This window comes from Oncorhynchus keta, chromosome 3 (assembly GCF_023373465.1).
Source record: "Oncorhynchus keta strain PuntledgeMale-10-30-2019 chromosome 3, Oket_V2, whole genome shotgun sequence".
NCBI lineage: Eukaryota > Metazoa > Chordata > Actinopteri > Salmoniformes > Salmonidae > Oncorhynchus > Oncorhynchus keta.
The window spans coordinates 12,575,043-12,702,638 of record NC_068423.1 but is presented as its reverse complement, the minus strand read 5'-3'; the positions used below and the strand labels follow the sequence as shown (position 1 = coordinate 12,702,638).

Below are 127,596 nucleotides of genomic sequence, written 5' to 3'. Positions count from 1 at the left end.
CTGTTTTATACATCAGTTGGGGTCTCCATAAGCTACAATATGAGGTCATGCACCTAGCATGAGAGTGCATCCTTGTAGCTGTGTGGGCTAATATAGTCAAGGCAACAACTACTCTTCCTGGGGTCCAAACACATTAAGGTACTTGCATATAAAACGGTACATCATATAACATTATTGACCCATGAGACATTGACATGCATATCATTAATGTTAGCTCGACTTGCTCAATTTCCACATGATTCATTACAGTGAATTTAATGAATGATTTGTCCCAAATACAACGCTTTTAGTTTTAGACATATTTAGGACTAACTTGTTCCTTGCCACCCACTCTGAAACAAACTTCAGCTATTTGTTAAGTGTTACAGTCCGTTCAGCCGCTGTAGAAGCTGACGTGTATGGTGTTGAGTCATGTGCAGACAATAGACCCGCTGGCCTTACTGAAAGCCAGGGGCATGTCGTTAGTAAAGATTGAAGAAAGTGACATCATCATGCCCCGTGTATACAAACGGAAAACGAGCAGGGGTCTGGCCCCCCCCCCCCCCTTTGAGGTTCTTGAAAGTGAAGGGAAGAAGTCCATTTGAGCAGCATCAAGGGATGAAAAAAATGAGACTGAGTGACACGGAAGAGGAACATTGACAAAAAATTAACATGTACCCGTGCAAAAGAGTTGACAGAGTAGCAGAGAAGGTCTTGCCTGATGACATGGAGTCTGAGCTTGCTGAACATATCAAGAATCTCACTGATCAGTTTCATGGGTTTAGTTGCCTCAAATGCAGAGAACTTGCCCACGAATGTGAAGGCGGCTCAATTTACCCTGTCCTTATATTAATTTTACCCAATACCCGGTAACTTGTGCCAAGAGGTCACTTTTTGACATGCTATGTTTTCAGAACTGTTATGTTTACATTAATTTGGATTATTGACATGGATACTCCACATCCTGAAATCTATGTTGGAAAGAATACTTTATTTCCCTTGACCTAGTGATGCTGAATGTAAAAATGGCTAATTTTACCCCACTCACCCCTATTAATGAGGAAGAGGCTATCAGGACACAGCTGAAGCTTAAACCGACCAGCAAAAACGTAAAACTGATCCTTACCTTAACCCTAACCTTCACCTAATTTTAATAAATTCTGAAATATCGATTTTGGCGTAAGGCGTGGCTTTATAGCCTTCTTATAAATCTCGACAGGTTTTCCGGTAATATGTGAGTGATGTCATGATTGCTACGAGGAACAGCTGCCCCTTGGCGATAACGTACGTCATGGAGAGGCGGCACTGGAACAGAGCTGCTTAATTTCTATGTTCACTATCAAATTAGTATCGGTGCGTACAGCACATTTGAGAAACTCTGGGATATTACGCTCCAGCCATGCGATACACTATATATACTTTCCTGTTGTGCATCACGTATTGGGGTAAATTGAAAATATATCATTATGGTTTAATATTTGCTATCTGAAGGTCTTTATATCACATATAATCATATATAATTATAATGAACAACTACAAAAATTGTGTATTTTACTGTACAGTATTTGTAAGGACAGCGACCTAATTAGCCCAAATGTTAATAGCACATTTAGTACCTATTTATAACATTGTAAAGTTGATAACTTGTATGATGCTCGTAGTATGACCAATGTCTACAGTCTAGACTTTAAATCAATGACAATTACTATAAGAAAAAGATGACTGTTAAAGTAGGTCTGGATGTCTGTTCTTTCAGTTGTACTGGTCAAGGGCGCAAGGAAATTGGATCATGTGGAGCGTTACGATGTCGTCCGACCTCAGAGACTGACTGGTCGGGTCAAAAGAAACATTTTCTCAAACCAGGTGCTTGCTTACATACCGTTACATACCGTTATATCTATATAACTAGGTAATAGTGGTTCCCTGCAAATTAGGGAAATATTTCAAATCCCAATGATGAGGGACGTTATAAAGAACAGGATAGCTTTTCATTGTCGACAACTAAACAACATCTTTGCTAGGTTTATCCTGACGAGTTACAATATGCATTAACCATTGATGGAGAGAACCACACTATTCATCTGGAGAAAAATAGGTAAATCATTTTTAACTGTCCACCAATTACTAGACGAGTTTTGGTAGCATATTTGGTAGCAGTTATATTAACGGTTCTACTACTTACTCTTTTCATAGGCAACTTATTGGGAGGCATTACGCTGAAACACACTATTCAGAAGATGGAAGGCGGGTGACAACATTTCCAAATTATGAGGTATTTAAGCCATTTAAATTAATAGCTTACATTTTGTGTCACATTTTTGATTCATTGCATGTTATGCAGATTTAATGTGTAGAGTATTTTAACATATGCTCTCAACCAATACTTGTATTAATCTCAACATTTTTAGGACCACTGCTATTATCATGGTCATATTCAAGGCATTGAGGATTCATCCGTTAGTGTTGGAATCTGTTCTGGCATTAGGTAAGTGAGATATCTATATATTTCCTGTTTTCTATCAGCAGTTTCTGAACTTTTTGAATGACTTGACATTTCACTAGAAGTCAAAGTTCTCTTTTGAGAAATTCAACATTTCCACATATGTGTAATAGGAATGACAAACATTTGGGGTTGAAATCATTTTGAAAGAGGTCTTACACATTTTGAAATGTACCTGTCTTTTATGACATTGGCTCTAGTGCCATTTCACCTCCAAGACAACGATTGGAGTTTCTATACTGAATAGCTTACTGATGTTGATTATTCATACTATATCATATCGTTTGAAGGAACAATGCTATGTTCATTGGGGAGAAACTGATTGTCCATGCTTTTCAATGCAACACTTCGAAAACCGCCCTCTGATGTGTCTTTCCAGTGGCTTTGTGAGGGCTGAGCAGAAAGTCTACCTGGTTGAACCTTTAGGAGACTCTGCCGATGGGGAGCATGCTCTGTACAGACAGGAGCACCTCAGAGCCAACAATACCAGCTGTGGTCACTCCAACGACAGCACGGTCTATGACCATGACCAGGGACCGGCCCCCAGACTCTTAGGCCTCTTCAAGTCCAAAGGCTGGGTACGCAGTTACTTACTAATGCTTCCTTTTGGTTACTTACACAATACACATCCAAAGTGTTCACAGATTATGTATGTTGTATTTATCTTGTAAGAAGAGTCCAATGTTTTCTTATCGCTCTCTTTAAAACATTTGTTTTATAGAAAAGTAAACCCATCTCTGGGCCTCAAAGATTTGTGGAGATGTATCTGGTGGCTGACTATGCAGAGGTATGTTATGTTATGTATCAATATAGATGCATGTTTTCTTTCTTGTTTCCTGACAGCCTTTGTTGGAGGCTAACCTATGTGTGTTTGTTGTTTTTTCAGTACAAACAATTTGGAAGCAAAACCCGAGGTCGAATGCTGGAAATTGCCAATCATGTTGATAAGGTACCTTTTCAAGGAAGTCATTTTGTGTGTTTGTTTGTGAATGGCTGCATGAGCATAGTTAGATCAAGGAGTTTCTCTGAGCTGGTCCAGGCTCTAGTTATAGGTACTTAGGATGCTATATTGAATTAGCCTACTGTAATAACAAGAGCCTGGAGTCCCCCACCCCACCTGCCTCTAGTACATATATCTTATATTAATGAAGGAGTTATTGAAAAGACCTCTGTCTTTACATCCTAGTTGTATCGGCCATTGAACATCCGGGTCATGCTGGTGGGTTTGGAGATATGGACCACTAGGGATCACATTGACGTCACGATCAGTCCTGAGAACACCCTGAATGGGTTTCTCCAGTGGCGCCAAGATGACCTTCTGAAGAGGGCAAAACATGACAATGCCCAGTTTGTCACGTGAGTAGTTAGCCTTATCTTCCTTGTGTTTGTGTTGTGTGGAAGGAAATGGATTGCAATTAATCACAATAATTTTTCCATTCTATTGTTTGGTATTATATGCTGTAAAAAAATATCCATATAAAATGTTGTTTTCAATGCATGGCATTGAAACGATGGCCAAATGTCTTGTTTCGGGGGGTTTGCAAAGCTAATGACAGTTCTAAAGCTTTCCTCCAACATTTGGTTGTTGTTTTCAACAGTGGTAAAGATTTCTTGGGCGATACTGTCGGACTGGCAAATAAACTTGCCATGTGCACTGGAAGTTCAGGTGCAGTCAACCAGGACCACAACATAAACCCTATTGGCGTTGCCTCAACCATCGCTCATGAGATGGGCCACAACCTGGGCATGTCCCATGATACCTCAGGCTGCACCTGTGGGACAACGCTGTCCAACGACAACTGTGTCATGGCAGGTCGGGTCAGGTAAATACAAAAACACTCACACGTTTCACATTCACTAACACACTGACACACTGAGGAATGTCCTATGTTAGTTATTATGTTAGTCATTCTAAAGTGAGCCATCATTCCCACACCTTTAGGTCAGAGTACCCAGGGCTGTTTAGTGGCTGCAGTCAGGAGCAGCTGAGTGACTTCCTGGAGAGAGCCAATCCCAGATGTCTGCTGGACACGCCTGGCTCTGATAGGCTGTATGTGGGGGCTGCCTGTGGCAATGCCTTCCTGGACCCGGGAGAAGAGTGTGACTGTGGAACTGTGGAGGTAAGTCAGGCTCACAAGGTGCACTGGCATTGATTATATCGTTTTACACTATTCCACTGACTCAATCCAAGGTTTATCTTTGTTGTAAGGATGATACAACTTTGCAAAAGCTTTTAAAAGGGCGAGAACAAAATACACACGCATGACTGTGGTCCTTCTGTAGCTCAGTTGGTAGAGCATGGCGCTTGTAACGCCAGGGTAGTGGGTTCGATTCCCGGGACCACCCATACGTAGAATGTATGCACACATGACTGTAAGTCGCTTTGGATAAAAGCGTCTGCTAAATGGCATATATTATTATTATTATTATATGACTGCTTTGTTTGCACTGTAAATTATACATTTTGGATGACTGACTAAATTATACATTTGGTGAGATTAAATTGTTATTTTGTCTTTTGTAACTGATTGGTGTGATTTTTGTCCCTTCTAGGAGTGTAAGAATAGCTGCTGTGACCCCACTACCTGTCGCCTCACTGAGGGATCCAGCTGTGCTCATGGAGCATGCTGTGAAAACTGCCAGGTAAGTGCATTTTCGGTCATATGTAAAATCCTGGGAAATCTGGGTGCTTTATTAAACGTACGATTGAATGAGTCAGACCAGCTGGTAACATCTTTTTCGGACCTCTCTCTGCTCATCACCGTATGATTGAATGAGTCAGACCAGCAGGTTTCATCTTTCTCTAATCTCTCTTTGCTCATCACCATATGATTGAATGAGTCAGTCCAGCTGGTAACGTCCACCTCTGACCTCTCTCTGCTCATCACCATATGATTGAATGAGTCAGACCAGCTGGTAACGTCCACCTCTGATCTCTCTCTGCTCATCACCGTATGATTGAATGAGTCAGACCAGCTGGTAACGTCCACCTCTGACCTCTCTCTGCTCATCACCATATGATTGAATGAGTCAGACCAGCTGGTAACGTCCACCTCTGATCTCTCTCTGCTCATCACCATATGATTGAATGAGTCAGACCAGCTGGTAACGTCCACCTCTGATCTCTCTCTGCTCATCACCATATGATTGAATGAGTCAGACCAGCTGGTAACGTCCACCTCTGATCTCTCTCTGCTCATCACCATATGATTGAATGAGTCAGACCAGCTGGTAACGTCCACCTCTGATCTCTCTCTGCTCATCACCATATGATTGAATGAGTCAGTCCTGCTAGTTACGTCCACCTCTGACCTCTCTCTGCTCATCACCATATGATTGAATGAGTCAGTCCTGCTAGTTACGTCCACCTCTGATCTCTCTCTGCTCATCACCACTCAGACAGACACACACAACCAAGGGAAAAAAAGAACATAGCCACAAGAGAAGTAGTGTTCGGCGAAACCAGGGTTGAAATGGCAGCAATAATACCAGGAAACAGACTGATGCACTTGTGTTTCCCTGTACTGTACTGCACATATCCTTCCTTAATATGACAGTCAGGGGACTGTAAGAGGCAGACAAACAAAATGGTTTAATGGGTCCGCGCTCAAAAAGATTTTGCATAAACTTTATTATTCCATTTTTTTGTATTCTTTTCAGAGCATCAGGGACAGCCTACACAGATGTGTATAGGCATAGTCAGTCATCAAAAAAAAACATTTTTACTGTATGAACCAAACTTGGCGTCTAACCAAGAATCATACACTTTGCTGTAGTAGTCCAATTTTCGTGTTGAAGTTAGCGATTTGAGCGTAGTGTTTGAGAAGCACTGTACAAATAAAGCAATTCCTCAACTACTAAACTATTTGTTCTCAATCTTCAGCTGAAGCAAGCAGCCAGTTTGTGTCGAAGAGCTTCCAGTGACTGTGACTTGGCAGAGTACTGCACTGGAACATCAGAGCATTGCCCAGAAGATACCTTTCAGATGAATGGGAAACCTTGTAGCTATGGTCGGGGCTACTGTTACAATGGGCAATGTCCGACACTTCAGCAGCACTGCAAGAGACTGTGGGGACCAGGTACATCTGTTTTTATCGTTTTAAGTACATAGCCACTCATTTTACACTACACTAGTTCTGACACGCCGTAACCATCCAAAACCGCATGACGTTATTTCATTAGCACAAAGCAGAACCCTTCCAGAGAAAAAAAACTAGGCCTAGATATAATCTCATTCAGTCAGTGCAGGTTGAACGTCACATTGTGCATTGTGCAACGATTATCATCTACAGGAAGGATTCATGTCATAACTGTCACACCTTCCTCTTGTTTTCTAGCGGCACAAGTAGGCACGGATTCCTGCTTTAATCTAAACCTGGGTGGCAATGAAGGAGCCCACTGCGGAAGGACCAAAAATGGCTTTGTTCGCTGCACACCACAGTACGTGGTGCCCCCCCATCTGACTTCCTGTGTTCTGACATTTCCTGTTTCCCATCGAATGTGACCACACAATGTCCCTCCTCGAGGCAATTTACAAAAAGAAAACAGATATTACAAGACTTCCATATGTTTGTGCTGTTAAGAAACACGTTGCCATATTTTGACGTCAAATACTAAGTCAATTTGTTTTCTTCTCCTAGGAATATGAAATGTGGAACACTATTTTGCTTTGGAGGAGATGAGTATCCCATCACTGGGCAGAAGGCCTTCTACAATATGCAGGGAGGGGGGACATGCAACATAGCAGTGGACCAGGATAAGATAAGATCTCTGGACATGGTCCCAACAGGAACTAAATGTGGTGTGAATGAGGTAAGACTGTTTATGAATTCCAAATCACCCCTCAGGAGGGCCTATATGAATTCATGGTGTTCATATGAGAGGGCAAATGAAGTGAACAATTCTTTGTTTCCACAGGTTTGCTATGATCACAAATGCCAAGATGTCAAAGTCTATGGTCAAACGGAGGACTGTTCATCCAAATGCCACAACAATGGGGTGAGTGCATTGGCTGTCGATTTCGAGTCGTTTGTACAACTTAGCTAGAATTGTATGGACCCAATCACACCCCGTGCGCTCTTTTGTTAGGTGTGCAACAACAAGGGACAGTGCCACTGTGACCCAGACTGGGCTCCACCCTACTGTGACATCAAGTATTCAGACTTGCCTCAAGGTACGCCTCATTCACTCTGTTGTGACACGCATGGTTGTTCATGAACATCTTAATGATTGGTTATGTTTTGAAATTGCAGACCAGTTTGGGGTGGTAGCTGGCATCTCAGCAGCGATAGCTGTGTTGCTGCTGCTCACTTTCCTGGTTGCAGGACTGATGTGCTGCAAGAAAAACAAGAGAGAAACCTACACCTCCAAAAAGTGAGTTTTTTTTCACCAACATACACATTTTTAATACGAATTGTTAATGCCACTTCGCAGTTGTCATTACAAATGATTTGGTACATAATCAACATGTTGATGTGTGATGCGCAGGAAAGTCCACTCTACCTCCGGCCAGTTGAACCCAATGTTCCGGGAGAGGGGTGAGAAGGGCAAACCTCTGAGCAAGCCCCCCCAAATTAGCCAACCCACCTTCATGGAGTCATCTGCAACACAAGCCTGCACCGCTCTGTTTGTCACTGTGGTCCCTTCCAGGCCCCCTCCACAGGTGAGCTACATTACCACAAGTTAACATTATCTCAAAATGAACACTACTCCAGACCTGTTATGTGGAGTTACTAGTATTCAGTTCATATGTAAATATATATTGATAGCAACAAGAAGTTAAACAGCTGCTGAACTCGTAAAGATAGCCTGCCTAAAGTTAAGGGTTGGTATGCTTTGAATAGACTAGGGATATTTGGAAAGAAAAATAAATGGCAATTAAATGGAGAGGAATATTTATGATAAAATGTTGTCTTGCAGCCACCAAAGAGCTTGCCTGCAGTGCAGCCACAGTCTCGCATTGAAGCGGTGAGCTATGCCAATTGAAATACCTAAATGTATCATATTAATAAACTCTGGAATCTTTGAAATGTATTCTGCCGTGCCAAACTCATACAAGCATTTTTATTTGATCATCAGACTAAACCTCTACCTCCATCAAAGCCTTTGCCGACTCTGAGTAGCAAACCGGTGAGTCATTCCAGCCATTACGATGACTAACATGTTAACAACATGGTATAACAACTGTTATAACAAGTAACTACATGGTCTCCACACACAGTCTAATCATGAACTGATTATCAATTGTTTTATATTGTTCTATTAGAAAATCAAGCCTGTTGTCCCAGTGCCACCAGTGAAGTCCAGTCCTTACCCAGTACCTCCAGTGAAGTCCAGTCCTTACCCAGTACCTCCAGTCAAGTCCAGTCCTTACCCAGTACCTCCAGTCAAGTCCAGTCCTTACCCAGTGCCTCCAGTCAAGTCCAGTCCTTACCCAGTACCTCCAGTCAAGTCCAGTCCTTACCCAGTACCTCCAGTCAAGTCCAGTCCTTACCCAGTGCCTCCAGTCAAGTCCAGTCCTTACCCAGTGCCTCCAGTCAAGTCCAGTCCTTACCCAGTGCCTCCAGTCAAGCCCACAGCACCAAAGGTACCCAGCAAATACCCACAAGTAATTGTTTAGCTAACACATTTTTCGTAGTCATGTCTTGCAAATTCTTCATAGCAGTTAGATTTTTAAAAATGTAACTTCTGAAAACATTGCATTTCAGGAAAGTTAAGGTTAAAATATATATATATATATATACATTTTGTGTTCGTAATTCTTTGCGTAACCAGAATTGAAGGGCACGTTTCAAGATGGCTGTCTAATTGATCCCTGTGTGTTCAGCAGACCTCAGGAGCAAGCCACAAGATTGCATTGAAGCCTCCCCCCATGCCACGTCGATGATGACTGCTGCATGGAGCAGTATGGTGACTCATAGGAAGACAAGGCTTTGAGGAGGAGCCTAGTCCTTGTTTCAGGCTCTAGGAGGTCCTGGAGGACCCGAGTCTAAAGTCAACTGTGGAGAATGTCTTTGAAGACTCAACATCAACATGGTGGTGTCTCAAAATGTCCTCCTCAACCACTGTGGAAAAGTGGTTTGGAAAATGCTGGAATAGAATTGCTGGTGCATTTCTCACGCAGTGTTTTTTTTATTATAATTTTTTTTTTTTTTTACAATAATTGTATATAAAACATTTTTTTTTTACAGTAGACCACTCCCTTTTACATAAACCTAGCAGTTGTACTTGTTTTTATAGGCTGCTTCAAAAAAAATGAGGGGAAGAGCCTCATGGTATTGCACATATGAATGTTCATTTTAAGTTTGTCATGTGCTCAAGCCATTGTGTCTTTCTTTTTTTAAACGAAAATGTATTTATTACATTGATATTAGTTCTTTTTTCAAATATATTACTAATGTTACAAGTGAGAGATAGGCTTCCTGAAATGAAATACTGTACGTATTATACCTGCTTATTGTGATATGTGCAATAATCCAGTCCAATGCATCCTTGTTCTTCAAATGGCCTAGGAAACTGTTGATTGTAATATAAATAAAAATGTGCCTAAACAAATATAGTGTTTGTCTTCATTTTATCAGACACTACTCATCTCAGCCCAGAAGTAGGACAGAGAAAAAGGGGAGAGCACTGTTTATATTCAAGAAAAGCTCAAATAAATGTTTACATATTCATTGCATTCCTTCATCTGACAGCACAATCATTCATTTTTTATGATAAGCTAATCCTCGAGTGGAACTGAATAGTTGTACTCAGACAGAATTCACCAAGGAGTCACCTAGTTAATTGCACGATAAGCCAAAAGCAGAAAAGTCTCACTAGCTAAGAGCATTAGTTCCACAGTACTTCATGGTTTCATAATATCTCTTGCTGTTAGGCACTTGTTTTTGTTAACATGCTGCAGAACCGCTCTGTGTCAAGCACCGCAGTCATGGGGTGCACGAGTCTGTGGGAAACAAGCTGAGGAGCACACAGGATTTCATACATGCTCAACGAATAGTGAATCATTGTGAACCTCCAGTCAGTGGCCTGGAGGTTGACAATATAGTATGTATCTCACTAGAACAATACAGTATTCACTAACAGGTTGTGTATGTTGCAACCAACAGAACAGGAAATGCCCTCAGTTGCTCCAGGAGGCTAGACCCAGCTATATATTGCGCAATTGCTACATCTAGGAGAACAAAAACAGCTCAGTGACAAATTCAGTTTTGATTCTGTCAATATCTAATTCGACGGCAAATGTGCCAAAGGGAAACGTTGCAATAAAGCCCCAATCAGTAAGATGTCTAGTCTTACAGTGTCTTAAGCTCCGTTTATACCTGCCGCTAACATTCATCCTTGGTCCTGATCTTGTCCACATTCTGATTGTGCCCACATTTTCAGATAGGCGTTTACACGTAGTATTAAAAGGTGTCTCTTATCTGTCCACTGTGTCTGCATTGGTCCCTTCCTTTATGCAACGGCAGTCTTCAATTACTCATTTTATCTCCCTTGATATCTCTGGTGTTAATAGCCTGAAACCATTCCTAAAATATCCCTCATTCATTCTGGTGGGGGGGTGGTGAGGTCATGACAGGAACACTCATCCAATGAAAGAACAATCATTGATGGAACATAATTTCAAGTGTAATATGTCATATGATATACTTTCCCAGACACTTTCATCCAAAGCCAACCAACGTTAGATCTATGTAGCCTCTGGATTCAAACTCACTGTGTTGTTGCTAGGACCATGCCCTAACCAGCTGACCCATCCATATACAGTGGACCATACTGTGTACTGTATATTAAGTGTTGACACAGACTGACTTTGAGAATAGTTCCCAGATTGATGGTTTTCCTGTGCAGTCTCATGAGTGACCATCCAAAATGACCAAACGTTCTAGCAAGAAATGCTAAATAGAGGAGCGAAACCGAAAGGAGGAGCTCAGCCCTCTCTCTTTGCAAGTTACAGGCCGAATGTCCCCTATCCTTCCGAAATTCAAAAGATGCTAACACCTGAGAAATCTTGATTTGTCCAAATAACCAGAGACGAAAAACCCAAACACAGGAACTACTGCTACTCTTATCCTAGACATCCAGTTCAGTTCTGACAGATTCCCTCAGTTCACACACAAAATCCTTCCACAAAAGAAGATGGTTTTGCCAGCCAGGAGTCATAGGCCTATTGGCCACAAAGCCTATTGCTTACAGACTGACTCAGAACAGCTCCCAGATTTACAGGCAGTCTCCTGGGCAGTCTCTTGAGTGACTAAGGAAATGGTTTGGGAAGCATGGAGTGACTCCCCAGAGAGGCCCTGATCTGGGTCAGCTCGGACTGAGGAGTAGAGCAGACAGGAATCCTGATCTAGGATCAGTTTGGCCCTTTAGACCCAAATGAACATGGTAACATGGACAGGGAGGACCTGGTCCAAGATCAGCACGCAGATGCTTTATGCTCAGGAATGTAGCATTAAGTAGGGGTTGGTCTCAGGCATGCTGAGGCCTCCGATGATTCAGTCTGATTCACTCAGTATCAACGTATTAAAACACTGCTGGTTGTTATTAGAATGGGGGATGGGATGGCTGTGTCTGTGCTTGTTTTAATAGTTTAGTACTTGGTTCACTAACATTGAAACAAGGATGTCTTGTTTTCTATTTCGGAGTTAACTAACAACGAAACAATGAATTTTGTTGTTCACTCAGATTTCAACAGTAGTTATTGGGTTGGAGGGATTACAAAGAATAAGTATTATTAGAAAAGAGTACAATCACAACACTTGGAACATGGAACAAAACGTACAGCAGTTATTGTGGTCTTGTATTAAGGAATGTTCGTATTGTTAAATGCTAAATGAAAAACACCAGACAAAACCACTTTGCCTCGTGAAACCTAGAGTCCTAGACTGGGCTTCAGGACAGTCCGACCACAAGTTTATTTTTATACAGTTCTACAGTGGCAGTTGTTACTTACAAGCAGTTGCTATTTTAGTGCAGTTTGCCAGGCCACAGCAAACGCTGAATAGTTTAATTCATTTTCCTCATCCATCACTGCAAAGTGAATGCAAAGCAGAAACTAACTCAGATCCTGAAGACGTGATGACACCCAAAGAGTAGGATTGACTAATAGCCTATATTTAAATTATGCCGTGTGAGCAAAGAAATATGAGAAGTTCCACAGAACCATGGATGATGAAGATATCTTCTTCCTTTCTTTGGAGCAAAAAAGAAACACAAACAACAAGCAACTAAAGCTCAATTACGAGGTGAAGAGAGAACCAACTGCCACTTGAAGAAGGGAATGCAAACATATTCATCTGACAAAAGCTACGGTCACATGTCTGAAGAGAGGACAAAAAGACCTACTATTCCATTTAATAAAATTATCCAAGAAGGGGAGTAGGTTACATTTCCCTGCCGGACATGACCTGTCCAGCTCCACAGGCACTCACCCCCCCACTGCTCTTAAATCATTTCCTGACATCTGCAGTAAAACTAATATGTCACATGGCCAGCCGAGAGTGACTCTTTTCAACGGAAACAAAGAAACATTGGTGATAATGACAGGGTGGGGGAAAGTGCAAGACCAGTATATCCTGCACATCCTTCAGTGGTCAGTGACTCATGTATTGAATCAGTGACTGTCTCTTAGGCTGCGTTTACAAAGGCAGCCCAATTCTGATTTTTCTCCACTAATTGGTCTTTTGACCAATCACATCAGATCTTTTCACATCGGATCTTTTTCAGAGCTGATGTGATTGGTCATAAGACCAATTAGTGAAAGAAATGATCAGAATGGGGATGCCTGTGTAAACGCAGCTTGTGTGCAGGAACAGAATTTGGCTCATATCCACAAAGCATCTCAGAAAAGGGCATAGGAATCCTGTTAATACCGGTTTTAAAGACACACAAAAAAACAACTTACAACTCAGAGTAGGTTTTGGGATGATGTGAAGATAGTACCCAGACAAACTGTGAGCCAGGAATCAAATGAACTCATACAAGTTCATCTCAGATGGTAATCAGGACAGTTTGAGGTACCGCAAAGGAAAGATAGTGATGACGCTCAGTGATGACGCTCATTGACGTTGTTGCAAATGGGAAAATAACCGAAAAACTCTACAACACACGTTGCTTCAGACAACCACAGTGAATGTGACTGCATCAAATGTTGCAATGGTAAAACATTTGATATACATTTTCACCTGACATGATCACTTTGTCTACTCTTTAATTATTGCCTAATTCTGATGGTTGTTAAAAGTGGAATTTTGACAATAATTACCATTATATCAACACACTCCTCACTCCAATTTAACAACTAAATCCCTTTGGCACAGTAGGCAGTCAATGTTTGAAAGGTCTACCATTTTCATCGAACACAATCAAAGTTAACATAAGCCCTAGATTCCTTCAATTTCATCATTTATAGAAATGCCCAATTTAGACATCCTTTTCAACGTCATGTTGCGCTCCAAACGGAGAACTTAAAATAACATGAAGGTAATGAAATAATGGAAAGAAAAACATGTGTATTTAGTAGTTATAGGTATTTAGCATGTAAAATAGGCCTCGGGTGAAATCATTGCCAAAAGCACAAGAGACAGAGTCGCCTGTAGCTCTAGATTATTCTATACGATCAAACCATGAAATAATCAAAACATTCTTTAAGCAACTCCTTCACACAAACGCCTCCCGTCTTCAGCAAGCCTCAGTTAAAATCCACCATTGGAATTTGGTAGAGCCGAAAATATAGACAGTGGGCACCACTTGCAGAAACAGGGAACACCACAAACATTAGCTTCTTAGAACTAATATAAAGCAATACAAATTCATGCCAAGTCCATTTTTTATTGTAATACCAAGTCAATGTTTGATATCCACACAATACAATTACTAAAAAAGTAAACATTCAGACATGGGTTTTTAACATCAGATGGTGACAAACCTTGAAGAGGGAAACTGACATAGCAGGTCACTTAAATACTACAAAATAAACGGTATCCATTGCACTTTAAACTACATAAATACAACTTATAGATTTAATGTACATGTCTTCCTGGAGCAAACATTTTCAACATGTGGGGAAAAAAACATACCAGCATTCTTGGTGACACAAACGTCACAAAGTAACTATAGGATCCCCCCCCCCCTCAAAATACAGTTTATATATGGTCAAAACCCTTTCCCCTTGATCGATGCATGACTTGATTTCCAATACAGCTGATCCATTTCCTGTCCCGTTGGATGATTGTAACAAGAGGTGTCACAAGGGCCCAGACTGATGAATATGGTTCTAGAGGGCATCTAGGACCCCAGATGTCTGACTCCTACTTCCTCGGCACAAACAGGATGGAGGATACTTGGGAATGTCAAAAGTGCTGCTGGTCGATTGTAATTTCCTTCCCCCCCTCTCTCTTTTCCTTGTGCTGTGTCACATCACGAGACATGATGGGGCTGAACACAAACGCCCGTGCCTAGAAAGCTTTCTTATCACTCCCATTTCCTTAGCCCAAACACCTTCCAGCTCTGTCATTCCAAAACTTTGACTCACAATCAATTTCAGTTTACTCTGATACTTTGATAAGATAATAGTAAAATATGGATTTTGATGAATAGTGGTACTTAGATTTGCACAATGATCTGCGAGGTAAAATTAAAAAGGTTACATTTGCTTGAAGAGTAATGGACGACTGACATGTCGTGTTCAGACTCTTTTTTTTGTTGTTCATATAAAAACAAAATGCTATACATCCACCCTTCTCACCAAATAGATGAGAAAACGGAGAAGAGAAAACCATTGAGCATTTGTATTTTTTGATCTGCCTTTTTAAGAAGCTCAGGTTAGCCGTTAAAGTGAGTTACCAAATCCGCACATCAAAATGTACAATTACATGAACTGCCGTGACTCCATTTTGTTAACAGCATTCTGTCCTTAGTGTTACTTGGTTGGAGGGCAGGCAGGGATGAGCTGGACAGTGCTTTGTTTACTGTTGACATGTATTCACACATTTCGTTTGAGCAGTTTCGTAGACAATGTTTCGTATTTAGTCCAGCTCCAATCTTGCTCCTACAAAGAGATGACATAACACTTGACCTCAATGAAGCTTTAAGGTTGTCGCTGTAACAAACAAAGGGTTAACTGTTGAGTTGACACAAGGTCAAAATTGTGAAAAACCATGAACAAAAATGTGTATTTTGGTTTTTAATTTAAGACTAGGCAGAAGGTTATCAGTGTGGTTAAGGTTTAAAATCACATTTTAAGAAGACAAATTGCAGAATTAGGTGGCGTTTGACTTTGGGGCTGCGGTAACTAGTGATGACCATGGTGTTTGGTTTGTGGTTTAGACACCGTATCAATCTCAGTGCCCTCTGGGAAAGGCAGCCAACCTCCCCAGACATGTTTCGAATGGATGAGATTAGCCAGTTAGCCTTACGGACATGTCTGAGCCCACTTAATACAACACAAGGTTGGGAAAAAGACAGAGGGAACCTTATCACCCTCCTGACCTGGGACACCTAATCCCACCCTGATAGGAAGTGGACATAGAGAACAGTGTGACTGGTAAATGACGCACACCAGTGGTGCCAACTTAACAAGTACCTACATGTTTCAATTCCACGTTATAGACTGAACGAAAATATAAACGCAACACGTAAAGTGTTGGTCCCATGTTTCATGAGCTGAAATAAGAGATTCCAGAAATGTTCCACATGCACAAAAAGGTTATTTCTCTCAAACTTTGTATGCATCCCTGTTAGTGAGCATTTCTCCTTTGCCAAGATAATCCATCCACCTGACAGGTGTGGCATATCAATAAGCTGATGAAACAGCATGATCACTACACAGGTGCACCTTGTACTGGGGACAATAAAAAAATGCCACTGACATGTGCAGTTTTGTCACAACTCAATGCCACAAACGTCTCAAGTTTTACAGGGGAGTGCAATTGGCATGCTGACTACAGGAATGTCCACCAGAGCTGTTGCCAGAGAACGTCATGTTAATTTCTCTACCATAAACTGCCTCCAACGTCATTTTAGAGACTTTGGCAGTTCATCCAACCGGCCTCACAACCGCAGACCACGTGTAACCACACCAGCCTCAGACCTCTACATCTAGCTTCTTCACCTGCAGGATCGTCTGAGACCAGCCACCAAGACAGCTGATGAAACCGAGGAGTATTTCTGTCTGTAATAAAGCCCTTATGTGGGAAAAACTCATTCTGATTGGCTGGGCCTGGCTCCTCCAGTGGGTGGGCCTATACCCTCCCATGCTCCCTATGGCTGCACCCCTGCCCAGTCATGCGAAATCCATAGTTTAGGGCCTAACGAATTTGTTTCAATTGACTTGATTTCCTTATATGAACTATAACGCAGTACATTTATTTTTCTTCAGTACAGACGTGCGTGTGACTTAACACACTGCAGAAAACGTGGTGACGTGCAACACTGAGATATAAGACGCTGCATTGACAGAATACCAGGCTTCCATTACAAGTCTTGCCGGCTGAGAGAAAACGTCCCAACTCACCACTATGCTTTTGGACTGCTCGTCAGCAGCTTCCTGCATCAGGCTGGTCAGCTGACTGAGGTACTTCTGGTTCTCCTGAAGCAGACGCGGGGCAGCATCACTGGAGGGAAGGAGAAACAAAGAGAACAAGTCACCTACTGTCCTAAGGCCATTCCTTTTCATTCTGCTACATATAACGTGTCAACCCCTCCCGTCTGTCTACTGTATAGCCCAGTACCTATCGTTGGGTCCTGGTAGGGAGGTCAGGGGGTGAGGGTTGCTGATGGGCTGGGCAGACTGGGCCCACTGGGACACCTGCAGGGGGTTGGACAACTCTGGGCTGGCTGCTATCGAGTTCCTTGCAGAGTTCTGAGCCTGGGAGAAGACAAATGACTTACACTGAACACGTGTTCACTTATTATGACCTATGTGAGGTCAATAGAAAATTGCACAATGTAAAATAACCCAATGCCACCTTACAGTAGATCTCATGACCTTATGACTAACTGAACTCTGGTTCTACCTCTCTGTCACTCACACAGGCAATCTTCAGTAGGTGCCAGAACTCTCTCTGTCTCTTGACCTGCATCTGCATCACAGTGTTGTCGGCATCCTTGATGTTCTCCAGCGTCTTCTCAATCCGTGGGAACAGGTCAATTATCTTCTGCTTGCTCAGTAAGATCTTACTGCATGGGGGGGCAGACAGTAAAGCCTCAGGAATAGTAAAGAGGTGCAAAATCCAACTAGGCAGCCATATCACCACATTTCTGCGGAAATGTTCAGAATTCCGAGATAAATATATTGCATTGAACAGACACATGCCTCTCTGACATGCAGAGTGTAGAATCATGTCAGGTCTACTCATGCTATTTCTATCTGCAACGCTCAGTTTATGACCCGGGTGAAGTGACGGTCCACTGAACAGTGCCGGACCCAGTCTACCTGAGATGTGCGTAGAGGTCTCGGAGGACCTTGTCTTGGTTCTGGACAGTCTGGATGATGGCTTTAACCATCTCGGAGCTGTCGCTGCTCACATCAGGGTCAGGCGCTGAGGGAAGAACAGGACACTGGTGTCAGGTGGTGGTAGCGTTTAGAATTACAGTTGTACCATTACAGATTCTATTCCATATCCAAAAGTACTACCGTCTTATGGACATTTACGACAGCTGCAGTGCAGTGACTGTTTATTGGTCCAAAGTGGCTTACTTCTGCATTTCATCTTCAGTTGTTTGTAGAGTTCAATGGCCTTCTCCTCTCTGAAAACAACGAATAAACAAGTCATTATTTCAGAACATTCATTTTATTCAGAAGAGTTGACCTTTTCTTCTTAAAAAGTGTGCATTTAAGTACTCTAAAATCAGTGTTTCCCAACCCTGGTCCTCGAGTACCCCCCCAACAGCACACATTTTGATTGTAACCCTGGACAAGCACACCTGATTTAACTTATCAACTAATCATTAAGCTCTCAACTAATCATCAAGCCCTTGAATGAGGTACATTTGTCAAGGGCTACAATGAAACTGTGTACTGTTGGGGGTACTGGAGGACCAGGGTTGGGAAACACTTCTCTAAAATGTATATGACTGGCAATGCAAATTAAAGAACAACATTAGGTTAGCTGTCAGATCAGCTACTAGCTTTAGCTGGACACAGAAGCCAGACATCTCAATAAGGTTCCATCCACTTCTACTTAAAAAGGAAAGATTCACCCGGTTTGAATGTTTGAACAACATATAGTGCAGATATACAGGAAAACATGAAATGACCCCAGGAATCTATAGAACATCACTCAGACACTCAGACAGATAGACCCTTGATGCGTTTCATGGAGGAGAGACAAAGAGTGTCATTCACGCCTGGTATAGAACACTCACAGCTGCTCCATGACGTCTCCTTGGCGACGGGCGTAGGGACTCCGCTGCAACTCCACAATCTCCGAGTGTAACGACATGATTTCCTCGTCCAGGTGGCTCACCTCTGCCACCTGGTGGACCAGACACATTACACCTGGTCTTTCAATGGTAATAGGTAGAGTTGTCCCTGAGCACTGATAGAGGGTCATACTTTTATTAACCTGACGATAACAGTTGGTGGGGTAATCTGATTCTAGACCTGTGGTTAAAGGGGCAATCTGCAGTTACCACATCCATTTTTTGGGGACATATAAATTAATGATATGTACCCATTGATTCCTGAAGAATATAACGTCTTAATAGGTCATGAGTTCAGTTCAACTGTCGTACCCCATCAGAACCCCAAAAATACACTTGTTTTAGTCCAATGTTTGTAAACAATGTCATTCTAAAACAGTTTATAACATCAAAACTATACATTTTGATATCATGGATGGTCAGTCCTTGCATCCAGAGCTCTGTCTATGAATTTGAGTGGTTACATTTCTCCAGCCCCATCCCTTAGCCTTTTACCAAAACAAGGGCAGATGTGTTCTATACCAACAATCAATTTGGAATGAAGAAAATCTATTGTACATGAGAATATATATATATATTTTTACACCCGGAATGCACGCAGCAAGGTTCCTACGTTTGTCCCCATCCCTGCTGGTACCTGTGCATAAGCAGCAGCTTTCCCCTCGTTCTCCTGCCACGCTTTCAGCATCTTCTCTGACGCTGTGGGGTAAAAAGAACCAAATCTCACGAAAACAACAACATCTTTTCACAACACAAAACCATTGTTGCTTCTGAACTGGCACCCTATTCTCTACTATGGGCCCTATGTAGGGAATAGGGCACCATTTCAGACACAGGGCCATGTGGGTGACTATTCTTAGCTCTACCGATCATTAGCCGGCAGACACTCACAGATCCCATAATGCATCTGGTCGCTGTACTTCTCCAGGTCGTATTGAATGCTGCTCTTGAAGAAGTCCAGCTTGGCCTTCAGCTGCTGGGAGAAGGCAAACATGCCGTTCTTGCACCGGGTCAGGTTGGTGTTATAGCGTAGGAGGCTCAGCCTGGACACACACACAGAATATAATAACTGTCTGTTCAAAGACAGAAATGTACATCAAGATAACACGGGATCACATCAATTTCCCCCCAAAAAACATCAGCCTCGAGCTAATTTCAGCGCACGTGAAAGGAAAGGTGAACTGAATGAGCACTTCTACCTGTCAAAATGCACTAATTCGACTGTAACCTTTTTCGTGTAAAATAAAATCACTGACTCAATCTTGCAAAGTTATGTTTGCTGCATTTAAAGAGGCTGATATTATGTTAATTCGATCACAATTCCCACATCAGAAAAGTTTATCTGAAAGCTAGTGTAAACTAATGGGGCAACACTAGTGCAGTTCACCGAAGTTCAATCTCATGTGTCTCAGCGCGGGCTGGCAATGCTTCTGCACGGCTGCGCGTGCAAAGCTCATTGGGAACATTGAATCCCACACCACAGATGAAAAAGCAACTGGCCGATTCTTCGAAAGCAAGTCTGGGAACTTCTTTTAGCAATTTCAGTTTGGTAATATGGTAATGTCTCAACGTAAAGAATCTCACTTCCTTTCAGATTTGTTTAATTCTAGTACAGCCATGCTGGCTTACTCACATGGCAGCCCTCTGGCCCTGGAACAATCTGCTGTAGTCATCCTTCAGTCCACAGATGTAACTAACCGCCTCGCCCCACACCTTCTTCAGCACCACCAAGGGAAGCTGGGACTTAGCTTCCCGTACTGGGGGGAAAAGACGACATGCTTCTACATAAGGCTTGGTACATATGAAGGAAGAACAAACTGAAGACATTTTTGAACCAAACGATGGAAGGAGGACTAGTTTAACCGAATGCTCAATTTTGTTTTTGCCCAAAAAACTAAAAAAGCACTACCTCTAATTGCATGAGCTTGTATTCCGATCCAAATCGGCTTAACATCTCAAAATATTTATCAGCGGGCAGAGAAAACGGTACTCACCAATAGCGTTGACTTCATCAGGCAGCTGTCTTGCACTGAAGGGACCAGAGTACTTGGTGAGGCTCTTGTCAAACAAATAGATGATGTAACTGTCCCAGCCTCGCTGCACAACACACAAAGCACACACAATCACTTTACATGGGGGTCAAATGCTAAACATGTTCATGCTGAAGAGGTGAGTAAGATTTACAATGTGTTGCATCGAAACCTGCCCGACGACTCAAAAGTAATTATTCCGCTGCTCTATCGTTTGCTACATACTTCAGTCTGAGACAGCCGTCATTTAAGTTGTTTGTGGTGAAGTCAAAAATGAGGGGTGTTGTACAAAACAAAGTTATCAGCGATTGGATCATCTCGAACCAAACAGTATCAATGCCAAATCTGTCAAAACATCACTTTACCCACATGTGTTTTGGCTCTGGCCCAACATACTGGTTTCTGCGACCAATCAGACGGTCTAGAATGGATTTCCATTCTAGAAATTGTCAGGGAGGTACTCTGATCCAGACTCACCGCGGAGAACAAACTAACGTCCGTGGGCGTGGTGTAGCGTTTTGCCGGAGCAAGAAGTTTGGGAAGCCAGGCAATCAAAACAACATTCTAACAAATAACATAACACCAACGAAGTAGCAGGGTGGAACCAAAAGGAGTCTTACCACCCCGTCAAGGACACACTGGGCTGCAGCCTTCCTGGGGTCCAGCGACACCCCCGTCTCCTGCAAAAGCTCCTGGTTGACCAGCTCAATCTTGGTCTCAGTCTCGATGCGGCGCTGCAGGCTATGGAGGCTCTCCTCTGGGACCAGTTGGAAGGAGTGGACCTGGGCTGTGGTCATGTTTAGGATGTGGACAACCTGCAAATGAGAGAGAATATATGGGTAAAATAAAGGAAGCCGACTGGCTAGCAGATTGAGTCAATCCAAAATATCAAGCACTGACAGTCAAACTTAACATTTTGCTGAAAAAGTATATTAATTGCACATTCACTTACGGAGGAAAAATAAGGAGTTCACTGAATTTTGCCTATGAGACCAAACCAAATAAATGAGGCCAGCCTTGACAAAGAATCTATGGTCAGCTCAATAAATACAGTATGATACATTACAGAACTAACCTTCATGCATAATATTTGTTCCAGCACTTCAAAACACTGGGGTTTCTTGCTGTCAGCGTTGGTCTTGCCTCCCCTCTGGACAGGATCCCATTTCAGCATCAGTTGAAGCAGCATCTCCATGCGCTCCAGCAGTGTCCTGAATGAGCACAGCGCAAATTAACATTGCCCCCGGTGGAAGGGAAATAAATAGGTTCACTCTATACAGGTCATGGGTCGTTTCTCTCGAGTTAAGAGTCCCGGTTTTCAAATTTCAAGTTATGCTACTCAATGAGGTGAAACGTTTAGAATGTTGTCATAAATTGAGCTGACACGATTCACTGTTCTACATGACAGAAAATCAAAAGTTTGGACACATCTACTCATTCAAGGGTTTTTCTTCATTTTTACTATTTTTCACATTGTAGAATAATAGTGAAGACATCAAAACTATGAAATAGCACATTTGGAGTCATGTAGTAACCAAAACAACTGTTATATGAAAATATATTTGACATTTTTCAAAGTAGACACCCTTTGCCTTGATGACAGCTTTGCACACTCTTCGCATTCTCTCAACCAGCTTCATGAGGTAGTCACCTGGAATGCATTTCAATGAACAGGTGTGCCTTGTTAAAAGTTCATTTGTGGAATTTCTTTCCTTCCTAATGCATTTGAGACACAAAGATGTGTTGTGACAAGGTAGGGATGACATACAGAAGATAGCCCTATTTGGTAAAAGACCAAGTCAGTATTATGGCAAGAACAGCTCAAATAAGCAAAGAGAAACAACAGTCTATCATCACTTTAAGACATGAAGGTCAGTCAATCCGGAAGATTAAGAACTTTGAAACTTTCCTCAATTTCAGTTGCAAAAACCATCAAGTGCTATGATTAAACTGGCTCTCAGAGGACAACCACAGGAAAGACCAGTTACCTCAGAAATCTGCAATTAACTGCACCTCAGACTGCAGCCCAAATAAATGCTTCACAGAGTTCAAGTAACAGACACATCTCAACATGAACTGTTCAGAGGAGACTGCATGAATCAGGCCTTCATGGTTGAATTGCTGCAAAGAAACCACACCAATAAGAGACTTGCTTGGGCCAAAAAAACATGAGCATTGGACATTAAACTGGTGGAAATCTGTCCTTTGGTCTAATGAGTCCAAATGTAAGATTTTTGGTTCCAACCGTCATGTCTTTGTGAGGCGCAGAGTAGGCGAACGGATGATCTCCGCATGTGTGGTTCCCACCGCAAAGCATGGAGGAGGTGGTGTGATGGTGCTTTGCTGGTGACACTGTCTGTGATTTATTTAGAATTCAAGGCACACTTAACCAGCCTAGTTACCACAGCATTCTGCAGCGATACGCCATCCCATCTGGTTTGCGCTTAGTGGGACTATCATTTGTTTTTCAACAGGACAATGACCCAACACACCTCCAGGCTGTGTAAGGGCTATTTGACCAAGAATGAGAGTGATGGAGTGCTGCATCAGATGACTTGGCCTCCACAATCACCCGATCTCAACCGAATTGAGATGGTTTGGGATGAGTTGGATGCAGAGTGAAGGAAAAGCAGCCAACAAGTGCTCAGCATATGTGAGAACTGCTTCAAGACTGTTGGAAAAGCATTCGAGGTGACTTCATGAAGCTGGTTGAGAGAATGCCAAGAGTGTGCATAGCTGTCATCAACACAATGGGTGGCTACATTGAAGAATTTCAAATATATTTTGTTGAATATTTTGATTTGTTCAACACCTCTTTTAGTTACTACATGATTCCATATGTGTTATTTCATAGTTTTGGTGTCTTCCTTCCTCTACAATGTAGAAAATAGTACAAATAAAGAAAAACCCTTAAATGAGTAGGTGTGTCCAAACTTTTGACTGGTACTGTGTGTGTCTATATATCTCAATGCTCTGTTACATGACACCCTACTGAACAGGCACCTGATTGCCCAGGTAGAAATATGTCTGTGGCTAAAGGTTCTGATGTGAACCAGCATACACATTCTTCGAGGACTGCTGTACATAAAGATTTTAGGCGACAGGTAGTTAATAACACCATCAGAATGAAGAGTGTGATGGCGTCGGACCTGCTCAGATTGTTGGGGTATGGTAGATGTGTGGAAAATCTGACGTCCCCATTCAATTCCTCCACGGCCATGATGTCTTTGGGACCTTTGCTCCGCACTTTGCTGGCCCTGAGGAATAACAACATTGAAATGGCATTTAGGATGGTTGCCTAGTGCCCCTTGGAGGATAACTTAGAATTAAAACTAGCACTTGAGAACTGTGTTACTGTATTAATTTCCTTCGGGGTTGGGGACACAATCAAATGCAGAGGGACAACTACCATTGGACCGGCTGAAGATTGTGCAGAAACGGCCGGAATCCACAGCTGCATTCAAATATCATTGTGCCAAAACTCCAGTAGTCCACTGTGACAGTGTAAGGCTTATTCTCAAATAGCTCAGGTGCCTGGGGAAAAGAATGCAATGTATCAATATGTAAGTCCGGTTTTAACAAACAAACAAAGACAGTAGTGTAACGTTGAATCAATAGGAATCGAGGAGTGCTTGTGGGGGGGGATATTATGCTCACCAAGTACTGCAGTGTTCCCACAAAAGAGGTGCACAGACTCCCCTGGTCCAAGTCTTTGGCATAGCCCAAGTCTATGATTTTGTGAACCAACTTAACAAGGAAAAACATGAAAAATCGTAACATTGCAAGATGAACAGTAATCTTTCAAAATAACAATATCACCATAGTCGATTTCACACTTTACAACACCAATAGCACAAAAATGTAGACCGTTTTAAAACAGAGCATGGTGATAGATTCTGTGTGCTGGTCCATAAATATTGGGTTACCTTTCCGTTGACATCCTGCAGCACTACATTTTCTGGTTTGAGGTCTCTGTGTATGATCTTGTTTTCATGTAAATACTGGACACCTGAACCTGTTAAGACCATTCAGAAAATCAGCTCTATGCAGAGCAACGATTGACACAACACAACGGTGTGGTACAGTACATACCGACGTCATTAAGCAGGGAAAGCACTTCACTTTCTTTCAGGCCACAGCAATTTTCTGGCTTGCTCAGCATCTGTCAAATTCAACCATTAATACATTGTTAGACAAATGGCTGCTAATATGAAGAACAAAATGTATACTTCAGACCTCATGACAGAGCAAGCCCCCTAAAAAACAATTTTGAGAGTATGTAGGTGCCAAGGGGTTTCAAATCAAAATGACACATTTGCGTGGACTTTAAGGAAAATTGACAAGTAAGTATTAATCCTCTGCAGTCCACCTTTCTGAGGTCTCCCTTGGAGCAGTACTCCATGACCAGCAGTGGAAGGTCGTTTAAGGCAATGTGCTTCATCTCCTCTGGCACGTCTCGCGCTGTCACTACATTGAGATTATTTAACCTGAATATGAAAGAGATAAGAAAAACATTGTACTTGATACTAACAAGCCAATGCCGATATGTCAATGTATCAGTGAAAAGGTAGAAGTCACACTGTTCAAATGTGTGTGGCGTTCAATGATGTACAAAGAATAATACGACGAAGACACAAACTTTTTCATGATCTGGATCTCTCTGCTCCACCTGTCTTTGTTTCTTGGTATTAACTCCAGACGACACATTTTCACTGCTATTTTTTCCGATGTATCCTTGGAAACAAGGGGGGTATAATCTATTATCTTGATTGAACCTGTAACAGCTGGTCAATTCAACAGATGTGTACTTATGAATTCAGAGGGGAAATTACAAAACAGTACGGTATTCCAAAAGCTATTTTTAGGCTACAAAGTGTTTCTCTCAACTGGTGGCCATTGGACCTATGATACATTATATTTATTTATTTATTTTTTATTCAAATACAGATCAACAATTTACATTCTTACATCATACTAAACAGGACGCAGGTATCTATGATACATTATCTGCCACCCAGACAGGCCTACTGTTTACATCTAGGAAGTGGTTGACAACCTTTCACACCTACTTGTAAACATACCTTTATTCAAATCCAGAACAACTAGGGTTAACTATAGAAATGTTGCTAACATTCGCTAGCTAGTTGGAATACTTACATGATTTTGATACAGGTAGACATGGGCAAAACTGCCCATGCCCAATCTCTCTTTGAATTCCCAGTCTCCACAGTTTTGGTTTTGTCTGAAAGGAGGCTTATCCATTGCTGTAACGTTAATAACATGAACGATTAATGTTAGATTTGGCTATGCAAATTGGCAACATGTACAGTTAGCCAGCTATGCTGTAAATCAAGCATTTACTGTTAGCTTGATAGCTAAACTACTCATAACAGCTAACGTTAGTGGTGCTAGCTAACATTAGCTAGCTAAACAACTTTCAAGTTTGCCTTACTAGTACCTTCAATTTAGCTCCACCGTCAGATGATGTCCGTAAACAAAACGTATTAATAGCCAATATAGACGTTTAAACTTTACAATCGCCCATGTTTTCCTCGCAGGGTTGTACCCATGACTGTTCAACGAAGCTCGTAGACGAAGTAAACATAGCTACCGTTAGCTAGCTAGCTCGTTGAACAGACAGCTAGCTAACGCTGCTGGCTATCAAAACTGGGAAACTATTGGAGTAATACTATAATCTAAGATAAGTATTACGTTACTTTGCTATTTCATACGAGAGTCATTGGCTGTTTTTTTCCAGAAAAATAAAGATAATCTTCTTGTGTCTGACCAATGCACCTAGACAGGAATGTGCGCTTTCCTAGATGTGACGTGACCAAGAAACCCGGCAGCTTTTCTGAATTTAAAAAAATGAAACGGGGGGCCAGGGGCCTCATTTATTTACGCTGACTGTGATGGTTTAATATTCGGGAAATAGTTAGGATAGTCTACCATTCGCTCCATCTCTTATTTAACTGGAACCAATTCACAGTAGCAAATAGATAAGCCATTTCAAGTATTTGCTCTATTTGACCCGAACTGATGCGCAGTTAACAGTAGAACAGACGGTTCACCTTTTCCATTGACATTTGTAGGCTACTGCATCTGAATAATGTAATGTTACATTTCTTCAGTAGACAATATTTAATTTATTAACAATGTACATATACAGTATTATAACCATTGTAGAATAAATTCCTCACCTTTGCTGGCCATGATGAGTTCATATTCCCGAAGTAGCCATACAGCGAATTACCATGCACATCTCTCATTGTGCCTATTGGATATTGTAATTTCAAGTTTTTGCATCAGAAAGGAAGCGAGGTTTATAACTTACAGTAGAATTTAACAGTTGAATAGACAGTTGATATTTTGCATTGAAGTGTATAGACTACCACTGTAAGTAGGCCTGTAGCCTGCTTGTGCAGTCTTTTCAGAAATGGCACACGCAGATATGTATTAAATGTATTATACGGTTATAATTGAGCTCCTGGTGAGGACTAGATTGTATAAAGCAAAGGACATTTACTTTTCGTAGCAGGTTAGGAGAACTTACGCAGCAGGTAGCAGGTTAGGACAATTAGGTTAAGGTTAGGACAATAGTTCGTTTTAGGGTTCGTTAACGTTCTCCCCGAAAATACAAAAAAAAAGTTTTTTTGACGATTTATGCATCAATTCCGTCGGTAGCTGTATACATCCTGCCACAACTGTTGTGTCCGACAAAAGTTGTTGCTCAGTATGAAGTCATGCCAAAGACCTTAGACACCATGAGAGTGAAAGTACGTGACTGACACACACAGTTTTACTTTCTTCTTGTCCCATACTCAATGCGTATTCACCACAGGTGCAAACGCTCTGGCCTATGACAGTCCAGAGAGGATATATAAATAAATAAATAAATAAATATGCCCTCGTTTTGTCGAGATCAGAAGATAATGTTTTTCTTTATAAAAAAATAACAAAAGTTATTTTTGTCAAGATCAGGAGATAAACTATAAATAGGAGTGGACTTATTGATGATAGATTGACTATGGCTGAGGCAGAGCCCACGGTGCATCCGTTTTTTATTTTGATCAGTGATTAACACTTGCAAAAACGTCATTATGTCTGTCAGTTATAGATGTCTTCCAGATTTGGCTCCACTACAATCACATTTTAAAGGCATGCAAAAGGTGGGGTCGCACTTCTATTTTAAATTGATTGATTGTGCAATGTTCAGTGCAAGAAACGTTAACATCCAGGTCTGTGGTTTCAGACTACCAATGAAAGATTATCAAACTACCAATAAAAATGTATTTTAATCTCGTAAATAGTTTTAACAGAGAGGTCAGCCTCTCAATAGAAGAAAAAACGCAGTCACAAATAACAATTAACAGGTAGTACAGAACATTTTTAACAGCAAAACAGGCGAAGTGAATCACATGTTGAGGTTTCTAAATACTCAAACATTTAATGTAGAATACAGTCTAATGGTTATTTCAGCCCCAAATGGTGGGCAAAATGTTGTGGTGCTGAAGGACAGCTCCTCCGGTCATACAAATCATTTCACTGACTAGACACATACTCTACTGTAACACCTGCAGTTTGTTTGGAATTCCTCAGTTTGCCATTGTTGGCCATTTATTGCTGGAGCTTTGATACGAAGACCCAGGCCTATACAGTAGCACATGGCTACTTACAACAGATAATGCTCTACTCGAAGGTCTTAGATCTTTGTAGAGTCCTACTGCCTTTGGTGCACTATGGACACTGCTGTCCATCTATCATCACTATGTCCACTCCTATCTTGAGTTTACCATGTGATCTTAACAAAACAACTTTTGTTATGTTGTGATCATGAAGTAAATACACTTCATGGCCCAAAGTATGTGGACGCCTGCTCGTCGAACATCTTGTTCCAAAATCATGGGCATTAATATGGAGTAGGTATGCCCTTTGCTGCAATAACAGCCTCCACTCTTCTGGGAAGGCTTTCCACTAGATGCTGAAACATTACTGTGGGGACTTGCTTCCATTCAGCCACAAGAGCATTAGTGAGGTCGGGCACTGATGTTGTGCAATTAGGCATGCAATCGGTGTTCCAATTCATCCCTAAGGTGTTAGATGGGGTTGAGGTCAGGGCTCTGTGCAGGCCAGTCAAGTTCTTCCACACTAATATTAACAAACCATTTCTGTATGGACCTTGCTTTGTGCACAGGGTCATTGTCATGCTGAAACAGGAAAGGGCCTTCCCCAAACTGTTGCCACAAAGTTGGAAGCATAGAAATCGTCTAGAATGTCATTGTATGCTATAGCGTTAAGATTTCCCTTCACTGGAACTAAGGGGCCTAGCCCGAACCATGAAAAACAGCCACAGACCATTATTCCTCCTTCACCAAACTTTACAGTTGGCACTATGCATTGGGGCAGGTAGCGTTCTGTTGGCATCCGCCAAACCCAGATTAGTCTGTCGGACTGCCAGATGGTGAAGCGTGATTCATCACTCCAGAGAACGCATTTCCACTTCACAATAACAGCATTTACAGTTGGCCAGGGCAGGTCTAGCTGGGCAGAAATTTGACGAACTGACTTGTTGGAATGGTGCCACCCTATGACGGTGCCACATTGAAAGTCCCTGAGCTCTTCAGTACGGGCCATTTTACTGCCAATGTTTGTCTATGGAGATATCATGGCGTTGTGCTTGATTTTATACACCTGTCAGTAACACTTGTGGCTGAAAATAATTGAATTCACTAATTTGAAGGGGTGTCCACCTTTGGCCATGTAAATCGTGTAAGTCGTGATTTCAACATAATGAGGGAAACATTTGTATTTATTTATATGTCCTCTGGAGTTCCAGTACTGGCTCCATTTGTGGTGGTATCTTATTTTATGTAGTTTTACTATGATATTTGACAAAATACAACAATGCACAAACAATCACTTTTTGAAACACTTTTATTTTCCCCGCTATGCCTCCCCAGAAGAGCTCATATACAAACAATGTTTCCTTAAAGAAGTGAGGTTTTAACAGGCAAGTCGACACGTGTACAGCTAAAATGAGTAGAACTATCCAAGTAAAAACATTTCAAACGTCTCTCCTTGGCAGCAGTCTAAGAAAACTGAAATCAGTCAGAACCCCACTGTAGTACACTATATCACAGTTTTGAATGCATTGGTGGCTTGGTGTGGTGTCTACAACACATTAGCAGAAAACAGCAGAAATACAACAACTTTTCCTTCATTCAGCTTTATAATTTTAAAAAAATCATGACAATGAACTGCAGGACAAAAATGTTGTTCTATATATTAACCTTTCATTAAATACTCTAAACATAATACAAAGGAAAGCAGACCATTATAATATTATCTCATGCTGTATATATACAGTATATACACACATGTCACATTCAGAAGTGCTGGCTGGGAAAGGGTCAAACATACAGTAACACCTAGGCTTTCATTTCAGTATCAAGGAGCCAACATTTAGATTTTATTTCCCGGAAATGTCACAATCAAATAGGCACATTTGACATACTTGGAGGGAACTAGCGGTTTCCATGCAAACCAGTGCCATGGAGACCCTGCAGCTGCTCTGTGATAACGTCAGAGGGGGCGGGGTGGCAGAGTGGGGCATAGAGAGCTCGCTGAGCTTGACGCGGAGTCCTGACTATCATACTGCTGTACAACAGACAGCGTACCATATCAAACTGTCTGTGCCTCTCTCCCTCATGGTTAGTGCCTGGGCCAGAGGGAACAGGGCACGTACTGCATAGACCCCAACATATGAAGAAATAGTGTGTCGAAGATGACATTTTCAGTGTGGTTCACCTGTTGATTGAACTACACAACGTCCATTTGTATGTAAAGGGCCCTCATACCTTGTACCCTCCAATGTCCCGAGGTGACATGTCCTTCTGTGATAGACTAACCTGATCACATATGCCACAAGTGTCAAACACTATCAGTAAATACAAGTACCAAGCAGTAATATCACAGCAGTAACATCAAGTTACAATACAATTCAAGGTATATGTCATCAGTAATAGTAACAATATACACAAGCAGATGATGATGATGAAGGCAGCTTCCCAAAAGATGGTGTAGGAGAGTGATAGCAGTGAGATGATGACTGAGACAGAGGGCAGAGCAAACTGACAAGGGGGAAAGGAAGTGACGCGAGAGAGGAGGATGAGTGAAGGGGAAAAATAGAGACGGTATGAGATTGGAGTGGAAAGAGATCATGGAAAAGGAAGGTGACAAATGGAAAAATAGCTGAAGTGAGATAGGAAAAGACGCAAGGCAAAATACATCAAGTGAAACTTTGACTTAACATTCAATTGTCTGTACTAAAATTGTACAGATGTTTTTTTTCCAGCAAGGTAACTACATGCGATGGATAAACCATTCCTGCTTCAAAACATTACATGAATCTGCCGGCTAGAATATCCTCCTCAGCCACATTCCTTAAATAGGCTCCTTAGTAGAACAGCAGGTCAGCCAGGTCGCAGCATACTGCATTCAATGACATTCACAAACCTACAGCAGAACAGCCAGGTCGCAGCATACTGCATTCAATGACATTCACGAAGCTACAGAACAAAAACACATCTCCTCAGATGTACGCATTCGCACGCGCACACACACGCGCGCGCACACACACACACACAGAACTATCTGTCAACGATCACAGATAGCTCCGCAGTACTCCCTAGCCAGAGACTGCGAATGGGCCACCCTAAAAAGCTTGTGCAGTGCGGGGGCAGCAATGTTATGGCTGAAAGTTAACTGAATGTCCTGCTAAACAGCTCTCTCTGCTGGTAGGATGCTGGCAACACAGCTGTTCAAGGCGACGTTTGAAAGCCTGAGTAGAAAATGTCTATCCTTCAAACATATTACGCAACTATATGACATTCTCCAGTGAATGTTTGAAACTGAAGGTATGTCAAGGAATGGCTATGTCGATTATTTTTATTTACATTGATTAAGGATCTGGTATGGATAAGCTTCCATACATATGGATAAGCTTCCATACATATTTCGCCAGTAAATGCATTGCCGCTCCCCTGCAAGGCAATCCTCTCACATTCCACGTTTCACATTCACCTGTTACATTATTCCATGTCTGTTTTTTTTTGAGTAGCAACAACAGCAAAAAATTACTCTCTGACATGAGTAACAACTACCTTCAAAGTAAATCATGCAAACAATTTAAGGGAGAATGCCTCTCTCGCTCTCTTCAAAATAATTCAGACCAGAGAGTTGAAATCATGATGGGAATTGATTGTGGCACTGTCCCACTTTGCTAGGTCTCCTTTCCCAGTCTCATCATTGTTTGATAGAAACATAGGCTTTTAGATAATACTCAGATTGTGCTGGTGCCTTTGTTGCCCCTTTACATACAGAAGAATACTACGTAAAAACACATGATTATCACAGAACACTTTCAGGACATTTAAATACAGGGAATGTATAATATCAACTCTGTATGTTTATTTTATGCATATTCACCAGGATATATTGTAAAAGTACATATACTGTATAATGTATGATACAATATAAGCTTAATATAGTAGCTGGCAGGTTATTATAAAACGTCTGCCATAAGTTTACTATGAATATGAATAAAATACTTCTAATATTCTTGATATTTCATCGTACAATGACGCTTACAACAGTACACAAGAGGAAGAGGAGCATGTCCGACAGACTATTGTAAAATACTGTAAAAATATATATAAAAAAACAAGAACATTCAGGGTCTGCCTGGTGAGTGTTAAATAGGTCTTATAAACAAGTGCCCTATACATATACACAGAGATTAAGGGAGTAACAGGGAGGACATGTCAGGGGGTAACAGGGGGGACAGGTCAGGGAGTAACAGAGAGGACATGTCAGGGGGTAACAGGAGGGACAGGTCAGGGAGTAACAGAGAGGACATGTCAGGGGGTAACAGGAGGGACAGGTCAGGGGGTAACAGGGGGGACAGGTCAGGGAGTAACAGAGAGGACATGTCAGGGGGTAACAGGAGGGACAGGTCAGGGGGTAACAGGGGGGACAGGTCAGGGAGTAACAGAGAGGACATGTCAGGGGGTAACAGGGGGACAGGTCAGGGAGTAACAGAGAGGACATGTCAGGGGGTAACAGGAGGGACAGGTCAGGGGGTAACAGGGGGACAGGTCAGGGGGTAACAGGGGGACATGTCAGGGGGTAACAGGAGGGACAGGTCAGGGGGTAACAGGGGGGACAGGTCAGGGAGTAACAGAGAGGACATGTCAGGGGGGTAACAGGGGGCAGGTCAGGGGTAACAGGGGGACATGTCAGGGGGGACAGGTCAGGGGGTAACAGGGAGGACATGTCAGGGGGTAACAGGGGGGACAGGTCAGGGAGTAACAGAGAGGACATGTCAGGGGGTAACAGGAGGGACATGTCAGGGGGTAACAGGGGGACAGGTCAGGGAGTAACAGAGAGGACAGGTCAGGGGGTAACAGGGGGGACAGGTCAGGGGGAGTAACAGGGGGACAGGTCAGGGAGTAACAGAGAGGACATGTCAGGGGTTAACAGGAGGGACAGGTCAGGGGGTAACAGGGGGGACAGGTCAGGGGGTAACAGGGAGGACAGGTCAGGGGTTAACAGGAGGGACAGGTCAGGGGGTAACAGGGGGACAGGTCAGGGGTAACAGGAGGGACAGGTCAGGGGTTAACAGGGGGACATGTCAGGGAGTAACAGAGAGGACAGGTTAGGGGGTAACAGGAGGGACAGGTCAGGGGTTAACAGGGGGACAGGTCAGGGGTAACAGAGGGACAGGTCAGGGGGTAACAGGAGGGACAGGTCAGGGGTTAACAGGGGGACATGTCAGGGGGTAACAGGGGGACAGGTCAGGGGTAACAGGGGGACAGGTCAGGGGGTAACAGGGAGGACATGTCAGGGGTAACAGGGGGACAGGTCAACAGGGGGACAGGTCAGGGAGTAACAGAGAGGACATGTCAGGGGTAACAGGAGGGACATGTCAGGGGGTAACAGGGGGACAGGTCAGGGGTAACAGGGAACAGGTCAGAGGGGACATGTCAGGGGTAACAGGGGGACAGGTCAGGGAGTAACAGGAGGACAGGGGACAGGTCAGGGAGTAACAGGAGGACATGTCAGGGGTAACAGGGGGACAGGTCAGGGGGTAACAGGGGGGACAGGTCAGGGAGTAACAGAGAGGACATGTCAGGGGTAACAGGAGGGACAGGTCAGGGGGTAACAGGGGGACAGGTCAGGGGGTAACAGGGAGGACAGGTCAGGGGGGACATGTCAGGGAGTAACAGAGAGGACAGGTTAGGGAGTAACATGGAGGACAGATCAGGGAGTAACATGGAGGGCAGGTCAGGGAGTAACATGGAGGACATGTCAGGGGGTAACAGGAGGACAGGTCAGGGGGTAACATGGGGGACAGGTCAGGGGGTAACATGGGGGACAGGTCAGGGAGTAACAGGGAGGACATGTCAGGGGTAACATGGGGACAGGTCAGGGAGTAGTAACAGAGAGGACAGGTCAGGGGTAACAGGGAGGACAGGTCAGGGGGTAACATGGGGGACAGGTCAGGGAGTAACATGTCAGGTCAGGGAGTAACAGGAGAGGTCAGGGACAGGTTGGAGGACAGGTCAGGGAGTAACATGGAGGACATATCAGGGAGTAACATGGAGGGCAGGTCAGGGACAGGTAACATGGAGGACAGGTAACATGGAGGACAGGTCAGGGAGTAACATGGAGGACAGGTCAGGGAGTAACATGGAGGACAGGTCAGGGGTAACATGGAGGACAGGTCAGGGAGTAACAGGGAGGACAGGTCAGGGGGTAGGGGGAACAGGGAGTGGAGGACAGCTCAGGGAGTAACATGGAGGGGGGTAACAGGGGGACAGGTCAGGGAGTAACATGGGAGAGGACATGTCAGGGAGTAACAGGAGGGACAGGTCAGGGGTAACAGGGGGACAGGTGGGGGTAACAGGACAGGTCAGGGGGATAACATGGAGGACAGGTCAGGGAGTAACATGGAGGACAGGTCAGGGAGTAACATGGAGGACAGGTCAGGGAGTAACATGGAGGACAGGTCAGGGGGACAGGTCAAACAGGGGGACAGGTCAGGTCAGGGAGTAACATGGAGGACAGGTCAGGGAGTAACATGGGGGACAGGTCAGGGGGACAGGTCAGGGAGTAACATGGAGGTCACATGGTCAGGGAGTAACATGGAGGACAGGTCAGGGAGTAACATGGAGGACAGGTCAGGGAGTAACATGGAGGACAGGTCAGGGAGTAACATGGAGGACAGGTCAGGGAGTAACATGGAGGACAGGTCAGGGAGTAACATGGAGGACATGTCAGGGAGTAACATGGAGGACAGGTCAGGGAGTAACATGGAGGACAGGTCAGGGAGTAACATGGAGGACAGGTCAGGGAGTAACATGGAGGACAGGTCAGGGAGTAACATGGAGGACAGGTCAGGGAGTAACATGGAGGACAGGTCAGGGAGTAACATGGAGGACAGGTCAGGGAGTAACATGGAGGACAGGTCAGGGAGTAACATGGAGGACAGGTCAGGGAGGACAGGTCAACATGGAGGACAGGTCAGGGAGTAACATGGAGGACAGGTCAGGGAGTAACATGGAGGACAGGTCAGGGAGTAACATGGAGGACAGGTCAGGGAGTAACATGGAGGACAGGTCATGGAGGAGGTCAAACATGGAGGACAGGTCAGGGAGTAACATGGAGGACAGGTCAGGGAGTAACATGGAGGACAGGTCAGGGAGTAACATGGAGGACAGGTCAGGGAGTAACATGGAGGACAGGTCAGGGAGTAACATGGAGGACATGTCAGGGAGTAACATGGAGGACAGGTCAGGGAGTAACATGGAGGACAGGTCAGGGAGTAACATGGAGGACAGGTCAGGGAGTAACATGGAGGACAGGTCAGGGAGTAACATGGAGGACAGGTCAGGGAGTAACATGGAGGACATGTCAGGGAGTAACAGGGAGGACATGTCAATACAACAGCGTGAATAAAAATACAACACAACCCAAACAGTTGCTGCTCTCTTTTTTTCCAGGAAGAAGAAAAAGGCATAAAAGAAAAAGCTGAGCTCAATGCAGACATGCTGAGAAAAAAACAAAGTGCAGCCCAGAGAAGTAAGAAAGAAGAACAGAAGCCCACCACAAGACAAAGCTAAAGCAACTGGCTAGGTAGGAGTAGTATCAACTGTTATTAAAAATGGGCACTCTGCGATTCAACAATACAAAGCATCTACCCTGCCACTGATTTGGTAAACAGCTGAGGGATGGAACTGGAGAAATGTAACCCCTCTCACATCCATGGACAGCGCTATGGATACAAGGACTAACCATCAATGATATCAGAAACGTAGTTTTAACCATGTTTTGTGGAGATTCTGTTTTTGTTTACAATTACACTGTTTACAAACAAAGGAGTAAAACAAATTTATATTTGGGGTTCTGATGGGGTACAACAGTTGAACTAAGCTCATGAGGCATATATACAGTGGGGAGAACAAGTATTTGATACACTGCCGATTTTGCAGGTTTTCCTACTTACAAAGCATGTAGAGGTCTGTAATTTTATCATAGGTACACTTCAACTGTGAGAGACAGAATCTAAAACAAACAAAAAAATTACATTGTAAAAATGTTAAGTAATTAATTAGCATTTATTGCATGACATAAGTATTTGATACATAAGAAAAGCAGAACTTAATATTTGGTACAGAAAATTTGTTTGCAATTACAGAGATCATACGTGTCCTGTAGTTCTTGACCAGTTTTGCACACACTGCAGCAGGGATTTTGGCCCACTCCTCCATACAGACCTTCTCCAGATCCTTCAGGTTTCAGGGCTGTCGCTGGGCAATACGGACTTTCAGCTCCCTCCAAAGATTTTCTATTGGGTTCAGGTCTGGAGACTGGCTAGGCCACTCTAGGACCTTGAGATGCTTCTTACGGAACCACTCCTTAGTTGCCCTGGCTGTGTGTTTCGGGTCGTTGTCATGCTGGAAGACCCAGCCACGACCCATCTTCAATGCTCTTACTGAGGGAAAGAGGCTGTTGGCCAAGATCTCACGATACATGGCCCCATCCATCCTCCCCTCAATATGGTGCAGTCGTCCTGTCCCCTTTGCAGAAAATAATCCCCAAAGAATGATGTTTCCACCTGCATGCTTCACGGTTGGGATGGTGTTCTTAGGGTTGTACTCATCCTTCTTCCTCCAAACACGACGAGTGGAGTTTAGACCCAAAAAATATATTTTTGTCTCATCAGACCACATGACCTTCTCCCATTCCTCCTCTGGATCATCCAGATGGTCATTGGCAAATTTCAGATGGGCCTGGACATGCGCTGGCTTGAGCAGGGGGAGCTGGCGTGCGCTGCAGGATTTTTATCTATGACAGCGTAGTGTGTTACTAATGGTTTTCTTTGAGACTGTGGTCCCAGCTCTTTTCAGGTCATTGACCAGGTCCTGCCGTGTAGTTCTGGGCTGATCCCTCACATTCCTCCTGATCATTGATGCCCCACGAGATGAGGTGTTGCATGGAGCCCCAGACCGAGGGTGATTGACTGTCATCTTGAACTTCTTCCATTTTCTAATAATTGCGCCAACAGTTGTTGCCTTCTCACCAAGCTGCTTGCCTATTGTCCTGTAGCCCATCCCAGCCTTGTGAAGGTCTACAATTTTATCCCTGATGTCCTTACACAGCCCACAGATCTTGGCCGTTGTGGAGAGGTTGGAGTCTGTTTGATTGAGTGTGTGGACAGGTGTCTTTTATACAGGTAACGAGTTCAAACAGGTGCAGTTAATACAGGTAATGAGTGGAGAACAGGAAGGCTTCTTAAAGAAAAACTAACAGGTCTGTGAGAGCCGGAATTCTTACTGGTTGGTACGTGATCAAATACTTATGTCATGCAATAAAATGCTAATTAATTACTTAAAAATCATACAATGTGATTTTCTGGATTTTTGTTTTAGATTCCGTCTCTCACAGTTGAAGTGTACCTATGATAAAAATTAGAGACCTCTACATGCTTTGTAAGTAGGAAAACCTGCAAAATCGGCAGTGTATCAAATACTTGTTCTCCCCACTGTACGTTATATTATTCAAGAGTCAATGGGTATATATCAATCGCAGAGTGCCCCTTTAAGGGAAAGGAAAGAAACCATGGGTCTCTCTTGCTGAGAGGATGATGCAGTACAACTAAGCAATAAGGCACAAGGGGGTGTGGTATATGGCCAATATACCTCGGCTAAGGGCTGTTCTTAGGCACGACGCATCCCCCGAGCTGCCTTATTGCTATTATAAACAGGTTTCCAACGTAATTAGAGCAGTAAAAATCAATGTTTTGTCATACTCAGTGGTATACGGTCTGATATACCACAGCTGTCGGCCAATCAGCATTCAGGGCTCGAACCACCCAGTTTATAATGACATGTCTCAAATGACATCCGCCACACTGACAACCCATTTGGGAGATAGGATAGAGATGGGAGCCACAGTTACCCCCTCTCTGAGAGGGGAGAAGAGTGAGAATGTGTAGAGAGTGGAGTGTCTGAAGTCATGAGAGCTCAGTCTCTCCTCTGCCCTCGCCCTGATTCGGGCCAGGAGGAAGAGTTGCAACTGAACCTCCATTGCTGATCCTGATGCATAGTGCACTGCCATTACGGATCCACTAGAGCCACCTTGTTGCTGCCATATTTGCCCCAAAGAAAAGTTCAGGAACTGCAAGTACTCTAGTGTTTAGGCTCCCTCATGGAATGTGGACACACCCTGATGTTGTGGAAAAAAATGGAACTGCAATGAGTCTAGGGTCTAACTCCTCTTACTGCAGTATTACAGTACTGTAACACATGTTGAAATCAACAGAACAGTCATCGGAGACTTAAGGTGTCAAACATGTAAACATGTTTGGTCCCAAATCAGAAAAAACAACGTCAAGAAAAAAGGTTGGTAGAAGTGTTTGTGAGAGAGGTGACCTCAAAGAATTAGAAGGAAAGGATGCTGGATGGGAGTCCCTGTACGGCGGAGCTACCGCTTACAGGAGGACCCTCTGTCTTACCGTATGGTATAGTACAGTCTATTAGTGTATCCAGAAAACCTTCTCTCAAATACTTCCTGTCCAAGCTCCATGACCTCTCCAATGCTCCTCCCTCCCTCATGTCCCAACACACCGCTGGCATTGGCCAGTGACCGCGCCAGTCATAGGACCTGCACCTCTGCACCTCCCCTACTGGCTGAGGAGATCGGGGGTGCTGGATGGGGGCTCCATGGGAGGGGGGCGTGGTGTATACAGTAAACTCTCACCCCGCTCCTTTTCAAGCTCCTATAACCCCCCCTCACCCGGATCTCAAATAACCTGCGCAGGGAGACAAGCCTGCCACGTCATCACCACCCAGCACCCCGCCCTGACTCACTTCTTGACGGCCTGGCGGTAGCTGTATCTCTGGCCCTCTGTGCGCTTGGAGCCTTTTCCTATACCGCTGCAGCCCACCGGCTCCTTGGTGCTGCTGCCCTGGGAGGCCTGGCTGGCCTGGCTGCTGTCCTGCAGTGTGGGGCTGGAGTGGGCGCGCTGCAGGCCATTGTCCTCCAGGATCTGGGCCTCGAATACGGACAAGTCATCCTCGCCGCAGCGGATCTTGGCCCGCAGTAGCATGGCGTAGGTACCATAGCGCGTTTTCTACATTACAGAAGAGGGAGGGGAGGGAGGCAGAGGGGGACAGAGGGAGAGGGAGAGAGAGAGGGAGAGGAAGAGGGGGGAAGGGAGAGAGAGTGAGAGAGAGGACTGAGAAAGTGAGCGAGGCAGAAATGCAGTGCTGCATAATTGCTTAACGCTTGACTTGATTCCAATTTCTTTATTTTCTTTTCCTGTAGCCTTTGAACTGTCGCCTCGGGCTCACCTCAAACTCCAGGTACTCGTCCCGCTGGCGGTACTCCTCCAGCTCACGGCCTTTGACCTTTCGATCTGGAGGATACGAGCGCAGCTCAGCCAGTTCAGTGGAGATGGCCCGGAACCGAGCCTCATGGGACTGGACCTGCTCCTCCTGTAAGCACAGATACTTAGGGTCAGAGTTCACCACCCAGGTCACCAGAGGGCCATGTATTCTCTCCCAGCACATGATCATCACTAGTTTGACCTCTGTAGGCCTATACATTATTTCTGAGATCATTGCGAGTTTTGTCCTTTAATCATCCTTGTGGACATTTAAAATAATAGCATTTATTCATTCATTTTGAAGAGTGCCTTCAGGGATGTTTTCAATTATGGTAGTGATGTGGTATGGTAAATGTGATTGGTGATATGAGGACATGGTACGGAGGCGGGTACCTGTGACAGTTTGGAGGTGGAGCCTGGCAGCAGCGGTCGGGCAAATTTCTTCTGTGAACCAATGGCTGCAGGGAAGGGTGGTGCTGAGAACATGGCTGATACCGTGTTGATGCGCGTGATCCACGACTGCATTTGCTCTGCGTTTCTATGGAGGACAAAACACACACACACACACACAGAGTTTATGAGATTGTGTTGTACAAACACACGCACGCACACAAGCTTACACACCACACATATCAATCCCTACTGCACAGAGCTAAACTAAGCCATCATAGTGATTATCACCACAGCTGCTGTATTGAAAAACGCTGCTTTGCTGTTGAGAAATAAATCATTGAGGGGCCAATTAATAGATGTCATCTACTAACGGGCCATTAGAGACCCCGTAGAGTAATCAGATTGAATCAGACGGTTTTGTCACAGCTACCTGGACACTGGCTGAGAAATGAGAGAGAGGACGAGAGGGAGGGAGGGAGGGAGAGAGGAAGAGAGAGAGGAAGAGAGAGAGATAGGGAGCGAGAGAGAGAGGGGGGAGAAACAGAGGAAGAGAGAGAGGGTAAAAAAAAGAGGGTGAGAGAGGCAGGAAAGGAGAGAGGGGGGGGAGACAGAGAGTGACAGAAAGAGAGTGAGAGAGGGGGAGGGAGAGAAAGGAAGTTAAGAGAGAGATAGGGAGGGAGGGAAAGGAAGGAAAGTGAGATGGAGAGAGAGAGGAAGGTATCTGGGACAGGCTGCAACTGGAGCAGAGCTGGTCCTCCTGGGTGACTGGAACATGTGGCCACATCATGTGCCTCTGCATTCTTGATTTACACCCCCCTCCTCCTCACAGACAGACAGACAGACAGACAGACAGACAGACAGACAGACAGACAGACACGCACACACGCACACACACACTCAGCAGGAGGTAGTAACAGCCATGACTGCCTCAAGACAGCTTGTGGGCAAACAAGAAAACAAGAGGAGGAGGGAGGCCTTGCAAAGTCAAGATCAGGTTTATTGACCGAGGCAGATGTTAACTGAGTGGCGCAGCGGTCTAAGGCAATGCATCTCAATGCCAGAAGCGTCACTACAGACACCCTGGTTCGATTCCAGGCTGTATCACAACCGGCCGTGATTGGAAGTCCCATAGGGCGCTGCACAATAGGCCCAGCGTCGTCCATGTTTGGCCGGTGTAAGAGTCATTGTAAATAAGAATTTGTTCTTAACTGACTTGCCTAGTTAAATAAAAGTTAAATAAAATAAACAAATAATAAAAAGAAAAACCAGGGCAGTTAACAGAGGGCAGATGTTAACCAGGGCAGTTAACAGAGGGCAGATGTTAACCAGGGCAGATGTTAACAGAGAGCAGATGTTAGCCAGGGCAGATGTTAACAGAGGGCAGATGTTAACCGAGGGCAGATGTTAACAGAGGGCAGATGTTAACAGAGGGCAGATGTTAACCAGGGCAGATGTTAACCGGGGCAGATGTTAACCAGGGCAGATGTTAACCGAGGGCAGATGTTAACAGAGGGCAGATGTTAACAGAGGGCAGATGTTAACAGAGGGCAGATGTTAACCAGGGCAGATGTTAACCAGGGCAGATGTTAACCGAGGGCAGATGTTAACCGAGGGCAGATGTTAACAGAGGGCAGATGTTAACCGAGGGCAGATGTTAACCAGGGCAGATGTTAACCAGGGCAGATGTTAACCGAGGGCAGATGTTAACCGAGGGCAGATGTTAACTGAGGGCAGATGTTAACAGAGGGCCGATGTTAACAGAGCGCAGATGTTAACCAGGGTAGATGTTAACCAGGGCAGATGTTAACAGAGGTCAGATGTTAACCAGGGCAGATGTTAACAGAGGGCAGATGTTAACCGAGGGCAGATGTTAACCGAGGGCAGATGTTAACAGAGGGCAGATGTTAACCTAGGGCAGATGTTAACAGAGGGCAGATGTTAACCAGGGCAGATGTTAACAGAGGGCAGATGTTAACAGAGGGCAGATGTTAACCGAGGGCAGATGTTAACCGAGGACAGATGTTGACAGAGGGCAGATGTTAACCGAGGGCAGATGTTAACAGAGGGCAAATGTTAACCAAGGGCAAATGTTAACCGAGGACAAATGTTAACCGAGGACAAATGTTGACAGAGGGCAGATGTTAGCCAGGACAGATGTTAACAGAGAGCAGATGTTAACCGAGGGCAAATGTTAACTGAGGGCAAATGTTAACAGAGGACAAATGTTGACAGAGGGCAGATGTTAACAGAGGGCAGATGTTAACCAGGGCAGATGTTAACCGGGCAGATGTTAACCAGGGCAGATGTTAGCCAGGGCAGATGTTAACAGAGGGCAGATGTTAACCAGGGCAGATGTTAACAGAGGGAAGATGTTAACCAGGGCAGATGTTAACAGAGGGCAGATGTTAACAGAGGGCAGATGTTAACAGAGGGCAGATGTTAATAGAGGGCAGACGTTAAACAGGGCAGACGTTAAACGAGGGCAAATGTTAACCGAGGGCAGATGTTAACCGAGATCAGACGTTAACCGAGGGCAAACGTTAACCGAGGGCAGATGTTAACCGAGGGCAAATGTTAACAGAGGGCAGACGTTAACCAGGGCAGACGTTAACCGAGGGCAAATGTTAACCGAGGGCAGATGTTAACCGAGATCAGACGTTAACCGAGGGCAAACGTTAACCGAGGGCAGATGTTAACCGAGGGCAAATGTTAACAGAGGGCAGACGTTAACCAGGGCAGACGTTAACCGAGGGCAAATGTTAACCGAGGACAGATGTTGACAGAGGGCAGATGTTAACAGAGGGCAGATGTTAACAGAGGGCAGACGTTAACCAGGGCAGACGTTAACCGAGGGCAAATGTTAACCGAGGACAGATGTTGACAGAGGGCAGATGTTAACCGAGGGCAGATGTTAACAGAGGGCAGATGTTAACAGAGGGCAGATGTTAACCAGGGCAGATGTTAACCGAGGGCAGATGTTAACAGAGGGCAGATGTTAGCCAGGGCAGATGTTAACAGAGGGAAGATGTTAACCAGGGCAGATGTTAACAGAGGGCAGATGTTAACAGAGGGCAGTTAACAGAGGGCAGATGTTAACAGAGGGCAGATGTTAACAGAGGGCAGATGTTAACCAGGGCAGATGTTAACAGAGGGCAGACGTTAACCAGGGCAGACGTTAACCGAGGGCAAATGTTAACCGAGGGCAAATGTTAACAGAGGGCAGATGTTAACAGAGGGCAGATGTTAACAGAGGGCAGATGTTAACCGAGGGCAGATGTTAACCGAGAGCAGATGTTAACCAAGGGCAGACGTTAACCGAGGGCAAATGTTAACCGAGGGCAAATGTTAACAGAGGGCAGATGTTAACAGAGGGCAGATGTTAACCGAGGGCAGATGTTAACCGAGAGCAGATGTTAACCAAGGGCAGACGTTAACGGAGGGCAAACGTTAACCGAGGGCAAATGTTAACCGAGGGCAGATGTTAACCGAGGGCAGATGTTAACCGAGGGCAGATGTTAACAGAGGGCAAATGTTAACCAAGGGCAAATGTTAACCGAGGACAAATGTTAACCGAGGACAAATGTTGACAGAGGGCAGATGTTAACCGAGGACAGATGTTAACCGAGGGCAAATGTTAACCTAGGGCAAATGTTAACCGAGGACAAATGTTGACAGAGGGCAGATGTTAACCGAGGGCAGATGTTAACCGAGATCAGACGTTAACCGAGGGCAAACGTTAACCGAGGGCAGATGTTAACCGAGGGCAGATGTTAACAGAGGGCAGATGTTAGCCTGGGCAGATGTTAACAGAGGGCAGATGTTAACAGAGGGCAAATGTTAACCAAGAGCAAATGTTAACCGAGGACAAATGTTAACCGAGGACAAATGTTGACAGAGGGCAGATGTTAACCGAGGGATGTTAACCGAGGGCAGATGTTAACCGAGGCCAAATGTTAACCGAGGGCAAATGTTAACCGAGGACAAATGTTGACAGAGGGCAGATGTTAACCGAGGGCAGATGTGAACCGAGATCAGACGTTAACCGAGGGCAAACGTTAACCGAGGGCAGATGTTAACCGAGGGCAAATGTTAACAGAGGGCAGATGTTAACCGAGGGCAGATGTTAACCGAGGGCAGATGTTAACCGAGGGCAGATGTTAACCGAGGGCAGATGTTAACCGAGGGCAGATGTTAACAGAGGGCAGATGTTAACCGAGGGCAGATGTTAACCGAGGGCAGATGTTAACCGAGGGCAGATGTTAACAGAGGGCAGATGTTAACCGAGGGCAGATGTTAACAGAGGGCAGATGTTAACAGAGGGCAGATGTTAACCGAGGGCAGATGTTAACAGAGGGCAGATGTTAACAAGGGCAGATGTTAACAGATGGCAGATGTTAACAGAGGGCAGATGTTAGCCAGGGCAGATGTTAAAAGAGGGCAGATGTTAACCAGGGCAGTTGTTAACAGAGGGAAGATGTTAACCAGGGCAGATGTTAACAGATGGCAGATGTTAACAGAGGGCAGATGTTAACCGACGGCAGATGTTAACAGAGGGCAGATGTTAACCAGGGCAGATGTTAACAGGGGGCAGACGTTAACCAGGGCAGACGTTAACCGGGGGAAAATGTTAACCGAGGGCAAATGTTAACAGAGGGCAGATGTTAACCGAGGGCAGATGTTAACCGAGAGCAGATGTTAACCAAGGGCAGACGTTAACCGAGGGCAAACGTTAACCGAGGGCAGACGTTAACCGAGGGCAGATGTTAACCGAGAGCAGATGTTAACCAAGGGCAGACGTTAACCGAGGGCAAACGTTAACAGAGGGCAAATGTTAACCGAGGGCAGATGTTAACCGAGGGCAGATGTTAACCGAGGGCAGATGTTAACCGAGGGCAGATGTTAACAGAGGGCAAATGTTAAACAAGGGCAAATGTTAACCGAGGACAAATGTTAACCGAGGGCAGATGTTAACAGAGAGCAGATGTTAACCAAGGGCAGACGTTAACCGAGGGCAAATGTTAACCGAGGGCAAATGTTAACCGAGGGCAGATGTTAACCGAGGGCAGATGTTAACCCGAGGGCAGATGTTAACCGAGGGCAGATGTTAACCGAGGCCAGATGTTAACCGAGGGCAAATGTTAACCGAGGGCAGATGTTAACCGAGGGCAAATGTTAACCGAGGGCAAATGTTAACCGAGGGCAGATGTTAACCGAGGGCAAATGTTAACCAAGGGCAGATGTTAACCGAGGGCAAATGTTAACCGAGGGCAGATGTTACCCAGGGCAGATGTTAACCAGGGCAGATGTTAACAGAGGGCAGATGTTAACCAGGGCAGATGTTAACCAGGGCAGATGTTAACAGAGGGCAGATGTTAACAGAGGCAGATGTTAACCAGGGCAGATGTTAACAGAGGGCAGATGTTAACCAGGGCAGATGTTAACCAGGGCAGATGTTAACAGAGGGCAGATGTTAACAGAGGGCAGATGTTAACCAGGGCAGATGTTAACCGAGGGCAGATGTTAACAGAGGGCAGATGTTAACAGAGGGCAGATGTTAACCAGGGCAGATGTTAACAGAGGGCAGATGTTAACCAGGGCAGATGTTAACAGAGGGCAGATGTTAACCAGGGCAGATGTTAACAGAGGGCAGATGTTAACAGACGGCAGATGTTAACAGAGGCCAGATGTTAACCAGGGCAGATGTTAACAGAGGGCAGACGTTAACCAGGGCAGATGTTAACCGAGGGCAAATGTTAACCGAGGGCAAATGTTAACAGAGGGCAGATGTTAACAGAGGGCAAACGTTAACCGAGGGCAGATGTTAACCGGGGACAAATGTTGACAGAGGGCAGATGTTAACTGAGGGCAGATGTTAACCGAGAGCAGACGTTAACCGAGGGCAAACGTTAACCGAGGGCAGATGTTAACTGAGGGCAAATGTTAACAGAGGACAAATGTTGACAGACGGCAGATGTTAGCCAGGGCAGATGTTAACAGAGGGCGGATGTTAACCAGGGCAGATGTTAACAGAGGGCAGATGTTAACAGAGGGCAGATGTTAACCAGGGCAGATGTTAACAGAGGGCAGATGTTAACCAGGGCAGACGTTAACTGAGGGCAAATGTTAACCGAGGGCAAATGTTAACAGAGGGCAGATGTTAACAGAGGGCAGATGTTAACCGGGCAGATGTTAACCGAGAGCAGATGTTAACCGAGGGCAGACGTTAACCGAGGGCAAATCTTAACCGAGGGCAAATGTTAACCGAGGACAGATGTTGACAGAGGGCAGATGTTAACCGAGGGCAGATGTTAACAGAGGGCAAATGTTAACCGAGGACAAATGTTGACAGAGGGCAGATGTTAACCGAGGGCAGATGTTAACCGAGAGCAGACATTAACCGAGGGCAAACGTTAACCGAGGGCAGATGTTAACCGAGGGCAGATGTTAACCGAGGGCAGATGTTAACCGAGGGCAGATGTTAACAGAGGGCAGATGTTAACAGCAGGACAGATGTTGACAGAGGGCAGATGTTAACCGAGGGCAGACGTTAACCGAGGGCAAACGTTAAACGAGGGCAGATGTTAACCGAGGGCAAATGTTAACCGAGGACAAATGTTGACAGAGGGCAGATGTTAACCGAGGGCAGATGTTAACCAGGCAGATGTTAACAGAGGGCAGATGTTAACAGAGGGCAGATGTTAACAGAGGCCAGATGTTAACCAGGGCAGATGTTAACAGAGGGCAGACGTTAACCAGGGCAGATGTTAACCGAGGGCAAATGTTAACCGAGGGCAAATGTTAACAGAGGGCAGATGTTAACAGAGGGCAAACGTTAACCGAGGGCAGATGTTAACCGGGGACAAATGTTGACAGAGGGCAGATGTTAACTGAGGGCAGATGTTAACCGAGAGCAGACGTTAACCGAGGGCAAACGTTAACCGAGGGCAGATGTTAACTGAGGGCAAATGTTAACAGAGGACAAATGTTGACAGACGGCAGATGTTAGCCAGGGCAGATGTTAACAGAGGGCGGATGTTAACCAGGGCAGATGTTAAAAGAGGGCAGATGTTAACCAGGGCAGATGTTAACAGAGGGCAGACGTTAACCAGGGCAGACGTTAACTGAGGGCAAATGTTAACCGAGGGCAAATGTTAACAGAGGGCAGATGTTAACCGAGGGCAGATGTTAACCGAGAGCAGATGTTAACCGAGGGCAGACGTTAACCGAGGGCAAATCTTAACCGAGGGCAAATGTTAACCGAGGACAGATGTTGACAGAGGGCAGATGTTAACCGAGGGCAGATGTTAACAGAGGGCAAATGTTAACCGAGGACAAATGTTGACAGAGGGCAGATGTTAACCGAGGGCAGATGTTAACCGAGAGCAGACATTAACCGAGGGCAAATGTTAACCGAGGGCAGATGTTAACCGAGGGCAGATGTTAACCGAGGGCAGATGTTAACCGAGGGCAGATGTTAACAGAGGGCAGATGTTAACAGCGGACAGATGTTGACAGAGGGCAGATGTTAACCGAGGGCAGACGTTAACCGAGGGCAAACGTTAACCGAGGGCAGATGTTAACCGAGGGCAAATGTTAACCGAGGACAAATGTTGACAGAGGGCAGATGTTAACCGAGGGCAGATGTTAACCGAGATCAGATGTTAACCGAGGGCAAACGTTAACCGAGGGCAGATGTTAACCGAGGGCAAATGTTAACAGAGGGCAGATGTTAACCAAGGGCAGATGTTAACCGAGGGCAGATGTTAACTGTTAGAGGGCAGATGTTAACCGAGGGCAAATGTTAACGTGTTAACCGAGGGCAGATGTTAACTGAGGGCAAATGTTAACAGAGGACAAATGTTAACAGACGGCAGATGTTAACCAGGGCAGATGTTAACAGAGGGCAGATGTTAACCAGGGCAGATGTTAACAGAGGGCAGATGTTAACAGAGGGCAGATGTTAACCGAGGGCAAAGATGTTAACCGAGGGCAGAAACCGTTAACCGAGGGCAAATGTTAACCGAATGCAAATGTTAACCGAGGGCAGATGTTAACCGAGGGCAAATGTTAACCGAGGGCAGATGTTAACCAGGGCAGATGTTAACCAGGGCAGATGTTAACCGAGGGCAGATGTTAACAGAGGCCAGATGTTAACAGAGGCAGATGTTAACCAGGGCAGATGTTAACAGAGGACAGATGTTAACCAGGGCATATGTTAACCGAGGGCAAATGTTAACTGAGGGCAAATGTTAACAGAGGGCAGATGTTAACCGAGGGCAGATGTTAACCGAGAGCAGATGTTAACCGAGGGCAGACGTTAACCGAGGGCAAATGTTAACCAAGGGCAAATGTTAACCGAGGACAAATGTTGACAGAGGGCAGATGTTAACCGAGGGCAGATGTTAACCAGGGCAGATGTTAACAGACGTTAACCGAGGGCAAACGTTAACCGAGGGCAGATGTTAACCGAGGGCAGATGTTAACAGAGGACAAATGTTGACAGAGGGCAGATGTTAACCGAGGGCAGACGTTAACCGAGGGAAAAACGTTAAACAGATGTTAAGGGCAGATGTTAACCGAGGGCAAATGTTAACCGAGGACAAATGTTGACAGAGGGCAGATGTTAACCGAGGGCAGATGTTAACAGCGGACAGATGTTGACAGAGGGCAGATGTTAACCGAGGGCAAACGTTAAACGAGGGCAAACGTTAAACGAGGGCAGATGTTAACCGAGGGCAAATGTTAACCGAGGACAAATGTTGACAGAGGGCAGATGTTAACCGAGGGCAGATGTTAACCCGAGGGCAGATGTTAACCGAGGGCAGATGTTAACCGAGGCCAGATGTTAACCGAGGGCAAATGTTAACCGAGGCCAGATGTTAACCGAGGGCAAATGTTAACCGAGGGCAAATGTTAACCGAGGGCAGATGTTAACCGAGGGCAGATGTTAACCGAGGGCAGATGTTAACCGAGGGCAAATGTTAACATAGGGCAGATGTTAACCGAGGGTAGATGTTAACCGAGGGCAAATGTTAACCGAGGGCAAATGTTGACAGAGGGCAGATGTTAACCGAGGGCAGATGTTAACCGAGGGCAGATGTTAACCGAGGGCAAATGTTAACCAGATGGGCAGATGTTAACCGAGGGCAGATGTTAACCGAGGGCAGATGTTAACCGAGGGCAGATGTTAACCGAGGGCAGATGTTAACCGAGGGCAAATGTTAACAGAGGGCAGATGTTAACCGAGGGCAGATGTTAACCGAGGGTAGATGTTAACCGAGGGCAAATGTTAACAGAGGGCAGATGTTAACCGGGGCAGAGGTTAACCGAGGGCAGATGTTAACCGAGGGCAAATGTTAACCGAGGGCAGATGTTAACCGAGGGCAAATGTTAACCGAGGGCAAATGTTAACAGAGGGCAGATGTTAACCGAGGGCAGATGTTAACCGAGGGCAAATGTTAACTGAGGGCAAGTGTTAACCGAGGGCAAATGTTAACCGAGGGCAGATGTTAACCGAGGGCAGACGTTAACCGAGGGCAAACGTTAAACGAGGGCAGATGTTAACCGAGGGCAAATGTTAACCGAGGACAAATGTTGACAGAGGGCAGATGTTAACCGAGGGCAGATGTTAACCGAGATCAGACGTTAACCGAGGGCAAACGTTAACCGAGGGCAGATGTTTTTACCCGAGGGCAGATGTTAAACAACGGCAGATGTGTTCTGTGCAGGGAGCAGTTGCAGGTTATGGCTCCAAGCCAAATAATAAACCATCTCACATTCAACTTATAGTGTGTAACCTGAACTCGTGAAAGCAAGGGATGGCTCAATCTTACAGAGGAATGACAGAAGAAGAGTGAAGCGAGGGATGGGACTCACGGTGCCTGGAAGAGGTAGACTCTCCAGTCGGCGGTGCGTAGGTAGAACACATTGGGTCTCTTGCTGTAGTCAGCAGCCCTCATCGCCAGAGAGTGGTGGATGGACACGGCGTTCTTCAGATCCTCATCTGACAGCTGTTTATCTGGCCGGTACTCTCCCTGCATGGTCAAACAATGACAATCACCATAAAGTGTGATTTCCTCCTGATATCATTATTGACCATCGCAGTAGTTCTGACCACAGCGTAGTGTATTCAACCCCCAGATGGTTCTTTGAGTACCGGTCATCTAATTGAGTTGTAATATGAGAATGTCAAGCATCAGTGAGTTGGCACTGGATGTTATGGTGTGAAATTCCAGCAATCAAAAAACACAACAATTGATTGTTGCCCTTTCCTGCAATCAAATGACCAAATCTCCCCCTAGTGGCCTCATGGATGGAATATTATTACTATCTTTTATAAATTCACAATTAATAAACTTTTTTTTTTTACCTGCACATAATCCGGTGTTTCTATGTCAAACTGTTTTGTTATATTTCAGTCTTCTGTGATTTAATTAAAGTGTAATATTGGGATGCAAATTCAAAATTGAAAATATTTGTAGTCTATCTCTGACATGGTACAGGTGTTTTCTTTCGTTTAAGCCCATAACCATGTTTGTCAGGTGTATACTCTTTTTCAAAGTAGATTTGTTTAAGACTATCAAGAAACACTCTGTGTGAACCTGATTTAGCCCACTGCAGTAAAAGGTTAACTGAACCGTAGGTGATTAAATCAGGACAATCTAGAAGATAACTGTGTCCAGACCTCTCTTTTAGCAGGATGACTTGTTGATGGGATGTTCCAGAACAAACCATACTAAGGAAATGGGTATTTTTGACACCCGAGTAGGTGCCTTGCCTCTGCCCAACTCAGACATGACCGTTGGACCAGAGACCACTACCAATAGACATACAGTACATACATCATTGGCACAGCTGCGGCGCCATGGGACCGCCTCTGGTTGGGACCCTTGCTTCTGTTCAAAGTGGCCGAGTTACACACAAGTCCAAGAAGCTGGCAGGGCTGTCCGTAGCAAAGGCCAGGACCACTGGTCCAAATGGGTATAGGCGACAATGCCAGGTCTGCAGTCTGAAGGCACTGAACCAAGGACTCAACCTTTACGCATTACCTCATACTGACAATATCAACACCCAACAGGGTATGGAAAGTCATCCGGATGGCTGGAGAGTGAGATCTGTATTTCAGTGTGTGTCAATCAAAGATGGGTATACTTCCAGGTGTATCACAAATGTTATTGTGTATGAGTACGTAACAAAGTAGGATCATCTTAGCAGTCTTTTTAGACTTACATTCTCGGGAACATTTGGGGGTTTTCATTGGTGCAAACACATATATAATGTCACTCAATACAAGTATGTAAAAAGTGGGTTGACTGAGCAGGCATTTATAGACTTTTCAGAGTTTCGGGACAGTGAATGTGTTGCGAGCTCATAAAGTGAGACAGAAGTGACAGAAGTGTAGTCACACCTGCTCACCTTCTGCAGGTAGAGAATCAGCCCCTTCAGAATGCCATAGAACGTCTTCCATCCTCTCTTCCCACGCGGTGCTGAGATCAGGAGAATAGTTTGGTCAAAACATAGGTCACCTTCAAATGTCCATACTAACCTTCACACCTATACATACTCATTACATTGCTTCATACTAAATGGTAGGCAAGTATGGATGTTGGAACAGAGCCACCAAACTCTCATTGTTCCAAAGAAAGTTATACAATTTACTCTATGTGGACCACAATAGGTATGCTGTAGATAAAAAAACAGCATAGGGCTGAATGATTAATAATGATAATAATAATAACAGTAAAAAGAATGGGACTTATATAGCGCGTTTCAAGGACTCAAAGTCACTTTACAAATGTAGAAATGAAAACAAAACAAAAAAATAGCAGTCAATACAAAACAAAAATATTATATATATATACAATATATCTGTGGTTTTGATACGTACTTCTCTTGCCATCTGAGTCGGCGTGCACCTTGCGCACCAGGAAGCCATTCTTGTACAGCAGGGCTCCCGAGGGCTGGGCCATGGCCACTAGGTGTTTCTCACCACTGGCCATGCTCTTCATGTGTTTAGAGGTGGAGTCAGCCTGGTTGGTGTCCCCCAGCTCCGAGAAAGACTTCCGCATCTCCTCCTCATCGCTATGGCGACAACAAACAGAAGGATGAGCAACCTGGTTGCTGTTTTACCACGCCTCATTAGCAACAGGTCAACCAATCACGTTCAACCAATCACTTTCCAGCTGTCTCCCTCTGTGACTGTCCATTAGAAGACAGAGATGAGAAAGAGTAGTTTCAATGGCCGAACACATACAGTTGAAGTCGGAAGTTTACATGCACTTAGGTTGGAGTCATTAAAACTTGTTTTTCAACCACTCCACAAATTTCGTGTTAACAAACTATAGTTTTGGTCAGTTAGGACATCTACTTTGTGTATGACACAGGTCATTTTACCAACAATTGTTTACAGACAGATTATTTCACTTATAAGTCACTGTATGACAATTCCAGTGGGTCAGAAGTTTACATACACTAAGTTGACTGTGCCTTTAAACAGCTTGAAAAATTCCAGAAAATGCTGTCATGACTTTAGAAGCTTCTGATAGGATAATTTACATCATTTGAGTCAATTGGAGGTGTACCTGTGGATGTATTTCAAGGCCTACCTTCAAACTCAGTGCCTCTTTTCTTGACATCATGGGAAAATCAAAAGAAATCCGCCAAGACCTCAGAAAATAAATTGTAGGCCTCCACAAGTCTGGTTCATCCTTAGGAACAATTTCCAAACACCTGAAGGTACCACGTTCATCTGTACAAACAATAGTACGCAAGTATAAACACCATGGGACCATGCAGCAGTCATACCGCTCAGGAAGGAGACGCGTTCTGTCTCCGAGAGATTAACGTACTTTGGTGCGAAAATTGCAAATCAATCCCAGAACAACAGCAAAGGACCTTGTGAAGATGCTGTAGGAAACAGGTACAAAAGTATCTATATCCACAGTAAAATGAGTCCAAAATCGACATCACCTGAAAGGCCGCTCAGCAAGGAAGAAGCCACTGCTCCAAAACCACCATAAAAAAAGCCCTGATGTCGTTGTCCCCATGTGCATTTGCACATGGGGACAACGATGGTACTTTTTGGAGAAATGTCTTCTGGTCTGATGAAACAAAAATAGAACTGTTTGGCCATAATGACCATCGTTATGTTTGGAGGAAAAAGGGGGAGGCTTGCAAGCCGAAGAACACCATCCCAACTGTGAAGCACAGGGATGGTAGCATCATGTTGTGGGGGTGCCTCGCTGCAGGAGGGACTGGTACACTTCAAAAAATAGATGGCATCATGAGGAAAGGAAATGATGTGGATATATTGAAGCAACATCTCAAGACATCAGTCAGGAACTTAAAGCTTGGTCACAAATGGGTCTTCCAAATGGACAATGACCTCAAGCATACTTCCAAAGTTGTGGCAAAATGGCTTAAGGACAACAAAGTCAAGGTATTGGAGTGGCCATCACAAAGCCCCGACCTCAATCCTAGATAAAATGTGTGGGCAGAACTGAAAAATTGTGTGCGCGCAAGGAGGCCTACAAACCTGACTCAGTTACACCAGCTCTGTCAGGCGAAATGGGCCAAAATTCACCCAACTTATTGTGGGAAGCTTGTGGAAGGCTACCCAAAATGTTTTCCCCAAGTTAAACAATTTAAAGGCAATGCTACCAAATACTAATTGAGTGTATGTAAACTTCTGACCCACTGGGAATGTGATGAAAGAAATAAAAGCTGAAATAAATAATTCTCTCTCCTATTATTCTGACATTTCACATTCTTAAAATAAAGTGGTCATCTTAACTGACCTAATATAATGAATTTTTACTTGGAGTAAATGTCAGGAATTGTGAAAAACTGAGTTTAAATGTAAAAACTCCTTCTTCACTGGTTATATTGTGCTTTTTGTCATCTACCAAAAACACTGAAGTGAATTTTGTGGGCATAGCCTTGGTTATATAACATTTATACAAAGCACAATTCTACCTATAGGGGGAACCTGAGTGAATGAAAGTGTTTCTTCTTCTTCAAAGCCTTAATTCAGTGTCTTTCCCATTCCCTCTCTCCTTCCCTCCTCGACCATGTCGTTGTGATTCCCTCCTGGTCTCCAGAGAACCACTCTCCTAGATCAAAACACACTGCAGTAAGAAGAGCGACACGATCCATCGCGTGGCGGCCTTGAGGTGAAAAACGAGGGCATTCCGTTTCACTAGGGACTTCCTATTTTTGAGACTAATTTCAGACTTGTCACTGTTTTTTTTTCAATTTTGTTTTTCCCCATTGATCAAGATAGGAACTGCTCCAGAACTGTGAAAAGTCATACTTTTCCCAAATGTGTAATTACCTCAAACAAAACAAATAAATGGGCTACAATTGATGTGTTATTACAGAACTAGAAAATGTCAGTGTGTATTAGTGCACGATGAAAATATAACTGTATCTTAGTATACAGTTGAGTGTAATTCTTATACCAATGGAGGCTGGTGGAGGAAGGGTGGCTTATTGTAATGGCTAAAATGTAATGATTGGAAAATGATCAAACACATTGTTTCCATTCCATTTGGTTTTCATGTGTTTGATGCCATTCCATGTGTTCCCTAACCATAATCCCTACCCTAACTTGAACTATAACCCTTTAATCAACTAACCCTACCCGTAACCATTTAAAATGTCAACTTCAATGGGATAGGGACATCCCAAGGATCCCGGATAGCACGCTTTTTGAGGCAGGTTCAAATGATGATCACTCTTGGCCCACTCAAAATGAAGATACTGTACTTAGTATAAGCCATGTACACCACATGTCCCTTTACTGATATGATAATCTTACAACCATGGTTGGGGTGTTGTTAACATCTTTTTACATGTGGGATAATCTGGACCTGAGGCAGCAGTTAAGAGGATGACTCATGTTAAAAGCTAAACCTTTCTTATAATGTTTCCCAACACTAGTCAGTCAATCCACCCGAAATCAGTCAAATCCAATTTAAAACGAGGACTACACTTGTTACCTCACCATGTGTAAAAGTTCACATTTAAAATAGACATGCAAACCACCATCAAAATGGCTTCTCTTGTAACCCTTTAAGAGTATGAAATGAGTAACCAGTCGTATATAATAACAGTTAGCTCTACATGAGAGAGAGCATGATGGATAGCTAGTGAGAGCTGATGAGCATGTGTCTCAGAGTTCTAGCCTGTTGCCTGGTAACTGCTGGTCTGTGTGAATCCCACTCTACACTGAGTCAAAATAAAAGGGAGAGAAAGAGAGAGAGAGAGAGAGAGAGAGAGAGAGAGAGAGAGAGAGAGAGAGCGGGGAGATGGACGGAAATGAGGAAGCGAGGGAGCTAAAGAGAGGAGAGAAAACAAAAGCCTAGAAAGACAAAGCTGAGATGAGCCATGTCCAATCAATTGAATTTACCACAGATGGACTCCAATCAAGTTGTTGAAACATCAAGGATGATCATTGGAAATAGGATGCACCTGAGCTCAATTTCAAGTCTCATAGCAAAGAGTCTGAATACTTATGTAAAAAAGGTATTTCTGTTTTGTAATACATTTGCAAAAATTGTAAAAATACTTTTTTCTGGGGCCTCCCGGGTTGCGCAGTGGTTAAGGGCACTGTACTGCAGCGCCAGCTGTGCCATCAGAGTCCCTGGGTTCGCGCCCAGGCTCTGTCGCAACCGGCCGCGACCGGGAGCTCCGTGGGGTGATGCACAATTGGCCTAGCGTCGCCCGGGTTAGGGAGGGGTTGGCCGGTAGGGATATCCTTGTCTCATTGCGCACCAGCGACTCCTGTGGCGGGCCGGGCGCAGTGTTCGCTAGCCAAGGTGGCCAGGTGCACGGTGTTTCCTCCAGTGCATTGGTGCGGCTGGCTTCCGGGTTGGATGTGCACTGTGTTAAGAAGCAGTGCAGTTTGGTTGGGTTGTGTATCGGAGGACGCATGACTTTCAACCTTCGTCTCTCCCGAGCCCGTACGGGAGTTGTAGCGATGAGACAAGATAGTAGCTACTACAACAATTGGATACCACAAAATTGGGGAGAAAAAGGGGTAAAATTAAAAATAAAAAAAACAACTGTTTTCACTTTGTCTTTATGGGGTATTGTATGTATGTAGATTGATGCGGGAAACATTTTATTTCATACATTTTAGAACAAGGCTGTAAAGTGAATACTTTCCGAATGCAATATATATTGAACAAAAAAATTAACACAACATACAACAATTTCAATGATTTTACTGAATTACAGCTCATATAAGGAAATCAGTCAATTGAGGAGCCATCATAAAGAGGAGAGGGGAGGGGGATGGGGTTGTGGTGCGGAGGAGGAAGAGAGTGAACAGGTTGATTAGGTGTAGGTTTATTTGAACATCTTGCAGAAACATATGTACATCAAATATGATGTCATAACATAAAACACAATTTTCCAAATAACACATGATTCTTCAATGGAAGAAGTTTGGAACCACCAAGACTCTTCCTAGAGCTGGCCGCCCGGCTAAACTGAGCGATCGAGGTAGAAGGGCCTTGATCAGGGAGGTGACCAAAAATTCTGACAGAGCTCCAGAGTTCCTCTATGGAGATGGGAGAACCTTCCAGAAGGACAACCATCTCTGCAGCACTCCACCAATCAGGCCTTTATGGTAGAATGGCCAGACGGAAGCCACTCCTCAGTAAAGGGCACATGACAGCCCACTTTTTCCAAAAGGAACCTGAAGGACTCAGACCATGAGAAACAAGATTCTCTGGTCTGATGAAACCAAGATTGAACTGTTCAGCCTGAATACCAAGTGTCACGTCTGCGAAAAACCTGGCACAATCCCTACGGTGAAGCATGGTGGTGGCAGCATCATGCTATGGGGAGTTATTTCAGCGGCAGGGACAGGGAGACTAGTCAGGTTCGAGGGAAAGATGAACGGAGCAAAGTACAGAGAGATCCTTGATGAAAAACTGCTTCACACTAACAAAATGTGCAAAGGTCAAGGGGTAATACTTTCTAGTTTTTGCTCTGACATGCACTGTCAACTGTTTGACCTTATATAGACAGGTGTGTGCCTTTCCAAACCACGTCCAATTAATTGAATTTACCACAGGTGGACTCCAATCAAGTTGTAGAAACATCTTAAGGATGATCAATGGAAACAGGATGCACCTGAGCTCAATTTCGGGTCACATAGCAAAGGGTCTGAATACTTCTGTAAAAAAGGTATTTCTGTTTTGTATTTGTAATACATTTGCAAAAATGTTTTAAAGAAACTGTTTTTATTTAGTCTTTATGGGGTATTGTATGTAGATTGGTGAGGAAAACATTTTATTTAATACATTTTAGAATAAGGCTGTAACGTAACAACATGTTTAAAAAGGGAAGGGGTCTGAATACTTTCCGAATGCACTGTATACTGAACAAAAATATAAACGCAACATGTAAAGTGTTGGTCCCATATTTCAATAAAAAAGCTTATTTCTCTCATATTTTCTGTACAAATTTGATTACATCCCTGATAGTGAGTATTTCTTCTTTGCCAAGATAATCCATCCACCTGACAGGTGTGGCATATCAAGAAGCTGATTAAACAGCATGATCATTACACAGGTGCAACTTGTGCTGGGGGAAATAAAAGGCCCCTATAAAATGTGCAGTTTTGTCACACAACACAATGCCATAGATGTCTCAAGTTTTGAGGGAGCGTGCAATTGGTATGCTGACCACAGGAATGTCCACCAGAGCTGTTGCCAGATAATTAACTGTTCATTTCTCTACCATAAGATGCCTCCAAGGTCGTTTTAGAGAATTTGGCAGTACGTCCACCAGCCTCAAAACCACGCCAGCCCAGGACCTCCACATCCGACTTTACTTGCAGGATCGTCTGAGACCAGCCACCCAGACAGCTGATGAAACTAAGGAGTATTTCTATCTGTGATTGGCTGGGCCTGGCTCCCCAGTGGGTGGGCTGTGCCTCTGCTCAGTCATGTGCAGTCCATAGATTAGGGGCTAATGAGTTCATTTCAATTGACTGACTGACTGACTGACTGACTGACTGACTGACTGACTGACTATATGAACTGTAATTCAGTAAAACTTTGACATTTTTGCATGGTGCGTTTATATTTTTGTTCAGTATGCAGTATTTATAATAACGTATAAAAAAAACGTTTGTTTTTGTTGCTGGACATAAGACTGCAACATCACCAGGAAATCAGCTCAAAGTTATTTTAATTTCTGAAATCTGTTCCAAAGTATCCCCACGCATAGATAGAGAGGCATATGTGATCATGTCCCAATATAATCAAGGTTTGAAATGATTCTGTTTTTGTCAAATACTATACTGTATGTGTTTGGGATTCTTGCGGTCAATTTGCAGTGTACCAAATATATATATCTGGCCCCCCGACCATCCGCTCAAGGAACAATTGGCCCACGGCTAAATGTAATTGGGGACCTCTACGATAGAGTATTGCCTTAAACTCCTTAGATTATGCGGCCTCTGTCTAGGGTAGAAACTAGTGCAGAGGATTTGTGTGGCCATGCAGGAGTCCTTTGAAGGTCTTGACTGTAGGTTCATCATGCCTGTTCTCCAGAGATGGGAGTGAGTTGCAGGGAGTGCCAATGACGCAGCAGATCCGTCTCTGAATGCCTTCTAAGTCCCTTAGAGAGACACTTTGGAAGGCCAGGCCACACTGGCAAGGCATACTCCATGATGGGGACGGATGAAGGTCAAGTATATCTGCAGTAGGACTTCAGTTGGGAGGCCAGCTTGTCTTGCTTCGCTTAGGTAGTAGATCCTGGGTTGAAGCTTTTTTTTAGGATATACCGGACATGCTCGTCCCAGTACAGGTCAGCTGACACCATCACACCTATCAGTCAGAAAAACTCCAAACGCTCAACTGTGAGGCAGTTTACAGCAACCGCGGGTGGAAAAGCCTTGTCAGCCAGCAGCCCTTCTGAAGCTGATGAGCATATCCTTAGTTTTCTTTTCGTTCACATACAGGCAGTTGGTTTTTCCCCACTCAGCCACTGCATTGACGGCGGCTTGTGTTTGGCCAGGTAGATCGCCAGGAAACAATTCTATGAGCGTGAGGTCATCAGCACACTTGACAGGATGGATTCTGATTGGAAGGCTGGAGTCTAGGGTGTTCATGCATAGCACAAACAGTAGGGGAGAGAGCACACCACCCTGGGGAACTCCAGCTGGGACTGGCTGTGAGTTGGAATGGTATGTTCCCGACCTCACCATCTGCTTGCGGTTATCCAGGTAGCTCTTGAGGTCTGAGGCTGGGGATGTGTGAAGACATTGCTGCACAGCAAGCTAACGGTAACATGCACTTTTTATACAAAAGTTTGTGAACACCCCTTCAAATTAGTGGATTTGGCTATTTCAGCCACACCCGTTGCTGAGAGGTGTATAAAATCGAGCACACAGCCATGCAATCTCCATAGACAAACATTGGCGGTAGAATGGCCCAAGACCGAAGAGCTCAGTGACTTTCAACGTGGCACCGTCATAGGATCCCACCTTTCCAACAAGTCAGTTCAACAAATGTCTGCCCTGGCAGATCTTCTGTGCTGTTAATGTTAAGTGGAAATATCTAGGAGCAACAACGGCTCAGCCGCCACACAACGAACAGGACCGCTGAATGCTGAAACGCGTAGCGCGTAAAAATCGTCTGTCCTCACTACCGAGTTCCAAACTGCCTCTGGAAGCAACGTCAGCACAAGAACTGTTCGTCGGGAGCTTCAGGAAATGGGTTTTCATGGCCGAGCAGCTGCACACAAGCCTAAGATCACCATGTGCAATGCCAAACGTCGGCTGGTGTGGTATAAAGCTCATCGCCAATGGACTCTGGAGCAGTGGAAACGCATTCTCTGGAGTGATGAATCACGGTTCACCATCTGGCAGTCCGACGGACAAATAGTAGTTTTGCGGATACCAGGAGAATGCTACCTGCTCCAACGCATAGTGCTAATTGTAAAGTTTGGTGTTTTTCATGGTTCCGGCTAGGCCCCTTAGTTCCAGTGAATGGAAATCTTAACACTACAGCATACAATTACATTCTAGACGATTCTGTGCTTCTAACAGGTTGAGGAAGGCCCTTTCCTGTTTCAGCATGACAATGCCCCCGTGCACAAAGCGAGGTCTGTACAGAATTGTTTGTCGAGATCAGTGTAGAAGAAGTTGATTGGGCTACACATAGCCCTGAACTGAACCCCATCAAACACCTTTGGGATGAATTGGAACAACGACTGCGAGCCAGGCCTAATCGTTCAACATCAGTGCCTGACCTCACTAAAGCTCTTGTGGCTGATTGGAAGCAAGTCCCCGCAGTAATGTTCCAACATCTAGTGGAAAGCCTTCCCAGAAGAACGGAGGCTGTCATAGCAGCAAAGGGGGGACCAAATCCATATTAATGCCCCATGATTTTGGAATGAGATGTTCGACAAGCAGGTGTCCACATACTTCTGGTCATGTAGTGTAACACAATAGTCTTGTCATACCTGTGACACTTCCCATTAAAACACATATGACACCTGTTACTGACTGTATACAGCTGTGGTCATGTGAAATATGTGTACTGTGAATAGGGCACCTGATGCAGAGCAGAAGTGATCACAACGCCTGACGTAGATTACCGTGATGGCAGAAAGCATTTCAGCCATGATATCCGAATAATCCTTATTGTAACCTAAATCTATGAAAAACACCATCATGCAAATGAGGTACGTAGCTTTAGGTACATGGTCCCTTATAAACAAATGAATAAATACATCATTGAAATGGGACTGGTATATTGGTATTATTATGATAACGTTGTTCAGATGACTGGTGGTGTCTATTTTGTAATGCCAGTGAAATAGGTTCTTCTTATCTCTTTTTCTAACAGGCGATAGAAGCTAGCAGGAGAGAGACAATGGAAGACAGGATGATTAGAGCCAATAATGGAGGAGAGCAAGATTAGGAGAATAGAAGGAATAATAGAGCAGATGGGTCTCTCTCTCTCTCTCTCTCTCTCTCTCTCTCTCTCTCTCTCTCTCTCTCTCTCTCTCTCTCTCTCTCTCTCTCTCTCTCTCTCTCTCTCTCTCTCTCTCTCTCTCTCTCTCTCTCTCTCTCTCTCTCTCTCTCTCTCTCTCTCTCTCTCTCTCTCTCTCTCTCTCTCTCTCTCTCTCTCTCTCTCTCTCTCTCTATGTGTCTAAAAATGACTAGTCTATCCTCAGCCTCTTGTCCCCAGCATCATGGCCATGTATTTTAATTGGGTGTCTGTTTCTGTGGAGATGTTTGAACTGGATTGCCTCTCTCTCTGTGGATCTGTTCCCAGACCTGTTCCTCTGACCACCTTTCAGTCAGCTGCTCTGGGAGTGCTGCTATTTTTGGGAAGTTAGTGGGAGGCTGTGGTCACACCTTTGTACAGGATGCAATGAGGACCCTTTTATTGGAATGATAGGTGTGTATGTGTGTGTGTGTGTGTCATCAGAAGTGTGTGATTGTGCTTGCACCGGAACACAGAGGCAAGAGCAGAACGGTCGCTATGTAGCTGTAGCCATGGTGCTGTAACTATGGCAACAAAGCTTGGAAAGCCAGAGACTTAATTGGCATCTCTGAAGCACAGTGAGCTGAGATCCAGAATAGCAACCCTTGACACACAAATGTTTCCATCACAACCTGACAACATGCACGTCATTAATAAGGATGCTATCGAATCAACCAATACTCTTCACTATCCAAACACTATGTGTGTGTATGGATTCTAAGGGAACTGTGTGTGTGTGCGTGGACTCTGAGTGAAGTATGTTTCTGTGTGTGTGTGTGTGTGTGTGTGTGTGTGTGTGTGTGTGTGTGTGTGTGTCAGAACATACACTTAAATGCACAAATACTGTATATACTGTTGATAACAAGGCATTAAAGTGGAACTCACATTGTCCATTGAAGCTTCTCATTCTTGATTGAGTTGTACAGGGCCTGTGGAAGAAAAATCCATTAGACAATAACAACAAAATAGTACACAGATTCACCTGTGAGAAACAAATGGTTGAATCCATCAATCAATAAACTATTCAGTCAGAAAGCCAGTTAACCAATCAATCATTTGTCTCCTCCTTCCTTTCAAGACTCCTCTTTGGGGCAAACACGACCGTTGACCTAAACTCGTGCACCATTTCTATGTTATATTCTTCAAGAATCAATGGGTAGACATCCTTAATGTTTAAGTCCAAAAATGTATGCAGCAACTGCTGATTGCCCCTTTAAGGGGAGTCTATGGAATAACACAGCAGGATTTGAAGAAAAAGGCTGCCGTTTCTGTGTGCACCCTCATTGACAAATACAACAGGCTTTTGGAGTCACCGCGTTTCGCTTCGCTTTCCTATTCATCTCCTATGACAGCCAAGCCATTCAGACATTCCTATTCAAATCCAGCCCCTTTTGGTGACAATGGGATATGCTAGCGGAATATGATCTACCGTTTAGCACTGAGGTTCTGTGAAAGGAGTTTCGAGGAAGAGGAGTGCAGACCTATCAGCCCCTGACGGTGAATTCAGATCAAGGCCCTAGAAGGGACTGACGGACAACTGTGACAGCTGACGTGATGGAGAGGACTCTAGCAGGAAGTACATCATCACCACGTCCCTCCCAGATCCTCTGAAGTCTGGGAAAATATACAATGGTGTTTTCATAAGGAGTTGGGACAAATGGCTGTACAAGGTAGTTGGTCTCATCTGCCATTGAAATCAGCTTGAGCTTATTTATTTTCAAATGTTGTATGATTGAGAAACTGATTCTGATGATATTCAATTCGATCAAGTTGATTGACAGTTAGTGTTGGTTTCCACATAATATTGAGGTGTGGTTTCTCAGTCAAACCCATTGAAATGAACAATGTGTTCGATGTAGTGTATCCATTCAAACTAATTTCCTACGTTTCCTATTATACAGGCACTAACTGAAATACGTCTGAATATTCAAGAGCAGCCAGACCATTTGGATTTTAGGTTCTGGGCTCAAATGTCCCCTCGCTATGGAGACATACTGTATACAAATCGAGACTCAAACTATGTTACGAGCTTCATGAATATTAATATTCAGCGCAGATAAGGGCCGACTTCGTGGAAAGCCGGCGTTGGCCCATTTCAAAGTCTAATTTCGATGCACTCTCTCACTTTCAACATATCAAATCTGGGGGTCAATTTGTGAACCCGAAAGACAGATGGATTGATCTACTGTTGCTAGTATCAACAGCAATTATAGCCAAAGTGGCTCATTGAGAAATGTCATTAACTTGAGATTCATGGTCAAATTTGAGTCAATTATTGGTTTCTACATATAGATATAATATATATATATATACATATATTCTACAAATGTCATTGCTTGGAAAGACAACGCCATTGCTTGGAAAGACTGTACCGTGCAGTATCGAAGAGCCCTTACTGCTGCTCGATCATCCTATTGTGAAGGTGAAGGTGGTAAATGACCTTTTAATGGCATCAGACCAAGGCTCTGCATCAGTCCTCGTGCTCCTAGACCTTAGTGCTGCTTTTGATATCATCGATCACCACATTCTTGTGGAGAGATTGGAAACCCAAATTGGTCTACACGGACAAGTTCTGGCCTGGTTTAGATCTTATCTGTCAGAAAGATATCAGTTTGTCTCTGTGAATGGTTTGTCCTCTGACAAATCAACTGTAAATTTCGGTGTTCCTCAAAGTTCCGTTTTAGGACCACTATTGTTTTTACTATATATTTTACCTCTTGGGGATGTCATTCGAAAACATAATGTTAACTTTCACTGCTATGTGGATGACACACAGCTGTACATTTCAATGAAACATGGTGAAGCCCCAAAATTGCCCTCGCTAGAAGCCTGTGTTTCAGACATAAGGAAGTGGATGGCTGCAAACGTTCTACTTTTAAGCTCGGACAAAACAGAGGTGCTTGTTTTAGGTCCCAAGAAACAAAGAGATCTTCTGTTGAATCTGACAATTAATCTTAATGGTTGTACAGTCGTCTCAAATAAAACTGTGGAGGACCTCGGCGTTACTCTGGACCCTGATCTCTCTTTTGACGAACATATCAAGACTGTTTCAAGGACAGCTTTTTCCCATCTACGTAACATTGCAAAAATCAGAAACTTTCTGTCCAAAGACTATGCAGAAAAATGTATCCATGCTTTTGTTACTTCTAGGTTAGACTACTCCAATGCTCTACTTTCCGGCTACCCGGATAAAGCACTAAATAAACTTCCGTTAGTGTTAAATACGGCTGCTAGAATCCTGACTAGAACCAAAAAATGTGATCATATTACTCCAGTGCTAGCCTCCCTACACTGGCTTCCTGTCAAGGCAAGGGCTGATTTCAAGATTTTACTGCTAACCTACAAAGCATTACATGGGATTGCTCCTACCTATCTCTCTGATTTGGTCCTGCCGTACATACCTATATGTACGCTATGGTCACAAGACGCAGGCCTCCTAATTGTCCCTAGAATTTCTAAGCAAACAGCTGGAGGCAGGGCTTTCTCCTATAGAGCTCAATTTTTATGGAATGGTCTGCCTACCCATGTGAGAGACACAAACTCAGTCTTAACTGAAGACTCATCTCTTTAGTCGGTCATATGATTGAGTGTAGTCTGGCCCAGGAGTGTGAAGGTGAACGGAAAGGCTCTGGAGCAACGAACGGCCCTTGCTGTCTCTGACTGGCCGGTTCCCCTCTTTCCACTGGGATTCTCTGCCTCTAACCCTATTACAGGGGCTGAGTCACTGGCTTACTGGTGCTCTTTCATGCAGTCCCTAGGAGGGGTACGTCACTTGAGTGGGTTGAGTCACTGATGTGATCTTCCTGTCTGGGTTGACACCCCCCCCTTGGGTTGTGCCGTGGCGGAAATCTTTGTGGGCTATACTCGGCCTTGTCTCAGGATGGTAAGTTGGTGGTTGAAGATAGTGGTGGTGTGGGGGCTGTGCTTTGGCAAAGTGGGTGGGGTTATATCCTTCCTGTTTGGCCCTGTCCGGGGTATCATCGGATGGGGCCACAGTGTCTCCTGACCCGTCCTGTCTCAGCCTCCAGTATTTATGCTGCAGTAGTTTGTGTCGGGGGGCTAGGGTCAGTCTGTTTTATCTGGAGTACTTTTCCTGTCTCATCTGGTGTCCTGTGTGAATTTAAGTGTGCTCTCTCTAATTCTCTCTTTATCTCTTTCTTTCTCTCTCTCGGAGGACCTGAGCCCTAGGACCATGCCTCAGGACTACCTGGCATGATGACTCCTTGCTGTCCCCAGTCCACCTGGCCGTGCTGCTGCTCCAGTTTAAACTATTCTGACTGCGGCTATAGAATCCTAACCTGTTCACCGGACGTGTTACCTGTCTCAGACCTATTATTTGACCATGCTGGCCATTTATGAACATTTGAACATCTTGGCCATGTTCTGTTATAATCTCCACCCGGAACAGCCAGAGGAGGACTGGCCACCCCTCATAGCCTGGTTCCTCTCTAGGTTTCTTCATAGGTTTTGGCCTTTCTACGGAGTTTTCCCTAGCCAACGTTCTTCATCACCTGCATTGCTTGCTGTTTGGCGTTTTATGCTGGGTTTCTGTACAGCACTTTGAGATATCAGCTGATGTACGAAGGGCTGTATAAATAAATTTGATTTAATTTGAAATGTAATTACAAATCCTGTTCATATTTCACTCCGATTGGAAAACCAGGCAAACTGAACCGAAAGCACAACAGTAAACATGAGAGTAAGTCGTATAGCTGAGACATACAGGGGGTCCATAATTATTGGCATTACAGTAGTAGTACATTGGAAGGAGATCAATCTGAGAGAGACAGATGTTAATATACACGTAACACTGGTCCTGACTGCCAAGGAGTCGGTGGAGGGGAGTCTAACGTAATAGAGGTGTGGGGGTGAGTGGGAATAAGTGAGATGTATGGGGAGGCCCTGTCAGAACCATAAGAGTGGGAGAGAGAGGGGGAGGACAGGGTGTAGAGGCGTAATCAGTGTCACTGGGAGCAGTCGGCCTCATTCAGATCAGGATGAATGTTCGTCACCTTCACCTACGCGCTCCGTCAGAGTCCCACGGCACCCGGGCAGCGAATGAGAGTTAGCCTTGAGGGCTGGTGTTACCACCGGTTACTACACACAACATGCGGTAGCCTAGATTACGGAAGGGCCTGTCAGCCTGGTGATCACCCAATCTGCAATGATTCACAACCCTATAAAAGTCATATATAAATGTATGAATCTGTGGATGTACAAGGTTGCATTGTCTTTGGTTGACAGACAAAAATGTCCCTAAATTACAAACACCTACAGTGCTAGGCATGGCATTTTACAGTATGTTGACATGACAGCGATAAACAATGTCATCAGAAATAAGAAATAGCTTGAAACACAACCCCACTTTAACACATGCAAACACAACCAAAGTGCTGAATTAAGTGTGGAACAGTTTAACTCAGCAGGTCGTGCTATGTTAGTCGGTGTCTTACCCGGGTGGCACATTGTACCTTCTTCCTCTTGCGGGCCTGCGGGTGGTTCTGTCCGTCTTGGGCCTTGCCCAGCAGGTCTGGGAACATAAGGGGCTTGAGGGAGCGCGAGCGGGGCGTACGGGGGTAGCGGAAAGGGTCAATCATCCGGAAGTCTCGGCCATAGCGGACTGAGCACAGGGAGCGCGAGCGCAGGCGCCCCGCCGAGTGCAGGCTGTTCACGCCGATCATGGCCCCCCCCCGAGGGTAATGTTACACAGCAGGACTAGATAGGCCAATCAGAGAAAGGTACACACGACACACAGCCAAGTGATGGTTCCAGATACACCCAGATTTCGTCTTTCTGTTCAGAGAGCTGTACAGTAGGGCATGGCCAAGAACAAGAGGAAAAAGGTGCCTGCCTGCCTGCCTGCCTGCCTGCCTGCCTGCCTGTCTGTCTGTCTGTCTGTCTGTCTGTCTGTCTGTCTGTCTCAGCAGCTCTTAAGTACAGTGATGAGACTGAGGGCCAAGCAGTTCAGTGACAGTTCAGAGGGCCGTCTGTTGCAGGAAACAGCGCGTAGCTCCTGTCACTCTCACGGCGTCCCCGAGAGCATCAAACTGTGGTACACACTCTCTCACACACACTCATTAGGTCATCTGGAATCTGATCAAATAATGGATGATCGGACAGTTCATCTATAGAACATGGTATGGCAATTCCTTCATTGCCACTCAATGTCACACTGACATGTTTTGGATTGAATGTATTCCCAAGCGACACCGTCCACAGGTGGGCGTATCAGGTGATCAGTCAACACTGTTCTTGGATCAGATCCTCATTGAATTGATCCTCCAGGAGGTTTAATAATAGTCCTACTGGTCCTATTGGGAGAAGACAGTAGAATCTCTCAAACTGTTCCCTTGACAGCTGTTGGCTAAGCGGGCCCTCTGTCCCCCTTCTGCCCAGCTTAAACAGTATGCCGGGCTGTGCCTCCGAAAATGGTAACTGGCCAACTTTTGACCAGTGGCGTAACTGTGGGTGACAGATACTTACACACACTCACGTTGACACACACACTCACTCCCGTTGACACACACTCACGTTGACACACACACTCACTCACGATGACACACACACAGATGGTGCACAACACTTGCAGAGGTGTGAAAGGACAGCCAGCATGAAACAGATGGGTGCCAAGGGCGGAAATAAGGAGGTAAAAAGCACAGAGGCTCGCACACGTAGAAACACAAGCACACGCATAGAAACGCACACACACACACACAACGTAAAGAGTCCACATAGGACTCCTCCCACTTCCCGAGCAGGGATCCCAAATAGCACTGTCGATTGCGTCACTTGCCCCAAAACACAAACAAAAAGTAATGAAGAAACAGGAGAAGAATTGAAGGAACTGTCTAACTAGACCAACGTCCAGTTAAAAAGAGAAGAGGGGAACAAGATATCGTAGGACTGCCTGGTTCAGTCTACCCAGTAGAGTAAAAGGGGGCTATGTTATATCCTGTTGCTCCCAGTGTAAGATGGAAGATGAACACCCCTTTGTCCGTCACCCAGAATGGAGGGATGACTACCCCTCTATTTTAGGAGATCAGCGTCCGTCCATCTGTCCGGGTCCCTTGTCGGCATCTACTCCTTCTTTGATCCCTCACTTCTTTGATCCCTCACTTCTTTGATCCCTCACTTCTTTGATCCCTCACTTCTTTTATCACCTTCTCCTTGTTCTTCAACGTGCCATCTCTCAATGCATCTTTTCAACGGTTCCAAATATCTTCCCATTGTGCCCTCTGGAGGGGGGAGGGGGGGGGTAGAGAAAAGCTTGTCCTCCTGCTGTTGTCTTTCCCTCCTTGTTTCTCTCTGTCTTTCAGTCGTCTATCTTTTTGTCATCGTCTTTTTGGTTCCGTGTCGGAGAGCTGCCGGAATCGTACTGAGGAGAGAGACCTGACGGCAACTGTGTATGTGCTCTCTTCTCTATATGAGCCCCTCCCTCTATCCCTCCCCTCCCTCTCTCTCTCTCTCTCTCTCTCTGTCTGTCGGCAGCGAATCACAGACTTCCAACTCCCTCTTCCAGTCACACACACACACACACTCACGCTCGCAGCACACACACACTCCTGAATATTCTTTGAATGGTGATTAGCATTCGGTGCTTGTCTCCTCAGTCAGGTGGTGGAGAGAGTGGTGGGAATCAGCAGGAAAATGTGTTTATGCACGTGTGTGTGTATGTGTGTGATATCTTGTGTGTGTGTTTTTTTTTTTCTTCTCTCAAATCAAATGTTATTTGTCACATGCTTCGTAAAACAACAGGTGTGGACTAACAGTGAAATGCTTACCTACGGGCCCTTCCCGACAATGCAGAGAGCAACAACTAAACAAGAATCCATAACTTCAACCCGTAACGAACGAGCTCAAACCAGCCCGCACGTGAGCAACAAGCCTGTTGAACATTCAAGACAAACGCTATTGAACGACGAACAAAACATCCCCAAACAAAAGGCAGTAGCGCCATTTCTAAAAGCCCATTTGCTTTGCTCCTCTTCTCTTCCATTCGCCTGCATGAATGATTAGGTCGGAGTTCGAAACCCTTCCCCAAGAGCAACCCAGCTACAATCGCACACCTGAAACCTAAAACCCTATCACCAATGCTAGAAAATAGGATTTGCATCTAAGGTATGGTCAGGGAAGAAACATGATAGAGGAGATAGAGGAGAAAATGTCGCCCTGGTCAGCAACCTGGGATGAGAAGATCCATGAAGGAAGTGGACTGGCCTCTTGTCAGATAGAATCTTTGACTTAAAGGGGAGAAATGAATGATATGCACCCATTGATGTGTGTAGAATATCACTTAGAAATACCTCAGGAGCTTAGTTCAACTGTCGTACCCCATCAGAACCCCAAATATAAGCACTGCTTGTAAACAAAGAAAATGTAAACAAACACTATATAGCCTCAAAACACGGTTAAAACTAGCATTTTGATATCATGGATGGTCAGTCCTTGTGTCCACAGCTGTGTCTATGAATTTGAGAGTGGTTACAGTTCTCAAGCTCCATCCCTCAGCTTTTTACCGAAAACAGGGGGCGGCTTTGTTATTGTTTCAACTGCTGATTGCCACATTAAGAATCAATAAGAGGGACAAGGGAACAGGATTAATCACACGATCTACAGCCATCGGGCTGACAAGAGATATAATGAGGGTGTCACTCACGCAGCTTGTGATTCATCGATATGACCGCAAGACTGAAACCACTCAGGTTTCCACACCCCGAGAGGCTAGACAATGGAGCTAGATCTATTCTCCGTATGCTAATGAGCAGCGCTCCCCCCAAAAAATACCACCGACAAGATAGACTACGGGGAAGTGGGAGGGGCAGAATGGACAGAGAGAACAGGGCAACAACTTAGATCCAATTAGAGATAATGTTTGTCCAACATATATGCATTACACCTGCCAGTGCCTTGTGTGACCTTATCAAAGTCCGCGGCCGGAGCTGAGAGGTCCAGTTCAAATGCAGGTTGACGTTTATTGTCCATGAGTCTTGTCCTTGAGGGAGAACTGAGCGATCGCCGCTAGACGGGCCAGCTGCAAAGTCAAAATTGGCTAAAATGTAAAAATTCATGAACATGTAAGGTTAGGGTTAGGCATTAGGGTTAACAGTGTGGTTAAGGTTAAGGTTGTCAGATGTTATGACGTTGTGGCTGTGCCAACTATTGACCACACTGCAGAGCTGCCTCCAGAACAAGATTAATGACAAAAAACGCTAACCTGCCACATGTACACACTCTCTCTCTCTCTCTCTCTCTCTCTCTCTCTCTCTCTCTCTCTCTCTCTCTCTCTCTCTCTCTCTCTCTCTCTCTCTCTCTCTCTCTCTCTCATATGTTCACTTGTGAGACAGCTTGGGGAGCAGGTGGGGTGCACTCTACACCCCACGTCTCTGCTAATTTAAGCAGCCAGCTAGCACCAGACATGACCTCTTTCCCTCAGCCCAGACTGAAAGGCTGGCACCTAGCAGCATGGCATAAGATATGCTGGCCTGGGTGAATGGCTGCCAGAGCTTTTGGGTACAGACACACAGCCAAATGTAGATGCACCGCCCACCCTAAAACTTCCACAGAGGTGAAAATGTGGTAAAGTATTCAGACCACTTTACTTTTTTGGTTAGGTTACAGCCTTATTCTAAAATTGATTAAATAGTCCCCCCATCAATCTACACAAAATACCCCACAATGACAAAGCAAAAACAGCTTTTTATACATTTTTGCAAATGTATTAAAGATTTAAAACCAAAATATCACATTTACATAAGTACTCAGCCCCTTTACTCAGTACTTTCTTGAAGCACCTTTGGCAGCGTTTACAACCTTGAGTCTTCTTGGGTATGTCGCTACAAGCTTGGCACACCTGTATTTGCAGAGTTTTTCCCATTCCTCTCTCCAGATTCTCTCAAACTCGGTCAGGTGGGATGGGGAGCGTTGCTGCACAGCTATTTTCAGGTCTCTCCAGAGATGTTCAATGAGGTTCAAATCCGGGCTCTGGCTGAGCCACTCAAGGACATTAAGAGACTTGTCCCGAAGCCACTCCTGCGTTGTTTTGGCTGTGTGCTTAGCTGTGTCATTGTCCTGTTGGAAGGTGAACCTTCGCCCCAGTCTGAGGTCCTGAGCACCCTGGAGTAGGTTTTCATCAAGGATCTCTCTGTACTTTACTCCGTTCATCTTTGCCTCGATCCTGACTTGTCTCCCAGTCCCTGCCACTGAAAAACATCCCACAGCACAATGCTGCCACCACCCACAGCATGATGATGTCACCACCATGGTTCACCATGGGTAGGGTACCAAAACATTTCTGCAGCATTGAAGGTCCCCAAGAGGGCAAGCTTACAGTAGATACCTGGCCCTGCTAGCATTTGACCTCTGCTCAGTGACACACTGGCTTGGGCTAACAGCCAACAAATTAAAAAGAGAGGTTTTAAGGGGTTTGGGCTCAAGGTGAAAATCTCAACTATGTGCTGTACAAGGCCCCCAAATCCTAATCCTTTCCAATAATTGGTTCTGGCTGTCTAGTTACATAATTGAACACTGAAACCTTTGGGTGGTTGACTATGACGAGTCTACAAACATCTCTCTGTGTGACATACACTAACGGTCAACAGTTTTAGAACACTGACTCATTCAAGGGTTTTTCTTTATTTTTACTATTTTCTACATTGTAGAATAATAGTGAATACATCACAACTACGAAATAACTCATATGGACTCATGTAGTAACCAAAAATGTGTTAAACAAATCAAAATCAATTTTATATTTGAGATTCTTCAAAGTAGCCATCCTTTGCCTTGATGACAGATTTGCAACCTCTTGGCATTCTCTCAACCAGCTTCACCTGGAATGCTTTTCCAACAGTTTTGAGGGAGTTCCCACATATGCTGAGCACTTGTTGGCTGCTTTTCCTTCACTCTGCGGTCCGACTCATCCCAAACCATCTCAATTTGGTTGAGGTCAGGGGACCTTGGAGGCCAGGTCATTGGATGCAGCACTCAATCACACTCCATCTTGGTAAAATAGCCCTTACACCGCCGGGAGGTGTGTTGGGTCATTGTCCTGATGAAAAACAAATCATAGTCCCACTAAGACCAAACCAGATGGGATGGCGTATCGCTGCAGAATGCTGTGGTAGCTATGCTGGTTAAGTGTGACTTGAATTCTAAATAAATCACAGACAGTGTCACCAGCAAAGCACCCCCACGCCATCACACCTCATCTTCCATGATTTGTGGTGGGAAATACACATGCAGAGATCATCCGTTCACCTACTCTGCGTCTCACAAAGAAACAGTGGTTGGAACCAAAAATCTCCAATTTGGACTCCAGACCAAAATACACATTTCCACCGGTCTAATGTCCATTGCTCGTGTTTCTTGACCCGAGCAAGTCTCTTCTGCTTATTGATGTCCTTTAGTAGTGGTTTCTTTGCAGCAATTCGACCATGAAGGCCTGATTCACAGTCTCCTCTGATCAGTTGATGTTGAGATGTGTCTGTAAAGCATTTATTTGGGCTGCAATTTCTGAGGCTGGTAACTCTAATGAACTTATCCTCTGCAGCAGAGGTAACTCCATTCCTGTGACGGTCCTCATGAGAGCCAGTTTCATCATATCGCTTGATGGTGTTTGCGACTGCACTTGAAGAAACGTTTAAAGTTCCGTATTGACTGTTCTCTTTGCATATTTGAGCTGTTCTTGCCATAATATGGACTTGGTCTTTTACCAAATAGGGCTATGTTCTGTATACCCCCCTACCGTGTCACAACACAACTGATTGGCTCAAACGCATTAAAGAAAGAAATTCCATAAATCACACACCTGTTCATTGAAATGCATTCCAGGTGACTACTAAGCTGGGTGAGAGAATGCAGAGTGTGCAAAACTGCCATCAAGGTGGCTATTTGAAGAATCTCAAATATAAAATATATTTTGATTTATTTAACCCTTTTTTGGTTACTACATGATTCCATATGTGCTATTTCATAGTGTTGAGGCCTTCACTTGTATTCTACAATGTAGAAAATAGTCCAAATAAAGAAAAGCCCTTGAATGAGTAGGTGTTCTAAACCTTTTGACCGGTAGTGTATTTCTGTTGAACGATAGCATGTGGGACTAGGGGACAGGACAGTGGTCCCTAGCGCACATCTGGATAGTTTATAGTGTCCTTGGTATCAATTGGGTACACCCAGACACAGACTAATAGATGTATAAATAGCTTGATAGAGTGTGTGCGCTACCAGAAGCACACGTACACATGTTACAGTAATATGATCTACTAGAAGCAGCTGACGATGCACTGAACTAGGTTAGACTTCGAGAGAAAACGCAGAAAAGGGGGACACGAAACATCAGACATGTGGGTTACGTATGTCAAGGAACTTTTAAAGCAGTAATCATTTATACCATCGGTTATCTACTCGCAGACTTGCCCATCTTTTCACCTCTGTGGAAGTTTGACGGCGGACCTGTACTTATTACAATCATTATAAGCACATCATTCTTCCAATGCATTCATCTACTTATGAAACCTAACAAAAACATCCCTCCAAAAACCTACAACAGTGTTGTTGAACAAAGTAATTGAAAATGAATGCCCTCTAACCCTCTATCATAATTAGTTTAATAATTATTATATTATTAAGGAATAGCCTGGAACCGAGAAAATATGCTAAACTCCTGCTATGGAGGCCTAATATTGTGTTGAGAAGGCTGAGAGATAAGTGTGACGCCATAGCCAGCTATCTGCACAGTACAGGAGATTGCTCCATTCTGTCTCTCTATTGTAGTGTTAATGGGAAACATATCACTGGGTTTAATCTGAAAAGGGAGAGAGAGAGAGAGAGAGAGAGAGAGAGAGAGAGAGAGAGGGGGAGGGATGGAGAGAGGACGAGAGGAGAGGGAAAGTTAGTGAGAAAGAGAGTTAGAGCGTAAAAGAGAGAGCAAGAAGTACAGAGGGAGAGAATGGGAGACGGTGAAACGGGTACCGCGGGGGTGCTCAGCCTGCTCATTATTTTACATACCGCCTGGTTCCTGATTTCAGCTGTAGCTGGAGGGTTCAGTTTAGTACCCCTCTGTGTAGCCTGTCCCTCCCAGCCATCCCTCAACATATGGCACAGGTTGAAATTCCCCAAAATATCTCCTCAGACTTGTCTATAATCTGTATAACTGACCCTCCTCCTATACATCTCGGGATCTTCTGATCTGAGATCTCTATGTGATTTCCTTTAAGATTCTACAATATTCTAGATACAAAACAACGTCTCTATGATGTATTTGAACATGAATATAAACATGTACATAAACAAACAAACAAACAACTGTACAACATGCCTTGTAACTTCATGGTAAATCAAATATGCATAAAAGAAGGGGGCGTGCACAAAAATAATGAGGAAAGGTGGGAAAGTAAAAAACAGTGGCCATGAGCTCCATAGTATGTACGTTGATGAGTGGAAGTGTTGTAGCGAGAGAGTGTGTGAGAAAGAGACAGTGTGAGAAAGAGAGAGATACTGTGAGAGAGAGGTAGTGTGAGAAAGAGAGAGATACTGTGAGAAAGAGAGTGTGAGAAAGAGAGAGTGTGAGAAAGAGAGAGAGATAGTGAGAAAGAGAGAGTGTGAGAAAGAGAGAGAGAGTGTGAGAAAGAGAGAGAGAGTGTGAGAAAGAGAGGGATAGTGTGAGAAAGAGAGAGAGAGTGTGAGAGAGATAGTGTGAGAAAGAGAGAGTGTGAGAAAGAGAGAGTGTGAGAAAGAGAGAGATACTGTGAGAAAGAGAGTGTGAGAAAGAGTGTGAGAAAGAGAGATATTGTGAGAAAGAGAGAGAGAGTGTGAGAAAGAGAGAGATACTGTGAGAAAGAGAGAAATAGTGTGAGAAAGAGAGAGAGAGTGTGAGAAAGAGAGAGAGAGTGTGAGAAAGAGAGAGATAGTGTGATGTTAGAGCTAGAGATTGAAGAGAAGAGCAGCACACAGGTTTGCCTCCTCCGGGGGCACTGCTATTTCATACCGCTGAAAATAAAACACTTTGAACCTCAAGAAAAATGGAGGGAGGGAGGAGAGGAGAGGAGAGGAGAGGAGAGGAGAGGAGAGGAGAACGAGAGCAGGCAAAGAGTGAGAAGGTGGCATGGTGGGGGTGCTGTGGTGCTACACTGAAAACAGAAACAACAGAGAGAGAGAGCGACAGAGAGAGAGATCAAGAGAGAGAGAGAGCAAGAGAAAGGCCGAGAGAGAAAGAGAGAGGCCGAGAGCGAGAGCCCGAGAGAGAGAGGCCGAGAGAGAGAGACAGAGAGAGAGAGGCCGAGAGAGAGAGACAGAGAGATTTAGACTGAGAGACCATAATATAGAAATTAGGAGGAATGTTGTGTGTGTCTGTCTGTCTGTCTGTCTGTCTGTCTGTCTGTCTGTCTGTCTGTCTGTCTGTCTGTCTGTCTGTCTGTCTGCCTGCCTGCCTGTCTGTCTGTCTGTCTGTCTGTCTGTCTGTCTGCCTGCCTGCCTGCCTGCCTGCCTGCCTGCCTGCCTGTCTGCCTGCCTGTCTGTCTGCCTGTCTGTCTGTCTGTCTGTCTGTCTGTCTGTCTGTCTGTCTGTCTGTCTGTGGACATGTTTTCCTACCTTATCAAGACCACAATGTCCTGACAAGTCACTAGAATGTCCTGACACAGTAGGAAAACAAGAAATAAGTCAGGACTTTTTTCATGTCCTGAATTTGTGGAACTGACAGTGTTTTACCTACTTTGCAGATATGAAACAAACAATCATAAGATCAGTCAAAAATATCAAGCTCCCAGTTTATGTTACAAAACCAACTTTATAATAGCTTTTAAAAATAGGTTATATTTGACTCAAAATCCCATGACGTTTGCTGGCATTGCTGGCAGAATAGATGGATACAGTTCAATGCATGATTAATATAATTCACCAATACTTTTCCTGGTAGTCCAAAACATATTGCTGTCAGGTTGTAAATAAAAGCTGTCCTGATACATTGTTTGCTTCCTCCATCCATTCGGGGTGCACTGTTTCAGTTTCAGTGACTCAATATTCTGAACAAAAACGACTGTAATTAAGGCTGGGAATGTCAATACAATCAATCTAGCAAGGGCAATGATCACAAGCCTGTCATAACATGAGTAATAGGCTAGCGCAGGTGTCACATGTCAAACACAAAGCATTACACATTTCTATCCGGCCACGCAATGATTTGGGTTGTCAATCCATACCGGCCGCGTTGCGCTGCCAATGTGCTGCACGACTAGGAAAGACGCGATTCGGGTGATGTTGATCGTGGAGAAAATGGCAGAAACGGAGGTTTTGTTTTAAGCTGCCAGTGAGTCGGGTGAAGCTAATAGCACAGAAAGTGAGAACGAGTGTGTTACAGTGGCGAAGAAAAGCTGTGGTGGAGGAAACCACTCAACTCATTTGTAGTCGGAGTGAGGGATTTGGATCAAAGTGTGGAGTTGTGGTGAGAGTCACAAACAGTGGTCTTATTTTGATTTTTTGCCGTGTTTTAAGACTCAAAAAGATGCCGGAGTGGAATGTTTTCCTGTATGGATTTTCGCAGCAGGTCATCCATCAAGGGGGGTATTTCTGGCGTGGCACAAGAAGTAAAGCCAGAGGATATAACTGAAAACATCCATGGAGTGGTTGGTGCACGTCGACTGACCTGTATGGTGGACGGAGAAAAGGAATTAACTTCATCCATGCTACTGTTCTTTCATGAAGAGTCTCTCCCTTCTCAAACCAACTTAGAATTCATGAAATACCCATTGTGCACAAGCCCCTTCAGTGTCATAAATGTCAAATACTTGGTCATGTGTCAAGTGTGTGCAGAGGGGAAGAGTATCGTACGCCAGATGAAGTGAAATGCTGCAACTGTGGAGGTGAACATGCGCCTGAATTCCTGGAGTGTCCTGTTCGTGTGAAGGAGAATGAGGTGGCAAGGAGTGTCCAGTGTGTCTCCTATCTGGAGGCGGTGAGAAGATGGGAAGGAACGAGTGTCGGGGAAGGAAGAAACAATGGTAGTAGAGCCACCACGACCAGTGACGGGTTCTCATCAATCGAAGGCATAGTGAAATGCTACCTGTTAAAAAGGTTTATTTTGCATTATTTATTGAAATGGTCATAAACCACAAGCGGAGAACAAGTCTAAGGAAAACTGGAATCATTGTGAATGCCGCTGAACGTTATTCGGGTCTTTGTGATTTCACAGTCGAGGTCATGCAAGAAATCCTGTCAGTGAATGTGCCGCCATCACAGGCCCCTGAGCGTGTGTAGGGATGTATTTTAGAGTGGACTGGGATTGAAGAAGTGGGATGGGTTTTCTTAGTTGACGTGTTTCATTTTGTATGATGTCGTTTTCCCCCTTTCTCACAATGTTATTTTTGTTTAATCCAGCTGGTGGCGGTAATGCGCCATTAACATTGGATGCCAACCGCCATTAAACCCCATCGAAGAAGAACGTGCTGCACACCAAACGGCAGTGCATTGCCACTCACACAACACTCCTCCCTGGCCAACAGGAGCCAGCCCATCATCACTAATGGCACTGAACAAATCTTCTACCCGACCGAAAGTTTAAACATGTTGTATCAAATCTAATTGCATTGGTCACATACACCTGATTAGCAGATGTTAATGTGAGTGTAGCAAAATGCTTGTGCTTCTAGTTCCGACAGTGCAGTAATATCTAACAAGTAATCTAACAAATTCACAACGACTACCTAATACACACAAGTGTAAAGGAATGAATAAGAATATGTACATAAAAATATAGATGGATGAGCAATGGCCGTGAGGCATAGGCAAGACGCAGTAGATTGTATAGAATACAGTATATACATATGTAGGATGTAGCAATGTAGGATATGTAGATATTATTAAAGTGGCGTTATTTAAAGTGACTAGTGATACCTTTATTAAGTCAATTTATTAAAGTGGCGTTATTTAAAGTGACTAGTGATACATTTATTACATTTATTAAAGTGGCAAGAGATTTGAGTCTGTATGTTGGCAGCAGCCACTCAATGTTAGTGGTGGCTGTTTATCAGTCTGATAGAAGCTGTTTTTCAGTCTCTCGGTCCCAGCTTTGATGCACCTGTACTGACCTCGCCTTCTGGATGATAGCGGGGTGAACAGGCAGTGGCTCGGGTGGTTGATGTCCTTGATGATCTTTTTGGCCTTCCTATGACATCGGGTGGTGTAGGTGTCCTGGAGGGCTGGTAGTTTGCCCCCGGTGATGCATTGTGCAGACCTCACTGCCCTCTGGAGAGCCTTGCGGTTGTGGGAGGAGTAGTTGCTGTACCAGGCGGTGATACAGCCCGACAGGATGCTTTCAACTGTGCATCTGTAAAATATTGTGAGTGTTTTAGGTGACAAGCCAAATTTCTTCAGCCTCCTGAGGTTGAAGAGGTGTTGTTGTGCCTTCTTCACCACGCTGTCTGTGTGGGTGGACCATTTCCGTACGCCGAGGAACTTCTCCACTACTGTCCCGTCAATGTGGATGGGGGGAATGCTCCCTCTGCTGTTTCCTGAAGTCCATGATCATCTCCTTTCTTTTTGTTGACGTTGAGTGAGAGGTTATTTTTCTGACACCACACTCTGAGGGCCCTCACCTCCTCCCTGTAGCCACACGGCTGTGACTATAATCAAAGTGAATTCTCTTGGTAGATAATGCGGTCGGCATTTCATTGTAAGGAATTCTAGGTCAGGTGAACAAAAGGACTTAAGTTCCTGTATATTGTTCTGATGCCACCATGAATGGTTAATCATAAGGCATACACCTCAGCCCTTCTTCTTACCAGAGAGTTATTTGTTTCTGTAGGTGCGATGCGTGACAACATATCCCAAGTGAGCCATGTTTCCGTGAAACAGAGAATGTTACAATCTCTGATGTCTCTCTGGAAAGAAATAATCCATTTTTTAAAAATGACTGCATACTTTCCTAAGGACCTGAAGGGAGGCGACCATCTCTGTCGGCTAAATGTCTATGCCAAGTTTAGGTTCCAACAGGTCATTGCTGTAGTTTACAGAAAATGTCATCATGATTGTCAAAAAGTTATAAGATAAAGGATTCACACCTGGCGAAATGTGAAAAAGGGAAAGATGGCTATCTATTCTACTTTGAGTATTTTAGTGGGGATGTCAGGCTCAGATTGGCCCAAGTATGAGACACAGATCAGTGTGTGTTTGTGTGTACGTGTGTGTGTAATGTAACTTTATTATGATAATGGGGGGAATACACCAGGGAATTACACACCAGAGATAGAAGGGAAATGGGAAAGCAGGAAGAGGAGGGAAGGGAATGACGGATATGAAGCAGATTATCAGGAACAACATGACAGTCATTTAGTCAGAATGAAATTATGTTGGGATAAACTAGGATGGGATTGGGGCAGTGAGGAGAACAAGGAGTGGGAGAGAAAGAGAGAAAACGAGAGATAGAAAGTGGGCAGGGAAAACATTTGGAGAGTTAGAGAAAGAGAGGGAGAGAGAGGGAATTGGAGGAGGGGGAGAGAGAGGGGGAGAGGGAGTTGGAGGAGAGGGAGAGAGAGGGAGTTGGCGGAGAGGGAGAGAGAGATGGAGATGGAGGAGAGGGAGAGAGAGGATGTTGGAGGAGAGGGAGAGAGAGGGAGAGAGGGAGTTGGAGGAGAGGGAGAGAGAGGGAAAGAGAGGGAGTGGGAGGAGCACATGATTTAAAATACACTTCCTAGATATATACAGTGCATAAATAAAACAGCTACCACCTCTCTCTCTCTCATCTCTCTCTCTCACCTTAAAGCTCTCCCATGGCAGGGGAGCTGATGCTATCCTGACTTAATAACAGCAAAGCCTGTCATTTTTAGAATTCATATGCCTTTATTTCTGGGTGAAAAATATTGCCTGGTTCCCTCTTCCCCCCTCTCCCTCTTTCTCTCACATGTATTATAGATACACCATTACAACTTGTTGACTTACGCGTTGAGGGAACCCTTTGCAGACAAAACTAATCAAACGCATCATCATTAGCCATGTCAACGGCAGGCATCCCCACTGTTTTAGCTCATCTGGCATCCGCTGGTATGCCTGTGGGCTCCCAATGAATGTCCCCAGATGAGCCTAACCCCATTATGCTGCCCCCAACAGGGAGAAGCTAATAGCATAATCTAACGTTGTCCGATCTCGAGCAGAGATTCACCAGACGGAAGGTACAGTAAGTCTTCTCCTGGTCTGCTAGACAACACAACAATTAGTGTGTGTATGTGTGTTTTTATAGCAATGTACAGTACAGTGACTCACCTTCAGCAAGTCTTTGGGAAAGTCTTGACCCTCATTCAGACCCTCCAGGTTGTCAATGAACTGTGTGCAGGACATCCTTTTGCCAATGTTCTGAAAAACATGACACACAGTACTTACTCTATGCTATTAGTCTCTCTAGACCAGGGATGGGCAACTTTTGAACTCATAATAAGGGGCCTCAGTGACTTGCTGGTCTGCATACCCACATCCATACCCGTACCCACATCCATACCCATGCCCACATCCATACCCACACATGCAGTCAGAGACCTAGCCTTTTAGGGGCCCTAAGTTCCATTCTACAGCTAATTTCCTGCCATTTTAAACTACGTTTAGATAGCTGGCTAGCTGACATGGGCTAATTGAGTGACTGTTAGTGACTGACATAACAAGAGAAAAACTGCTGATGCACAACCACATTTAGAAATTGTACCTGGTGTATTCTACTATTGTAACTCATAGTAGAATATCGTCAGGTACCCATCCCTGCTCTAGACAGGTGGGTTTTCTCCCACAATGTACCAATGTTCCAGCATACATGTCTGTCCTCAAACCAACGTCGGTTTGGCAGAGAGGAAAGGGCGGAGTTGGATGCCGGAAAATCCGTCCAGAGCCCTGCCGTAAACATCTCCGGTAGCTAGCTAGATATCAGCTTTACCAGCTGAAAACCACTGACTGGCAGGGTCAGTGGCTAGCTATCCGTGTCTATATTGTGTGTCCGCCTCTGCTATGTTTCCGAGGGGATTCTTTTTAAGCCCCGCCTAGCCAAACTTGTGATTTGTTAGACCTAGCTCTATTGCCCTATCCCTGATATTTCCGAGACTACTATGCTATAAATGAATATAATCTTTAAAAAGCACCACCAACATCAGTCATCTAAAATATTCGAGACACAGATTGTCTAATTCATCTGTCCTTCTGCAGCTCTTTGACAAACTATTATATTAGAATTCATCTCTGAAGGATGTTATGGGGAGAAATGACTTTCAGAGACCTCATCCAATTGATTTAATCTAGCTGATGAGCTGAGAGTGTTCAGAAGGAGATTGTTTAAAGGACGTCACGCTGCTTGCTTAGCGAGTACCGCTTTCTCCTGATTGGGCTCCCACTGAGGCTCGAACGCATGACCTCTGCCTCGCAAACAAACGTGGCCGCCCTCCTGAAGCGTCTTACTCTGTCACACCGAGGAAAAGCTCGCTTTTTCGGCAGCGCAAGGGGAGACACTTCAGGCTGAGGAGTGAGTTTTCACAGAGCCCCATCTGCTACTATTGCATGCTGGGAATATTGCTGAAGAGAGATAGTGAGTGAAGATAAAGACGACGAAGATGCTGGGGACTATGATGATGATGATGATGATGATGATCAGGATGACGCCATTGATGACGATGGTGATTTTGAAGAAGAAGAAGATAATGACATTGGTGACAATGATGAATGATGATGATGATGATGGTGATGAAGCACAGAACTATACCAGCCAGGCATCTCTCAATCCCCCCTTCCCCTGAGAGAGTGGGTTTCTCATCATGCCAGCTCTAGCCCCTTCAACCAGACCTGAATATTTCCATATAATATAAATGGTTTCGACTAAACTACCTGGAGTCATCTGTAGAGGTTGCACATCACACCATGCAGCAATAGATGGCCTAGATTTAGACTGGAATCAGTCTACAGTTTGATATGGACTGGATTTTATGATAGTGTAGGAACACATTGTAATCAGGAGGCTGGTCCCAGATCAGCTTTCGATAAGTCGGGGGCTTATTTCCCAAAGCTACCACTGTACTGAGTCAGTGGAGCCTGGGGGGGAATGGATCTCTGAAAAATGTCTCTACACTGAACTCTACCCTGAACTTAATGACATTTGTATCCCTAACACACACACACACACACACACACACACACACACACACACACACACACACACACACACACACACACACACACACACACACACACACACACACACACACACACACACACACACACACACACACACACACACACACAGAACTCAACTTACATGGCCATGCAGGTCTGTGTTTAGCAGCATCAGGGCACAGGTCAAGGTATGAACACCATCTGGATAAGGAGGAGACATTTCAATCTATTACCATGACGACGGAGTTGTGCTATTTCTATAGTGGAAATGAGACAGTGGCGTCCTCTTACCCTCAGTAGGTATGAGTATTGGGTTACAGTGCAGGTATCTCCTGGAGAAGTGAGACAGCACCCGCTCCCTCTCCTGAGTCTCTCCCATCAGGGAGAACTGCTTGAGTAAGGCTCTGGAACACACAGACACACACATTGAGCAGAAACACAGTGCTTCTCAACCCCAATCCAGTATCCAGTTTCTCTAGTATCCTAAAGGGTGGCAAATGTTGGTTCCAGCCCAGCGGTAACGCACCTCATTACGCACCTGTCCACCTCATTCAACGACTTAATTAATCACCAAGCCCTTGATTAATTGAATCAGGAGCGTTTTTTTCTGGGCTAGAAACACAAGTCTGGCATATTAGGCTACTTTCCCTCAGCCTGCCACCAGAGAGCAGTATTACCATCTACTAACCAGTGGCTGGCTAGTTAAACAAGTCAGTCAGGTTTGAACCTCTCACCTCAGAGCCTGGTCCACATTAAGACCTGTGAAGTTAAAGAAGTGTAGATACTCCTCTGCAACCTTATGACTGAAGTCATTGCTGGGGAGAGAGAGAGAGACATAGATAAATAAATAGAGAGAGAGACAGGAAAAGAGAGAGAAAGAGGGAAAGAGAGAAGGAGGGAGAGAGAACATGTTAATCAGCTGCTGGCTTTCCCAGCTCAAACACACAAGGCCACAGTTGGGTTGTGTCCTTGAGACGAAGACACGGGGCCAAAAACTATGATTCCCAGAGTGCATCTGTCAGAGAGGAGGAATCTCTTTTCATCCTAAATTCCTTTTCATTAGACAGATGGACGGACGGATGGATGAGCAGAAAGACGGATGTGCAGAAAGATGGACGGACAGACAGCTTTTCATTGGGTATGATCATTGTAAGAGTTTAAGATGCGCCCCCACCAACGTGACAACTTTGGACTAACTCCCCTTATAATAACACTTTGAAACTTTGATTCCCAGGGTGAATCTGTCAGACAGAAGGAATCTCTTTTCATCCTAAATTCCTTTTCACCAAACAGACGGACGAAGGTACAGACAGACGGACGGACGGAGAGACAGACAGACAGGCAGACAGGCTGGAAAGACAGACAGACAGACAGACTAATCGAAGAGTACAACCGCGGAGGAAAACCAAGGGGTCAGACAAGGTCCAGACCAGGTTTAGTATAGAAGAGAGCGAGAGAGAGAGAGATCTTGGAAATGTTAGCCACATCCATACTAGGTGTTGTCATCGACAGTATACACGCTACACATAGCATAGCATAGACAAAGTACAGCAGCACATTGTAAAGAGAAGGATCGATAACACGAGAAGGCTGGGTGCCAGGTGCTCACTTCTTGCTGAGGTGACGGGCCACGTCGGACTTCCTGAAGCCGTCCAGGGTGAAGAGGCGCTTGGCCAGGCGCTTGGCGGCCTCTCCGTCAGCACGGTTACCGTTGGTGAGGGTGTCGCTGCTCCCCAGTCCCAGCCGCTCACTGAGGTCCTGATCCAGCTCCGAGTCTGTCGCCAGACGAGCCTTCTCCCTGGGGGGAGAGAAAAAGTAAGAAGGGGGGGAAAGGAGAGGGAGAGACGAGTTAAGAGAGAGAGGGAGGGGGATAGAGGGAGAAAGGGAAGGAGCGGGAGGACAATTATGGATAAATTATGATGCAACCCACTTTGTTGTAATTTCTTCACGGCAACACTGTAAAGCTTGCATCCTTCCATAAATCTATCCTTTCCTGCACCTCTCTCTATATCACCCGGTCATTTAACCCCTTTTCAAGCAGTAGAGGGTTCAGGAGGGCACGTCACACTAAATCTCAATTATGCTGTGGTAATAGCTTTCCGCATGTTATGTCATCTTGGAACAAGAACAGAAACAAGAACAGAAAATGAAGACCTGTGAGTTCTATCTGTTGATAATACATGGTTTCAAATGATAGAAGAGGACTTGAACTACAAGTCTGGGCTTCAGCCATAATATATCATAATAAATGTCCTCTCGCTGTCTACTGCGTTTATTTTCTGCAAACTTAACATGTGTAAATATTTGTGTGAACATGACAAGATTCAACAACTGAAATATAAACTGAACAAGTTCCACAGACATGTGACTAACAGAAATTTAATAATGTGTCCCTGAACAAGAGGGGGGGGGGGTCAAAATAAAAAGTAACAGTCAGTATCTGGTGTGGCCACCAGCTGCATTAAGTACTGCAGTGCATCTCCTCCTTATGGACTGCACCAGATTGGCCAGTTCTTGCTGTGAGATGTTACCCCACTCTTCCACCAAGGCACCTGCATGTTCCCAGACATTTCTGGGGGGAAAGGCCCTAGCCCTCACCCTCCGCTCTAACAGGTCCCAGACGTGCTCAATCGGATTGAGATCCGGGCTCTTTGCTGGTCATGGCAGAACACTGACATTCCTGTCTTGCAGGAATTCACGCACAGAACGAGCAGTATGCCTGGTGGTATTGTCATGCTGGAGGGTCATGTCAGGATGAGCCTGCAGGAATGGTACCACATGAGGGAGGAGGATGTCTTCCCTGTAACACACAGCGTTGAGATTGCCTGCAATGACAACAAGCTCAGTCCGATGATGCTGTGACACATCGCCCCAGACCATGATGGACCGTCCACCTCCAAATTGATCCCGTTCCAGGGTACAGACCTCGGTGTAACACTCATTCCTTCAACGATAAACGCTAATCCGACCATCACCCCTGGTGAGACAAAACCGTGACTCGTCAGTGAAGAGCACTTTTTGCCAGTCCTGTCTGGTCCAGTGACGGTGGGTTTGTGCCCATAGGCGACGTTGTTGCCGGTGATGCCTGGTGTGGATCTGCCTTACAACAGGCTACAAGCCCTAAGTCCAGCCTCTCTCAGCCTATTGTGGACAATCTGAGCACTGATGGAGGGATTGTGCATTCCTGGTGTAACTTGGGCAGTTGTTGTTGCCATCTTGTACCTGTCCCGCAGGTGTGATGTTCGGATGTACCGATCCTGTGCAGGTGTTGTTACACAATGTCTGCCACTGCGAGGACGATCAGCTGTCTGTCCTGTCTCCCTGTAAAGCTGTCTCAGGTGTCTCACAGTAGGGACATTGCAATTTATTGCCATGGCCACATCTGCAGTCCTCATGCCTCCTTGCAGCATGCCTAAGGCACGTTCACGCAGATGAGCAGGGAGCATCTTTCTTTTGGTTTTTCAGAGTCAGTAGAAAGGCCTCTTTAGTGTCCTAAGTTTTCATAACTGTGACCTTAATTGCCTACCGTCTGGAAGCTGTGTCTTAACGACCGTTCCACAGGTGCATGTTCATTAATTGTTTATGGTTCATTGAACAAGCTTTTGAAACAGTGTTAAACCCTGTACAATGAAGATCTGTGAAGTTATTTGGATTTTTACGAATTATCTTTGAAAGACAGAGTCCTGAAAAAGGGATGTGTCTTTTTTTGCTGAGTTTAAATCCATCCAAGAATACAAGCTTGGGAACAGTATTTAAAATATTTAAAGTATGACAGAAACACACTTTACCCAGACTACCAGGACTCCAGCACAGCACATTCAGACTTCCTTATTATCACTGAGTCATACACACCTCCACAGAGCAAACAAGCCATTCCATTAGCTGAATGAATGGCTTTGTTACCGAGCAATGACTGATCACCAGACACCCTGGTTCCCTTGTCTCATATGGAGCCTACAGAGGCAGTGAGAGGATTAGAAGGCAGATATTTCCACACTACCTACAGTAGTCTAAGAGGAGAGAAGAGAAGAGAAGAGAAGAGAAGAGAAGAGAGGAGAGGAGAGGAGAGGAGAGGAGAGGAGAGGGGAGAAAAGAGGAGAAGGAGTAGAGCTCTTACCTCCGCCTTGAGCTCGAGTGGCGAGTAGGAAGGTACCTATCCTCTCCGAGTGAGCCATGCCAACAGAACACAGAGCTGGCCCTCCTTGTTATACCTGTCCCCTCCCTGTAAGAGTGTCTCAAACTGGTCACTCTATTGACCCCCCCTCTCCCTGTCCTGGCTCCCCGGCCTGATCGCATCCCCCCCCGCTAACCCCTCTACCGCTCTGTTTTTCTCAGTGTCTCAGCTGGTCTGCTAGCTAGTCCTAGTACAGTACATCACCTGGATTCTAAACCCATAAGGCCTAAGACTCAGCTAGCAAGTCACTCCCTTTAGCTGTAGTTAACACACACAGCTAGCTGTATGACGCCACTTTCTATTCACATTCTTCTCCTTCTCTCCTTTTAGCAAGTTTCCCAAGCTAGATACATTTTGTCCAGCAGCGCCTCTTTCTCTTCTCTTCTCTTCTCTTCTCTTCTCTCTCTGTTTGTTTCTGTTCTATTCACTCCTCTCTCTCTCTCTCTCTCTCTCTCTCTCTCTCTCTCTCTCTCTCTCTCTCTCTCTCTCTCTCTCTCTCTCTCGCTCTCTCTCCTCTCTCTCTCTCTCTCTGTTTGTTTCTGTTCTATTCACTCCCCCCTCTCTCCCTCTCCTCTCTCTTACATTTACATTACTTCTCTCTCTGTTTGTTTCTGTTCTCTCTCTCTCTCTCTCTCTCTCTCTCTCTCTCTCTCTCTCTCTCTCTCTCTGTTTGTTTCTGTTCTATTCACTCCCCTCTCCCTCTCTCTCGTTCTCCCCCCCCTCTCTCTCATTCTCCCCCCCCCCTCTCTCTCTCCCCTCTCTCTGTCTCTCTCTCTCTGTTTGTTTCTGTTATATTCACTCCCCTCTCCCTCCCCCCTCTCTCTCTCTCCTCTCTCTCTCTCTCTCTCTCTCTCTCTCTCTGTTTGTTTCTGTTCTATTCACTCCCCCCCCCTCTCTCTCTATGTAAGCTTTTGTAACTTCCCCTGCCGACCTTGGGCACTAAGCATGGCACGGACCTTGGGCGCCTTTCACTCAAAATCTCTCCCTCCTTCTCTCGCTCTCCCACCCTCCCTCCTGCCTCCTCTCTCACAAGCTCCAATTACTCATAGTCAGTAGGTACATCCTTTGGATGAGGTATACATGCTGTTCACCTCGACCCTTAATGGAGCTATAAGCACACAAAGGAAAACAAAGCGTGTTAGTGCCAGGGACAACTCCCATTGATAAACCCTATAGGTGTGTGCTATAATAGAAATATGATTATATTATTAACAAATTACAGTAGAACAAACATTTTTGTTCTCTCTCTCCACAACAACGACTTGGTATCCAGGTGTGTTAGTGCTGGGATTGAACCCCGGTTTAGAAACATACATGGAATATAGAGGCCTATTGTGAGCGCCAGTCATTAATGAGGTGCCTGTTTACTGTAAGCAACTCGCAGGCGATAATCACCATAGCACGCTACAGTCGTGAGCACTAATTGAACAGCTATCACATAAGGCCATAAGAGAATTCCCGCTATCGTCAGCCTCCACTTCAACGGTTCATTGCCACACAATTGGCCCCCCTCCGTCTGTCTAGATGGATGGTTCTACACAAATGGGCCTCTGGCTAATGGCTCAAACCATCTCAAAAGGGAGATGTGGGGGGGTCAAGGGCTGAAATTCCAACTGTTATCAAAGTATGGAGTGGATAAGCCCTCTGAAATATTTTCCCTGATGTCCTCTTCATGGATTCCTTTCTTGCAGGACTGTGATAGGTGGATCAGTTTGTACAGTAACTGTGGTAACAATACCAGCACAATGTCAATATTTACCAGACAAATAGAATATAATAAATTTGTTCTTCCCAGAGGGAACTTGGTCAACTACGACGGAGTTGAACTTTTTAAGCCACTATATCCTATTTTGGTTTGGTTTTGTACTGGTCATTGGATGTGTTCCCAGGAAACCCTTTGAATATAAGAGTGGATTATCACTGTCAGTGGGCTTTCAGGGCTTTTCTGGCACCACACAATCCAGCCACTGTTCTGTTCTGTTCTTCTGGTGTCGTGGCAGGCTGCAGCTGAACAGACTACTGGAAATGGACTGATGTCACCACATTTTGCTGTCACCAGGCCTACAGACCAGGACTAACAGTGGTGGCCCAGTGCCAATGGTAAACATCCATACGGGAGCCTTTATACGCACGTGTACAGTATGCACTCAAGTCTGCAAGCACGCATGCACACACACACACACACACACACACACACACACACACACACACACACACACACACACACACACACACACACACACACACACACACACACACACACACACACACACACACACACACACACACACACACACAACTACATTACCTTGAACATGTCTGTTGTGTTAACAGTAGGATCACTGAAGAATGCTACTTTAATGCTGTTTTCTCCAACAAATGTCACTTACAGTAGACACCACAAGTGGTCCACACATTTGGCTCTAAAAACCCATTGGTATCTTTATCCATATGTTCAGACAGTATCAATCCACAACCTGCAACATGGTCCTTTAGCAGCATCTAGTGGTCTGTACCGCAAGGTGACAGTGTCCCACTGCCACCGCAGTGCTGCCAAACACAATTATAATCTCCCTCATCAGCACTGCAGTTCCTCTCTACACTAACCACAAAACCCACCAGATGGTGCTGGGTTGTCAAGCCCCTAGCAGATCATTCTCTGTTATTGGTGTTGACGAAAATGATAAATGCTGATTAAGCAGTGACCACATGAGAAATAAGAATATTCTCTACCTAAAATTACAATATTTGTATATATCATAATATATGATGCTACATCATCTTAATACGTATGTAATGGATAGATCGGGACACGCAATCTGATTGGTAAAGAGTTCCAGCTATGCTCTTATTGACAGTAATAGCAAAGCTAGTTGAATCACTTTTTGAGTGCTGTTTAGAGCTGTCCTACCACAGCCATCTGCCCCAGTCAGTACCAGTCACCTGCTCCAGCCATCACACACAACGGCAAAGACACACACACACACACACACACACACACACACACACACACACACACACACACACACACACACACACACACACACACACACACACACACACACACGCACGCACACACACACACATAGTCACACATACCACACACACACACACACACACACACACACACACACACACACACACACACACACACACACACACACACACACACACACACACACAACACTCACACTCACACACACTCACACACACACACACACTCACACACACACACACACACACACACACACACACACACACACACACACACACACACACACACACACACACACACACACACACACACACACACACACACTCACACCGCATGCCGTCATGGAAACCAGCGGTACGGTGAGGCAGACAGCCTCCTAGCGACCTTCACTAACAGCTCTGCTCCAAAATCGCACTGCAGCAGGTGCTGTGTCCCAGCAGACAAGCCTGGGACTGGCGCTTTTGGAAACTGATATTGTTAGGGGAAGACTCTAAAAAAGTATATTTTCAATGTGCATATACAGTACATAACATATGCACATTATGATCCTCAGTTATTACGTTGTCCTCTAATACTGTACATGGACAATAGAGTATAATATAGTGATTTGTTTTGTATTTCATCTTAGATTATACCATACTGTATGTTCTGAATAGAAGCCTACCTTGGCTTTACTTCGTCTATGAGAGTAACCTCATACCCATTAGGCAAGAACTGGTTGAATCAATATTGTTTCCACATCATTTCAACCAAAAACGTGGAAAACTTATTGGATTTGTCTTTTATCACCCAACTTTTAACCTAAATTCAATGACAGGGTGATATTTTTGGTTGATTTCATGTTGAATTCATGTTAGTTGACAATTCAACCAAACGTAATTCAAAACTAGACGTTAATCTGACGTCTGTGCCCAGTGGGTACTTTATGTCAGCAGCCTATCGGGTCTGGCCTTTCATAAGGTACTACATCAGAGCAGTAGTGATGACATCACTGACCTGTGGAAGGAGAGGGAGGGGTTGCTGCTGTATGACATCACTGACCTAGGGAAGGAGAATGTGGGGTTGCTGTACCAGCTGCTCCCCAACATCCGTGCCCCGCCCCCTCCCCCTCGCGGGAGTGTGTCCTCCGAGCCACTGCTCAGCCTTTCGCTGGAGGGGGCGCGCGTGGCGTCTGAGTCGCCTGTCACCGTGACGATGGAATCTGATAGGCTTGTCCCCCTCTCACAGTGGGCCAGTGGGGCGAAGCTCAACTTGACAATGTGCCGGGCGCTCTGACAGATCATCTGACCTCCCTGGATCTCTGGGGTCAGTGTGGGAAGGTCAAAGGTCAGGACCGTCTGGGTGCTGGAGGTCAGCAGCTCCTCGCTGTCCAGGCTGCAGTAGGATGTGCCCTTGGCACGATGTGACTCCATTATGCTCTCAAAATGGCGGCTGAAGGTGTCCTCAGTCGTGCCTGCCAGACGAGGACCTGAAACCAGGATGGGTGACTTGAGGGCCGGGAGGTTGTCGAAGAAACTGTCCAATGGCCTAGATGGAAAGAGAGAAATAGGGAAAGAGGATAACAACCAAGAGTGAGGCACAGGAAGGCTCTACTTCAGGGATGTCAAACTAATTTTTATTAATTTATTGTATCTGGGTCCATATTGTCCATGAGTTTCTAGTAGAAGATAGATCATATACTTCAAGAGAAAAATAGCCTAGATAATAGGCAAGCATCTAATCCACAATGGCTATATTTTCAATTAACTCTGAAACCATTCCAACTATTGACTTTTTCTACAACTGCCACCAGTTTGAAGGCAAAACACTGACAGCAAATACATATTGACATACTGACATAGTAAAATAAAGTGTGTAAACCAAAAATATAAAGGATATTTCATGCTGAAACCCTCATATTAAACACCAATGGTATTGACTAAGTTGATTGTTTATATTTAGGATAAAGATTTTCAGCTTTGTCATTTTATTTCATATTTTAAAATCATCTTATTTATTATTTCATATATTTTACATGTGATAAGGCCAGAGATAATCTGAAGTACCCAAAAAGGCCACTAAATATCCTGTGATAGATATTTGAAAGATACCAAAATTCTGGTACCCTCCCTTTGCAACCCTAAATATATATATATATATATATATATATAGTTATCATTGTTTTTTTTAAATTCTCAAATCATTTACAGACTAGATTGGACCCCTTCCGTCCTGCGTCCGTATGTTTGCCACCCCTGTTCTACTGGGTCTCTTAGTACTGTCTAATATTCCGAATGAATGGATCTCAAATTAATTTATTTGAGGGTGAGTCTAGTGAGTCTCCCTGGAAACGATGTTAGCTGAAAAACTCATTTGAAATACAATTCCAATTATTTGAATCGCTTTGGTACAATTTTCACAAGCACGTGGTGAATTTTCTAAACTCTGAGTACGAGACTTGAAATTGGTAACTATTGTAATGTAGCCAATTTTCAATAAAATGTTTTATTGTGCATAAATGTTGTTTGTAGACATCTTTCAATACACAACAAATGATGCAAAATACAATTTTACTGTGAAACATAATGAGTACATTGGTGTAATCACCAAAACGCAACATAATATTTTCTCAATATCAGCCAGTTAATCCAATAGCAAATATTTTTTCAAAATTGCCCTTTGAATGTACAGTTTAAGTCGGAAGTTTACATACACTTAGGTTGGAGTCATTAAATCTTGTTTTTCAACCACTCCACAAATTTCTTGTTAAAAAACTATAGTTTTGGCAAGTCGGTTAGGACATCTACTTTGTGCATGACACAAGTAATTTTTCCAACAATTGTTTACAGACAGATTATTTCACTTATAATTCACTGTTCACTTATAATTCACAATTCCAGTGGGATCAGAAGTTGACATACACTAAGATGACTGTACCTTTAAACAGCTTGGGGACAAGGATGGTACTTTTGGGAGAAATGTCCTCTGGTCTGATGAAACAAAAATAGAACTGTTTGGCCATAATTACCATTGTTATGTTTGGAGGAAAAAGGGGGAGGCTTGCAAGCCGAAGAACACCATCCCAACTGTGAAGCACGGGGGTGGCAGCATCATGTTGTGGGGGTGCTTTGTTGCAGGAGGGGCTGGTGCATTTCACAAAATAGATGGCATCATGAGGTTGGAAAATGATGTGGATATATTGAAGCAACATCTCAAGACATCAGTCAGGAAGTTAAAGCTTGGTCGCAAATGGGTCTTCCAAATGGACATTGACCCCAAGCATACTTCCAATGTTGTGGCAAAATGGCTTAAGGACAACAAAGTCAAGGTATTGGACTGGCCATCACAAAGCCCTGACCTCAATCCTATAGAAAATGTGTGGGCAGAACTGAAAAAGCGTGTGCGAGCAAGGAGGCCTACAAACCTGACTCAGTTCCACCAGCTCTGTCAGGAGGAATGGGCCAAAATTCACTCAACTTATTATGGGAAGCTTGTGGAAGGCTACCCGAAACGTTTGACCCAAGCTAAACAATTTAAAGGCACTGCTACCAATTACTAATTGAGTGTATGTAAACTTCTGACCCACTGGGAATGTGATGAAAGAAATAAAAGCTGAAATAAATCATTCTCTCTACTATTATTCTGACATTTCACAATCTTAAAATAAAGTGGTGATCCTAACTGACCTAAGACAGCGGATTTTTACTTGGATTAAATGTCAGGAATTGTGAAAAACTGAGTTTAAATGTATTTGGCTAAAGTGTATGTAAACTTCTGACTTCAACTGTATATATATATATATATCACATTCCTGTGAAAATTGCACAAGTGATTGACTAGGGTACACTGTAAATGTTTGACCGTAGAAAACGACGAGTGGTAAAGAAAAACAATGTCATCAAACTGCTTTGAGAGGTCTACTGATAAGTAGGTTGCTAGGAAGATCTCAACATGCGGCCGCAGAAAGAGACACACGTTCATACATTTGTACTGGAGTTCTTGCTAGAGATCCTGCTCCATCAGTGTTCTTGTGGGAGAAAAGAAATGATGAAACCAACTAAAAACATTAGCACCTTTGTTCCATTCACAAGGACAGAAGCTAGAAATAGATAGCACTCATTGCGGTCTGTGATGAACATGTGAGGATGCATCAATTGGTCAAAATCCTGTCAAACTTGAAATGTGTCTTTCTGTATATCTGCGTTACATGAGTGTGTGTGTATGTGTGTGTGTGTATGAATTTGTATATGTCAGCATATTTGTGTGTGTGTTTGTGTGTTTGTGTATGATTTTGAGCATGTGTGTGTTTCCACGTGTCGATGCGCGTGTCCATCTCACCTCTTCAGCAGCTGACTGATCACCTGCTGCTGCTGCTGCCTCTTAATGTCCCCCTGCATCCTCACTGAGACCCAGCTCACCACCTCCTCCTCATCGTCATCGTCATCCTCTTCCTCCTCTTCCTCCTCTCCTTCCAGCTCCTCCTCCTCCCCACTCGTTCTCTCATAGGGACAGACACCCAGGGGGCTGCTGCCTGTACCCGATGTGCTTTTCACGCTGCGGTTACTCCCAAACGCTGAGTCGGTGTCCTCCTGCTCAGCCAATAGCACCTCATCGATGTCGGTCTCGCGGTAGCAGCGCAGGGGCACGGCATCCAGGTCCGTCTCCGAGTACTTGAGGGTCCCCCGGATGATGCACGTCTTTGGCGACTCCCCCACCGCCGCTGGGGGAGGAGTCACCAGCTCTACCTCCACGTGCTGCACCTTGTGATTGGCTGAGATGAGGGGGAGGGAGGTGGGGGAAGTGGGGGATTCACTGGACTGGCCACTGGGAGGACCTGTGGAGGGTTCGATGGTACCTGCCACGATGGAACAAAGGAAGCAGTTGATATCACCAAAAAATTACCGAAAACCCCTGCGCTACCATGCTAATGTTAATGTTGTTGTTATTGGTTGCTGAACACCGACCTATGTGCGTGTTTTGAACACGTGCTATGATACGTGTTTAAATCTACAGTATAGTGTATATCCAGTGGGAACAGTTAAAGGGTAATAGGCTCAGAGATAAATACTATATATAGCTCTATGGGTAATAGGTATGGGTGGTAAATATGCTCTCACTTTTCTCCCCCCTGCTGGCAGCCTCCTCAGCGGGTGTCCCAAATAGGAACTCCCACTTGGCACGAGCTATCCTCTGGGAGTGGAGGGAGGGGCCTGGGACTGCAGTGCCACTGTCCGTCTGGAACACACACGCAGACATGTACACATGGCAAATTTAACAAAATACAAGATACATTTGGTTAACATTAATATCTTTAAATTATTATTTTAATGCATATACACTCCCCTACGTATTTATTTTGATAGTGAAGCTAAAACTTTGAATTTAGGCTCAATACTCCATATGAGGCAACAGTACATAATGTCACCTTTCATTTGAGGGTATTTTCATACATATCTGCTTTACCATTAAGACATTTTGACAAATTCACTTATATGTGTTTTAAAGTAGTCATCCAAAATGACAAATCCAAAATACTGGAGAATAGAGACAAATTAAAAGTTTTAACTTCACTGTGCAAATAAATATGTAGGGCAGTGTAAGAAGAGAAATGTCTCACCTGTATCCCTGAAGTGGCAGCCCCTGTCTCGTTGCTCTGGTGGCTGGACTGACTGGACTCTGGGGACACACATTCCCTTTCACCTAGGCTGCCCGTCACCCCGCTGGAGCTGCGCGACGAGGACCCCGCTATCCCAATTCGCTCCCCCCCTTGAGGCTCCTCCACCCTCAGCAGGCTTGGCTGCTGCCCTTGTCCCGAAACCTCCTCCCCTTCCCCATCCCCATCCAGGCCCTCGTCCTCCTCTGGGGAGTCCAGCACCACAGGGCCCAGCAGCAGAACCTCCCTCCTCCTCTGCTCAGCCCTCTTCTGCTGGGCCGTGCTCAAGGGCTGCTGACCGGGTCCAGGTCCATGTCTGGGGCTGGAACTGGAGCTGCTGCTCTCCTCCCCTACCAGGTGGCTCCAGGGCTGCCTGGAAGTCCAGCTGACAGGGGCTTCTTCCACACTCTGGCGTATGTAGAGCCTACGGGCCAGCTCGGCACTGTCCCCCCTGTCGAAGCAGGACAAGTCAGCTGTCCTGTCCGGCTCGAAGGACCAGAAATCTCCAGTGTATTGAGGGGGCTGACAGCGGTGCAGCGTGGGGCTGTCGGTGACTCTGAGCTGGGCTCTCAGCAGCCTGGGGTCCCTCAGAGGGGAGCTGGTCTCGGCTGGGGGAAGAAATGGATGGAGGAAGCGTGAAGGCAGGGCTGGGGACACTCCTCCACCCACTACTGTGTCTGATAGGATGGAGCTCTGACCCAGAGCCCACCCTCCTCCGTGCTGTGTCCTATGATTGGTTAGTGTTGGAGTGTTTGTGTCCTGTGTGCGTGACGATGGTAAAGAGTTTCCAGCCTGTTGAGAGTCAGTGTCGTTGGATGCTGGTGTGTGTAGGCCGTGTAAAGGGATGTTCATCTTAACTTTCTGATGCTGCAAATGTTGCAGTTGTGCTTTTGGGACAGAACTGTTGGCTTCTCTGGACATACATCCACAGTTGGGGCTCTCTACTTCGTCTAAAGTGCTGTGCAATGTCAATGAGTTCCTCCTTACCTCTGCTAAAATAGAGGACACTTTAGTAGCCTCCTCAGCTAGCCTCCGGGCCACTTCAGGGCTGTTGGATGGTGAGGAGGGTTTGCTACCACTTAGCTGGTTCAGTACAGTTCCCACCCCTAGTTTATTGCTAAGTTGGAGAATGGTCCCTTGAGGGGAGGAACTGCTGTTACAGGGCTTGTGTACTTGTCTCTGGGTGGCTGGACTCCCTGTGATAGCTTTGTCTTGACCTTCCCATTGGTGTGGGCTCTGGGCCTTGGGCCCCATACACAACCTGGGTCTCGAGTTAGGAGACATACCCAGAGCGGCATGGCTAGCATGAGACGAAAGCTGGTCGGAAGCTGGGCTCCTTGGTAATGGCCCGCAAATGGCCCGGTTTCTATCTGTGTCCATGGCGTGATTATTGCAGGCGCTGTGGCGTAGGACAGGAGAGCCGCCTGCCCATGACAGGCAACCGGCCTGCTGGTTGTGGCGGGAGCCCCTGGGACTCTGCTCGAGCCCATGAAGAATCTTACTCCTGTGCAGGGGGGAACCAAACCCAAACTCTTCCAGGGCAAGCTGGGTGGCTGCCCTGCCGACGGGATCCAAGACGGGGTGGCAGTGGCTGGGGGAGACTGACGGTTGCTGTTGTTGCTGGATACACCCTGGGGGACGAAACGCTAGTTTGGGACTGGAGCTGCAGGAGGAGCCAGGACTACCCAGCCAGATGGGGTCGCTGAGTCTCTTCCGGGGGTAGGAAGGTGGGGATGACCTCTCCTCCTTAGACCTCCTCTGACAGGCAGAGTTCTGTGGGCTCTCCACTCTCTTGACGTTAGCCTTCTCAATGTAGCTGAAGGTGACCACCGAGCGTTTGGCATCACCCCCCACCCCCTGCCCTATGGAGGAGGGTTTGTGGGGGGTGGTGGTCCTCCCATTTCTGGAAAAGGCTGGGGAGTGGGTCAGTGCTGCTGGTAAACTCTGCCGCTTGGAGATGCTAGGTGACTGGTTGCCATTGCCTTGGTGGAGCTGGAAGCTCACTGTGTGTCTGGAGGGAGACTGAGTGTGAGTGAAGTTATGGGCTAGGCGGTGCGTTTGTACTTTGGTAGGAGTCTGACATTTTGTCTGGCAGGTTAGCTTGGACAAAAGCCCAGCTGGCCCATCCTGTGCTGAGGCTGAGTTACTCCCAGTCCCAGGACCCTCCACTCCTCCCCCCAAGCCCCCATTCCCATCCTGCTCCGGGGCTGACCTTACCTCCACGTACAGATGAAGGACTTTTCCAGACTGGGACATGACCTCACACTCGAGGCCAGGAAGAGAGAGCGAGTGATACAGAAGACAGAGACTGGCCTCCTCTCCTTTTACTAGGATTTTGTTTGTTTATCTGTTGATGGGGCTGTCACTGTATTTTTAGGACATGTTCCTTCCTACTCAGTAAGACTAAGGACATTATGGGCAAACAGAGGACAAACAGGCCCTTAGGACGCCTCCAGCAGATCTCTAGTCACCATACCTGTGAGGGGGGGGGGGGAGAGAGAAGCTGTAGTGAGAAGGCAAACAGCTTTTCCTCAGATAACCTAGAAAGGTAATCCATAATCCTTATAGAATGCTGTACACTTCAACAGACATAGAGGTGTACTACACACAATCACATCCAATCATCCAATCTAGACTTTACAGCTTTGAGATAATTGTCTTAATCAACAACAAAGGAAAGCTGCTTTCCCTGGTGACTAAATGCCAACCTTCTGTCTCTCTATCGGTTTAACACAGTGTGTTAGGTGCCCTAGTGATTGAGAATGACATTTTATCCTGATTGGCTGTTAGAATGACCATCACAGTATCTATTCTGACAAGACACTTCAAGGAGTCTCAGTTTAGGAAGCTTTCAGCTGTAGGAAATGAAGACTTGGCTTTCTGAAGAGGAATCCATTAGACAACGATGTAGTGGGAAGGAGACTGAGGACTTTTGTCATTGCTACCCAGGCATATCTTCAGTCAAATACGCGGCATATTCAAACCTGTCATCACCCTCTTCAATCTCACACAGCTCATATCTGTCAAACGTCTAGAATTCCCTCACAAGATCTGTCAGTGTACGTCAGCATGTCACACACCAAGCTGTCCCTCTTTCATCACAAAAGTTTGATCACACACACACACACACACACACAAAATGTTTTTAAACCAAGACTAGCCATATTTAACTATTTGCTGAACAAAAGGCTTTCAGTTAAGAAATACCTGCTGTCCAACCATCAAAAGTGTTTCCCCGTGTTGCTATGAGAAGCTGCATAGAAAGAAGGAGGAACTCAAGTGGAAGAGGGGGACAGATTGGAGCAAAGACTTGCCTTACGGTAACAGTAGGGGAAAGCGTGTGCATCGGTGGGGCTCAAATAGGACTTAACAGAACAAAGAGAATGTGTTTAAGCCTTGGAATCACACAGTTTTCACGCACGCACAAACACACACACAAACACCAAACACACACACACACACACACACACACACACACACACACAACACACAGACACAGACACAGAAAAAAACACAGACACACACACAAACACAGACACACACACACAACACACACACACACAAACACACACACAAATGTAAATGAACACACAGCATTTTACAAAGACTATCTATGCCTGCTTAATGACTTTGTCTCTGACAAAATACCTCCACATCAATTTCATTCCATGCTTAGAGTGCCTTTTGGGTAATGTAATTTTGGCATTAAAAAAAATATTTATACTTTTAACATTATGTCATAAAGAGCACATGTTCAACTTCATAACAAACACGTTTTCCTAACTCAAGAGGTTAAATGAAGAAATATGACATTAAACTGACAATTAAAAAGTGACAGGGTTGACCATAACAGGGTTGACAATTTCAGCTTCAATCAGCCATAACTCCCCTTGTGACAGGAGGAATGGAAGCTTGTTGTGCGCAACAAGGAGGGACAATGAAATACAAGCTTGGCGAAACATTTGAACTTGTCAAAACATTTCTAGCCTATCTATCTATGGGTAACAGCGTTGACGCGTTATGCTCGACTCACTCAGTTTTCAACCACAAAACACCAGGAAATGACCAAAAAGAATAGAACCAGCTGACCTGCTTTTACAATATGATTTGACAAGCCTATTAGACGTTCAATATTTCTTTTGGAAAAAAAAATTATAGTTACACCATATTAAAATGAGAGTTCAGTTCACGTAACAGGGTTGACCTTAAACCTTGGGTACAAATGTAAATGAATCCCTCATCGCATGAAATAAACAATCATCGTCAGAAATGACTTTGTCAAAGTGACAAAATAACTAGGGCTTTACAATGATGGTGAAAACGTGGAGAAATGTTGGGGTCAAGTGGGTCGGACAGACATGAGACATGCCAAAACGTGGAGAAATGTTGGGGTCAAGTGGGTCGGACAGACATGAGACATGCCAAAACGTGGAGAAATGTTGGGGTCAAGTGGTTCGGACAGACATGAGACATGCCAAAACGTGGAGAAATGTTGGGGTCAAGTGGGTCGGACGGACATGAGACATGCCAAAACGTGGAGAAATGTTGGGGTCAAGTGGGTCGGACGGACATGAGACATGCCAAAACGTGAAGAAATGTTGGAGTCAAGTGGGACGGACAAACATGAGACATGCCAAAACATGGAGAAATGTTGGGGTCAAGTGGGATCGGACAGACATGAGACATGCCAAAACGTGGAGAAATGTTGGGGTCAAGTGGGACGGACAGACATAAGACATGCCAAAACGTGGAGAAATGTTGGGGTCAAGTGGGTCGGACAGACATGAGACATGCCAAAACGTGGAAAAATGTTGGGGTCAAGTGGGTCGGACAGACATGAGACATGCCAAAACGTGGAGAAATGTTGGGGTCAAGAGGGACGGACAGACATGAGACATGCCAAAACGTGGAGAAATGTTGGGGTCAAGTGGGACGGACAAACATGAGACATGCCAAAACGTGGAGAAATGTTGGGGTCAAGTGGGACGGACAAACATGAGACATGCAAAAACGTGGAGAAATGTTGGGGTCAAGTGGGTCGGACAGACATGAGGCATGCCAAAACGTGGAGAAATGTTGGGGTCAAGTGGGTCGGACAGATATGAGACATGCCAAAACGTGGAGAAATGTTGGGGTCAAGTGGGTCGGACAGACATGAGGCATGCCAAAACGTGGAGAAATGTTGGGGTCAAGTGGGTCGGACAGATATGAGACATGCCAAAACGTGGAGAAATGTTGGGGTCAAGTGGGTCGGACAGACATGAGACATGCCAAAACGTGGAGAAATGTTGGGGTCAAGTGGGACGGACAAACATGAGACATGGCAAAACGTGGAGAAATGTTGGGGTCAAGTGGGACGGACAAACATGAGACATGCCAAAACGTGGAGAAATGTTGGGGTCAAGTGGGACGGACAAACATGAGACATGCCAAAACGTGGAGAAATGTTGGGGTCAAGTGGGACGGACAAACATGAGACATGCCAAAACGTGGAGAAATGTTGGGGTCAAGTGGGTCGGACAGACATGAGACATGCAAAAACGTGGAGAAATGTTGGAGTCAAGTGGGACGGACAAACATGAGACATGCAAAAATGTGGAGAAATGTTGGGGTCAAGTGGGTCGGACAGACATGAGACATGCCAAAAAATTGGAGAAATGTTGGGGTCAAGTGGGACGGACAAACATGAGACATGCCAAAACGTGGAGAAATGTTGGGGTCAAGTGGGACGGACAAACATGAGACATGCCAAAACGTGGAGAAATGTTGGGGTCAAGTGGGTCGGACAGACATGAGACATGCCAAAACGTGGAGAAATGTTGGAGTCAAGTGGGACGGACAAACATGAGACATGCCAAAACGTGGAGAAATGTTGGGGTCAAGTGGGTCGGACAGACATGAGACATGCCAAAACGTGGAGAAATGTTGGGGTCAAGTGGGACGGACAGACATGAGACATGCCAAAACGTGGAGAAATGTTGGGGTCAAGTGGGACGGACAAACATGAGACATGCCAAAACGTGGAGAAATGTTGGAGTCAAGTGGGACGGACAAACATGAGACATGCCAAAACGTGGAGAAATGTTGGGGTCAAGTGGGTCGGACAGACATGAGACATGCCAAAACGTGGAGAAATGTTGGGGTCAAGTGGGACGGACAGACATGAGACATGCCAAAACGTGGAGAAATGTTGGGGTCAAGTGGGACGGACAAACATGAGACATGCAAAAACGTGGAGAAATGTTGGGGTCAAGTGGGTCGGACAGACATGAGACATGCCAAAACGTGGAGAAATGTTGGGGTCAAGTGGGTCGGACAGAAATGAGACATGCCAAAACGTGGAGAAATGTTGGGGTCAAGTGGGTCGGACAGACATGAGACATGCCAAAACGTGGAGAAATGTTGGGGTCAAGTGGGTCGGACAGACATGAGACATGCCAAAACGTGGAGAAATGTTGGGGTCAAGTGGGACGGACAAACATGAGACATGCCAAAACGTGGAGAAATGTTGGGGTCAAGTGGGTCAGACAGACATGAGACATGCCAAAACGTGGAGAAATGTTGGGGTCAAGTGGGACGGACAAACATGAGACATGCCAAAACGTGGAGAAATGTTGGGGTCAAGTGGGTCGGACAGACATGAGACATGCCAAAACGTGGAGAAATGTTGGGGCCAAGTGGGACGGACAGACATGAGACATGCCAAAACGTGGAGAAATGTTGGGGTCAAGTGGGACGGACAGACATGAGACATGCCAAAACGTGGAGAAATGTTGGGGTCAAGTGGGTCGGACAGACATGAGACATGCCAAAACGTGGAGAAATGTTGGGGTCAAGTGGGTCGGACAGACATGAGACATGCCAAAACGTGGAGAAATGTTGGGGTCAAGTGGGTCGGACAGACATGAGACATGCCAAAACGTGGAGAAATGTTGGGGTCAAGTGGGACGGACAAACATGAGACATGCAAAAACGTGGAGAAATGTTGGGGTCAAGTGGGTCAGACAGACATGAGACATGCCAAAACGTGGAGAAATGTTGGGGTCAAGTGGGACGGACAAACATGAGACATGCCAAAACGTGGAGAAATGTTGGGGTCAAGTGGGTCGGACAGACATGAGACATGCCAAAACGTGGAGAAATGTTGGGGCCAAGTGGGACGGACAGACATGAGACATGCCAAAACGTGGAGAAATGTTGGGGTCAAGTGGGACGGACAGACATGAGACATGCCAAAACGTGGAGAAATGTTGGGGTCAAGTGGGTCGGACAGACATGAGACATGCCAAAACGTGGAGAAATGTTGGGGTCAAGTGGGTCGGACAGACATGAAACATGCCAAAACGTGGAGAAATGTTGGGGTCAAGTGGGTCGGACAGACATGAGACATGCCAAAACGTGGAGAAATGTTGGGGTCAAGTGGGACGGACAAACATGAGACATGCAAAACGTGGAGAAATGTTGGGGTCAAGTGGGTCGGACAGACATGAGACATGCCAAAACGTGGAGAAATGTTGGGGTCAAGTGGGTCGGACAGAAATGAGACATGCCAAAACGTGGAGAAATGTTGGGGTCAAGTGGGTCGGACAGACATGAGACATGCCAAAACGTGGAGAAATGTTGGGGTCAAGTGGGTCGGACAGAAATGAGACATGCCAAAACGTGGAGAAATGTTGGGGTCAAGTGGGTCGGACAGACATGAGACATGCCAAAACGTGGAGAAATGTTGGGGTCAAGTGGGTCGGACAGACATGAGACATGCCAAAACGTGGAGAAATGTTGGGGTCAAGTGGGTCAGACAGACATGAGACATGCCAAAACGTGGAGAAATGTTGGGGTCAAGTGGGACGGACAAACATGAGACATGCCAAAACGTGGAGAAATGTTGGGGTCAAGTGGGTCGGACAGACATGAGACATGCCAAAACGTGGAGAAATGTTGGGGTCAAGTGGGTCGGACAGACATGAGACATGCCAAAACGTGGAGAAATGTTGGGGTCAAGTGGGTCGGACAGACATGAGACATGCCAAAACGTGGAGAAATGTTGGGGTCAAGTGGGACGGACAAACATGAGACATGCCAAAACGTGGAGAAATGTTGGGGTCAAGTGGGTCAGACAGACATGAGACATGCCAAAACGTGGAGAAATGTTGGGGTCAAGTGGGACGGACAAACATGAGACATGCCAAAACGTGGAGAAATGTTGGGGTCAAGTGGGTCGGACAGACATGAGACATGCCAAAACGTGGAGAAATGTTGGGGTCAAGTGGGACGGACAGACATGAGACATGCCAAAACGTGGAGAAATGTTGGGGTCAAGTGGGTCGGACAGACATGAGACATGCCAAAACGTGGAGAAATGTTGGGGTCAAGTGGGTCGGACAGACATGAGACATGCCAAAACGTGGAGAAATGTTGGGGTCAAGTGGGTCGGACAGACATGAGACATGCCAAAACGTGGAGAAATGTTGGGGTCAAGTGGGACGGACAAACATGAGACATGCAAAAACGTGGAGAAATGTTGGGGTCAAGTGGGTCGGACAGACATGAGACATGCCAAAACGTGGAGAAATGTTGGGGTCAAGTGGGTCGGACAGAAATGAGACATGCCAAAACGTGGAGAAATGTTGGGGTCAAGTGGGTCGGACAGACATGAGACATGCCAAAACGTGGAGAAATGTTGGGGTCAAGTGGGTCGGACAGACATGAGACATGCCAAAACGTGGAGAAATGTTGGGGTCAAGTGGGACGGACAAACATGAGACATGCCAAAACGTGGAGAAATGTTGGGGTCAAGTGGGTCAGACAGACATGAGACATGCCAAAACGTGGAGAAATGTTGGGGTCAAGTGGGACGGACAGACATGAGACATGCCAAAACGTGGAGAAATGTTGGGGTCAAGTGGGTCGGACAGACATGAGACATGCCAAAACGTGGAGAAATGTTGGGGTCAAGTGGGTCGGACAGACATGAGACATGCCAAAACGTGGAGAAATGTTGGGGTCAAGTGGGTCGGACAGACATGAGACATGCCAAAACGTGGAGAAATGTTGGGGTCAAGTGGGACGGACAGACATGAGACATGCCAAAACGTGGAGAAATGTTGGGGTCAAGTGGGTCGGACAGACATGAGACATGCCAAAACGTGGAGAAATGTTGGGGTCAAGTGGGTCAGACAGACATGAGACATGCCAAAACGTGGAGAAATGTTGGGGTCAAGTGGGACGGACAAACATGAGACATGCCAAAACGTGGAGAAATGTTGGGGTCAAGTGGGTCGGACAGACATGAGACATGCCAAAACGTGGAGAAATGTTGGGGTCAAGTGGGACGGACAGACATGAGACATGCCAAAACGTGGAGAAATGTTGGGGTCAAGTGGGACGGACAGACATGAGACATGCCAAAACGTGGAGAAATGTTGGGGTCAAGTGGGTCGGACAGACATGAGACATGCCAAAACGTGGAGAAATGTTGGGGTCAAGTGGGTCGGACAGACATGAAACATGCCAAAACGTGGAGAAATGTTGGGGTCAAGTGGGTCGGACAGACATGAGACATGCCAAAACGTGGAGAAATGTTGGGGTCAAGTGGGACGGACAAACATGAGACATGCAAAAACGTGGAGAAATGTTGGGGTCAAGTGGGTCGGACAGACATGAGACATGCCAAAACGTGGAGAAATGTTGGGGTCAAGTGGGTCGGACAGAAATGAGACATGCCAAAACGTGGAGAAATGTTGGGGTCAAGTGGGTCGGACAGACATGAGACATGCCAAAACGTGGAGAAATGTTGGGGTCAAGTGGGTCGGACAGACATGAGACATGCCAAAACGTGGAGAAATGTTGGGGTCAAGTGGGTCGGACAGACATGAGACATGCCAAAACGTGGAGAAATGTTGGGGTCAAGTGGGTCAGACAGACATGAGACATGCCAAAACGTGGAGAAATGTTGGGGTCAAGTGGGTCGGACAGACATGAGACATGCCAAAACGTGGAGAAATGTTGGGGTCAAGTGGGACGGACAAACATGAGACATGCCAAAACGTGGAGAAATGTTGGGGTCAAGTGGGTCGGACAGACATGAGACATGCCAAAACGTGGAGAAATGTTGGGGTCAAGTGGGTCGGACAGACATGAGACATGCCAAAACGTGGAGAAATGTTGGGGTCAAGTGGGTCGGACAGACATGAGACATGCCAAAACGTGGAGAAATGTTGGGGTCAAGTGGGTCGGACAGACATGAGACATGCCAAAACGTGAGAAATGTTGGGGTCAAGTGGGACGGACAAACATGAGACATGCAAAAACGTGGAGAAATGTTGGGGTCAAGTGGGTCGGACAGACATGAGACATGCCAAAACGTGGAGAAATGTTGGGGTCAAGTGGGTCGGACAGAAATGAGACATGCCAAAACGTGGAGAAATGTTGGGGTCAAGTGGGTCGGACAGACATGAGACATGCAAAACGTGGAGAAATGTTGGGGTCAAGTGGGTTGGGGTCGGACAGACATGAGACATGCCAAAACGTGGAGAAATGTTGGGGTCAAGTGGGTCGGACAGAAATGAGACATGCCAAAACGTGGAGAAATGTTGGGGTCAAGTGGGACGGACAAACATGAGACATGCAAAACGTGGAGAAATGTTGGGGTCAAGTGGGTCGGACAGACATGAGACATGCCAAAACGTGGAGAAATGTTCGGGGTCAAGTGGGTCGGACAGACATGAGACATGCCAAAACAGACATGAGACATGAAATGTTGGGGTCAAGTGGGTCGGACAGACATGAGACATGCCAAAACGTGGAGAAATGTTGGGGTCAAGTGGGACGGACAAACATGAGACATGCCAAAACGTGGAGAAATGTTGGGGTCAAGTGGGACGGACAAACATGAGACATGCCAAAACGTGGAGAAATGTTGGGGTCACGGACAAACATGAGACATGCCAAAACGTGGAGAAATGTTGGGGTCAAGTGGGACGGACAAACATGAGACATGCCAAAACGTGGAGAAATGTTGGGGTCAAGTGGGTCGGATACAGACATGAGACATGCAAAACGTGGAGAAATGTTGGGGTCAAGTGGGACGGACAAACATGAGACATGCAAAAATGTGGAGAAATGTTGGGGTCAAGTGGGTCGGACAGACATGAGACATGCCAAAAATTGGAAAATGTTGGGGTCAAGTGGGACGGACAAACATGAGACATGCCAAAACGTGGAGAAATGTTGGGGTCAAGTGGGACGGACAAACATGAGACATGCCAAAACGTGGAGAAATGTTGGGGTCAAGTGGGTCGGACAGACATGAGACATGCCAAAACGTGGAGAAATGTTGGGGTCAAGTGGGACGGACAAACATGAGACATGCCAAAACGTGGAGAAATGTTGGGGTCAAGTGGGTCGGACAGACATGAGACATGCCAAAACGTGGAGAAATGTTGGGGTCAAGTGGGTCGGACAGACATGAGACATGCCAAAACGTGGAAAATGTTGGGGTCAAGTGGGACGGACAGACATGAGACATGCCAAAACGTGGAGAAATGTTGGGGTCAAGTGGGACGGACAGACATGAGACATGCCAAAACGTGGAGAAATGTTGGGGTCAAGTGGGTCGGACAGACATGAGACATGCCAAAACGTGGAGAAATGTTGGGGTCAAGTGGGTCGGACAGACATGAGACATGCCAAAACGTGGAGAAATGTTGGGGTCAACATGAGACATGCCAAAACGTGGAGAAATGTTGGGGTCAAGTGGGACGGACAGACATGAGACATGCAAAAACGTGGAGAAATGTTGGGGTCAAGTGGGTCGGACAGACATGAGACATGCCAAAACGTGGAGAAATGTTGGGGTCAAGTGGGTCGGACAGAAATGAGACATGCCAAAACGTGGAGAAATGTTGGGGTCAAGTGGGTCGGACAGACATGAGACATGCCAAAACGTGGAGAAATGTTGGGGTCAAGTGGGTCGGACAGACATGAGACATGCAAAACGTGGAGAAATGTTGGGGTCAAGTGGTCGGACAGACATGAGACATGCCAAAACGTGGAGAAATGTTGGGTCAAGTGGGTCGGACAGACATGAGACATGCCAAAACGTGGAGAAATGTTGGGGTCAAGTGGGACGGACAAACATGAGACATGCAAAAACGTGGAGAAATGTTGGGGTCAAGTGGGTCGGACAGACATGAGACATGCCAAAACGTGGAGAAATGTTGGGGTCAAGTGGGACGGACAAACATGAGACATGCCAAAACGTGGAGAAATGTTGGGGTCAAGTGGGACGGACAAACATGAGACATGCCAAAACGTGGAGAAATGTTGGGGTCAAGTGGGACGGACAAACATGAGACATGCCAAAACGTGGAGAAATGTTGGGGTCAAGTGGGTCGGACAGACATGAGACATGCAAAAACGTGGAGAAATGTTGGAGTCAAGTGGGACGGACAAACATGAGACATGCAAAAATGTGGAGAAATGTTGGGGTCAAGTGGGTCGGACAGACATGAGACATGCCAAAAAATTGGAGAAATGTTGGGGTCAAGTGGGACGGACAAACATGAGACATGCCAAAACGTGGAGAAATGTTGGGGTCAAGTGGGACGGACAAACATGAGACATGCCAAAACGTGGAGAAATGTTGGGGTCAAGTGGGTCGGACAGACATGAGACATGCCAAAACGTGGAGAAATGTTGGAGTCAAGTGGGACGGACAAACATGAGACATGCCAAAACGTGGAGAAATGTTGGGGTCAAGTGGGTCGGACAGACATGAGACATGCCAAAACGTGGAGAAATGTTGGGGTCAAGTGGGTCGGACAGACATGAGACATGCCAAAACGTGGAGAAATGTTGGGGTCAAGTGGGACGGACAGACATGAGACATGCCAAAACGTGGAGAAATGTTGGGGTCAAGTGGGACGGACAGACATGAGACATGCCAAAACGTGGAGAAATGTTGGGGTCAAGTGGGTCGGACAGACATGAGACATGCCAAAACGTGGAGAAATGTTGGGGTCAATTGGGTCGGACAGACATGAGACATGCCAAAACGTGGAGAAATGTTGGGGTCAAGTGGGTCGGACAGACATGAGACATGCCAAAACGTGGAGAAATGTTGGGGTCAAGTGGGACGGACAAACATGAGACATGCAAAAACGTGGAGAAATGTTGGGGTCAAGTGGGTCGGACAGACATGAGACATGCCAAAACGTGGAGAAATGTTGGGGTCAAGTGGGTCGGACAGACATGAGACATGCCAAAACGTGGAGAAATGTTGGGGTCAAGTGGGTCGGACAGACATGAGACATGCAAAACGTGGAGAAATGTTGGGGTCAAGTGGTCGGACAGACATGAGACATGCCAAAACGTGGAGAAATGTTGGGGTCAAGTGGGTCGGACAGAAATGAGACATGCCAAAACGTGGAGAAATGTTGGAGTCAAGTGGGACGGACAAACATGAGACATGCCAAAACGTGGAGAAATGTTGGGGTCAAGTGGGTCGGACAGACATGAGACATGCCAAAACGTGGAGAAATGTTGGGGTCAAGTGGGACGGACAAACATGAGACATGCCAAAACGTGGAGAAATGTTGGGGTCAAGTGGGACGGACAAACATGAGACATGCCAAAACGTGGAGAAATGTTGGGGTCAAGTGGGACGGACAAACATGAGACATGCCAAAACGTGGAGAAATGTTGGGGTCAAGTGGGACGGACAAACATGAGACATGCCAAAACGTGGAGAAATGTTGGGGTCAAGTGGGTCGGACAGACATGAGACATGCCAAAACGTGGAGAAATGTTGGGTCAAGTGGGACGGACAGACATGAGACATGCAAAAACGTGGAGAAATGTTGGAGTCAAGTGGGACGGACAAACATGAGACATGCAAAAATGTGGAGAAATGTTGGGGTCAAGTGGGTCGGACAGACATGAGACATGCCAAAAAATTGGAGAAATGTTGGGGTCAAGTGGGACGGACAAACATGAGACATGCCAAAACGTGGAGAAATGTTGGGGTCAAGTGGGACGGACAAACATGAGACATGCCAAAACGTGGAGAAATGTTGGGGTCAAGTGGGTCGGACAGACATGAGACATGCCAAAACGTGGAGAAATGTTGGGGTCAAGTGGGACGGACAAACATGAGACATGCCAAAACGTGGAGAAATGTTGGGGTCAAGTGGGACGGACAGACATGAGACATGCCAAATGAGACATGCGTGGAGAAATGTTGGGGTCAAGTGGGACGGACAGACATGAGACATGCCAAAACGTGGAGAAATGTTGGGGTCAAGTGGGACGGACAGACATGAGACATGCCAAAACGTGGAGAAATGTTGGGGTCAAGTGGGACGGACAGACATGAGACATGCCAAAACGTGGAGAAATGTTGGGGTCAAGTGGGACGGACAGACATGAGACATGCCAAAACGTGGAGAAATGTTGGGGTCAAGTGGGACGGACAAACATGAGACATGCCAAAACGTGGAGAAATGTTGGGGTCAAGTGGGACGGACAAACATGAGACATGCAAAAAATGTTGGGGTCGTGGAGAAAACGTGTGTTGGGGTCAAGTGGGTCGGACAGACATGAGACATGCCAAAACGTGGAGAAATGTTGGGGTCAAGTGGGTCGGACAGACATGAGACATGCCAAAACGTGGAGAAATGTTGGGGTCATGTGGGTCGGACAGACATGAGACATGCCAAAACGTGGAGAAATGTTGGGGTCAAGTGGGTCGGACAGACATGAGACATGCCAAAACGTGGAGAAATGTTGGGGTCAAGTGGGACGGACAAACATGAGACATGCCAAAACGTGGAGAAATGTTGGGGTCAAGTGGGTCGGACAGACATGAGACATGCCAAAACGTGGAGAAATGTTGGGGTCAAGTGGGTCGGACAGACATGAGACATGCCAAAACGTGGAGAAATGTTGGGGTCAAGTGGGTCGGACAGACATGAGACATGCCAAAACCTGAGAAATGTTGGGGTCAAGTGGGACGGACAAACATGAGACATGCAAAAACGTGGAGAAATGTTGGGGTCAAGTGGGTCGGACAGACATGAGACATGCCAAAATGTGGAGAAATGTTGGGGTCAAGTGGGTCGGACAGAAATGAGACATGCCAAAACGTGGAGAAATGTTGGGGTCAAAAACGTGGGTCGGACAGACATGAGACATGCCAAAACGTGGAGAAATGTTGGGGTCAAGTGGGTCGGACAGAAATGAGACATGCCAAAACGTGGAGAAATGTTGGGGTCAAGTGGGTCGGACAGACATGAGACATGCCAAAACGTGGAGAAATGTTGGGGTCAAGTGGGTCGGACAGACATGAGACATGCCAAAACGTGGAGAAATGTTGGGGTCAAGTGGGTTGGACAGACATGAGACATGCCAAAACGTGGAGAAATGTTGGGGTCAAGTGGGACGGACAAACATGAGACAAGCCAAAACGTGGAGAAATGTTGGGGTCAAGTGGGTCGGACAGACATGAGAGATGCCAAAACGTGGAGAAATGTTGGGGTCAAGTGGGTCGGACAGACATGAGACATGCCAAAACGTGGAGAAATGTTGGGGTCAAGTGGGTCGGACAGACATGAGACATGCCAAAACGTGGAGAAATGTTGGGGTCAAGTGGGTCGGACAGACATGAATGAGACATGCCAAAACGTGGAGAAATGTTGGGGTCAAGTGGGACGGACAAACATGAGACATGCAAAAACGTGGAGAAATGTTGGGGTCAAGTGGGTCGGACAGACATTAGACATGCCAAAACGTGGAGAAATGTTGGGGTGAAGTGGGTCGGACAGAAATGAGACATGCCAAAACGTGGAGAAATGTTGGGGTCAAGTGGGTCGGACAGACATGAGACATGCCAAAACGTGGAGAAATGTTGGGGTCAAGTGGGACGGACAAACATGAGACATGCCAAAACGTGGAGAAATGTTGGGGTCAAGTGGGTCGGACAGACATGAGACATGCCAAAACGTGGAGAAATGTTGGGGTCAATTGGGTCACAGACATGAGACATGCCAAAACGTGGAGAAATGTTGGGGTCAAGTGGGTCGGACAGACATGAGACATGCCAAAACGTGGAGAAATGTTGGGGTCAAGTGGGACGGACAAACATGAGACATGCAAAAACGTGGAGAAATGTTGGGGTCAAGTGGGTCGGACAGACATGAGACATGCCAAAACGTGGAGAAATGTTGGGGTCAAGTGGGTCGGACAGAAATGAGACATGCCAAAACGTGGAGAAATGTTGGGGTCAAGTGGGTCGGACAGACATGAGACATGCAAAACGTGGAGAAATGTTGGGGTCAAGTGGGTCGGACAGAAATGAGACATGCCAAAACGTGGAGAAATGTTGGGGTCAAGTGGGACGGACAAACATGAGACATGCAAAAATGTGGAGAAATGTTGGGGTCAAGTGGGTCGGACAGACATGAGACATGCCAAAACGTGGAGAAATGTTGGGGTCAAGTGGAGACGGACAAACATGAGACATGCCAAAACGTGGAGAAATGTTGGGGTCAAGTGGGTCGGACAAACATGAGACATGCCAAAACGTGGAGAAATGTTGGGGTCAAGTGGGTCGGACAAACATGAGACATGCAAAACGTGGAGAAATGTTGGGGTCAAGTGGGTCGGACAAACATGAGACATGCAAAACGTGGAGAAATGTTGGGGTCAAGTGGGTCGGACAGACATGAGACATGCCAAAACGTGGAGAAATGTTGGGGTCAAGTGGGTCGGACAGACATGAGACATGCCAAAACGTGGAGAAATGTTGGGTCAAGTGGGTCGGACAGACATGAGACATGCCAAAACGTGGAGAAATGTTGGGGTCAAGTGGGACGGACAAACATGAGACATGCAAAACTTGGAGAAATGTTGGGGTCAAGTGGGTCGGACAGACATGAGACATGCCAAAACGTGGAGAAATGTTGGGGTCAAGTGGGTCGGACAGACATGAGACATGCCAAAACGTGGAGAAATGTTGGGGTCAAGTGGGTCGGACAGACATGAGACATGCCAAAACGTGGAGAAATGTTGGGGTCAAGTGGGTCGGACAGACATGAGACATGCCAAAACGTGGAGAAATGTTGGGGTCAAGAGGGACGGACAAACATGAGACATGCCAAAACGTGGAGAAATGTTGGGGTCAAGTGGGACGGACAAACATGAGACATGCCAAAACGTGGAGAAATGTTGGGGTCAAGTGGGACGGACAAACATGAGACATGCCAAAACGTGGAGAAATGTTGGGGTCAAGTGGGTCGGACAGACATGAGACATGCCAAAATTAGGATTTTCTGAGAAAACAGTACATTTATTTGAATGAAAATACACTACTATTGGAATTTTAGTTTAGTTAGTTTAGTTAGACTGTAGATGTATGTGATCCTATTTTTAAATTGCATGTTTAATCTCATGATAAAATGTAATAAACATTTTTTTAAAACCTTTATTTAACTATGCAAGTCATTTAAGAACAAATTCTTATTTTCAATGACGGCCTCGGAACAGTGGGTTAACTGCCTTGTTCAGGTGGCAGAACGACAGATTTTTACCTTGTCAGCTCGGGGGATTCAATCTAGCAACCTTTAACAGTTACTGGCCCAACGCTCTAACCACTAGGCTACCTACCACCCCACACAATGTCTCAAGAACATAAAACGCCTTCTATTCGTGGAAAGACCCCTCGCACCTTCATTCAGTGGAGCTGGCACCAACTCACAGGCAATGTAGACGCCTTAATGAGGCTTTTAGACAATTTGTTACAGTCGTTTTACAGCAGTGGGCCCCATGAGGTCCCACTGTCTAAGTGGTGTCAACAGGAAGATAATCTCCTTAACCAGTGTCCTCAACATGACAGCCACTCCTGTTCCTGGTAGCAATGACCTCACCTCAGAGAGCTACTGGCTGAAGAACCACAACTATCAGTTATGTTTGTAGCTGTCAGGCCATCAGCTGAAAGACGACACCTGATGAGCCTCAACTTCATTGACCCCCTACTATCCATTACTACGTCGTCCCAGGCAGGACTGTGAGGGAGAAAAAGACAGAAAGAGACAGAGGAAGAGAGGATGAAAAATCTGTGTAAACGAGAGGGAGAGAAGAAGTGGCAGGAAGACAAAGTGATCAAAGTGGAGATTTACAGGAAGTAGCCTGCGGTAACAGAATGCCATAGGGATTAGGTAAGCAACACTTCCCGACTAGCACCCAGATGCCATGGAACAGAGTTAAGGGACATATTGTCCTCCTCCTCGTCTATCCTTAGTACCGGTGGTATACATGCTGCAGTGCCACCCTTGAAAGCCCTGCTCACTGAGAGTTGGCCAAGTTGGCATGCAGGCTGGCGGGATATGGGCGCTCTCCAGTCACAAACACACACACACCGGTCTGCCGTGCCAAGAGTCACAATGGAGCGAGATCATTACCACTAGCCAGCTGCCGTGTGGTTACTGATTTACTGTTGACTTGGACTTAAAGGAAAAGTTGTGATAACATTTCCTTCCTTCTTAATGCGTTTGAGCCAATCAGTTGTGTTGTGACAAGGTAGGGGGGGTATACAGAACATAGCCCTATTTGGTAAAAGACCAAGTATTTTATTATGACAAGAACAGCTCAAATAAGGAAAGAGAAACAACAGTCCATTACTTTAATCACATGAAGGTCAGTCAATCAGAAACATTTCAAGAACTTTGAACGTTTCTTCAAGTGCAGTCGCAAAAACCATCAAGCGCTATGATGAAACTGGCTCTCATGAGGACCGTCACAGGAAAGGCAGACCCAAAGTTACCTCTGCTGCAGAGGATAAGCTCATTAGAGTTACATTAGAGTTACCAGCCTCAGAAATTGCAGGCCTTCATGGTCAAATTGCTGTAAAAGAAACCACTATTAAAGAACACCAATAAGAAGAAGAGACTTGGACATTAGACCGGTGGAAATCTGTCCTTTGGTCTGATGAGTCCAAATTTAAGATTTCTGTGTCTTTCTGTGTCTTTGTGAGACTCAGAGTAGGTGAATGGATGATTGCATGTGTGGTTCCCACCCTGAAGCATGGAGGAGGAGGTGTGATGTTGTGGAGATGCTTTGCTGGTGACACTGTCAGTGATATATTTAGAATTCAAGGCACACTTAACCAGCATGGCTGTTGGAAAAGCATTCCAGGTGAAGCTGGTTGAGAGAATGCCACGAGTGTGCAAAGCTGTCATCAAGGCAAAGGATTGCTACTTTGAAGAATCTCAAATCTAAAATATATTTCGATTTGTTTAACACTTTTTTGGTTGCTACATGATCCCATATGTGTTATTTCATAGTGTTGATGTCTTCACTATTATTCTACAATGTAGAAAATAGTATAAAATAAAGAAAAACCCTTGAATGAGTAGGTGTGTCCGAACTTTTGACTGGTACTGTAATTACTGTGACTTATATAATAGAATCAGATATAGGATGAGAATGCCATGGTTAAATCAGACGTAAGTCAGAAACTCCTGAATCTTATCAGAGATACCGATTGTCTGATGTCCTTGGGTTGTATGGATTTCTCCTCCATTTCTGCTCTCCATGACAACCCAAGGAGCTTCTCCATTCGTGGCTCTATGAGGCTTGTTACCGAAGGACAGACACAAAGCACAGAGGACGGACACACACCAGGCGAATTCGACACCCCTCCAGCAATCAGCGCAAGGGGGCTCAGGGTATGTGTGTGTGTACGTGTGTGTTTGAGTCAAATCACACAGATAATTAAACCCCAGTGAGCACAGATAGCTAATATTAGACTGCAGGGAAACGGCGGTGTGAGCGTGCTAATATTAGCCACAAGCTTTGCTTGCTGACCGTCTTAAGCAGGCAGCTATGATTTCAGCAGCATGACAGCAGGCTTCGCAGTGTTGTGACGCCTCAAAGGCAGGAGAGAAGAAAAGTTTTGTAGTCCCTTCATGTGTGAGGAATACGGCCATAGCAAAGACATGACTCTGGCATTTCTATCGATACTCTCATTGATTGAATGTTGACCGCATGGATTCGTTGGGATAGTATGACCGTCGGTCGTTGTTCACTGTATATCTCACACATATCTGAAGCAGATGCTTAGTAAGGAGCTGTCGCTCCTACAATACACTACAAACTCAATGAACCTCCAATATGCTGTACTGAATTAATAGTGCAGAGAAGCTTACTAACAAGGCTGATGTAATATGAGAGTTGTACCGTACTGTACGTAGCTGCCCTTAACATTTAAAATATGACTGGTTGGAACAGAGACAAAGCCCATCTCTCTCTCTCAACTTTCTTCCAAGAGGGACTGAGACAGAGACAAAGATGAAGGTGCGCTGACTCATACAGGCGGCACAAAGGAAAACAGAGAGAGAGAGTGTCTGTCTGTCTGTCTGTCTGTCTGTCTGTCTGTCTGTCTGTCTGTCTGTGCATGTCAGAGAGAGAGAGAGAGAGAGAGAGAGAGAGAGAGAAAGAGAGTGTCTGTCTGTCTGTGCATGTCAGAGAGAGAGAGTGTCTGTCTGTCTGTCTGTCTGTCTGTCTGTCTGTGCATGTCAGAGAGAGAGAGAGAGAGAGAGAGAGAGAGAGAGAGAGAGAGAGAGAGAGAGAGAGAGAGAGAGAGAGAGAGAGAATGTCAGAAGTGTCTGTCTGTCTGTCTGTCTGTCTGTCTGTCTGTCTGTTTGTCTGTCTATGTCAGAGAGAGAGAGAGAGAGAGAGAGAGAGAGAGAGAGAGAGAGAGAGAGAGAGAGAGAGAGAGAGAGAGAGAGAGAGAGAGAGAGAGAGAGAGAGAGAGAGAGAGAGAGTTGTCTGTCTGTCTATCTGTCTGTCTGTGCATGTCAGAGAGAGAGAGAGAGAAGAGAGAGTGTCTGTCTGGCTGTCTGTCTGTGTATGAGAGAGAGAGAGAGAGAGAGAGAGAGAGAGAGAGAGAGAGGGGGAGAGGGAGAGAGAGAGAGGGAGAGGAGAGAGAGGAGAGAGAGAGAGGGAGAGGGAGAGAGAGAGAGGGAGAGAGAGAGAGAGAGGGGGGAGAATGAGAGGAGGAGAGAGAGAGAGAGGGAGAGAGGGAGAGGGAGAGGGAAATGGAGGAGAACAGATGTGTTTTCCATCAGTACTCACTAGTGGAATGGTATGAAGTGGTACATGACCTTGTGGCAGGTAAAGATCTATTCTTCACTGCTTTTGTGACTTTTTAAAGAAACAATGAAGAATGACATAGCAAAGCATTTCAGGAGAAAAACAGCATGTGACTAAGACACACCCCAATATTTTGTTTTCTAGAAAACATCCCTTTAACTCAAGCTCTTTCTGGGCCAGCAGGACATTGTTCAGTTTAAGACAAGGAGGCTTATGTGTCCGTCCATTTATTGATTGATGGAGCATCAGTGTTATTAACAGGAGGGTCACATGTATTTTATTAGTGACTGTAGGGTGGAGGTAGGAGTGAAAACGCATATTTGAATCTACTTCACAACTATGATCAAATGCGCTCAATTGTTCTTCCTCTCTTTGAACCCCAGAGACAGTCTCTAAGCCAGCTCATGTTTGAGAAAGAAAACCCAGTCCTTGGAGACATTACCAACACAGGAGAAAAAACATCTCAGTGCTAAGTCCTAAACGGTCCTAAACTGAACCGGTTTTCAGGACTCGATGAGAACTAATTAATACAAGGGCTATTTTGTTTTCAATTAGCACTGTTTTCCAGTGAGGCATCTGGTTGGCCCCACTATCTGAGAGAACTAAGTTAACATGCGCTACATTGATGAAGGGCCTGAAGCTACTGGCTCTGATAAAGGGAAGGAAACTGTCAGCGTCTGGGCATTGTTTTCCTATTGAGAGGCAAACAAAAAGATTCCAGACGCCTCATTTAGATAATCCACATAGCAGGTTCTTCAATACTGACCTGTATATTTTTAACCATCACACACACACACACACACACACACACACACACACACACACACACACACACACACACACACACACACACACACACACACACACACACACACACACACACACACACACACACACACACACACACACACACACACACACACACACACACACACACTATAGTAGTACTGGGTTTTGAATTACGATACACTGAAAAAAAAAATACCAAGTGTTTGATGCATTGCACTTATGCAAAATCCTGCTCAGTTCTTCTGTAAAGTACCTATATGTGGGACAGAAAAACTACTTGAAAGTGCTTACATTGACATGCCCTCATATTCTAAGTATACACTAACATTGACACACCCCCATGCATACACATTCACTAACAACTGCTCGCTCTCACGCACACACGAGCGCGCACACACACACCCCTCGCAGGCAAACCACACACTCAAACAGGCTTACTTTCCCATGCTCTGACTAATCCTCATCTCTTCAGTTAGTCATTAAAATGACACCCAAACATTAGATACAGTACACACCTTCATCCTCTGTCGAAAGCCTTCTGTTATCCTGGTGAAGCTTTATCGTGATCCACCACACAGTGCAGAAACAGCAGAGGGAGAAGCAGCAGCTGCAGCCTCACACATATAGCCAGCCGAATCTCCTCTCCTGCCTCCCTGCCTCTCTTCTCTTTCCTCCTTCTCTATCACTTCTTCTTCTCCCCTCAGCACGCTCATCCACAGTGGATTTACACCTCCCACATGACTTCTTAGTCCATCTTCTCTCCTTCCTTCTTGCCCTCTTTTCTTCCTTCCTTACCCGGCTGCAGCATGCAGTACATGCATAGACCTGCCCAACTACTCCAGGCTGCTGCTATACTGGCCAGCCTCCCCCTGCAGGCAACACTGCCTCAGACCACACCCACTAGCCACCCCACTAACCAATCAGCACACTCAAACCGGCTGGCCCTCCCACTCCGCCTTGTGGTGGGGTAAATGGTCAAAGTGAGTGTGGTGGTGGGTACAGGAGTTTTAGGATTGATTTCTAGGAACAAAGGGCACAAGGACAGAAGGGAAGTGTGACATGATAGAGTTGAGGAGGGAGTTGGCAGATGGGAGAGGAACAACAATATATAGCCAAACCCTGACCAATGCTGCTACTGTAGTACAGTGCATTCGGAAAGTATTCAGACCCCTTGACTTTTTCCACATTTAGTTAAATTACAGCCTTATTCTAAAATGGATGAAAAAAAATCCTCATCAATCTACACACAATGCCCCATAATGATAAAGCAAAAACAGGTTTTTAGATTTTGTAGCAAAATTAAATATTACATTTAAGTAAGAATTCCGACCCTTTACTCAGTATTATGTTGAAGAAACCTTGGCAGCTATTACAGCCTCGAGTCTTCTTGGGTATGACGCTACAAGCTTGGCACACCTGTATTTGGGGAGTTTCTCCCATTCTTCTCTGCAAATCCTCTCAAGCTCTGTCTGGTTGGATGGGGAGCGTTGCTGCACAGCTATTTTCAGGTCTCTCCAGAGATGTTTGATCGGGTTCAAGTGCGGGCTCTGGCTGGGCCACTCAAGGATATTCAGAGACTTGTCCCGAAGCCACTTCTGCTTTGTCTTGGCTGTGTGCTTAGGGTCGTTATCCTGTTGGAAGATGAACCTTCACCTCAGTCTGAGATCCTGAGTGCTCTGGAGGAGGTTTTCATCATGGATCTCAATGTACTTTGCTCCGTTCATCTTTCTCTCTCCCAGTCCCTGCCGCAGAAAAACATCCCTACAGCATGATGCTGCCACCACCATGCAGCACCGTAGGGATAGCCAAAGAGCCAAAGAGTTCCATCTTGATTTCATCAGACCAGAGAATCTTGTTTCTCATGGTCTGAGAGTCTTTAGATGCCTTTTGGAAAGCTCCAAGCGGGCTGTCATGTGCCTTTTACTGAGGAGTGGCTTCTGTCTGGCCTCTCGACCATAAAGGTCTGATTGGTGGAGTGCTGCAGAGATGGTTGTCCTTCTGGAAGATTCTCCCATCTCCACAGAGGAACTCTGGAGCTCTGTCAGAGTGACCAACGGATTCTTGGTCACCTCCCTGACCAAGGTCCTTCTCCCCCGATTGCTTAGTTTGGCCGGGCGGCCAGTTCTCGGTAGAGTCTTGGTGGTTCCAAATAACTTCCATTGAAGAATGATGGAGGCCACTGTGTTCTTGGAGACCTTCAATGCTGCAAAAAACTGTTGCCTCGACACAATCGTGTCTTGGAGCTCTACGGACAATTCCTTTGACCTCATGGCTTGGTTTTCACTCTGACATGCATTGTCAAATGTGAGACCATATATAGACAGGTGTGTGCCTTTCCAATCATGTCTAATCAATTGAATTTACCACAGGTGGAATCCTATCAAGTTGTAGAAACATCTCAAGGATGATCAATGGAAACAGGATGTACCTGAGCTCAATTTCCAGTCTCATAGCAAAGGGTCTGAACACTTATGTAAATAAGGTATTTCTGTTTTTTTTTATAATAAACTTGCCCAGATTTTGAAAAACCCGTTTTCACATTGTAGTATGGGGTATTGTGTGTAGATTGATGAGGAAAAACATTAATTTAATCAATTTTAGAACAGCACTGAATATAATACTCACCACACACACACACACACACACACACACACACACACACACACACACACACACACACACACACACACACACACACACACACACACACACACACACACACACACACACACGTCTGAACATGTACTTGAATAAACAAATCATAACTAACCTTCAGCATGAGCTGCAGGTTTAGGGTTAATATATGTACAATGCATAGGCAACATGAATAATGTAAACGTATCACGCAATGAATATGGGTGGCTTAATAATTCAAGGAAATATTCAATCTTGTTCCTCTTATAACCAGCAATAAAATGTGTTTTGAAACCTTCTGTATTTGGCAAAGTGGTATTGATAAACCACTATGGACCACACGTGCTTATCAAACTATGGCCTGTTAGATAACCAGAGATATTCTCATTCATGAGATCCAAGATGAAACTGTAGGAAGATCTGAGTACTATGAAGGAACTGACAGAGATCCGCCTGAGAGGACCTACAAAAGTTAACCAAAAAGCTAAGCTTTGCTTCGAGCACCGTTGTGACTCAAAGTGCCATTGAAACTGATATCATTTGAAGTCCTAAAGATTTCTAAATGATATCCCTATAATCGTGATATTGAGAGAGATATCCCAAAGACGACAAAAATCAGAATTTGAGATATCGGACTGCGCGGCCATGTCTTGTTGCATCCGGAGTGACAGTCTTAAAGTCTTAAAGCATTCCCAGACGCTCAGAGCAGCACAGAAAGAAAGATTACGGCACACTTCTCAGTCTTATGAAATATTAAAGAGCCTCACTGGTAGCTTTAAATAAGAGCAAACCTGTATTTTTCAGTGCCTTTCCATCCTGTGTGAAGTGTGCCGATGCATTTCCTGTCATGTGGTGTGACAATCTCTAACGTATTCCACGTGACACAACAGAACAGTGACGATCAATGAAAAGCCCATCTTTTTGCTCTCCTTCTATACAAGACGGATGCTCAGTGGTGTAGTGGTGCTGGAGAAGTGGGTATACTCCAATTTAGCCATATACTTCCCATACGGCTCAAAGGAAAGGCGCCCTGTGTAAAAAAAAAAAAAATGATATGACAAACAGTGACATAGATTCTGAATGACCTAAAATGACAAATCCCATATTGGTCTTTCACAGTCAGGCCAACCCAACCTTAATTCAAGTGCACACGCGCCTAGTATGTTATGTTGGTTGGTTATCAGTGTTTCTGTAGCACCTGAGGTGGAGTTTGCAAAACAAATGGCTACTGGATTGATACAAATAACTATGATGTCATTCCGCCAGCTAGTTAACATTGCAGCTAGTAGCTAGTTAACATTTCATTGAGAAGACGGTCAAAAGAAGACGGTTAGGCCTACCAGAAGGTTATTATCATCTCTCTATTTTTCATGTTCTTTACTTGTTTGAAACTGGACGTTTTACTTCATATTATGAGGCATGCGCTCCAAAAATGAGGGATTAAACAAGGGTTCTTCTAAGATCCTCAAAGTTCTTTGAAGAACCGTAGGGATCTTGGCACTGAAAATTGTCCCCCAAAAGGTTCTTCCAAGAACCCCACAGAAGGTGGGGTTAATCGAGGAACCTCCTTAGTTGGTGGGGGTTCTTGCAGGAACCTAACTGCCCAACTGAAACGTTTGGGTTTTCATTTGAAAGGACAGCAGGCGCAGGCCTACTTAAATGAAACGTGTAAAGATCTCCTCCATTTGAACATAAGGTTTGTCTCTTGTACGATCGAAATGTATATTGTTGTATGATGATACCATCTCTCTTTGCGTATTTGTGCAAATCTTTTAAAAAAAAACAGAGAAATGACACAATTCAATGGATATCAATCAACAGAGGTAATCATATGTAGGCTATAAGAATATGTTGAAGGCCGGCTGTATTGGGTGCAGATGACTGAACTGCTCACTTGTTGTGTCTGTGTCTGCAGGTATACAGACGAGGAGGCACACAAAGGTATGTCAATTGGTAAGTATGTTATGCAGATCACATATACCATCCTCCTCCCTTGCTTCTTCCACAGGCCTCAACATTATGGACAAGGTATGTGTATGAAAACCATTATCCAAACAGGTTTTTCTATTCACATTTACCACAACAACAAAAAAACCAAGGTATGAATACAGCCGTGTGCATGTTTTGTTAATCATCTGTATGATACATTTTTTGGGGATTCACAGACTTCACCTCTGATGAATATAGCAGGAAATGTGTTCGATCACCATGCACTGCAATATCATTCTGGCTATGGATAGGGAGAACATCAACACATTAACATCAACACACCAGAGGATATGCCCATTAGACTTGGGGCTCTGCTGTGAGTTTACCTCCTATTTAGATTTTTTAAATTCTGCTTCGCCACTAAAATCAGAATAAACACTGACAACTAAAATATTGTGTTATTGTTTTAATTGTTATGAGTATCATTATTAATAATAATAATAGGGGGGGTAGTTAAAAAAATGTGCCCCCTAAAGGTTCTTCAAAAGGTTCTTCGAGGATCCACTAAAAGGGGTTCCCCCACAGTTTAAATTTGAAGAACCCCTACAGGATACTCCAGGAACCTTTTCTTTTTTAGAGGGTGTCTTACTTTGCTTTAAAGTAGCCAAAAGTCCAAATCCCACCTTAGAAATGTGGATGCTAATATTTTATAAAGATTTCCTCATATGTGTTCTGCTTTTGTATTGATTTTCTTTCAACTGTATTTGATTGTTGAGCATCCAAAGGCATCCTAGTCATATTAGCACCCTTGATAGTTGTTGCATCTTTAGATCTCCCCTCTTCCAAACGTTTTAATGGATATTTGCATCTCTGTTCTTGAAACCGCTCACATGTGCAGTGCACAGTTTAGAATAGTGTTTTCCCGCAAATGACATTTTGTAACATTCACAAGAAGGCCTGCCGCCGTGTACACATTGTTGTGACAAAAATGTAAAGAAATAATCGTTTATCAACATTTTTTAACAAAACATTCTGATCTGTTCCATCAGCCTTATTAATTGATACGACGTATACCAGCGTATACCCTCCACTACACCACTGCTGATGCTCCTGTCTGCTTGTATGCTGGACTTCACAGTGTGGTCTGGTTAGAGATAAACAGATGGATGGACGGATGGATGGATGGGCAGGTAGGCACTCAGTAGGCAGACAGGACTGGACAAACAGACAGACATAACAACAACAACAGACAGACAGACAGACGGACGGACGGACGGACGGACGGACGGACGGACGGACGGACGGACGGACGGACGGACGGACGGACAGACAGGACTGTCTAGGCAGGTTGTCTGTCTGACAGGACGAGCCGCCAGTAGCAAACGCTGTCGAACTTGATAACACGAGACAGCCCTGATAAGCAATAGAGGGGCGAAGAGGAGAAGCCATAACGTTCCTCTCCTCTAACAGCCTTGGACAATCCAAAAACATGTCCTTCCCTTCTGTCAACACAGCCACCCCCTCAGAACACACCTTTAGTGTGATGACATCGGGACTGCCAGGGAAAGCCTTTGCCCGCAGTCAAGTGGAAATGATTACCAGTCACAATAAGGCAGTGCTGCACGGCAGCTGGCCACCTCTCTACCTATGACCTGCCAGCTCATTTACTCCAATGTACCCCGGGCCTGTCATCACATTTGTAGCTCTACTCCTGTGTCACTGTCTGCAGCCATGTGTTCCCCTGGACACTGTTGGTTATGGGGGGTATTTGGCGGCAAAAAAGTATCTTGTCCTCTCAGAAGACAGGAAAAGGAACTTGAGAACATAAACCTAAGCTTTCTATTCATGAATAAGTAGCTTGCAGGATTTGAAGACATGCACCTCTGCCTGATTCATGACACTCTAAATGTCAGACGTTTGGCGTCCAGGATTCTCATCTTGGCAACAGATTGGTGTCGCCTGTCCTGGCAACAGACAACCGCAAAAGGATAAACATGATGACATTAGTTGCCCAATCACACGGCGTCACTCAAAGCAGGGCATCCTCATAACAGACACCAGAATTCATAGGGTCCTGTCAACTATCACATCAGCCCGAGCCATCTCTGCAGACTGCACCAAAACACACCACTGAAGCCAGCTTTTACCGTTGAGCAGTGTCAGCACTCCAGAAGGCAAATGCACGCGGAGGGGGTTTAAATACACCGGAGCTTAAGCTGCCTCGCTATAGCCCACTGTAAAAAGAAAGTGTTTCAAACAAATAATGTTAAGGCCAATCGAACTGTAGGATTATCTTGATTGCTGTGGCACGGGGTGAGTTCCTCTCTATCAATCTTTCAAAAATGTTTTGGAGAAGTATACCATTTGGCTTATCTTGTGTAAGATCAAGAATCGATTGTGTTGATGATGATCAAAGCTGGACAGACTGTGGCTAAAAGGGATGCTTAATAAATCAAATACTTTTGGGCATCAATGCCTCAATTGGCATTGGAAGTCTAAGCCAACTAGGTGACGTATCTGTTGATGTGCCCTTGAGCAAGGCACTTAGCCTTAATTGCTCCGGTAAGTTGCTCTGGATAAGAGTGTCTGGTAAATGACTAAAATGTCATGCACGCCGCCGACATGTAGGGTGACACACAGGACTCTCCAAAGGACAGTCCTGCGCGACTATCAAAGAACAGACTACAAAATCAATTCCTGGCAATGAAATAGCTCTTTAAAAAAACATCTCACACATGCCAAGTATGCAAGCTAAAACCGTTTGACTCTCTCAGGCCAATACACAGCTCTAACAAAGCAGCAGTGGAGGCACTTCGGTTCTAACAACAACAGAGTGGCTCTTTAACAGGTTTTAGTTTCCTTAATCACACAGGGAATACGGGCTACTGCAAAGCCCTCCATCTGCAGCAAAGCCAAGATGGCTCCACAGATTGTGCTAATTCTGTCCCTCATGATAGGGAAAGCAGCAGGAATGTGAAATGCTAACGCTTACCATAATCGCAGTCTCCAAATGGTAACCGCCCTCTTTAGTGCCAGCAGCACCACCCCCATACATTGTGCTATAGCTTGTTCGGTTTAACCATGGTTTTCATTGTATTCTGATTCTATTTATATGCATTTTGTATGTATTCTATAAATGTCAAGACTTTCTGAAGATTAGCCTGATGATAGGCTGAAAGCAATCAAAATAAACAGCAACAACAATATTGACCTGCTCAATAACTCTTACAACCACCTGTTTAAAATTAGCAGCACGGTCTGGAGCCTCTTCGTGGGATGAATATGACTCCACAGTCTATGAGCTCCTTAGCCATCCGATTATTTCAAACGGAAAACACAATAACACAGAGTGATGGAAAAGACAAAGGGATAAGGGTTAGTGCGAATGAGTGAGAAACAGTGGGTGTTTCTCAATATGCATACTACCGTGCTGCACACTCTCATGCTCCAAGTACATTATCCGGGGACGGTCTCTTGAGTACATTCTTGTAAGGACTAGTGCTTGGAGAACACATAAAATATTACATTTGAGAAGCACTCGCACTCCCCCTACTGTATTACCTCACGCTGTATCTCCCCATTCACTGAACCTTCTTCCAGCCAGGACAATGGCAACAATAGTGACAAAACAAGAAATAGACAAAGCAAACGATTTACTTCATAATTATCAGCTAGATACGTGAATCGTTGTAATCTAGCTAGCGGAACAGGCAAAAACTATCTAAGCAAGGTACAGTAGATAGGATAAGTAATCCTTCTCACCCCCCTTAAAGATTTAGATGCACTATTGTAAAGTGACTGTTCTACTGGATGTCATAAGGTGAATGCACCAATTTGTAAGTCGCTCTGGATAAGAGCATCTGCTAAATGACTTAAATGTAAATGTAAATGTAAAATGTCAATTCTTCATGGGTAGCTAGCTAACAATCATTTGTGGCTATCAGGCTAGCTAACAGTAGTAGCTAGCCAGTTAGCTCTATTGAAAATTTGAATCGTTTTTTATATGTGGTTGCACCCTATTTCTTTGCATACTTTCCGTTGAAGCTTGCATCTATGCATGCTTCAAAATATGTACAAACGGAGTGCGCATTCGAGAAGTGCCCTCCGTGCTCCGTTTCGCATACTTTGATTTGGACTCATACGCCGACCCCTCCCGTGCTCCAAATTGTGTGCTCAGAGCACAGTAGTATGCATTTTGTGTGTGGGAAGAAAACAAATTGAAGACGTGGGAGGAAGACGAAATAATCTCTCAGGCTTGATCAGTCACCAATGGTCTGTTTTCTCAGCCTGTCTGACAACATGAGATAGAGAGGTCAGCAGACAATCACATCTGCTGTTACACCGAGAATCGATTGGGTTAGTGCTGCCATCCATTTCATCCCAGCTCTAGAACACATGTTATCAGGGCATGATGTTGGATACAATCTGTGGTGGATAATTCTTCACAGCTATTATGTTCCTGCATTGTTCGCAAATCAACTCCCCAGTACACAATAGACAAATCATTTTAAGATATACAGTGCAACCGCCCAATTTAGTTTTCAACCTGGGCCTTACCTTACAGAGATCTTTTTCAATTTGTGTTCAATATGTCATCAATAAACCACCAGATTGAAATTGATTTTATCCTGTCAGATACTAGTTTGTCTACATTTATCCTGTCAGACACTAGTTTTTCTACATAACAGTGTTAATGCATTCACCGCATTTAACCCTGGAAAGTTGAATACGGCAGAATACAAATAGTGTAGTTATTCCCTCCGCAAGGCAATCGAACAAGTGAAATGTCAGTATAGAGACAAAGTGGAGTCGCAATTCAACAGCTCAGACACGAGACGTATGTGGCAGTGTCTACAGACAATCACGGACTCCAAAAAGAAAACCAGCCACGTCACGGACACCGATGTCTTGCTTCCAGACAAACTAAACATCTTCTTTGCCCGCTTTAAGGATAATACAGTGCCACTGATGCGGCCCGCTACAAAGGACTGTGGGATCTCCTTCTCCATGGCCGACGTGAGTAAGACATTTAAATGAATTAACTCTCGCAAGGCTGCCGGCCCAGACGGCATCCCTAGCCGCATCCTCAGAGCATGCACAGACCAGCTGGCATGTGTTTACGGACATATTCAATCTCTCCCTATCCCAGTCTGCTGTCCCCGCATCCTTCAATATTGCCACCATTGTTCCTGTACCCAAGAAGTCAAAGGTAACTGAACTTAATGACTGGGGCGATAGTCATCATGAAGTGCTTTGAGAGACTAATCAAGGATCATATCACTTCCACCTTACCTGTCACCCTAGACCCACTTCAATTTCCTTAACGTCCCAATAGGTCCACAGACGATGAATCGCCATCACACTGCACTCTGCCCTATTCCACCTGGACAAGTGGAATACCTATGTAAAAATGCCGTTCATTGACTACAGCTCAGCATTCAACACCATAGTACCTTCCAAGCTCATAATTAAGCTTGAAGTCCTGTGTCTCAACACCCACCCTGTGGAATTGGGTGCTGGACTTCCTGATGGGCCGCCCCCAGGTGGTGAAGTTAGGAAACAACATCTCCGCTTCACTGATCCTCAACACTGGGGCCCCACAAAGGTGTGTACTCAGCCCCCTCCTGTTCACCCATGACTGCCCGCCTCCACCTCAATCATCAAGTTTGCAGATGACACAACAGTAGTTGGCTTGACTACCAACAATGACGAGACATTATATAGGCAGGAGGTGAAGGCACTTGGAGTGTGGTGTCAGGAAAACAACCTCTCACGCAACGTAAAAAAAACAATGGAGATGCTAGTGGACTTCAGGAAACAGCAGAGGGAACAACCCCCTATCCACATTGACGGGACAGCAGTGGAGAAGGTGGA

The 127,596-nt window shown here is 45.2% G+C and overlaps 4 protein-coding genes across 50 annotated transcripts; 2 read left to right on the top strand and 2 right to left on the bottom strand.

Annotated features, from left to right (window-relative positions):
* Positions 1–1,258: 1,258 nt before the first annotated feature.
* LOC118366627 (zinc metalloproteinase-disintegrin-like 4a) lies at positions 1,259–10,033 on the top strand. Of its 2 annotated transcripts, none has more exons than XM_035749237.2 (23): positions 1,259–1,424; positions 1,736–1,842; positions 2,001–2,074; positions 2,173–2,251; positions 2,388–2,464; positions 2,859–3,057; positions 3,201–3,266; positions 3,366–3,428; positions 3,666–3,835; positions 4,078–4,302; positions 4,422–4,599; positions 5,033–5,122; positions 6,363–6,558; positions 6,817–6,919; positions 7,120–7,291; positions 7,397–7,477; positions 7,568–7,652; positions 7,732–7,852; positions 7,967–8,141; positions 8,399–8,446; positions 8,558–8,608; positions 8,745–9,065; positions 9,309–10,033. In XM_035749237.2, the coding sequence occupies exons 1-23, from the start codon at positions 1,379–1,381 to the stop codon at positions 9,363–9,365; spliced, it is 2,784 nt and encodes a 927-aa protein (XP_035605130.2). In that variant the 5' UTR covers positions 1,259–1,378; the 3' UTR covers positions 9,366–10,033. The 2 variants fall into 2 exon arrangements, with proteins under 2 accessions (XP_035605130.2, XP_035605123.2); XM_035749230.2 differs by having other exon boundaries at positions 9,306–10,033.
* A 4,264-nt stretch (positions 10,034–14,297) lies between these two features.
* On the bottom strand, positions 14,298–27,172 carry LOC118366609 (inhibitor of nuclear factor kappa-B kinase subunit alpha-like). 2 transcript variants are annotated; one of them, XM_035749218.2, is made up of 22 exons: positions 27,135–27,172; positions 26,092–26,198; positions 25,574–25,668; positions 25,304–25,421; positions 25,027–25,096; positions 24,861–24,949; positions 24,592–24,681; positions 24,344–24,468; positions 24,084–24,191; positions 22,010–22,145; positions 21,555–21,749; positions 20,899–21,001; positions 20,538–20,661; positions 19,796–19,947; positions 19,542–19,603; positions 18,848–18,957; positions 18,180–18,229; positions 17,916–18,021; positions 17,512–17,659; positions 17,212–17,348; positions 16,995–17,094; positions 14,298–15,530 (listed from the first exon to the last, which is right to left on the bottom strand). In XM_035749218.2, exons 1-22 carry the CDS (start codon positions 27,145–27,147, stop codon positions 15,465–15,467), a joined length of 2,304 nt encoding a protein of 767 aa, XP_035605111.1. In that variant the 5' UTR covers positions 27,148–27,172; the 3' UTR covers positions 14,298–15,464. The 2 variants fall into 2 exon arrangements, with proteins under 2 accessions (XP_035605111.1, XP_035605117.1); XM_035749224.2 differs by lacking the exon at positions 27,135–27,172 and adding an exon at positions 26,393–26,795.
* Positions 27,173–32,698: 5,526 nt separating this feature from the next.
* On the top strand, positions 32,699–36,030 carry LOC127914297 (uncharacterized). 40 transcript variants are annotated; one of them, XM_052489711.1, is made up of 14 exons: positions 32,699–32,827; positions 32,876–32,971; positions 33,019–33,066; positions 33,137–33,184; positions 33,244–33,291; positions 33,363–33,410; positions 34,074–34,111; positions 34,205–34,229; positions 34,556–34,603; positions 34,931–35,002; positions 35,150–35,485; positions 35,517–35,612; positions 35,643–35,834; positions 35,883–36,018. In XM_052489711.1, the coding sequence occupies exons 1-14, from the start codon at positions 32,754–32,756 to the stop codon at positions 35,950–35,952; spliced, it is 1,239 nt and encodes a 412-aa protein (XP_052345671.1). In that variant the 5' UTR covers positions 32,699–32,753; the 3' UTR covers positions 35,953–36,018. The 40 variants fall into 40 exon arrangements, 31 of the variants coding, with proteins under 31 accessions (XP_052345671.1, XP_052345677.1, XP_052345659.1 ...); XM_052489717.1 differs by lacking the exon at positions 34,556–34,603 and having other exon boundaries at positions 34,205–34,277; XM_052489699.1 differs by lacking the exons at positions 33,363–33,410; positions 34,556–34,603 and adding an exon at positions 33,436–33,507 and having other exon boundaries at positions 33,244–33,315; positions 34,205–34,277; positions 35,174–35,485.
* Positions 35,640–118,029, bottom strand: LOC118366574 (PH and SEC7 domain-containing protein 1-like). 6 transcript variants are annotated; one of them, XM_035749198.2, is made up of 18 exons: positions 117,675–118,023; positions 113,145–113,282; positions 95,188–97,699; positions 94,688–94,805; positions 93,909–94,425; positions 90,588–91,118; positions 84,032–84,220; positions 83,157–83,237; positions 82,714–82,826; positions 82,565–82,623; positions 80,542–80,631; positions 62,176–62,219; positions 52,164–52,357; positions 51,692–51,762; positions 50,153–50,310; positions 40,277–40,421; positions 39,849–39,992; positions 35,640–39,628 (listed from the first exon to the last, which is right to left on the bottom strand). In XM_035749198.2, exons 3-18 carry the CDS (start codon positions 97,477–97,479, stop codon positions 39,362–39,364), a joined length of 5,013 nt encoding a protein of 1,670 aa, XP_035605091.1. In that variant the 5' UTR covers positions 97,480–97,699; positions 113,145–113,282; positions 117,675–118,023; the 3' UTR covers positions 35,640–39,361. The 6 variants fall into 6 exon arrangements, 5 of the variants coding, with proteins under 5 accessions (XP_035605091.1, XP_035605083.1, XP_035605097.1 ...); XM_035749190.2 differs by lacking the exon at positions 113,145–113,282; XM_035749204.2 differs by lacking the exon at positions 113,145–113,282 and having other exon boundaries at positions 90,633–91,118.
* Between the last annotated feature and the right edge of the window lie 9,567 nt (positions 118,030–127,596).

Bases quoted from the DNA above. Each gene is read 5' to 3' on its own strand.
- LOC118366627 (XM_035749230.2), top strand. From the start codon at position 1,379: ATGCGATACACTATATATACTTTCCTGTTGTGCATCACGTATTGGG. The intron at 6,920-7,119 runs GTACGTGGTGCC...TTCTTCTCCTAG, and splicing joins TTTGTTCGCTGCACACCACA to GAATATGAAATGTGGAACAC. The intron at 7,853-7,966 runs GTGAGTTTTTTT...TGTGATGCGCAG, and splicing joins GAAACCTACACCTCCAAAAA to GAAAGTCCACTCTACCTCCG.
- LOC118366609 (XM_035749218.2), bottom strand. The intron at 25,097-25,303 runs GTGGACTGCAGA...TGAATTTGACAG, and splicing joins CCAAGGGAGACCTCAGAAAG to ATGCTGAGCAAGCCAGAAAA. The intron at 17,095-17,211 runs GTACTGGGCTAT...CCTTCCCTCCAG, and splicing joins CTACCAGGACCCAACGATAG to TGATGCTGCCCCGCGTCTGC.
- LOC127914297 (XM_052489691.1), top strand. From the start codon at position 32,754: ATGTCAGGGGGTAACAGGGGGGACAGGTCAGGGAGTAACAGAGAGGAC. The intron at 32,972-33,018 runs GTCAGGGAGTAA...ACAGGGGGACAG, and splicing joins GGGGGTAACAGGGGGGACAG to GTCAGGGAGTAACAGAGAGG. The intron at 33,067-33,136 runs GTCAGGGGGTAA...CAGGAGGGACAG, and splicing joins GGGGGTAACAGGAGGGACAG to GTCAGGGGGTAACAGGGGGG.
- LOC118366574 (XM_035749198.2), bottom strand. From the start codon at position 97,479: ATGTCCCAGTCTGGAAAAGTCCTTCATCTGTACGTGGAGGTAAGGTCA. The intron at 62,220-80,541 runs GTGAGTCACTGT...TTTCTTCCACAG, and splicing joins TTCCCAAAGACTTGCTGAAG to GCCCTGTACAACTCAATCAA. The intron at 39,629-39,848 runs GTGAGCCCGAGG...TCTGTAATGTAG, and splicing joins ACGAGTACCTGGAGTTTGAG to AAAACGCGCTATGGTACCTA.